At 41.6% G+C, this 144,179-nt stretch overlaps 1 protein-coding gene and 2 non-coding genes across 4 annotated transcripts; 1 reads left to right on the forward strand and 2 right to left on the reverse strand.

Moving 5' to 3' along the window:
• Nucleotides 1–16,693: 16,693 nt before the first annotated feature.
• On the forward strand, nt 16,694–40,627 carry jcada (junctional cadherin 5 associated a). Of its 2 annotated transcripts, none has more exons than XM_085173033.1 (5): nt 16,694–17,309; nt 27,978–28,505; nt 30,968–31,921; nt 32,729–36,300; nt 38,337–40,627. In XM_085173033.1, the coding sequence occupies exons 2-5, from the start codon at nt 28,132–28,134 to the stop codon at nt 38,369–38,371; spliced, it is 4,935 nt and encodes a 1,644-aa protein (XP_085029159.1). In that variant the 5' UTR covers nt 16,694–17,309; nt 27,978–28,131; the 3' UTR covers nt 38,372–40,627. The 2 variants fall into 2 exon arrangements, with proteins under 2 accessions (XP_085029159.1, XP_085029158.1); XM_085173032.1 differs by having other exon boundaries at nt 16,694–16,998.
• A 2,011-nt stretch (nt 40,628–42,638) lies between these two features.
• trnag-ucc (transfer RNA glycine (anticodon UCC)) lies at nt 42,639–42,710 on the reverse strand. Its single transcript has one exon. It is a non-coding gene; the product is annotated as a tRNA-Gly (tRNA).
• Nucleotides 42,711–44,146: 1,436 nt separating this feature from the next.
• Nucleotides 44,147–44,218, reverse strand: trnaa-ugc (transfer RNA alanine (anticodon UGC)). The gene has a single exon. It is a non-coding gene; the product is annotated as a tRNA-Ala (tRNA).
• Nucleotides 44,219–144,179: the final 99,961 nt, after the last annotated feature.

The raw sequence follows: 144,179 nt of genomic DNA on the forward strand, positions 1-144,179 counted from the left end.
CCTACACGAAAACAGTTTGGTTCAATAAACACGTTATCATCACCCTCAGCTACTTTGGAATTCCATTTCAGTTTTGATAGGAAAGACTTTACAGACGTTCTGCAATCCTGTGGTTTTGGTCAGTTTCAGTGTTCCCTTTCTGCATCTTGTTAACTGAGCCACTGTGCACTTACTGAGCAATGAATAAGGAAAGAGGCCCAGTGTAGCAGGCTTTGTGAAGTAGTATTAGCTTTACAGCTTCTGAGTCAAGCAAGGGTTTTTTATCCTCTTGGCAGCTCGGTGACTCAGGTGAAAGTGAATGGAGACACTGCTTGTGGCTCCAGATGTGAGTTATCTCATCCCATCTCAGTGGACCAGCATGCTATAAGTGTTTGAATTCAATTCAATTCAATTTTATTTATATAGCGCCAAATCACAACAAATGTCGCCTCAAGGCGCTTCATAGATACAGAGAAAAGCCCAACAATCATATGACCCCCTATGAGCAAGCACTTTGGCGACAGTGGGAAGGAAAAACTCCCTTTTAACAGGAAGAAACCTCCGGCAGAACCAGGCTCAGGGAGGGGCGGCCATCTGCTGCGACCGGTTGGGGTGAGAGAAGGAAGACAGGATAAAAGACATGCTGTGGAAGAGAGACAGAGATTAATAACAGATACGATTCAATACAGAGAGGTCTGTTAACACATAGTGAGTGAGAAAGGTGACTGGAAAGGAAAAACTCAATGCATCATGGGAATCCCCCGGCAGCCTACATCTATTGCAGCATAACTAAGGGAGGATTCAGGGTCACCTGGTCCAGCCCTAACTATATGCTTTAGCAAAAAGGAAAGTTTTAAGCCTAATCTTAAAAGTAGAGATAGTGTCTGTCTCCCGAATCCAAACTGGAAGCTGGTTCCACAGAAGAGGGGCCTGAAAACTGAAGGCTCTCCCTCCCATTCTACTTTTAAATACTCTAGGAACAACAAGTAGGCCTGCAGAGCAGGAGCGAAGTGCTCTAATAGGGTGATATGGTACTACAAGGTCATTAAGATGAGAAGCAGAAAGTTAGTGGCCATCCACTAACTTTCTGCTTCTTAACTCAGATAAAACTGAGGTCATTGTACTCGGCGCTGAAAAGCTTAGAAATATGGTATCTAACCAGATTCTTACTCTGGATGGCATTACCTTGGCCTCCAGTAACACTGTGAGGAACCTTGGAGTCATTTTTGACCAGGATATGTCCTTCAACGCACATATTAAACAAATATGTAAGACTGCGTTCTTCCATTTGCGCAACATCTCTAAAATTAGAAATATCCTGTCTCAGAGTGACGCTGAAAAACTAGTTCATGCATTTATTACTTCCAGGCTGGACTACTGCAATTCATTATTATCAGGATGTCCAAAAAACTCACTGAAAAGCCTTCAGTTAATCCAAAATGCTGCAGCAAGAGTACTGACAGGGACTAGAAAGAGAGAGCATATTTCTCCTGTTTTGGCTTCCCTTCATTGGCTTCCTGTTAAATCCAGAATTGAATTCAAAATCTTGCTCCTCACATACAAGGTCTTAAATAATCAGGCCCCATCTTATCTTAATGACCTTGTAGTACCATATCGCCCTATTAGAGCACTTCGCTCCTGCTCTGCAGGCCTACTTGTTGTTCCTAGAGTATTTAAAAGTAGAATGGGAGGGAGAGCCTTCAGTTTTCAGGCCCCTCTTCTGTGGAACCAGCTTCCAGTTTGGATTCGGGAGACAGACACTATCTCTACTTTTAAGATTAGGCTTAAAACTTTCCTTTTTGCTAAAGCATATAGTTAGGGCTGGACCAGGTGACCCTGAATCCTCCCTTAGTTATGCTGCAATAGATGTAGGCTGCCGGGGGATTCCCATGATGCATTGAGTTTTTCCTTTCCAGTCACCTTTCTCACTCACTATGTGTTAACAGACCTCTCTGTATTGAATCGTATCTGTTATTAATCTCTGTCTCTCTTCCACAGCATGTCTTTTATCCTGTCTTCCTTCTCTCACCCCAACCGGTCGCAGCAGATGGCCGCCCCTCCCTGAGCCTGGTTCTGCCGGAGGTTTCTTCCTGTTAAAAGGGAGTTTTTCCTTCCCACTGTCGCCAAAGTGCTTGCTCATAGGGGGTCATATGATTGTTGGGCTTTTCTCTGTATCTATGAAGCGCCTTGAGGCGACATTTGTTGTGATTTGGCGCTATATAAATAAAATTGAATTGAACTGAATTGAATCCAAGTCTTTATGTCTTTAAGACATTCCTGCAGTTTAACTAATTGGTGTGTGTTATCTGGCTTCATGGACAGATAGAGCTGGGTGTCATCTGCATAGCAGTGAAAATGTATGCTATGTCTTCTAATGATGCTGCCTAGGGGAAGCATGTATAATGTAAACAGAATTGGTCCTAGCACTGAACCCTGTGGAACTCCATAATTAACCTCAGTGTGTGAAGAGGACTCTCCATTTACATGCACAAATTGGAGTCTATTAGATAGATATGATACAAACCACTGCAGTGCAGTACCTGTAATACCTACAGCATGTTCTAATCGCTCTAATAGGATATTATGGTCAACAGTATCGAATGCTGCACTAAGGTCAAGAAGGACAAGCACAGAGATGAGTCCACTGTCAGAGGCCATAAGAAGATCATTTGTAACCTTCACTAAAGCTGTTTCTGTGCTGTGATGAGCTCTGAAACCTGACTGAAACTCTTCAAATAAACCATTCCTCTGCAGATGATCTGTTAGCTGTTTGACAACTACTCTTTCAAGGATTTTTGATATGAAAGGAAGGTTGGAGATTGGCCTATAATTAGCTAAGACTGCTGGGTCTAGAGATGGCTTTTTGAGTAAAGGTTTAACTGCAGCCACCTTGAAGGCCTGTGGTACATAGCCGATTATTAGAGATAGGTTGATCATATATAAGATCGAAGAATTAATCAATGGCAGGACTTCTTTGAGCAGTTTTGTAGGAATGGGGTCTAAAAGACACGTTGATGGTTTGGAGGAAGTAATTATTGAAGTTAACTCAGAAAGATCGATTGGAGAAAAAGAGTCTAACTTAACATCAATGGTACTAAGAGTAGCTGTAGATAATATTACATCTGTGGGATGATTATTGGTAATTTTTTCTCTAATGATAAAAATTTTATTTGTGAAGAAGTTCATGAAGTCATCACTAGTTAACATTAAAGGGATGGTTGGCTCAAAAGAGCTCTGACTTTTTGTCAGCCTGGCTACAGTGCTGAAGAGAAACCTGGGGTTGTTCTTATTTTCTTCAATCAGTGATGAGTAGTAAGCTGTTCTGGCTTTGCGGAGGGCTTTCTTATAAAGCAACAAACTATTTCTCCAGGCTAAATGATGATCCTCTAAATTTGTGACACGCCATTTCCTCTCCAGATTACGAGTCATCTGCTTTAGGGTACGTGTTTGAGAATTATACCACGGGGTCAGGTACTTCTGATTAGAGACCTTAGTTTTCACTGGAGCTACAGTATCCAGAGTCGTACGTAGTGAGGAGGTGAAAGTATTAACAAGATAATCGACCTCTGTTGGGGTAGCGTTCAGATAGCTGCTCTGCTCTGTGTTGGTACAGGGCATTGATGATGATAACAGTGGCTGGATTATATTCTTAAACTTAGTTACAGCGCTTTCAGAAAGACATCTACTTTGATAAAGTCTACTCTCCACTGCTGCGTAATCAATTATTGTAAATGTAAATGTTATCAAGAAATGATCAGACAGGAGAGGGTTTTCAGGAAACACTGTTAAATGTTCAGTTTCTATGCCATATGTTAAAACAAGATCTAGAGTGTGATTAAAGTGGTGGGTGGGTTCTTTTACATTTCGAGAGAAACCAATTGAGTCTAACAACAGATTAAATGCCATGTTGAGGCTGTCATTTTTAGCATCAACATGGATGTTAAAATCACCCACAATAATTATTTTATCTGAGCTCAGAACTAAATTAGATATAAAGTCTGAGAAATCAGACAGAAACTCTGTGTAAGGCCCAGGTGGACGATAGATAATAACAAGTAAGACTGGTTTCTGAGTTTCACAGCTGGGGTGGACAATGTTAAGCACCAGGCTTTCAAATGAATTAACAGTCTGTCTTGGTCTTTCATTAATTAATAGACTGGTGTGAAAAATTGCTGCCACACCGCCCCCTCGACCTGTGCTTCGAGATTTCTGGTAGTTAGAATGACTCGGGGGTGTTGATTCATTTAAACTAACATAATCATCCTGCTGCAACCAGGTTTCTGTAAGGCAGAGTAAATCAATTTGTTGATCAATTATTAAGTCATGTACTAACAGAGACTTGGAGGAGAGAGACCTAATATTTAATAATCCACATTTCACTGTTTTACTCTTTGGTTCAGATGTGGATACTGTATTGTTCTTTCTTTGTAAATGTTTAAGTTGTTTGTTGCTGGTTTTTAGTTTGTTTTTTGTCTTTTTGGAAGCAGACACAGTCTCTATGGAGATGGGTTTTTGGGGGGGTAGCAGGAGGAGAGAAGCTGCAGAGAGGCGTGTAAGACTGCAACTCTGCTTCCTGGTCCCAACTCTGGATAGTCATGTTTTGAGGGGTTTAATAAATTTGTTGATATTTCTAGAAATGAGAGCTGCTCCATCCAAAGTGGGATGGATGCCATCTCTCCTAACAAGACCAGGTTTCCTCCAGAAGGTTTGCCAATTATCTATGAAGCCCACATCGTTTCTGGGACACCACTCAGACAGCCAGCAATTTAAGGAGAACATGCGGCTAAACATGTCACTCCTGGTCTGATTGGGGAGGGGACCAGAGAAAACTACAGAGTCCGACATTGTTTTGGCAAAGTTGCACACCGATTCAATATTGATTTTAGTGACCTCCGATTGGCGTAACCGGGTGTCATTACTGCCGACGTGAATTATGATTTTATTGAATTTACGTTTACCCTTAGCCAGCAGTTTTAAATTTCCTTCAATGTCGCCTGCTCTGGCCCCTGGAAGACAATTGACTATGGTTGCCGGTGTCTCTAGCTTCACATGTCTGAGAACAGAATCACCAATTACCAGAGTTTGACCCCCAGCGGGTGTGTCACCGAGTGGGGAAAAACGGTTAGACACATGAACGGGTTGGTGGTGTACCTGGGGCTTCTGTTTAGGACTACGCTTCCTCCTCACCGTTACCCAGCCGTCTTTCCCCAGCTGCTTGGGATCTGCCAGGGAACAGCTAGCGGGGCCTACGCTATCTTCGGCTGCACCAGCTACAGGGGCCTGGCTAGCTAAGGGTGAGAGCAGGGTGCAAAGCCGAGTCTCCAGTTCAGTAATCCTGGCCTCCAGAGCTGCAAATATGCTACATTTGTTACAGATATCATTACTGCTAAAGGAGGCCGAGGAGTAACTAAACATCTGACACAATGAGCAAGAAAGTGTAGAAGGGACAGGTGAAGTAGCCATGGTTCTAACGGGTCGGCTACGAGCTAAGCTAGCGAAACAGTACAGAGACAGTGAGTGAATACTTTGGCTATAAATTAGGTAGTGAGTACACAGAAAGTGTGCTTCGGATGAAGCACGTGAAGATTATACTGTGAAAAAAGAATGTATTTAAAAGTTGTTAATTAAACTGCTAAGCAAATAAGCTACTCAGAAACACCACTGTGTTTGAGCAGGAACAGGAAGCGATACTATACCACAGAGCGAGCGAACACCAAGTGACAGCGCCACCGACAGGACCAAGAAGGCCTGTCACAATCCCTAGTAAGCTAGGAGGTCGAACTATAAGTTGGTGGGTAGAAATGGGTGCCTGGTACTGGCCAGGCTAGGAAATGCATCATTCTTCCAGCATGCAGATGTATACATCTACTAATCTGTATACTTGCTCAGCATATAGCACAGTTCAGTCTTTAACCCGTCTATTTCCTCAAGCCCACAAAACAGCAAGATCAAACCACATTTCCATGATACGACACCCAACCCCCCTCATAGAAGCAACAGTTGCCTCAAGGTGTTTTATGTTGTAGTAAAGACTCCACAATAATCAGAGAAAAACAATCAGATGAGCAAGCACTTTGCCGACAGTGGGGAGGAAAAACTCCCTTTTAACAGGAACCAGGCTCAGGGAGGGGCAGCCATCTGCTGCGACTAGCTGGGTTTGAGGGAAGGAAGACAGGACAAAGAAATGCTGTGGAAGAGAGCCAGAGATTAATAATGAATAATCCTTCTTCATCAGTGAATTGTACTCATTAACTACAAAAGAAACTGCCATAAAATAAAAAAGTTAATTTTTCTGATTGTTACAAACCTTTGATCCCTTCAGTCCCATGACACTTGAAAAGAATTTCATATCTTTTCAATTTCAAGTCTGTTCATCAAACAGAAAGTCAGGTGGGTCAGTCGGTGGGAGTCCCACGCCTGTTTCTGAGCTTTACTGAAAGACGCTAACGAGCACGCTCTATGTTTACAGAATTCACAGACATTTCAGTATCTCATGGAAGATGCTTTTGAACTTTTCTGATATGCCAAAGGTATTCAGATATTCAGATGAGGCACTTACCTGGTTCCAGACCTTTGAAACTGTTAGTTCCTTTGCTGTTAATCACAGCCTTGAGCGTAACCAGTGGTTTGCACCAATGTTGCAGACCCTCAGTTTTTTTCCATTCATGAAGATGTCTCTTGATTGCAGACTTGTACAAGTATCATTGTACAACCTCCTTGAGCGTGCTCTTTGACATGGAGGTCTTGCATATTCTAAAAATGGTTTTGATCACTGTTTTGAAAGTTAACCCAAAATGCACTTTTTGAAGTTTTCTCCAGTAAAAGCAGTTAAAACATACAGGGTAGCAGTGCTCATATCTGTTCCTCAATGTCACAGACATTAAACTGGTTCAGTTTTGCTCTTTGCTAAACAATGACATTTCCCAAGTTGTTGATGTCGGTTATAGAAAAAAACCCTCATCTAAACATATTTTAGATTGGCTTTATATTGTGCCATTTGGAGTGGGTGTAAAACTGATCTGAGTTCAGTTAAAATTGTTTTTCAGACCTGAAATTTTCTTGTTGGTGGGTCTTTTATTTGGGAAGCTATGATGGTTCAAAAATGCTGGAAAAATAAGCTGAATAAAATGCACTGAATCTACCAACAAATTCTGAGTTATGAATTAGACAAGAAATGGTTGAAAAGGTGTTATTGCACACATTTTCTACCCCAAAAAACTTATCTCGGCTCTTAAAAATCATTCCATTACAAAAATCTAAAAAAAAAACCAAGAGTGAACGGTACATTTTGCGTGAGGGAACTATTTAAGAACCGTACACCTCTCAGCCTGTCTCCTCCCTAATATCCACCACTTCACCCTCAAATAACGCACTTTCTCTGCATTGTCAAGACACGTAATTAGGCTAGCTGCGGTGCAATTACACATTACTGCCAACTTATAAAACTTCCTGCAGATTGGAAACACTGGGCTGTCTACACGATAAGCCTGTATTTTCCCTCTGGCGCTCCACCATCATCCTTCTCTCACTTTTCCATGTCTGGCTGGCTGGGCCTGTCTGTGCGTCTGCTGCACTCCACTCAGATCCCACGAGACAGCCTATATTACTCCGACCATGTGCGTGTGTGTGTTACTGGGACTGTGTGTTTTGCCACTTAACAGCCTGGCGATACTTGGAGGAGCAGGGAGGAGCACAAACAAGACTCTGGGATGGCAAAACACACATGCAGAGTGATTCATTGAGTTGTCTACCAAGTCTGGCATGTCTTTCCCAAAAGAATGATCTATGTGACTTCAAATTCTGTGTTGTGAAATGAACCAAATGTAATGATTTAAGGGCTGTTTTTGTTTAGTGGGATTCCATATCCAGGCTGCAGACAATTAACGTGAAGTAGATCACCATGACTCCGCTACCACCCGTCCGATTTTCCATCTGTAACGGCACAGAAGATGGCAGGCATCAGTCTGTCTCTGTGAAGTGCACTAAATGTCACTTCTGACCCACGTGGTGTGGACATATCAAATTAGCCACTATGGCTGCATGAAAGCACTTCTCTGCATTACTCATATACCAAACAGAGGTCAAATATTTTGCCCATGGGTACCTCGTGTCCTGCATTAAAAAAGCATCTAAATATTATCTAATTTAGATACACACTCTTTTGCATTTAAATAACGAGATGTGCCATAGGGATCAGCAGACGAGTGCCTGTGCTTTATCGCTTCTCCGATCTGATGTGTCAGTCATGTTGTGCCTTGGAGGAAAGACACTAAAGTGCTGATCACTGTGTATCCCAGAAAGTCTTGATTGCTAATTTTTCCCTGAGTAGGATCCAGTTACTGTGCAGAATCCTCAAGGAGATCTCAAACGGGCAACAGCTGGATGAGGAGGGGGTTCGTTTTATTTACCAATGAATTCAGGTTGAAAAAGGATGTTTCATTACCTCCCAACAACTGTTCCACCGCTTTTAAACAAGTATCTTAAACCAGATTAAATGAAATCTCAGCAATTAAAAAGGAAAGGCTTGAAGGAGGTCTGCAGTCAGATGACTCACAATTTTGCAGTCCTTGGCAGCGTTTCTAACATATCCAGTGAAACAAGTAAATAACTGTAAAGACTGCACTGATGCAGACTGTGATTACAGTACAGGAAAATGAGCGCTTCACATCTCAAACATTCAGAGAACTACTCGAAGACCAAAGAGGAGTAAGGGTGCCTCTATGCTCACCGCTTGGGAAACGAATTTGACGTCACATTCTCTGGTGGGCGCTACTATTTTGTACCGCTTCGACTGGTTGTGCACCTCTCAGTTCACCACTGAGAGGTGCACAACTAGGTCGATCGTGTCAGTTATTGCCACTTAAACAATACATCAGTAGAGAAGCTGAGATCAACATATACAGAGGAAGCAACAGTCTGAACACACCAAACTGTGTAGGAAAAGCACTCGTTGATATATTTGCTTCTGATTTTGGCTTCTTCTCTTCCTATATCAGCGCTGATGTAGCAGTATTGTCGGAGCAGTGACACCTATTGTTCAGAAATATAGTGCCTGAATGGTGAGCATAAACAAAATTGACCATGTGATGACGTTGCAAACGACCAATGCAGAGGATATGTGGCATCTTAAGTATTGCTGTCATGGTCTTTACCTGACCTCAATCCCTCTCAGCATTTGCCAGGACATTTGATGATTAGAAGACTAAGAAGGTCATGCATCCATCCCTGGCATCGCACAAAGCTCTTTGGAGTATTGCGAGATGAGGTTGGGAATTCGGAGATTGACTTTGACTTTTGCATCTAAGATATGACCTTTTGTCGGTCTGGCCAAGAAGTGACACAAATATATAAAAATGTCAATGGTATGCTTAAGGTTCTTCAGAAGTGTCATATTTATTTATTTTCAATATTGCGCCATATGCTAAAGATTAGCCCTACAACAATTTGTTCCAGTTGATTCTGCCATTATTTTTTTAGCAGCCTAGCTTCTTTGAAATAACTCCAATTAGTGCAAAATGCAGAAGGATACTTGGTAGTTAGAAGTAAACTGAATCATCCGTTACTCACTGTGAAATGGTAATTTCCTATATGTATAAAATGTGATGCTCTGCTTTTTTTCAGTGTTAGCAGGAAGCAGCTGTACAGGCCTCCTTTTTTGTTCAAATGCGTTAATATTGTCCATATATCACATTTAGCTTGTGCAAATTAAGCAGGGGCTCAGGGCTTATTTTTGAATCCATGGCATGTCTATGGGTTAATGTGGTCCTGCTGGGAGAATGCTCCATTTACACAGGTAGATAAAACCTGGTAGCTGAACATCATGTACTTTCCAAAAGAAACTCTCCTATATGATATAAAAACGGCTGTTTGCGTGAATCCGGATCAAGGTGGATCAAAGGAAATCTCTACATCAACACATAGCAGCTGTTCACTCCACTGGTTCAGAGGTGAGGCAGCTTTACATGATCCTCATGTGTTGAGAGTGGCCCGCGTGCCCTCTTCCCCACAGATCTTTTACCTTACAACAATAATCAAAATCCACAGCCGGACCAAAAACACGCAAAAAAATGCCCAGCCGGTTCCTCAGATCTCCTGAGCAGAAGCCTCTGGGTGGTGCGATACCGCCGAAGGGGGCTCAGACCTCTTACAGTCAGGCCCTTTCCACATCTGTCTTTAGTTACAGAGGGCACTTTATTCTGTCAAATCCCAGCTGTTTTGGGATTTACTTTGTTGGTGGAGGGGCAGTTTGATCTGTATTACGTGGGTAAAAGCCTTGAGATCATATTTGAGAGGATTCTGTGCATGTTTTTGTTTTTGCTTGGATTATCGGTGCTTTTTCTCAAATTTCTCTGCCACTTCAGCTAGTCGCCGAGCGCCCACTTTGGGCTTGCGGCCTTGAAAAATAAAGCCTTCCGGAGGAACAAACTGAGTAGATTAGATAACCAGTGCTGGGATGTGATGTACCGAGCTTGCTCGTTGTCACTGTCTATTCAAATTGTAATCACATCTGATCATGTGATGGATGACTAAGACTTTTTGTTTTTAAATGAGTTTCTGAGACATACTGCTGCAGACAAAAAGACAACAGTGTTAGTGAGAAGTAAACATGGAACACATGTTCATAATCACTGCACAACAATTCTCCAAATGTTGAAAGTATTCCCCTGCTGTTGATTCACAGTTTCATTGGAAGCGATGATGATGGAGAGAGGAATGTAACACACACTCAGTTTTGTGTTTATGTTACACTGTGGTGCAATTGTTTGGGTTCAGGGCAGCTCCTGTGGTTCTGCCAGATAGATTCAGTCGATGCAATGACCACTGGATACTCTGGCGTTCTTAAAATAATCCTAATTACAGGTCTGCAGATGGATTCTGATGGGAAATGGACAATTTTGGTCCAGGAGGCCCACAAATGTGCAGTTATTATAGCTGAGCCAAGATTAGCACATTCTTTCTGTATGAAAAAAATACATCAAGCTTTTTAAAAAAGAAAAAAGAAATCAGCTAGATGGACTCGAAGCAGCAGAAAATCATTCTTTGGCATTCTCTTTGAGAGCGAGCCATCAGGGCGATGTTAAATAAAACCTGTCTGGAAGAGGTTTCACATGCCCCACTTTTCTTTTTTGTTGTCAGGAGGAAAGCCTAAATCATCATCAGCTATTTGTCAGAACTCAGAACAAATGCTGAGACAAGAGACTGAGAGCCAGCTCCAGCATGACCAGTGGCCATAAATTAGACTGATCACAGAGAGCGGTGTTTGCCAGGTGGCACCACAGCCCCCTGATGGTAATCTGTCTGGCCCATGCCAAGCTTTAAAAGGTGGTTGCAATCGCTACATTGGGATTGCTGCAATTACAGCCTTCCAAAGCCTATTACCTGCTGATCTATTTAAAGCTACTGTAGCGAGCCTCTTTCCCCAGGCACCTTTGATGTGAGCTTTACCTCAGGGGTAACCTATACAAAACCCTTTACCCACTGATTGGACATAATGACAATCAGTCAGAGGTGTATTTACAAGTCAAGACACAGACGTTTTTTAGATCCAGCATATTTTTCTTTCTCTTGTCCTGTAAGTTGATAAGTTTAGCAATTACAAGTAGAATTTATTTATTCTTTATTAAAGTTGTCTCAAGCCTATTTCCAGGTTGTAAATTTGATTCCTCATTTCTGGGCCCAAAACCTGAAGTAGATTTTTCAACTTCCCATATTACTTTTATTGAATATTGAAATATTTGCATGAACTTTTAGAAACTTTTTAACAGAGGCCAAATGATTCAGAACAAAAGGTAAGATTGGATGAAATGAAACCAAGTTCTAGGAGCCTCACAAGCTTTGTTACTATGGGAAGATGGGAGGAAGTTCACCAAGTTCAAGCCAGACCGGAAACTTGGATTTAGTTCAAAGAATCACAACAGGCGAAACAGCTAGCCTTATTTTGGGAAGGACGATACCTAGTCCTAGCTAGGCCAGAAGAAGGTTAGCTTAGCACAAACACTGGGAGCAGAGGGATACTGGTAGCACAGATGTTTTTGGGATGCTCTTGTTATCTTGCCAAGAATAACAAGAGCATCTCAATTTTTCTTATCAACATGTTTGATTTATACAATAAAATGAATAAAAAGTTGTGGTTTAATGGAGAATTGTGTGCTAAACTAGTTCCTGGCCAAGTGCAGTAATTGACTTTGGATCTGTAGACTAAGCTAGGCTTGCTTTTTCAACATTTTTCCAGTCTATATGCTTAACTACACTAACGGTCTATTAGATGTCGTCAATATTTAATGAAGACATATGCAAGTGATAAATCTTGTCAGCAATGACATATATACCACTCTGGATTGGATGACCATTTAATTATCAGTTATGTCTTGTTCTCTTCCACAGCATGTCTTTTGTCCTCCTCGCCTAATTGTTCACGGTTGATGGCTGTCCCTCCCTGAGCCTGGGTCTGCTGGAGTTTTCTTCCTGTTAAAAGGGAGTTTTTCCTTCCCACCATGGCTAAGTGCTTGCTCATAGGTGGTCATTATAAAACGCCTTGAGGTGACTGTTGCTGTAAATAAAACTGAACCGAATCAGTTAATATACCAAAGTATATAAACAAAACTTTTCCTGAACTTACATTATTTTGCTGTATGTCTTGACCCCGAGGTGTTGTGTGTTTCCTGGCCCGATTGAGCCACTGGAGTTTGGTGCTTTTATCATTTTTTTATTATGTTATTATTTATCATTATCATTTATTTGTTTGGCTACAATAATCATGTAGTGAAAATTCTAGGGGCTCCATTTAAACATTTTTGTAATAACTAAAAGATCCAGAGGTCATGTTGGGAAATGCATCCTGTGTAATGGTGTAAAAATCTGCCAAATCAAATGTATGGTGATCCTTTGTGAATAGAATAAGGATTTTTTTTCAAGTAGTAAAATAATTAAAGGAGAGTTCCTCTGTTTCTACCATCTGAGAAGAAGAAAACTCTGGGTTTTCTGAATTCCAAGTTCTGCCCCATCTACAGGAGATAACAGCAGCATGGATTTTATGCACTTATCATAAAACTTTCTAATTATAACTAGTGCTCATAATAAGAGTTTACACAAGAAACCTGCAGCAGGAAGGACAATCTCAGAGGAGGAGATAGAGAAGGGTGTTCAAGACCTTTAAGTTTAACAAGTGGTCCATGATATTTGAGTTTTGTTTTCAGTCATACACAATGTTTCAGCCACAGATACAAGCAATCTAATCTGTAAGAGATGTGCTTATTGTCCTCTACACAGTATCAATCTTAAGATTCATGAATTCATGTTAGAGTTTTCTCCCTGGTTGATGCTGCTGGATGATTAGAGGAACAGGGAGGTATTCATATAAAACCCCTCCCCACACCTAGAGAGTCAAGATGTTACACCCGAGTTCTGGGGAATCAGGGAGCGGCAAATGCAGCAGCCCATAGTGGGCAGTGCTGCTCACCGAGCTCAGAAACGCTCAACCTCAAAACCACAACTGGCAAACGGAGCAATGACATCAGTGTCTCTGCACCACATTTCAGTGCGCTGCATATGAGCTGCATACGCACAGCACAATGGAAAACAGACGCAGGCCAGTGTGTTGGGTGCAGTGCGGCTCACGTGTGGCGTGCACTCCCTGAACACATGGGAGAACCACTGGTGTTGACCTTCACTGAGCATGTGCAGATGCCAAAGCAACACAGGCCAATTGAAACATTGTGTCTTATCCAAACTACCCTAGAACAGCAGCTAGAACGTCTCATACAAATTTAGTTCCTTTTGTTTTTTTCTCACTTTCTTAACATGTCAGGCAGGCCAGAGTCATCGTGTCCGCTGTCTTAACTGCTTCATTCACTAGAACAAATGTACAGAAGGGAACTTAAATATCTCTATCTTTTTGACTCTGTTAAAAAATTGGGCATGTTTTTTTTCTTCATACACTTATAGCTAGTGCGTGTAGAGTCAACAACTATGAACAATGGAGGGGAAGAGATAATCATCAAGGAGGTAATTCGACGTTAAGCTGACTTTATGTAAACATGACTGCTTTCGTTGGGAACATATTAACAGCTGTGATCAGGTAAATGGACAGTCGAGGCAATCATTAAAAATAAGTCAATGATAAGACACTGAGTCTACCAGCCTCCCTTACTTTCAGGGGAATTCAGTTATACGCAACATCTGTGTCAATATTATGGAGGCTTTAGGGTCCTCTGTTCTTTTTAAGGCCTGGAAAAGGAGTTGCAGCTCTGAAGGCTTGGAGCCGGGTGGGTGTAAAGGAGGTGCTGGCAAACTTTATGGGGGAACAAAAAAGTTTGATTATGCTGTAAATAACTTTTTATACTAACTATGGTATATGTAAGCTACAGTAATTTTATTTGAAAATGGGCCTGCTGAAGCAAATTATGTAGATATATGTTTACTTTGGCACAAGAACTAAGGGCTGCTGCTAATGATCATTTTTCAGTCATTGTTGAAACAGTTAAAAAAATAGAAAAGAATGGCCACTTCTCAAAAACAGCAGCCTAGGACCAAAGAGCTGTTGGGCTTCTGGCTTGAAAATTACATAAACAACAATTAGTTATTATAATAGTTTACTGTTTTCACAGTAATTAATCAACTTATTACATTTCTGCATGTGTTAATAGAAGCAAGGCAAGTTTGGGCATCTAGCCTGTGTATGCTAAATGTTACAGAAGCTACAGCAGCGATTTGTTCAGTGGTGACCGTCCCCCACTGAAATCTGTTGCCTGCACAGTATATTTACTCAGTATTTGAAATGAAGTGTAAATTTACTGTATTTCAGGACTTCATGTTATGCTACTTTCTCCTTGTAGTCCAAAATATTTTGGATGCAAACATCGTACTACAATATTTATTTCTAAAGCTTTGCTTTTGTTAGCATCACTATTTTGCAGAATTCAAAATAGAAATCTATTATACTGTCTTATTATAATTACAAATAATTCGAATAAATCTTTTGCTGCAACATTAAAGTAATACATCGGCCCGCTCTCATGGCAAAACGTGAAATAAAAACAAAACTCAGTGGATTTGTTCCTGTCTATGGACATCCATGCTCTTGTTTCTTCATGTCTGTCAGCATGACTCTAAAGCTAAAGTCTGACAATGGTAAGCATATTTTGATTGAAGGAAAGTATCATCCAGCCAACCAAGTAAACAGAGTAAATCGACCAGTAGTTATTATAGTATAAACCTGAGTAGTTTTTAATGACAATGAATAACAGTAATAACAGTGTAAAAATCTGTCCCGAGATAGCACTTTGATTTTAATAAGCACGAGTGAGATGTTTGTGATGAAAAATCATGTTCTGGGCAAAGGGATGGAAATTTGTGTCTGGGAACGAGAAAAATGTAAATATTTGAGTCAAGTAACACAAATTGATAGATTAAATGCTGTGACTATTTCATGTACTAATGTTGGATTATATTAATTAATCATTTTTATGATCCAAATATATTAATTTGATTTCTTTCTTCACTGACCATTTTTCACTCTCTGTGTTTCACCATTAGTTATTAATAATCTCTGGCTCTCTTCCACAGTGTCTTTTATCTCTCTCCCCTCGCCCCCAAATGATTGCTGCCCCTTCCTGAGCCTGGTTCTGCTGTAGGTTTCTTCCTGTTAAAAGGGAGTTTTTCCTTCCCACTGTCACCAAGTGCTCACTCACAAGGAGTCATCGTTGGAGTTTTCTCTTAAGTATTAAAGGGTCTTTAGTTTACAATATAAAGAGCCTTGCTGTGAATGTTGTTGTCATTTGGTGCCATATAAATAAAACTGAATTAAACTTAAAAAGAAATCAAAAGTATTAGTAGTATGACTATACGGTATTAATTATTCAGTACTTAATTGCCAGGCTGTCATGCACAGCTGCTTTTTATGTAATACCATTTGTATGAGGGTAACAGAGAGCCAAGTTTCTAAACTATTTATTTCCGATCAAAACCTATGGCGTTATCTTTGTGCCACTATTCTGAGAGCATGTAAAAGAAAATTGAGCGCACATAAAAAGAAATTGCAGGTGCAAGTGTTGCATTTTGAGGAGAATTTTATTTTGAGCGAAGAAAAGCTGAATTGAAATGAAAATATCTTAAAAGTTTATTTTGTGACCCAGAAAGAGTAATATTTCAAACTCCGCCACTCTGTGTTCCTCCGCCACTGCCTCGTTTGAGTTTTGGACAAAATGGATTCTGGGATATTGCATTTCATCATTTCGAGCTGATTGGAGACCAAAACAGCCAATCAGATTTTTTTGCATCCAAGTCTGTGATTGGCTGATTTTGTGGCACAAATATAACAGTGTACAGAAAGAGTTGAGCGTGCACGGGCAGAAATGTTGAGAGCGGAGCAACACATTGCGAGCAAATGCAAAAACTGAGCGAGAGGGGCTGCTATTGTGTGTGTGTGTGTGTGTGTGTATGGATAATAGCAAACACTGAAATACATTTTTTGCACGCAGCAATGAATTTTGTTCACTCAAATTTAGCTTTTCTTTGCTCAAAATAAATTTCTCCTCAAAATGCAACACTTGCACCTGCAATTTTTTTTTACGTGCACTCAGAATAGTGGCACAAAAATAACGTTATAAAAGCTGCTTCCTGTAACCTCCCCGCTTCTTCTTGGTTCCCCCTATGCCCCCCCTCCCCCTCATCAAATAAGTCCTGGAAACGCCCCTGTGGCTTATGGAGTTGCTCGTCAACTCACATATATTTCTGTTTGCAAGTCGCCTTCAGAGGCTGACACAGTGACGTTTAATGTGCATGGATAGGTATAGCTTTAAAAGAGAATTCACTTTTATTTTTCTCCTGAAACCCTAAGTGTGAAGTGACCTTACTGCTCAGCAGTCTCCAGCTGCCTCCCTGCTAGAGAAGAGGGATGTTTCCTCGGCGCTGGTGGAGAAGAGGGGCTGTTCCCTCAGCAGATCCCAGCTCAGTCCGTCCAGAGCAGCGGCACGGGTGAGCGCCGGGGACTAGGCGGCAACGCAACGACGCATTTCACAGGTAAAAGTGGAGCGACACAGGGCGCCTTTCATCCAGGCATTCTTTTGGACTCAGGGGTCGTTGTTGGTTGTGGCTTTTTCTTTATTTCTTTCTATTTTTTGGCAACACATGCAGCAGCTGTGGAGGCGAGCTGCTGCTGCTGCTGCTGTGAGGCAGTAGACAGCGGCTGAGAGTCGCATCTGCTCTGCCCTCAACATTTCCAGCGCTCCCTCAACTTGATCCAGCTGCCTCGGCGCTCTGTCTGCCTCCTCTGGTGGAATAGGAGGTTCGGGACAAACGGCCGGGCCACCTCGAGGATATGGCATTAGAAGGTGAAGGAGTGGGAGGATGGAGCTCGTTATTTATTTATTTATTTTTTAACTTGGAGCGTCTGCGGTGGCGGCTGCCACAGTTTGCGGACGCGCTCCTATCAGCTGAAGGTTAAAGACTGCTCACGGAGCTAGTCCGGCTAGCGTTAGCCCCGCTATGTGCCGTTCTGCGCGCGTGCTGGGGGAACAGAGGCCAAACTCCGTCCAAATTACGCAGTTTTTAATGTCCTAGCTCGCGCGCGGACATTTCCATCGCCCGGAACACTAATTAAAGACTTGAGCGAAAACGCTGCAGGCCATGGCTGGTGCTCGGGAGGCATCCCGCGTTACTCCAAACAACTATCACTTATATGCAATTGTAACTTGTAGAATTGCTTTTTCTCTAATTTCCCCCTGCTGGTATCCCCTTCCTAGTGATTAGCCCGACTTACAAAACGGAGCTACCATTAAAAGATGACAGCATAGTGGATCCCCGAAATCAGCCAAGGAGTTCCACTCATCCATGTAACGTCTCAAGTCATGTTATAACGTCTACTCGTGTGTTGCTCACATGACTAAACCCTAAACAAGCTGAATTTTTTCCTCTGTAAAATTGCGCGTTTCTGGGCTAGGCTAGTAATGCTACGGCACACAGTGATCTGCACCAGAACCAGAGGGGCTAGCAGCATCCTGCCGAGCCCGTCAATCATTTTCTGAGAACAGCACGGTGACAGCACTCGGGTCCGGTAACGCGTGTAGCTCTCGGTGCCCGTCGTACGTACGATGAGCGCCAAATTGCGACGGAAGCCAGGCGCAATGAGCCTCTGACAAATGGTCTGTCAAGTTTAGGCGGCTTTGATGTTTGCTTGTTGTCACTTTGTCACACCTGCAGCGTGTTTGCATGATGGTGGCTGCCGCTGCTGCTTGACCTCTCTTCTCCTTCCCACCGTGCAGGCTTCCTGCACGCACTGCCTTATAACCTCCGCAGAAACGCGCTGTCAAAACAGCCACCCTGCTGTCACTTTGACTGGGAAATAACACGATTTGGGGTCCACTGTTTGATGTTGATCTTAAATGTTTTTCATTGAGTAAATCCATTAAATAGCCCACAAGGCTAGATAAGTATAAAACACTGGCCTGTGTTTTGCCTCTTAACCATACATCTTAAATTATGTCACAGTGTTTGCAATGGCTCTGCCGCTTTAATTTTAGAATGGCTTTCACATAAATTCCTCCTGTCACTTAGAGACCTCTAGGGGCCAGATTGCCAAGACTGTTTTACCTGACCAGTCCAAGTTCAGGATTTTGTTACAGTTTACTTATCACGGTGCATTTATCACACCGATCGCTCATATTTAAGCTGACCTGACTTCAGCTGTCAAACTGCTAATTAACATTATGCAGGGGTGATCTGTTCTTTTTTGCCAAGGTCTTTCTTAGGTCAGTGAGTTTCCATCGAAAGCTGTTAGTAAATGTCAGCAAAAGACATTTCCTGGACCTCAGAGTGTGTCAGGATTTGTAGATAAGAAGCCAAAACACTGCAAAAAAGAAGAAGAAAAGGCTGCGTGCGTGGGTGCATGAGTGTTATGTGGTAGGTCTTTTGCACATCCTTGAGATTTGAGATGGTGTGGGAACGCGAGGCTGTGATAGATGCCCTGAGGAGGGTGTGTGTATGTGTGTGTGTGGAGTGGAGGGGTGAGGGGGGTGGGGGGATAGGGAGTGCATTAAGAAGGGAAGCAGCTCATTAATTCCCTCCAGCAGTGAGAGGAAAGGTTTGGTCAGCAAAACTGGAAGGGGCCCTCCACAGCTATGAAGTGAGTCGTAGCAGTTCAACTCTCAGGACTGATCCAAACTTCTCTTTCAGTAATCTTGTCTGTATGTATGTGTGCGTCTGTAAGTGTGTGTGTGATTGTTTGTGTTGTCTTGAACAGTAGCAAGTCCTGCCCCCCCTCTCTCAGTCGGTCTCCAGCGTCTTTTATAGGCCAAGAAAATTATTGTTTCTTTTTTTTTCTGCTATTGGGTGGCTGCAGCTGAAGCCTTTGAAAGCCATCTAATGTTTGCCCGGCTACAGGGATCCCCTCTGAGGTCTCGCCTGATGTCACATGTGATGTCAGAGCAGAGGTGACGCAGGCGGGAGGGGAAGGAGGCTGGTGGATGAAGCCTGCCTGAAACATGTGAAAGCTATACTGACATCTGCCAGCACGCCTCTCAGAGCGAGAATCAGAGGCATGAAATGATCTGGAAAGCACACTCTCTCTCTCTCTCTCTCTCTCTCTCTCTCTATATATATATATATATATATATATATATATATATATATATATATATATATATATAAATATGCAGAGAGAGAGAGAGATATTGCTAAATTCTGGCTGCTAGCCGGTGAATGCCCATATGTTTGGCAGATGGCCTGAGATTGTGTCTGCTTTGTGATTTCTCTGTGTCGGTTTTATGCCAATGAAGCCCTTGAGATAACCCTGACTGTTCATTTTCATGTGTTTACATAGCAGTTTTCCACATTTACCAGTGACAGCACTCCTGTTTCCGTTTGTGTGGGAGAGCCTTTTTCATCCCACCTGTGATGTGCATCACAGTCACCTGTCAACACAATTCTATCAGCTGTCTTAAAATGTGACACGCACGCGATGTGCTTAAACTTTCCTGATGAATCTGTTTATGCAGGACTGCTCGCTACCTCTCCCTCTGTGATGCTGAGCAGGAGCCATGCACAGTCCACATCTGATTAGCAGAAAGCCAGAGCATGCTAACCCTTTGATCACTGTGTTGCTGGCTGATAAACCAAACCACTGTCATCTCTAGCAAGCTCCGGACATTGACAGACACTAATTACCATGAAGCCAGTTTGGCAAGGCTTAGAATGAGTATGAGTTGGGAATAGCTCAGTGCAGGTGAAGCCTGCTGTGTAGCTTTCTGGATTAACGTGCATACAATCCTTATTTTTTCCTCTTCTTTCCTCACATATGAAATTATGATTATTTCCTGACTCTGGCATGGATCTCCCTTTGCATACCACTGTTGGATGCGTTCAGACGAGGAGAATCTCGTGACGTCAAATCACTGCATTTGAGCTGAACTCCGCTAAGCCTCACTGCACAATGGAAAATGAGTCAGCTGACATAATAACCGTCACATCACCAGCGCCTTTCGACTTGCCTCGTACATTAATGAGCCATCAGCTGCGCTGTTCTTGTGCCTGAGCCAGTGTTGTTGAACGTTGTCTTTAGGTTGAACAAATGTTTGGCTGGACTACTTCTTGACCGTCTGAAATGAATCAGAACCAGACCACCGATGCGTTGGAATATGGTGGAGCGAAAACACCACCCTCCCCCTGGTCCTCCCTCCTTTCTCCCAACCTCCTACTCCCCTTCTCCATCCCATCCTGCCTTTGATTTTTCTGCCAGCGGAGTTTGACTGTAATAAGTTTTGGAGCGCGGCAATGCAGCAGGAATATCTTAGCGGTCCACATGCTATTGTCTGCCATTCACAAAAGCAAAAACAAGTGTTGCCATGGGATATGCTAAACAAAATAATGCTAGTGGTTGGGGTTTTTTGTGCTTTTTTTGGCAAAACCTTTCCTTTGTGAGATAATTGACTTGGGGTAAACACACCCAGTAGTGCTGTGCGAGACTGCAATCCAATACCAACTAAATACAGGGCCGGTATTGCATGATGCCGATACTGATACTTTTAACTTTTAAAGGCATCTTAAGTAGGGGAGAACAGTGTGTCATGACCTATGACATGAATCATCATCAGTTTGGAAATTCTAAACACGTTTCATTGACCAATAAATGTATTTTCCGAAATAGTGTTCTTTTGGAGACATGGAATGTAAATGTGCGTGTCTCTAAAGGACACTGGACCAACTTCTGTTCTTTAAATCTGCTATAAGCTATAAACAAAATAGACATGACAACACACTGGGATTCAGACATTTTTCCTAGTTTGAGTTCTATTTTTGTTTTCCATAAAAATAATTAATTTAGAAGAATTTAAGTGGGCGAGTACTGAAGTTAGGGAATAGAAACAAAGTATCATGCTCGTGTCAATCCGATACCCACACCAGCGCTGATATTGATACTATCGATAATTGGATGGCTCCGCCCACCTCTAGCACCCAGCCTGTTGCTTCCCTCTCTTTTAGGAGGGTGTACATTGTGGAAAGAGCACATGGGTTGCAATGTCGTGAAGAGCTCTTGTTTTGTAATAATCTTCTTGCTTTCAAGTATTTCTTTACTTGTTCATTTTTAGCTGTAATTTTTCTTTTTTTTTTCCCAGAAGATAATAATTGCCCTAAACTCTAGTGGCTGCTGAGCCCAGTGGGATTTTCCCAAAGGATAGCAAGTGCCCAGAGGGCACGTAGCTCCCCGGATAATATGCCCACACTTCATGTTGCTGAGTTACACTCCTACCTGATGATGTGGGGAACATTGCGGGTCACTGTGGGTGAAATATGGCCTCAGGCTTGTTTGGGCTGTTTATTCCTCCGGCCTCAGCCCAAAAAATAAAACGCCTCCAAACTTCTTTCCCTGGGACAAACAGGAGCCTGCCGAGCGCCTGATTGGAAACACTTGCGACACTGCTGGCTCTGCTCCGTCCGTCCACCCCCCCTCACACACACACTCAACGCACTTCCTCAGGAAGAGAGACGGCCCCTCCGCTGGACATGGTGATGTCACATAGATAAACAATCTGCACGGCGTTGCTGTTTGCCGAATGTGTTCGGCCGTCATCTCTGAGAAGCCCCCGTGCATGCACGCTCCTAACAGATGCAGCCCAAACACTTGCCAAAAACACACCCACACGGGTCAGTTGTTATAGTTCCAAGGAGACTGGGAACAATGTGCTGGAGAGGTGCGGCTCTTGTGGAATATTTTAGGAAGCGGGCTTATCGTCTTTTTTGGTTCCAGGCCCTGGTGTTTGAGATTTCTTTTGTTGTGGTGCCTTTATGCTGGAGCCTGTTAAATCCAGATTTGTTTTTGTCTGTAGTGCTTTATTTTAAACAGGAATGTGCTATTTTAACACATCTGTGTTAACTTTAATCACTGTTACTCAGGGGGTTTTGAGCACAATGTGAAAAGTCTTCTGTTTTTCTACTTCAGACTTCAACTGCAAACTGTCTGTAAAGTTTATTTTTTTTAGATTATGTTTAGATGCTTAGTCACACCCTCTAACGCTGCAGTTCTGTCCACCTCAAGGCCTGATTTAGGTCTCCGTCCTGCATTGTGTGCCCTCTCTTCTTCCCTCCCCGCCCCATCTTAGCTAGGCCATGAATAAGGAGCTGACACCAAACTGTCAACCTGCAAGCCGTCATGCCCCTGCAGTCCGCCCCAATGTAGCCACCACACACTCAACTAAAAGAATAATGCTCCTACCTGTTTTCAATAACAGTGTACAGTTGTGGTCAGAAGTTTAAACACTCTCATCATAGAAATTCTTTACAGTGATGAGTATAATTTGGTCTTTTAATGATTTCTTTGAACTGGTTGGAATGATTGTTTATTGTGCATCTTTAATGACTTTAAAAATCAAGAAATAGGTGAACAAGTTAGAATTTGCACCTTGACCAGGCACTTTTGGCGACCATCAGCATGCTTTTGGGATTATTTTGCCCACTTTTCTGGGCAGAATTGGTATAGTTCATTTAAATTACTTTGCTTTCTTGGCATGAACCTAAGTGTAGTCCACAAAATTTTAATAAAGTTGAAGTCGGACTTTGGGAAGGCTCTTCCAGAAGCTTAATGTTAGCCTCCTTTATCCTTTCCAAAACCAGTTTTCGTATGTTTTGGGGATCATTGTTTTATTGGAAGACTTAGTTGTGAATACGTTTCAATAGTCTACTTGTTGATTTGAAGTGAAGTATTTGGAAGTAGTGTTTCTTCATTATTCCATCCAATCTGTGCAATGTACCACTACAACTGGCAGCAAAACAGCCCAAGAGCACGATTCTTCCACCACCAAGCTTGACAGTTGGTTCATTGATCTCACTTTTGAAAGCCTCACCGATATACTTCCAAACATACCTCTCGTCTTTGTGGCCAAATAGCTCAGTCTTCGTCTTGTTTGACCATAAGTTTTCTCTATAAGGCATTTGGCTTGACCATTTGTGGCAGCTGCAAAATTGAGTTGAGCATGAAAGTTTTGGTTTTTGAGCATTGGTTTCTTTCTTAGTCAGCACTCTCTCATGTAAAACTTATTTTACTGTGGCTGCTGTTAAGTACTTAAAGGCAAGCTTGAGCTGTTGTGCTTTTCTGCATTGTTTCTGAACATCCCAACCATTCGTCTCATCTGATGTTGACAGTATAGCGCCTGGAAAAGTGGTGAGACATCCAAATAACTGGTACTTATGTACAATTGTTTGAACCGATGGTCTCTGAATCAGTAGTTGTTTAATAATTGCTCCAAGAAACCTTCAATGGACTTTCCCATTGTTGACTGAGTCAATCCAATCCAGCCTCACTGGTCAATCCATTTAGTGCTGGCAAAAAGAGAAACTACCAGTTGTAGTTGATCATGATCACCAATGAGACGTGAACAAGCCTTGGACTTGACATTGTAGAACCTTCAGCACCACTGCTTTTTGTGTGAGTCAGTGTTTGTATATGTTTGAGCCTGTATTTATAATTTTGACCCTGCGAATTAGAGATAATCAAAAATAAATTCAAATTTGTTCACACACACAATTCTTATTTAGAAAAGTCATTAAAGATGTCTACTACACAATAATTCCACCCTGGAAAAATAACGTTTCAAATAAATGTTCAGTGCATGTGAACCTCTGACACCAACTGTATGTTAATTGACCTCTTCTATCATTCACAAAAGAGGCTACAGTAGTAGTTTATAGCAGCGGTCCCCAACCCCCAGGCCTCGGACCGGTCCGTGAGTCGTTTGGTACCGGGCCGCGAGAGTTGAGGCTCAGGTGTGAAATGTATGGTTATCAGGGTTTTTATCGGTTTTCAGCGTTATTTTGTTATCGTTTTTATCGTTAACTCGGTTTTCCTTGGTCTTTTCAGGTGTGTTATGAATAAATCTTCTTTTTTTTCAGTACCGGTACTAGTTTTATTTTGTTGTATTTATCCGCGACACCTTAAAGGCCGGTCCGTGAAAATAATGTCGGGCATAAACCGGTCCGTGGCGCAAAAAAGGTTGGGGACCACTGGTTTATAGTATGAGGGGTGGTATGAGAATGCCAGTCCCTATATGTTTCCACTTGTTTTTAGCTTACTTTAGCAGCACATGTTATCCATAAACTATATCATTAATTTTCTCTCTGTGAGTGAGCCATGCCATTAAAAATACAGCCGATCAGCCCTTTTTTCTAGTTGCCAAATCCGAGAGGCTGCAACACCAATGTCTTTTTCACATAAGAAGGCATTGTGGTGAAACACAATGTTGTTGTGTTTTGGGGGTTGAAAGCTGCCCATTGTTGCATACCAGTTCTCAAATCCAAGGTTTTATTTGACATAAAATCAGTAATTCCATTGCGTAACAGAATTAGTGGCATTTAAACAGAGCCCATCATGGGAGGGAAGGAAGAAGCAGGGCTGGTGACATGGTGGGGTGGGACGGTTAGAGGGACTGAATGAATGCAGCTCACTTTACTGTAGGAAATCCTCACTTTTACCGAGGATGCAGATAATCTTCATTTAGCGCTGACACCGAGAGCCTCAGATTGAGGATTAAGATAGATTAGTGAGCATATGGATGTTGAGTTAAGCTTGGTTGATATGCAGATATCATAGCAAAAAATGAATGATCATATTAGCCCTTGGCCTAAGGCTTTAATTAATTAAGCCTTTGCCTGGTTGGAGGGATGGGCCTGAGCTGCAGGAAGGAAAGGGTACTGATACCAATCAGATTGCAGATTCTGATACGGGCCTTTGCAAAGCTGCGGGGAGGCATGGTGGTTATTCTTAATTTAAAGCACAGAAGAAAAGGCCCATCACATGAGTGACAAGCTGTCATAAATATTAACATCTTAGTGTGCATTTTACTGGCATTTATGCTATTTCTGCAACAGCTGTACCAAGCTTACGTTGAATTAAAGTTCTAGGTCCACATTGCTCGCTTGAAAGCAAACGAAGCAAACTGACAGCCCGTTTGCACTGACCTTGCTCACAAGTAGCTAAAACTCCAAACCCAGCTCCTTCTTGAGAAGATTACCCTAAAACACAAATGGAAAGAGTTAAACTCAATAAAAGTAATAACTGGGTAAGAGCCAAGAGTCAATCCTCCAAAACTAACAGGTTTAAGGTTTTAAATGAAAAATATAATCGTATTAGGGGGCCAGACATACAAAGAAAGCAGCATTTCACGGTCTTGGATCCTGTTAATCACCTAGTAGGCTCTCCTACAGTTCAGGTACAAGAAGGAGGGAGAAGGGGTGGTGACGCTGTCCTCTGAGTCAGGACTCCTTTTATAGAAGGATTTTTTTTTTAATCTCTTTGTGACGATCATGGCTGAACAAATTCTATGGAGCAAAACAAATGCTAATGTGTTTGCAGCTGAATACATTTCGGCAAGGCTGCATTGCCTTCTGTCTTTCAGAAGCGAAAACAAGCAATTTGGCTCTGCCGTTTAAGAATCATAAAGTGATTGGATCTTAAAACCGTCTGAACTGCGTTTGATTCTGGCAACGAGTCACACGGCGCTGTTCCTGTATGCCATTTCTTATTAAGGACAGCCAGGTTGTTGGCAGTCTGTTCCAGCAGAAAGTATTGAATGAGTGGGCCGCAGCAGCATCTGTCCTGTTGACACGGCAGCAAACATGACTTCATCAAGGGCATTACATCACGAGCAGATGCACACTGGGTATTATCATTTCAGTTCTTCATCAGCCCATCATACTGATACAATGATTGCTGGGCAGAAAGCAATTCTTAAAATGTTAAATCCAACCTTCCCCCGGGGTTCCCCGCACTGCTGCCTGTTTAGAAGGTTGCAGAGAATGGTACTTTCATGGGGGAGCTCGTCTAGCTAGCCTAAAGTGGATGTAGCACTGCAGTTCCTTACTGGGTTGCTTCCTTACTGGTTTTTAGCAAAAATGTTGTGCAACATTAACGTCTGCTTATTTGTTATACTTAGGAGGGATGCTTCTGTTGTGAAATTTTGGGCTGATGTTGATATTTAAAATAAAAATTTGGCCTACAGCTGATACCAGTATTTTTTCTGTTTGCGTATTACCTGGTTACCCGGTTACAAGTATATGGAGACTTTTTATTCAGGGTGTATCAGAAAGAATCACTCACTCAGCAGAGAAGCTGGCGGTAAATTTTAAAATACAAAGCTGAATATAAAGTTTTCCATGCAAACATGTCTGGAGTCATTGCAGCCACTGCTGTTGGTATGCTACCTACATGCAAACTCACGAATCTGCTTTTTCTAATGTGTTTCAAAGCTCTTTGTAGATTGATTAGACTTTTTGATACACACTGTTTTGAGGCTGTCCCATTTATAATTTACCCATACAGCCAAGGGTTTTTCAGTTTGGCCTTACAGTTGTGATGCTCATACCGAGTAAACGTGGGGTAATGTGGGCTATTGACATACTGCACCGTCTATAAGACTTACTGCGTGGTGTGTAGCTCTGCACAGGGTAGGAGAGAGGACAGTAACAGAGAGATATACTGGAGTTTATTTAACATTTACAGCATGAAGACAGATTAATTTAAGTAATTTATATATACCAGCAACAGAGCACTAAATCCCAATGAACCTTGATGAACATGTAGCAGTAAGTCACACTAAGTAGTGCACATAAGTTGGTGTCATGTCATAACAATTCCCTGTTTTTTTAATTTCCCTGCTTAATTATTTTTCTATAACAATTGAACTAATAAGATTAAGTTGTAGCTTTTCTCTAAAAACTGCACACTTTTGTGCTTGATGGATTTGAATTTTCTTTGCCAGGATAATCATAGACTGAAAATCTGACATCATATGAAATTCTAATGATTTTTGTACAGAGCTTAGGAGTACACAAACGACTACTCCCAACTAGGAAATTTATTTAGGGCACATGTCTAAAAGCATGTCCTCTTCTTCCAGAACCAGAAAATACTTTTGAGATGACAGGGGAGAGAAAAGATGCGGAGGCGGGCAGAGAGAGAGAGAGGAATACAATCCCCCAGTTGCTTCATTGATGCAAAACATGAAGCAGCGGAAGGGGCTGCTAACAGCTACCTTACAGTGACTGTATGGAAGTCTGCAGGGAGCCTACTGTAAACAGTGACATTTTGCATTTTCACTGCAGCGCCAGCAGCCCCCTGAAACTCCTCTTCCCGCTGAGGAACATGCGACTGCGGCTTGTTTTTAAGGGTGTTCGTGTAGCCCCGGTTCACCATCAGTTCTGGAGCATTGACGGTTCGGTGCTGATGATGTCTGAGTGAAATGAAAAGGGGGTTGTTGCTAGGAGGGACCGGAGAAGATAGGTGGGAAGGAATGGCTGTTGGGAAGGCGGCTGGGCTGGGTTTTGTCGTGGCGACTCAGAATTTGGGGTCATTTTCTTTTTCTTCATTTTGTGCCTTCAAATGTTCACAAAGCTCGGGAACCCTAACAAAAATTGGACACGGGTGGCGGGGATAATGGTTTTATCGTCACCTTCTTTTTTTCTGTCTTCCTTCTGGTGTCTTCATGCCGTCCCCCTCTCTCCCTCTTTTTTTCCAGTGATGGCCTCAGCTGCGCAGCTGTGCCGGTGATCCCGCCGCTGCACGTAGGGAAGAAGCAGAAACGCCTTGACAACCGACCTACCTTCCTCTCTCTCAGAAAAAAAAGCAGACAGAGGAAAAACGAAACCACACCAGCATTAACAAATGCGACCATGTACAGCGTGGAGGACCTCCTCATCTCTCATGGATATAAGCTGCCCAAGCATGCCACCTCCTCCACCCCTACACCTACCCCAGCCCCTGCTCCCTCATCCCACCAACCCCGTTCAACCTCACCACCGTCCTACAGCAAGCACCATGAAATACTAGAGAACAGGTCTGGCCCCAGGACAGTAAATGGCTATGAAAGAGGGCCCGTAGTGGCCTATGGGAATGGTGGCGGAACCAGGCAGCCCCAAGCATACGATGCTGGGGGCTGTCCCAACAACAACGAGTCCAGGGATAGGAGCCTGCCGAGACGGGATGGCGAGAACCGGTGCCAAACTGACACTCACTCCTTGGGAGAGTCGCTGACCTCAGACAGTGGGTAAGCTACAGATGTGCTGCTGTCTAGATGTCTTTCTGCATGCCCTGCACTGATTCTTTTTGTCCTGACTGTTTATCATTTGATGTTGTGGTTTCCTTGGAAGAGATTTCTAAAATGACGTAAGTCATCAAAGAGTTTTGCACAGGGATTTTGCAGTACATATTCAATGGAACTAACACCGCTGCCGGTTTTCCCCCTGTGTGTAACTTCATCTCATTTCATCTCTATTTCCCTCTCGCCTCCTCTTTCCAATCAAGTCTTGGGCGAGGGGAGGAGGGATAATGTGTGCTGGAGTCTAATCTGCCACATGGGGCCTTGGAGTTGTAATCAAAACAGCTTTTGGCCAAACCTATGTGCCCCATTTGAGCATGCCCAGTCTTACGCACACACTTAGGTTGCCAGGCTTGTCAGGATACCCCCTTCTGTATGCCAGGTTTGTACATATCAAGTATACTTTACTGGCTTCCTCTTGTTTTAAAGGCATTAAACCTGCTTACATAATGCATATCTCATCAATTATAAAGTATTCATATAGTTTATTTTAATATGTATATGGATCATAGGCTATATTTAGCTTAGTCTGGAGTAGTTATGCAAGTGAAACCCTCTCGGGTAAGGTTTGTTAGAACCTATGATATTTCCGGAGATATTGCCAGGCTGCAGCCAGCCTGTTTTTTCCCGTGAAAACAGGATTGTTTAGTTTGCCTATTTGCACCAGTTCTGGGGGTTAGTGTGCTGTAACTGAGACAAAGTCAATACAGCTGTTCCCTTGTCCACACAATTAGACAGGCTTGTCAGATCTCTTCCCCAACCCCCTTTTTCCTTACATTTTGCTTGGATGATTCCCCATAATCCTTTTTAGCCAGCAGTCAGTGACGGAGCATCTCGAAATAGTCAAATGACCTTGAATAATGTCAGCAGTTGTGTTTGTGGCATTTTTCTTTGTTTTTCATTTTTGGTGTTATTCTTTGAGATGAGTAATCCGCATTTTGATGTCGCTGCTCTGCCAGTGCTATCAGAGCATTCTGCTGGGAATGAGGGAATCGCAAAGACATATGTTCTGCAATTTCAGTCCGTTGTTTGCTCATCCCTCTTTTCTTCCTCCTCATGCAAATCTGTTTTGCCTGGCAGCTTTGGTTTAGATAAGGAACGGGCCTTTATTGGCACTTCCACTCAGCAGTGCTACTTAGACCAAATTAGCCTAATGATGTTAACTCATCTTACACAAGATGCCCTCAAATTTAGCAGACTGCCACGGCTAGTCTCCCCTCCCCTCCTTCTCTTTCAAGCCAACGTCTGTGACCAGTGATGATCACGGATGGAAATGTCAAGGACGCTCGGCGGCCTCGGCCTCGAGGGGGACTACACATGCGCTTGCGTCTTGTTTACATTGTCAGTCAGTCTGTCACTCCACAAATAGGCTGAAACAATCCCGCTGCATGTAGGGACCAAATGCGGCTTGTTGTCTGTTGGGTCTGTCGTCAAACATCTTCACAGAGATCCAGCAGAAGCCGTCGTTGCATTTAGACCGTGCCCATTGTCTTAGATTAAGGACTAACGAGCAGTGCTGTAGAAAGACTGTCAGTGAAACATCCTCTACATTTTGATCTGCTTCGGAGGACGTCCGGGACTAACAGCCACAGCTTGTCATTGTGTAACATCTTCATTATGCCCCATAGAAAATCACAATTACCAAACACTCCATTATTACTCATAGTCATTTGTCTCCATCTAGTGGGAAATGTGCTCCATTTTTTAAATTGAATCTCTTCAAATTGTTAATAAAAATTTGCTACTTATATCACTTATATTTTACTTTTTAGTGCCCAGCTTTACTGAGATTTATTCAGTGCGTATGTCATGCAGTATTGCATTGGCCTAGCTCTAAATCAACTATAACGATAAGGATCATGAAGAGAGCCTTACCCTATAACTAAACTACTTCATCTACAGCCAGATATTGGGGAGACACTTTCTTTAAAGGAAGGAAGAAAAAGAGTTAAAATCTTTGTTACCTAGTACCTAAATATATGACTAGTATTTCTATAAATAATATATATGATCTTAGCTAAAGCCAGTGTGAGGTTTTTCCCTACATAACACCCTCTACCTTTAAAACGCCTCTCATTAAGACTACTAACTATAGCATTTTAAATATTTTGAATGAATAAAAAAGTTTTAACATCATTAGCTTTGGCTTCACTGCAGGTTCTCCAGTGTTGGCAGTTTAAACAGGAAGTAGTCTCTGGTGTTCAGAAGTATCTCCTGTTTTCTTATCTAAACAATTTTACTGACAGATAAGGGAATTTTATGAATTTCACAGAACTTCTATTTCTATTCTTCATCTGTTATTTCTGTCCCAGTTCTTCATCCAGTTTCATCCTTATTGTGCTATGGGTTGTTTCTTCTTCTACAAGCATTTCACTTGAAGCATATGGATGCCTTTGTGTGTTTCGTCACAGGTTTTGTGATAGCACCAGAGGTCCTCAGTCTCAGTCCAAAGATGTGTCCTACTGGCGGAGGAGAGGCCAGGACTTCACTGTGCTGCTGGATTATGCTGACTTCCGAGATCCCCATGGAGGGGGACCAGGGGGCTACAGCAGACCAGACAGGCCTCAACAAGCAAGAGGCCAAGAGCTCTCTGCCGAGGAGCGTCAGAGGGCAGCTCAGGAGAGGCAGCGATGGGCGGCCCAAGCCCAAGCTCAGGCCCACGCTCAGGCCCAAGTCCAGGCCCAAGCCCAGGCTCAGGTCCGATCCAGAGACAGGGAGGCTGCTCTCCATCAGTGGAGGATGGCGACTGAGAGGAAATGTCAGAGCCTGGGGACAGATGAATGGCGTCCAGCTGTGAACTTTGGCAGCCAGCTGTCACAAAGTGAGGGCGAGCGCTGGACACAGGAGCAACAACGGCTGCATGCCAGGACACCAGAGGGGATGGTAGTCCACCCGAGGACCAAAGCCAAATCCCAGTCCCTGCCCAGGATGCTACAGCCTGAAAGTCTGCAGTTTGTGGAAATACCTTCATCTGGTCAGGACCTGTACAGACGGGTCAATGGCAACCCATTCTTACACCATGACCTTTACAGAGCACCGCGCTGGCCAGAGAATGGCAGGCCAGCTAGCGCTAACCAGCTCTCAATGACACCAAAGCCCCGCTTCACCCGACCCCCCAGACCTCCCTCTTATGAGATGCACCAGCAGATCAGGGGAAGCTGTGAGGTGTTGTCTGGCAGAGACTCAACCATCCCCCAGTCCAGGGACAGAACGCCACTTCCCATATCAAGACCAGGTGACCCCCAACTGGACTATTTTGCACAGGACTCTGGACCTCCAGGATACATCCCTCCCCCATCATATAAAAGAGCTCCTTTAATGGGAGGAGGGCGGCGGGGATATGGTGAAATTGCTGTTGACTACAGGTATGGACATGATAAGAAGCTTTAATGTTCCCTACTGTAATGTTCCCCGCTGTAAAGTACCCTACAGCAGAAAACAAGCATGACAAAATGTGTCGATATTTTTTGTAAGAAAAAAAATGTCAGAAGGAAGTATCTGATACCACTTCCTATACATATTTTTCTTAAGTAGGACATGCATTTTATGCATAGACTAAAAGCAGGTAGCCACTCTAACGTCATTCATTGGTTAGGGAAGCCCAAATATGAAGCTTCAACTGATAATTTTTACTGTCACAAACTTGGGGTCATAAAACTAGACTTGTCACATGAGAGTTGAATCTTACTAAGAAACTGAGCAATCATTAGCTATCAACTTGTCAATTACAAGTCGTTAGCCAATGAGCATATTCCAATTTAAACTTGTCTGTGACTCCAATGGGGACCATAATTTACAAAATGAGTATTATATTGTGTTTAATAAGACTTGAAACAAGCAACCAAAAACTCATTAAGTGTTTACTGAGGTCATAAATCAAGGGCGCTAAGGGTTGTTTCTGCTTCATACACTTGTATCACTTTTCACACCCAGAAGATAATTCCATCTTTTTCATTTCTGTCAAAAGGCTCAATTTCTGTCCTTTTGGTGGTACTTGGTAAATATTAAATAAATATACTTTGTGATGCATAATTCTGACCTGCTATACAAAAGCTGGAGCAAAGCTATGTAGTAATAGTTTAGTAATTATTCACAAATTAATATTGAAGCCAGTAGGTTGTTTTTTTTATGTTCATCTCCGTATTGGTTAACTTTGTTGTTTTAACTCGTAGGTACAGAGGAGAGATGTACCAGCACATTCAAGTTGCTCCAGATGGATCTCACTGGTTCACCAGACATCCAATAGGTCCGTGGGTTGATCCCCAGAGAGAGAGGAGCCAGAAGCAACTTTACCCTGTGTATACTACCCAAGAGCACCCTGGTGGAGGGGTTCAGTATATCCCCTTTGATGATCCCCGTATCCGCCATATTTCCTCAGCCCTGGGTGGCAACTCCTTGACGGATGCTGATAAGATTCGCCACATTCGTAACGAGCTTCCCAGCGTCACCGTGTCGGAACCTGCACCCGACGACAGTGCCTTTTTGCCCCCGCCATTGGGGCCTTTCATCGCTGCCAAATTGGCCGATGACGGTAACCAGACATCTTCTAGCGACTTTGACAATGACAATAAGAGGTGGCACAGCAATTTGCACAAACAGACCGTCGATAACTTCCCAGCACCTGACCAAAACTGCAACAACAGATATCCTAAAAACCAACGCCCTCCTCCTTCGCCCTCTTCAGCCTTCCAAACCCCGTTAACAAGATCTTCTTCTCGTCAGGGCTCCAGCTCAGACCAGGTCTTTTCTGAAACCATCACCCAAGTGAAGAAAATTGCCCCAGATTCAGGGCCAGAAAACAATAGGAATACCAAGAGAAGAGTGAGTGAGACCATCTTCTGCCTTGTGTCTGTCCCTGTTCATACACCGACTAACATTAACAAAGACTTTGGAGCTGATCAGAACAACAATGAGACAATACCGAGCTTGACCGTCACCAACACTGAGACATTCGCTGTAGGCCTCAAAGAGAGCCCCAATATTAGGAGCAAGTCTGTGAACGAGATGCCTATTAAATCCCATTATTCTCGCTTTCACACCAGCAGCACATCCTCAATGAGGAATTACAAGAGAGCTCCTTTAAGGAAGGAGATAATAGATGCCTGGACACTTCAAGCCAATGAAGATAAAGAGTTGTGCTATGCTGGGTCTTGGCCTGGAAACCAGTACCGTAATCAGGAAACTCAGACCGGCTCACCTTTGACAGTGGTAAAAAGTCCAGAACCCCAGAGCCCTCCGGGTGGGCAGGGACCTGTTCAGTCTGCCTCAAATACAACCACGGATATTGGCGTGGTGACAGACAACAACTCCTCTTATGGCTATCCAATGGCAGGCCAGAAGAACCTTCATCTCTCCAGCAACAGCGCTTTTTCCCGCCTCAGCCTGAGCCCAACAGAACCGCTATCCCTTCAGCCCGCGCAGCAAGGCCCGTCCTCTCCACCCAAGGTTCAAAATCAGGGAGATGAGCAACCATCATCTCCGAGAAAAAACAGCACCCCAGAGACTGCAGAGCAAGTCGTCTTTGGTCAGTTTCTCCTAAAGCCAGTGAACCGACGACCCTGTGATGTTATTGGTGAACTGGAGAGCATCAATAAGGAAATGGAAGACACAATCAGCAAGAGGCCCATTGTGGCTCAGTGCATTGATGATCTTGATGGGATGAATAAGAGTTTAGCTCGGTTTAATTCAGGAGCACACTTTATTGCTGGTCCAGAACCAGGCAGGGAAGCAATCAGTCTTCCACCATTGCACAATATAAAGCCCAACAGTACAAAAGTCAGATCAAAGTCATTGGCATCTACTGCTGACCTAGAGTCCATGAGTATGAAGAGTTTTTTTTCCAGATCACAGGCCAACAACATACCAGCTACTAATGATCATTCAGTTCACCCAAACTCAAACTGCAGAGACAACTTGTCCTCGCTACCCCCTCACAATGAGTCTAACCGCCACTATAGACAGGATATCCCAGTCCCTCAAGAGTCTTTGCTGAAAGATGTGGGGTTAACTGTGTACACTGAAACTCCCGGTGGTCCCGGGGAGCCAGTGCAGCGCTCACTCTCAGTCCCCTCACCGCTGGATCAGAAAGATTTTACTCAGTCGATGGAGCCCTCCTGGGACACGAGGACAGCAATTCTTAAAAATAGGTGTAGCCCTGAGCACAACTCAAATAATGAACTTGAAACCGAGGGGAATGCAAAAAGAAAAGCTGAATCAAACAATGTTCCACCATTAAGGGGAGACGTGAATTTAACCATCTGCAGGACCAGGAGTGAAAGCAGCAAATCGCCCCAGAAAGACAGTTCACCACATATCACAAGGTTGACCAGGGAGGTTTCTTTTGTGTTTGAGGATGATGATGGCGATAGGAGATATGCCATGTCTGAGCCACTGACCTACAAGAATGAGTCAACAATAGCAGATAAGCACCTAGAGAACTTATTGATTCAAGAGAAAGCCAATGCTTTACGTGCAGAGGATCTCAGCAACCTGTACGAGGTCAAATGCGCAAAAGGAATCCCTGAAAATGAGTCCATCGAACAGAGGGCGGCACGGATCCTGGGTATAGCCGTTCCAGTGGAAGCTTTAGGCGTGGCGGACAGGCAGTCTGATGACAGCCAGGATGATGCAGAAACTACTGCAGCTGAGGAACGACAAAGCCCAACTGATGAGACACAGCAAGTGAAACGAGAGTGCGAGCAAGTGAAAGAGGAGTCCTTGGTTGTCCGAGGTACAGATCAAGAAGAGTTCAAAGAGACAGCATCAGGTATGGATAAACAAGTACAAGAAGAAGATAACAGGCAACAGCACAGCAATGATCACAGTGACGGCAGAGACAATGACGATACAGAGACTCAGTTAGTATTAGACCTGCCCGAATTCCCACCAAGTAAGCTTCCCCTGTCTCTGCCCATCAGCCCCGACGAGAAGCTGTCCTTGAGCATTTGCAGTTGGGAGAAAAAGGGGCGAGGTGGAGCATGCAAACTAATCGAATCCCTGCAAGATAAGCTGAACTCTACCGCGGTTTCATCTGCTACTTGTATGGGCAGGTCAACAACAGACAGAATGGCGCGTCTGAAAGAACTGGACTCTGTGTCTCGAATAAGACGCCTTAGTCTCAAAGACATCAGGTCTGGTGAAGAAGAGTACTCGCAAGAGATACATGAAGACAGAGAGGAATGTGAAGTTCAGGAGAAGACAAAAGAAGATGTAGTCGAGCAACAATTAGAAATGGAGGAGAAGGAAATGGCAAGAGAAGGAAAAGAGGAGAAAAACCCAAGTGAACATGATAAGTTGGAAGTTTCTGAAGAAGACTGCAGATCAAATGAAGTGAATGAAGGGGTGTGTAAGGAAGAGCCGAGACAGGAAGACAAGGTTGAATGGATTAATGTTGAGACTGTGGTAACAGCAGACCATGAAGGAAGTAAAGAAGTAGAAACTGATGTTAAAAAGGAAGAGCCAGAAGAAGAAGTGGTTTTGAAAATTGTGGAGGAAGACAATGAAAACTCTAAGGATAAAGTGGAAGACGAACTGAATGCAGCGGGGGTCAGCAGAGCGGAGACAACTCAAGATACCGGTGGGCGAAAGTTACCCAAACCAAAGCAGCGCACTAGGCTCCAGAAGCCTCCTCTGCTTCCTAAACCTCGCAGTGTTCCCAAGAGAGAAATAACGCTGCCACTTAACTACAGCGTTGGGACCTGTGGCCCCTCAGATATGGAGGATGAGGAAATGCTCTCCATTTCAGGTGGGTTCAAGTCAGTGGCTAGATTCAACCTTTTCATATGCCTATTTTCCCTCCTGAATAAAGCACCCTCAGTATACTATACACATGTGATTATTAACCATTTACAAGTAGGTACACTGCTGATTATGTTACTGTTAATGGCTGCTGGGGAAAGATTTAGAAGAGAAGCTTTATAACCATTAAATATCTGTTAAGATGCAGTTAAGCGATTCGAGAGTGTAGCCAGGAGTGCATGTGAGTTCACAGAAAGACACAAGTTTGCACCGTTATGTTAAGACTGTTTTTTATATTTGAACAAAGCCAAGCTAGTTGTTTCCTGTAAGATGTCTTATAGCTATAGCTTTGTACTTTGTGTATCTCATATCTCACTATAACGCTTACAGCATGTTTTACATGCATAGAAACATCGAGCTTTGCTATAGCTAACCTGCCTTGGAAAGAACTAGCCTACTAACATCCCTAACACTTCAAATGAACAACTTGTGTCTCATTTATTTAACATGTTCACAAACAGAGATGTGAAATTAACTTTTTTTAAAAACCAAAATGCTAATTATATTTAGCGAGCACAGGTTTGGTCTATGACATCAAACCCTGTCGGATAGCGTCAAGTTGTTTTTTTATTACATTTTCCTACTTTCTTCACTAACACTTTCTGTAATTCACAAAGTGCTTGAACTTCTGTGTGGAGATATAGTGTATTAATTACTGAGCTTTAGAGCTGATAGATAAATTCTGTTAGTCTACATCAGGGGTAGGCAACTCCAGGCCTCGAGGTCCTGCAGGTTTTAGATCCCACCCTGGGTTAACACAACTGAATCAAATGATTAGTTCATTACCAGCCCTCTGGAGAACTTCAAGAAATTCTGAGGAGTCATTTAGCCCTTTAAATCAGCTGTGATGGATCATGGACACGTCTAAAACCTCCAGGACACTGGCACTCGAGGCCTGGAGTTGCCTACCCCTGATCTACATGTTAAGCTAAGTCATTAGGGAGGCTTTGTAGACCCTGCGATGCAGCTTGACATAGCCATAAATGACATTGTTGCTGTCATTTATGCTTGTTTGGGTTTAATATGTGTTAACTGCCATGTGTTCGTGTCCCAGTGTTTTATATGCAGTGCCAGCCTGTAAAAACAAATAAAATGCTAGGTCATTTTCCTCCCGTGGGTCCCGCTCTTTGTTGTGGTCAGTGTTTTGTTTTTTCATTGCAAACAAATCTCCCTCAAGAATTTCCTAACATTACGAGTTCTTATATTGATGCTATGATTATTCTTCCTCATATTGAGACGATGTAATTGTTGTTGTCTGTCTACATTTAAAAAGTAGACAGAAATACACAGGAGGAATCAATGAAAAGGCCAATTACAGTAGTTGCGGGATGCACCGACCCAACACGCAGTTACGTTTCTACAGAGATCGGTTACGCCGTAAGTCACGGCGTAGATTTCCTCCTGAAGCATAAATCTGCAGCAGGTTCTTGGCCCACAACAATCATCAAGCATGGCTGTTATTATTTTGTCAGTGACACCTACAAAAATTCAAATTGGGGTGGCTGTAGCTCAGGTGGCAGAGCGGATCAGCCACTAACCAGAAGGTCAGTGGTTCAATCCCAGGCTGCTCCAGTCTGCATGCCAAATATCCTTGGGCAAGATACTAACCCCATGTTGCTCTCCGATGCATCCATCGGAGTGTGAATGTGTATGAATGTTAGATACTTAGCACTTAAGCTTAGAAGTGCTTGTGTGAATGGGTGTGATTGGGTGAATGAATTAGCTGTATAAAGCGCTTTGAGTGCTCGGACAGAGTAGAAAAGCGGTTTATAAGAACCAGTCCATTTGCGTCTTGCGTAGTTCCAGTTACCGTACTCCTCTTTAGGAAATCATGAATAAATGTGTTTGTTACAGTCGCACTATAGCAGTCCCAAAATGTCAAACTATTCCTTTAAGGTCCACTGAGGTGAGAGCAAATAATACCGATATGTCTTGTTTTCGATGGTGTTGTCTCATCTTTTCTTCCTTCTCTTTTCTCATCAGACTCTTACGACCCCAGTCGAGTGGAGAGGGTGTAACCTCTGACCACTGCCTTCACCACTGTGGAAATCAGTCTTTGTCAAGTTAACAGCTTTTTGCAGCAACAAAGGCTTTCATCTCACCTCTTGGCTCAGTCAGCTGTGACCCCTCCAGTAATGTCACACATGACTTCTCACAGAACTGACTGTCCCGGTGCTGCAAGAGTTTCTTTCTTTCTTTCTTTTCTTTTTTTTTTACAGCCAAATAAAGGCACTGCTGGGTGCCAACTCTCCAGGCCTTTTTCAGTCTCGTCATTGTCATCCTTCCACTCTCTCCACCTCTCAGCTAGTTTATTTGCTCGAGCAAGAGGACTTCCTCCTTTTGAAGTTGTCTTATTTTGCTTTTGGAGGAATGCATGTCATTATTCCCGTCTGCACTCGGGGCTTTCTCAGCAAGCTCTGGTGTTGAAATATGAATGTAAAAGTGCTTCTGCTCAACAAACAAACAAAAGAAATGTAACAGAAAAAAACATACAGACACACATGAAGGCGACAGTATTGCATTACAATCAGTATTAACCTAACCAAATGTAAATAAGAAAGAGTTATAAGATTTTATTAAGAATATTAAAAAACAACAACAATTTAAGACATTTAATTGCTGAAGAAATGTATATTTTCTTATGTATGTTATGAAAGAGTAGATTTTTGGGGGGATTGTAGTGTTTGGGTGTATTACCGGTAAGGAAAGCCCTTGCTCTTTATTCTTATATTTGTGTGATAGAGAATGTACCGAGAGAGGATTGCATAGAGAAACACTGTGGTCCTTGAATAGCTTCACTCAGAGCAATACAGTTGTCACATGCAGGGGTGTTTGTGAAATGATTTCAGAAGCAAGTCTCTATTTCAAGGCACTGATCTCATTTGCTTTAAAGGCTCTACCTTTTGGTACAAGCGTTAGATTTGCACAGCTGAGATTATTGGCTTTATGTTACCTATGAGCACCTGATAATCTCTGCAAATACTCAGAGATTATACTGGGAGGGATTCGCTTTTCACACCCTCCCCGCTCGAGTCTCAGCATCAGCAGTCGAGACATGTACCGGGACTGTTTTTCGTTAATCCTCATGTTGTTCCTAAAGAAATCTCAACACATATATTTTTTTCCTGGAATTTGTGGAGTCTTTGCTGTTTTTGCTCACACCCTACCTTATGTGTGACTTCAGAAGTGCTTTTTGTTTTTGCAGGAAACGATAGATGTAGCTATGTAGCAGTGTGCCTCATACACGCTGTTTTTGTGGAGAACTTTTTCTGTGTGCTTATTTAAACTGGACATGAGCAAATCCATTTTATTTTAAATGACATTGGAGACGTATGAAGGTGTTTTGGCAATAATAATGATATTAAGCCGGAGACGCTTAATATCGATGCTGTACAGAACATTGATGTTGGAATACTAATCACAGTATCTGTACATGTTCAATAATTTAACACTGACATATCAATGCTTTGTAAGTTGTGGGCATAACTGGCAATTTGGTTCAGACTCACGTCACTTATGGGGTAGCAATACGAGAAATTTAAACACAAACCAAACCGAACTTTGTGCTATGCATTGGACATCAACACTCACTGGGTTTAATGGCAAAATTCCAAGCTAAAACTGTAACTCCTGGTTTGCTTGTATGACCCTGTCACTCTTTGATCCAGTTGTATTTGGGATCTGGTTTTAGACTTTCTCGGATGTGGCTCTGACCCTGAATTCATCGGCAGGGCATTAAAAACAAGGTTTTGTCTTTGTTCTGTTAAAACAACCCAGTACCTGTACCTCTGTGTTCCAGGTAATGTGTTATCTGGTCATTCCTGTAGGTCTTTTTGTACGGCGAGTTCTTTGTAACATAATCTAGACTATTGGTGCACATCTTGCTTTGATATTTTCTATTTTCATACAGAGGTATGTACAGCTTCTTTTGTATGCGCTGCATCTTTTTTTCCCCCTCCTCTTTTTTTGTGCATGTAATGCGTAAGAAGTCACAGAGAGAAAGTGTATTTGCATATAATTGCATTTGGTACAATATAGTCTATCCAATAAACAACTGTTATATTTCATATAATGTATATTTTATTTTCAAAAGGTAAGCTACATATTTAAAAAGAACAAGGTATTTTTAGATTATTGTGAAAAGGGAACTGTTTTTGAAGGCACAGTATTTGTCTATATTTGCTATGATCATTAAGAATGATCAGAAATACAGACAAGTTTGTGCTGTTGTACAGTACTGCAGACTGTTCATAAATAAAAGTCTTTGCATGAAACATTTTGCTTCTGGTTGTTTGCATTGTGTTAATGTAATGAAATATCTGTCAAGAAGCAAGCGGTGCTGTGCCATTCTGCTAATTTCAATGTGACACCAAGTAAATACGGGGCTAGTGATACCAACACCTTTAACCTATAAAAGGCAGCTTATGTAAGGGAGAGCAGTGTGTCAGGACTTATGAGATGAATCATCATCAATTTGCTAATTCTGAACGTTTTAAATCACTGTGACTTTTACTTTCCATAATCATTAGTTCAACACAAGCTTTCAGCTTTTTATGGATTTAAAAATGAAATCTTTGGAGACCTGGTATGTAAATGTGCCTGTCTCTAAAGCGCTCAAATTCTGCTGTTTAAATGTGCTTTAGGCTTTTATAACTAAAATATATACGGTTAAAATAAATACGGTGGCACGGTAGTTAGCACTGTTGCTGCACCACAAGAAGGTCCTGAATTCTATTCCAACATCAGGCCGGGGTCTTTCTGTGTGGAGTTTGCATGTTCTCCCCGTGTTTGCGTGGGTTCTCCCCGGGTACTCCGGCTTCCTCCCACAGTCCAAAGACATGCAGTTAGTGGGGATAGGTTAATTGATTAATCTAAATTGCCCATAGGTGTGAATCTGTGAGTGAATGTGAGTGCGAATGGTTGTCTGTGTCTTTATGTGTGACTGGGGACCTATCCAGGGTGTACCGCGCCTCTTGCCCTATGACAGCTGGGATAGGCTCCAGCGACCCTGGAAAGGATAAGCGGAAGCGAATGGATGGATAGATACATGTGACAGTCAACACAAAAAGCTTTTAGTGGATGATTATATTTTTTTATTTAAAGAAAGACCTCAAATATATATTAACCTGTTCAGCTGCTTAAACGCAAATATCTAGTCAGCCAATCAGATGGCAGCAGTAAAGGTGATTTAAGTGGCTTTGAATGTAGCATTGCCTTGTTAATGACAGAGGTCACAGGCGAACAGCCAGACTGCTTTGAGTGAAAGGCAACAGAAATGCAAATGATCTGCCCGTACAGTTAGCGTAGAAGAGCATCTCTGAGAACCTCAAACAATGTCGACAGAAGAAGACCACACTGGATGTCACGCCTGTTACCTAAGAACAGGAAACTGTAGCTACATTTCACACGGGCTTCAGCAAATTTGCACAACACATGATTGGAGAATTGCAGAATTTGGTATAAACAATATGAAAGCATGGCTACATTAAAAGAAAAATAGATGGTACTTATGTGTTATTTACTGCAATGCGGTTTGTTTTTTAACTGCATGCAGGGTTAGCAGGGTTTTATGTTCAGCATCCTCTTTGATTTTGTCAAACTGATGTTCTTACTAAATATTAGGCAATCTGAAACCAAAGTGATTGATATGTACAAAATTTCCTATGCAACCTGAGACAGTCAGACAGAGACAGAACAGAGTAAGAGGACCATCTGCTGGACACATGGTTTTATGACTGCACTATGCAGGAATACGAGGTTAAGTGTGCTCAGGATGTCCTCACCTTGATCCTCATCATATCATGCACACTTTTTGGCATTAAAATTTTTGCTCCTACTTTCACTCTATTTGGTAGTACATTTATCAATAAATACATTTTCATACTGAAGGTTAACCACACATTTTCCAACAGATTAACGCAGACAGCTGCTAAATTGTTTCAAAACAATTCAGAGGGTGTTTTGTATTTTCTACTTAGCTTTTATATTTATTTCCTTTTAACTTTTTGCTTTGAATTCAGTTTAGTTTTCAGTCTGTTTCCACAGTGAGATTTCTATTTTTTGTAGATGTTTAGTTTTAGTTTAGTTTCAGTTTTTGTCTTTATCAATTATTCTTGAATGGAGGGCATAATGTCAGAGGCAAGACACAGACTCACAGGCTTGTAGACGTTGAAAGTCTGCATAAAAACGTTTAACTGCAGCAACACTGATTCAGTGATGAGATTAGAGTAAGGCACCCTCCCCCAAAACAAAACGTTGCGCCAAGGATAGACACAAATCACACACTGCGATGGCCGGGAATCGAACCCGGGTCAACTGCTTGGAAGGCAGCTATGCTAACCACTATACCACCATCGCATGCAGTGCTTTGAAAATCAATGACTAACTGACCGAAACGCCCAAACCCTTCTGAGCTCCGAAATGAATCGCTGTTGTATGAAGAACATAGATCTAAAGTTTATGATCTATAAACTGTGTCAAACTCAAATACACAGTGGGCCAAAATTCAAAACTGGAACAAAGTCGCGGGCTAACATTAATATTTATTGAAAAAAATCTTCCTCTAGATATAAGAATGAATCTTTTCTTATGGACTTAAACAAGTTTTGCTGAAAAACTGAATATGGAATAAGCAAAGCTTAATGCTAAACAATATATATATATATATATATATATATATATATATATATATATATATATATATATATATATTAGCTGTATAATACCAGTAGGCCAGCTCTAATAGTAATTTGGTATCGGGCCAGAGTTTGACACCTATGATCTATATTAACTGATCAAAGTGTGTTTACCGTTCTCTGTAGTTCAGTTGATTTAGGGAGGTAACTTGCTGGAATAAGTAATGAAGGGAATTTTATTGCAATTACAACAATCCTAAACATCCCACGCCTTTCAGACACAGAACTTACTCTGAGTCTTTTCAGGAAGCGTAGCAGCTTTTTAACGTCAAAATAAGTCTTTGCGATGCTGCAGAAATGAATCTGACCATAAATCTGGCGCTAAATGTTCCTTTTGCTTAAGAATTCAAACCTTTGTAATGAAGTGGTATTTTTCACATGCTGTTCTCGTTTAAATTACCTTCATAAAACAGGGTTTCAACAGGGTTAGAACACATAGTGGTGAATTTAAGATTTTGTAGTCCGACTTAAGCACATTGTTTAATGAGCCTGGAAACAAAAGTGTCGGGACATCTTTAAGTTTCTTGAAGACGTTTCAACACTCATCCGAGAAACCGTGGACGGGTGTGGGTCATTATCAACAGTGGTTTCGGGTGAAGACCTTGCCTAGCTCTGTCATATGACTGAGGTCAAATGGCCAAAGATTTGAGTGGGCGTTCAGGCGCCTGGGAAGGGATCTCAAAACTGGATTATTGGTGGCAGACACTTGGTGTTGAAAGCCACCGCCTCTGTTCAAAGATGGTCGTTCACAGTGGACATAGATGGCTTCTTTCCCTCCTCTTTCAAACCATCTGTCTTCTCTGTCCAAATCGTGGACACTGGCATTCACGAAAGAGCGACCTTTGGTCTTCAGATACAGATGTACAGCTGAGTCTTGTCCTGTTGAGGTGGCTCTTCTGTGCGTTTATGAAGTGGCTGTTTGGTTTCTCCAATGACACATTGCTCTTTCAACACGGAGGACAAGCAGCGTCACGCTGTTAAGGGGATTAGTGTCATGACGTATATTCTCAGGGAACTGCTCTTATCTTCTCCCCTACCCATCCTTTGTCTCATTTAGGAGTTCGAGCAGCAGTGCGCTGGACTGCAGGCAAAGAAAAATGGAGATGCCGGGGATTGAACCCGGGGCCTCATACATGCAAAGCATGCGCTCTACCACTGAGCTACATCCCCTTGAAATGCCGTTTTCGACAACTCGGGTCAGACGGTGTAATTTGAGAAGATTGCACGACAATTGAAATTTGATTTCCTGTAATTTCCTTACTAATGGTAATACGTTTGGTAGACAGGTGGGTATCATCATCATAACAATGTGAACTTACTGTACAGAAGATGATGTTGCTATATATAGTAATTTTTATTTTGAGCCTGCACCTTATGATAGAACCTCTGTTTCACAGCCTGTAAATGTGGCTCATCTTATGACAGGCAAATACTAGACATGTATAGGACTGTTATTTCTCAACTACAATCCTCAGGAGTTCTGAAAGTACTGTGCAGTGTTTAGTTGGTTCATTGGAGGAAAGTGTTAATGACATACAAGCACAAGCACATGCAAAACAATCTGTTGTTGAATGTTTGTCATCAAGAGAAACCTCGGAAAAGTTGAATGTTTTGATCAGCTTGAAAATCCATTCTCATATCTTAACAGAATCTAAAAGGATGAGACATTTTGAGCAAGAATGAAAAATAGCTGAACCTGTAGAGCATGTTTTCCTGTGTGTTTTGATGTACTTAAAGCTGCTTGTGCATGATCTAAATAATTTAGAGACTGAAGAAATGATCAATGGTCACTTAAATGCATTTTTTATTGAGGATAAACTGGATGCTGTTGCACTGATCTGTGTAGATAATGTGGTGTATTATAGACCTTACAATGGGCAATTTTCAAATGACACTAATGACAAAATGTAGTAGTCCGATATTGTAGTTTTGTATATCTTTATGCGCTGTTTATTTGTGGTGTATCTGCTGTTTGAATACAGAGTATTTTGAACACTGTCCTGTTGTTTCTTTTAATGGGTAGCATGTCTGTAGCTGTGAATACATTCTAATTACTTGTAGCAGTAGAGATATCAGAGATTAATGGGAGTTTATTGTAATCTTGGCTAGTATTGATGATTTGACTGACACTAGTGTTAGTGTTAGACAATCAACACTATTCAGTGTTAAATTTTTAAACACCAGGGCTAGTGTAAAGTACTACCAACACTATTTGGTGTTACTTTTTAACACTTAACACCAGAGTAGAATATTGTTGACACTGGTCAGTGTTAGTCAGTGTTAATCTTTAACTCTGTACAGTGTTAAAATAACACTAGGTCATTGTTAAAAATATAACACTTTGAAAAGTGTTAATTTAACACTCAAAGGAGTGGACACATATAGACACTTTCCTAGTGTTAAATTTAACACTCACAGTGTCAATTTAACACTGGCGATTTTGCTGTGTATAATTCACAATATTGTGAAAGTGAATTTATAATTTATCAAGAAGCAATTTCCCCAAGCCAAAGCACAAATGAAAGGAGAAGTAAAACAGGTTGGTCCAAAGTATGATTAAAGACAATTACTAATATATTGGAAAACCAGTTGATGTTTTTCTGTCTAACAGCTCCATTTCATGCAACTGTTTGATATAATGTGGAGAGTGTTGGTACAGATTTGATACTTAACGGCTGCGCAACCAATATAACTTACAACATAGAAAGTCGATGTACAGCTCATACAATGAAATTAGACATAGAGTACTTATCAATAAAAATAATAATTTCAATAATTCCATCTACTACTATGTCTGAATGTGTGGGATTGCCACCTCCAGTTTGGGTCTATAGAGATGTTTGTTTTTTTTGTTTTTTAAATGTAATCATTTCATGCTTGTTTAAAAGCCAGCTTTCAATATATACAGTTTCTAATAAGCACAATGACCAGATAAAACATGTGGCAGCGTTTTTATTTAACACAGGCTACCGTGAAATGTTTTGATGAACCAACTGTGGGTATGAAATTAAACCTTTTCTTTTAGAAGGACAATCTAAATTACTTTATTTTCAACTGTAAAGCCAAACTAGATTTCAAACATTTATTATTTAAAAATGACAGCATATGTACTTGGTATCTTTAAACTATTTTAATGTGCTGTATGGGGCTTTCTCCACAAGATGGCAATATTGGCTTTGATTCTCGCAGAGGCAATGTGAATCCAACCTGCAGTATTTCTAATGAACAGCATGCACCCTCTTTGTGTGGCCCTGTGCATTTAGACATTACAAAAATCTATAATGCAAGTATTTATATGTTGGTGTAAGATCGTTTTAGAGCTGATGTAGAGCACACATATAAGTGTGTTTGTATAATCTCACCTAGGACTATAGCAGTGGAATCCCGCTGGTCACAATGAGGTCTTTGTGTCGAGTGCAGAAGCAGCAAGTGAAAACTCATGTGATGGAAAGGCAGTACAGTGTGCAAACCCAGTCTTAACTGCACTCATTTATGTCTCTGCACAGTGTGGATAACCTGCAGCACACATATTTGAGTGACTGTGTTAGGGTCAACTAAGCTTGTCAGCACTGATGCGTGCAGCCAACCGAACTTTGGGTGCAAACAAAACATCGATCTTTAGAGTCTAGAGCTACTGTGTGTGGATGTGCCACCAACTTGAACTTGCACAAGTTATTTAGGACAATAATTCAGAAATTATATTTTCTGCTTCTTTCATGCGAACAGTCACAGCAAACAAATCCTTCCAAAACTGAATTATTCAAGCATCTGATGGAAATTAAATAACAAAAGAAGCAGTTTTTATTCTTTCAAGTCTGTGTTGCTCCATCATCACATGCAAATATGGACTCTTAGCAGAGCCAGGGCTCCTCTGTCAAGCCGACAAAGCTCTGTCTGTGCTACCACAAACAAGCCAGCGGGCACATTTACTGCATGGCCCTGATGGAACGGCATCATTTAGAGCAACTGAAATTTCCGCAGCTGCTTATGTGATGTTTTTCCACAAAGAGACTTTTCCTTCACTGAAATGATCACTTGAACTTACACTGGCAACAAATTTTGCATGTTGTTGTCTCCTTCAGAGGACTGCAAACCTCTCTGACTTTATTTGCTTTCGCATGAATTGGTTTGCTCTTTTGACTCTGACTATAACTCTGATTGATAACTGCCTACCTGCAGAGAATGTTTGTTGCCAGATGGGGGTAGTATCAAAAACATGTGCTACAACCGGTCTGTGGACTACTCTTGTTGATGCTGTTGTTGGTCCGTCAGAAGTGTGAAGTCATAACATAGAATGAGCTGAAATGAAACTGAGTGTTAAAAACAACGGAAAAGGTCCACTGTCTGTACTTTTCATGCTGCATTTTTTATCTTTGATTTTTTTCACACTTATCCCATTCCTCGTGAACTCTACTGTCAATCCCCTCCCTATTCCAGTAGACTTATCAACCAACCCTTTGTCATCCATGTTCAGCGATGCACATGGGACCATGTTTGCAGTGGGTGAAAACCTCTCCGTACACTGTCCTAACAGAAACCCAAACACAGGCTGTATGATTCATGAGGCTGTAGGCAGGTATCAACGCCTGTGCCATTGCTTGAAGACTGTTTGATTAACTTGTAAATATCCCTTGAACATGCTAAAAATGTGCACACCTGCTTTCATCGCACACTCAGAAAGATTTACAAAGTGAGTTATACATCTGCATTTCATGAAAATTAAATCAAATTCCAGGCTAGTCTTATAGCCCAAGAGAATACACATGCCAGGTTCCCTCTCTTCGTGATGAGTTGGAATATTAAGACTAAGAGAAGGCAAACAGACACAGTGAACCAAAACAACCTAGTTTTCATGGTCTTACCAAAGAACAGCTGCTTGTTTTCATTTTTTTTTTTTTTTTGCCTGTCCCGTTTGGTTCTTTTGCCATCAGAATTATTGTCTAAAGGCGAGAAAAGATGCCCAACGGATTTACTTTACCAAATTGCCCATCCCAGCCAAAAAAAATACATATATCAATCAACTGGATCACCTGTTGAGAAAGACAAAAGAAAACAAGCAGAAGAAAACGAGAGCAATACAATAAACAACATCATAATGATCTATGGGAATATAACAGTAAATACTAAATATTAAACATTATTGTGCAGCATGTAATATCAACAGCGCACAGTGTGCTTTGAGGTAGGAGCCAAAAAGGGTGTAGTTTGTGTGTGTGAGCACCGCTGCTTGTTTTCAGATGAAGCAATCCTGGTATGGCCTCTACGGCTTTACACCCGGGGGAACAGCAACCCTACAAACAGAACTCCAATGCCCTTTCACTTTGAGAAATACAGGAAAAAAAGCCAAAACATTCAGATACAAGAAAACAAAGTCTGTTTCCAGAGTATTTCTCTGGGTGAGATTCACAGACACAAATACAGCAAAAACACAAAAGCTCTTTAAAGCCTTCTTTTGTGATTTTAGGTGACTTTCCACTCTGCATGCCACCATGTGGAAAATTGTACTGGTACTATCTCAAGTACAGTATTTTCTCACAGAGCCCATCTGGTGACACCGGTGTGATTGTCACATTGGCAAGCCAATAGTTTACATTAGTTTAATGTCAGCAGTCATTAGAAAAATGAATCCTTTGTGCATCTCAGACCTCACACATGTTAGTTGGCCCGATTACACAGAAACTAGCACAGAATGCGTCGCAGCTATGCCAGGTGGTTCTTTCTCAATTTTGATTTTGTACCAAAGACTTTTCAAAGAAATCACTCCCAGTTGTTCATGATATTTTATCAAGCCTTACCTAAACATCTTTTCATAAAGTCCATGTTGGGTACATTTAGCCTAGAGTTCAATTGTCCGATATATTTTCCTCCATTCACTATAAAGAACCAATCTGCTGAAGTGTGACATTTTCACCTAGACTACAGTAGAGAAATCTCAGATGTCTCTTGTTAGGTCACTAGTTTGGATCCCTCTGTATCACATTACTGGCCCTAGCTGCTCTGTGATTAAGGTGTTCCTGTTCTGTGTTTGTGTTGTTTAATACTGCACAAGCCAGTAAGCTACCAGTGACTAACAATCAGTGTTGGGGAGTAACGGAATACATGTACCGCCGTTACGTATTTAAAATACAAAATATGAGTAACTGTATTCCGTTAGAGTTACCGTTTAAAAAGGTGGTATTTAGAATACAGTTACTTTGTTGAAATAAATGGATTACATGGCGGTACTTCCCTGTTTCATATTGTCGCGGGTCAGGACTGTTTGGGTTTTGTTTGACAGCTACGTTCTGTCGTTCCAGGCGGCAGCGTTACGGTTGCCATGGTTACAGGGTGACGCTCTCTCTCTGTGTTTCCTGGGTGAGAGAGGCCTTTTTGTGTTGTTGTGCTAAGCTAATAGGCAGAATGCTACCGGTATAGCTCTAAAGAATGTTGCATCATAGGCAGTGTAGTCCGTGCTGCAGGGAGAATGGACTGCCATACACGTTATGTGTCTGTGAGCGAGGGAGGGAGAAAAAGGAAAAGTACGAGCTGTCATCGAGCAAAAACGGGAGCTGGAAGCATGTAAATATAATAATAACCACTGCAGCCAAGAAGAGTGCCTGACGAGCCCAGTTGTAAGTAAGCTATTAAGACTCGACTGTACACCGTGTTCGTGTTTTCCTCCAAAAACAATAAGCTCCGTTGGAGCAGCCTTTCAACGCCTCTCTCTGTCTCTCGCTAGCAAAGTTGACCCAGACAACAAGGTAAAGCTAGTATTTGGCTACGAGCCCGACACAGAATCCACCGTATTAGTCAGAGGTCCCTTTACTACGGTTCGGAGCCGCGGACCTTCAGTAACAGTAATAAATCACAGCAATAGTACATTCATGTAGTTGTAAACAGCATGATAATATATTAAGTAATCCAAAGTATTCAGAATACGTTACTCTCATTGAGTAACGTAACGGAATACGTTACACAATACATTTCGGGGCATGTATTCTGTATTCTGTAATGGAATACATTTTAAAAGTAACCTCCCCAACATTGCTAACAATGGACATCACTCTAACATAATGCTACTGTAGAAGCCCAGAGACTTAAAGCCTGACATTAGTGCTTATCGCAGGTGTTTAGAGGATCATTCAATGTCGTTACCCCTTAAAAAGGTTTAACACTAGTGACTTGGAGGGTGGGAAAAAAGGACGTATTGAGGGAGCTTACATGGCTAATATCTGTTTGGTCCATAGAGTATAGATCTGAATTTAAACAAATCTGTACCCATTTTAAAGAGTCATAACCTGAAAGTACTACAGGCAGATGAGAAGAGGCTTGGATAAGCTGTATAAAATGGATAGACGAATAACTAAAAGTAATCTAAAATTATGCATTGTTCTATTTATATATAAATAAAGAAGTAAGTCATGTAAGTCATTTATCTTCTGTAAGTCACAAGATAAATGACTTACATCGGCTCCTAGGCTCCAAGTGAATGCCAGTGATAGTAATGCATGTCTAAACAAGCTTCTGTTTGCTAAGTTTTCCATAATGACTTTGAAAACCATTAATTCTTGAATAAACCTCATGGCAGTAATGCGAGCAGAAACCGTGCCTTCCAGCGGACGTGATTCTGTGCTGTTACTTGGCCAAACATCCTGTCAAACTTCCCTGCACTGAACAATATTGTTTGTTTAGATTTAATCATCCACTGTCTTGTCTTAGAGAATTAACTTTATGACTTCCTTTGGGTCCCTCTCTGAAATTCAAACCTCACAATTCTCTGACTCCCTCGTAGTTTTCTGTCGTTACAGAGCAAACAAGCCAACTCATTATTTGTTCCTCACTATATAAACTGGAGTGCAATTCATGTCTGTGTAAATACAAGTGAAAAGAAGGATCTGCTTGAAGGAATGGGGAATATAGGTTGGATTTAACAGGTCGTGCAGTAGTTATTTTAGTATCAATTTAACGTTAATCTTTATTGCATAAGACTTGCCACGCATCTGCTCTCAAACACCATCCAACAAATGCTAATATAAGCACTAAATCTGAATTAACAATAAGAATGTTTATTCTGTTCCTTGTGGAGAGATTTATCATCTGGGGATCAGAGAAACATGAAGATGGAGTCTAGACACACAGTATACATTACAGATCATTACACATAGTGCCTGGGGCATTTTTTAAACATGTAATATCAGAGCTCACTGCGGCCCCTAATACTAAGAAAAGAAGCGAAAAAATCCCAGTTTAAGTTTGCAGTACATATATGTTGCCTCTGGCAGTAATCTGTGATTGTGCCTTCAAAACCTACACAAAATCCCCTTAGTTCTTCCCAACAGGACTGGAAATGGATGCCCCAGAAATATGGCAGGAACACACATTGACACTGCAACTGGATTAAGTGATGTGTTTATATTTGTGGCACCAGGACGCTCTAGGCCGTAGGTGGGGCTGAGCTGTCAACTGATCACCACCTGGTGGTGAGTTGGATCAGGTGGCGGGGGAGGACGCTGGACAGACCTGGTGCACCTAAACGCGTAGTGAGGGTGTGCTGGGAACGACTAGCAGAGGCCCCAGTCCGCGAGATCTTCAACGCACACCTCCGGCAGAGCTTCAACAGCATTCCGTGGGAGGCGGGGGACATTGAGTCCAAATGGACCATGTTCAGCGCCTCCATTGCCGAAGCTGCTGCATTGAGCTGCGGCCGCAAGGTGGTTGGTGCCTGCCGTGGCGGTAATCCCCGAACCAAATGGTGGACACGAGAGGTGAAGGGAGCCACCAGGCTGAAGAAGGAGTCCTATCGGGCTTGGTTAGCCTGTGGGACTCCGGAGGCAGCCGACAGGTATCGACAGGCCAAGCGGAAGGCGGCTCGGGCAGTGGCTGAAGCAAAAACTCGGGTGTGGGAGGAGTTCGGAGAGGCCATGGAAAAAGACTTTCAGACTGCCTCGAAGAGGTTCTGGCAAACCGTCAGGCGTCTCAGGAGGGGAAAGCGGTGCTCTACCTGCACTGTGTATAGTGCTGGCGGAGTGCTGCTGACGTCGACTGAGAAAATTGTCAGGCGGTGGAAGGAATACTTCGAGGACCTCCTTAATCCCACTGACGCGTCTTCCGAGGAGGAAGCAGAGTCTGGGGATGAGGGGAATGACCCGCCAATTTCCGGGGGCGATGTCACTGAGGCAGTTAAACAACTCCTTGGTGGCAGAGCCCCTGGTGTTGATGAGGTCCGCCCCGAGTTCCTGAAGGCTCTGGATGTTGTAGGGCTGTCCTGGTTGACACGCCTCTGCAATGTTGCGTGGAGATCAGGGGCAGTACCCGTGGATTGGCAGACCGGGGTGGTGGTCCCCATCTTCAAGAAGGGGGACCGGAGGGTGTGTTCCAACTACAGGGGGATCACACTCCTCAGCCTCCCCGGGAAAGTCTATGCCAGGGTGCTGGAAAGGAGAGTTCGTCCGCTAGTCGAACCTCGGATGCAGGAGGAACAATGCGGTTTTCGTCCTGGTCGCGGAACACTGGACCAGCTCTTCATCCTCTCGAGGATACTTGAGGGTGCATGGGAGTTTGCCCAACCAGTCTACATGTGTTTTGTGGACTTGGAGAAGGCATTCGACCGTGTCCCTCGGGGTGTCCTGTGGGAGGTGTTGCGGGAGTATGGGGTGTCTGGCCCATTGCTACGGGCCATTCGATCCCTATACAACCGTTGCAAGAGCTTGGTTCACATTGCCGGCAATAAGTCGGACTCGTTCCCGGTGGGTGATGGGCTCCGCCAGGGCTGCCCTTTGTCACCGGTTCTGTTCATAATTTTTATGGACAGGATTTCTAGGCACAGCCAAGTGGCGGAGGGCTTTCGCTTTGGTGGCCTCAGAATCTCATCTCTGATCTTTGCGGATGATGTGGTTCTGTTGGCTTCATCGGGTGAGGGCCTCCAGCTCGCACTGGAGCGGTTCGCAGCCGAGTGTGAAGCAGCGGGAATGAGGATCAGCACCTCCAAATCTGAGGCCATGGTTCTCAGCCGGAAAAGGGTGGAGTGCCCACTCCGGGTCGGGGATGAGTTCCTGCCCCAAGTGGAGGAGTTCAAGTATCTCGGGGTCTTGTTTGCGAGTGATGGGAGAAGGGAGCCGGAGATCGACAGACGGATTGGGGCTGCAGCTGCAGTAATGCAGACGCTGCACCGGTCCGTCGTGGTGAAGAGGGAGCTGAGTGTAAAAGCGAAGCTCTCAATTTACCAGTCGATCTACGTCCCTACCCTCACCTATGGCCACGAGCTGTGGGTAGTGACCGAAAGGACGAGATCGCGGATACAAGCGGCGGAAATGAGCTTCCTCCGAAGGGTGGCTGGCCTCTCCCTTAGAGATAGGGTGAGAAGTTCGGCCATCCGGGAGGGGCTCAGAGTAGAGCCGCTGCTGCTCCACATCGAAAGGAGCCAGCTGAGGTGGTTTGGGCATCTGACAAGGATGCCCCCTGGGCGCCTCCTGGGTGAGGTGTTCCAGGCATGTCCCACCGGGAGGAGGCCCCGGGGCAGACCCAGGACACGCTGGAGAGATTATATCTTTCGGCTGGCCTGGGAACGCCTTGGTGTTCCCCCGGACAAGCTGGAGGAGGTGGCTGGGGAGAGGGAGGTCTGGGCCTCTTTGCTTAGGCTGCTGCCCCCGCGACCCGGCCCCGGATAAAGCGGATGAAGATGGATGGATGGAAATATCCGTATTTTGAATCAGTATATTTCAGTGAAAATGAAACAGCAAACATTTAATCCTTCTTGAAACTGAAACTAAAAGCAAGCGATAGAGTCTAATAAATGGCATGAAATTTACATGTTGTAGTTTAAATTTTCACGTAATTAACATTTTATTTGAATTATTATTTCTATAAAATAGGTAAGAAAAAATGTACAAAACAGAGTTGCATTGTTAAAGGTACTTTTTATATTTATTCTCTGTAGAAATTGACTAAAAATGTCACCACCAGGTGCAGTGCTTTGCAACTAAGTGCGTTAAGATGATTGATTTCTTTTTAGCTCTACACACATTTAACCATTAGGCCCATCCTTTTGTCAGGCCACTATTCTAATCAAATATAGGTTCTGCTCACTAACTGCGCCATCTTGTGGTATAAATTTGTATTACATATAAGTAAAGCGCATCGCTTGTTTAAAATCAGTTAATATCGCTTCAACACCATAGATATTTTGGAGGTAGCAGTTATTTCTACTCATTCAGTTGACAGCATTAGTTAATTCTGGAGTCTTTAAACAGTTTTGAAACACAACAATGACATTTACATTAAATACCCTTAAAGCCAAATGAGAGAGTCCAATTCACTTTCCACCGTCCTCAGAACCGTAAACAATAAATCAATTCAATTCAATTCACTTTTATTTATACAGCGTCAAATCACAATAACAGTCGCCTCAAGGTGCTTTATATTGTAAGGTAGACCCTACAATAATACATACAGAGAAATACCCAACAATCATATGACCCCCTTTGAGCAAGCACTTTGGCGACAGTGGGAAGGAAAAACTCCCTTTTAACAGGAAGAAACCTCCAGCAGAAGCAGGCTCAGGGAGGGGCGGCCATCTGCCGAAAATCAAGAGAGTGAAACAGAGAGAATGAGGTTACGTCCACATGTACACGGGTATTTTTGAAAACAGAGATTTTCCATTTTCGTTTTAAAAAATAATCTCATCCACACGTAAACGCAGAAATGAAGGAAAACGCTGCTAGGAACATGCCAAAGCAGCAGGTGGCGATATATTCCTAACCTGTAGAAATGTTGGCCAATCAGAAGTCTAGAAGCCTCGGTGGGAGAAAGTAAACAAAGATGGGGCATAGAAGCAGAACCGAGTTGTATGTGTGGAGGGACAGTAACTGTGTGTGTATGTAAGCATTTAAACACTGCAGAGAGTACAATTAACAGTAACAGTATTGTAGAAATTCATTTCACCGAAACAATAACGTGGTGCACAGTGTGACGTCAAAAAATGCGCACACCTTTGACGCTGCGTCAAAAACTGAGTTTTTGAAAATGTCCACCCTGGCCGGCGTTTTTAGAAATCTTTGTTTTCAGGGACCGAAAACGCCGTTTACGTGTGGAAGAAAGGTGCAAACGCATAGAAAAATCTGCGTTTTCAAAAATACCCGGGTACGTGTGGACGTAGCCTGAGAGAGATAGATATTCTTCAGCATCGTCACACTACCATTGTACATATTTTCACTGTTTAATAATGTTTTAAAAAAACAGATTGGTCTTGTGAAAAACGCGAGTGAAGTTCTACATTTATCACACCGTCATAGCCATAAAAGTAGACTCGTATGTTACTGGAAAATTCAATGCCAATAGTTTGAATGTCCCTACGGAGCGACAGTATCTGGTGTTTTTGCTATAAGTGTATGTCATCAGGCTAATATCTAACAAGCCCCTCAAAAAGTATCTGTGGATGTGCAAGAGTGTGGAAGCAGATTCAAAAACCTCTCTTAAAAATCATTAATTATAGATATAGATATGTCTAGGATTAGCTGGCCAGCAGAAGAGCAGTATGTTTTATTGGATAAAAAAAGTAGCCACAAACGCAAACATGTAACCGTAACAAATAGGTAACTCCTGTATTTTTAGCATGTTATAAATTTTAATTGGCTATAAAATGATTGGTTTACATAGTTTTTAGTAAGTTTTATTTAAAAGCGTATGTAAATCAAGCATATATTAGGCTTTTAAAATTGTATTTGTTGTACGTTGTGCTATTTTTGTATAAGGTACATCTCTGATAAAGTGAATATGGCCAAATGATGTATCACTGACATGTATCAGTACTTCACCACAAGCTGTTGCCTCTACGATCTCCCCGTCTGAGATAAACGTGCACTCAGACCCACAACAACCCTTAACCTCACAGCAAGATGGGGCCTTTTCATTCGATCAGACACCAAGTGTTTCTTTTTTCTTTCTTTCTTTTTCCTTCTTTAAAGTGAAACAGTGAACCAAACACTTATGGGGTCCAAATTGTTCCCTAGGCAAACTGCTGCTGCTGCCAGTCCAGTCCAGCTTGGTCCTCCTCCTCTTCCCACATGTCTCTGTCCACTCTGTTGCCATTCTGTCTTCCCACTGTGAAGGCAGGACAAGGAGCTGATCCTCCACTCCAGAGACCACCAGCCTGACAGCACATACAGGCAAAGCATGACTTCAAAGCTCACTGCTTGTGGGTCGTTCTTTTTGGTGTGTTTTGGGACAAATAAAGTCTGTTTTTTTTGGAAATAAAAATCTTAAAATATTTAATTCTAAGTTAAGAGGTTTTGCAATGTGATGGAATGTAGACCTCATTTCTTCTGCTGCATAATAAAAGCTTGTTGATGACTTAAATATGTGAAGCTGCAAAATTAGAAACTTACATCAAAGCAATTTAGCAGCAGTGATGACAGAAATTGAAATGTCTCCTTAATATTAAGCTATAGTGAAGCCTTTATCTAACCAGTGCGCTCTGTTAGCTGAGCTCAAAGGAGTGAATGGTGCAACAGTATTTATTTAGGTCAGGGGTGTCAAACAGAAGGCCCATGGACCAGAATCGGCCAGACAAAGACTCCAATCTGGCCCCCTGGACAGCTCTAGAAAATGTGCAGGAGTGTACGGATTTTGAACTTTTACCTGTATTTCCATAGGTTTTACAGCTTTATTGATAATTTGCCATTCATACTGCACCAATGCAATCAAGTAATAGATGAACAATTAAATGACAGAAAGTTCCTGTTTATTCAAAATCTGCTTTATAAATTTACACTTGATACACAGACATTTTCTTTGAATTAATGAAAACATTTTATATCATTCTGACAATGAACCAACAGAAACATTTTCTGTAATTTTACACATTTATTATGTATTTTCACTGGACTGGCCAACGTAAGATCAAAGCAGTCTGTTTGTGGCATAGCATGTCAAATGAGTTTGACAGCCCTAATTTAAGTTGTCACCTATGCAGTCTGCACAGTGTCATTTACTAAAATCGCTGAAGTGAACTCATTTATGTGCAAACATGGTTGAATGAACATTTCATTAAAATCTCCACAACCCAGCAGTGAGTCAGCTACAGTGGTTTGCAAAAGTATTCAGCACCCTTGAACTTTTCCACATTTTGTCACATTACAGCCACAAACATGAATCAATTTTACTGGAATTCCACGTGAAAGACCAACACAAAGTGGTGTACACGTGAGAAATCATACATGATTCCAAACATTTTTTACAAATAAATAACTGCAAAGTGGGGTGTGCGTAATTATTCAGACCCCTGAGTCAATACTTTGTAGAACCACCTTTTGCTGCAATTACAGCTGCCAGTCTTTTAGAGTCTGTCTCTACCAGCTTTGCACATCTACAGACTGAAATCTTTGCCCATTCTTCTTTGCAAAACAGCTCCAGCTCAGTCAGATTAGATGGACAGCGTTTGTGAACAGCAGTTTTCAGATCTTGCCACAGATTCTCGATTGGATTCAGATCTGGACTTTGACTGGGCCATTCTAACACATGGATATGTTTTGTTTTAAACCATTCCAGTGTTGCCTTGGCTTTATGTTTAGGGTCGTTGTCCTGCTGGAAGGTGAACCTCCGCCCCAGTCTCAAGTCTTTTGCAGACTCCAAGAGGTTTTCTTCCAAGATTGCCCTGTATTTGGCTCCATCCACCTTCCCATCAACTCTGACCAGCTTCCCTGTCCCTGCTGAAGAGAAGCACCCCCAGAGCATGATGCTGCCACCACCATATTTGACAGTGGGGATGGTGTGTTCAGAGTGATGTGCAGTGTTAGTTTCCCCCACACATAGTGTTTTGCATTTTGGCCAAAAAGTTCCATTTTGGTCTCATCTGACCAGAGCACCTTCTTCACATGTTTGCTGTGTCCCCCACATGGCTTGTGGCAAACTGCAAACAGGAGTTGTTATGGTTTTCTGTTAACAATGGCTTTCTTCTTGCCACTCTTCCATAAAGGCCAACTCTGTGCAGTGCACGACTAATAGTTGTCCTATGGACAGATTCCCCACCTGAGCTGTAGATCTCTGCAGCTTGTCCAGAGTCACCATGGGCCTCTTGGCTGCATTTCTGATCAGCGCTCTCCTTGTTCGGCCTGTGAGTTTAGGTGGACGGCCTTGGTAGGTTGGTAGGTTTACAGTTGTGCCATACTCCTTCCATTTCTGAATGATCGCTTGAACAGTGCTCCGTGGGATGTTCAAGGCTTGGGAAATCTTTTTGTAGCCTAAGCCTGCTTTAAATTTCTCAATAACTTTATCCCTGACCTGTCTGGTGTGTTCTTTGGACTTCATGGTGTTGTTGCTCCCAGTATTCTCTTAGACAACCTCTGAGGCCGTCACAGAGCAGCTGTATTTGTACTGACATTAGATTACACACAGGTGCCCTTTATTTAGTCATTAGCACTCATCAGGCAATGTCTATGTTCAACTGACTGCACTCAGACTAAAGGGGGCTGAATAATTACACACACCCCACTTTGCAGTTATTTATTTGTAAAAAATGTTTGGAATCATGTATGATTTTCGTCCCACTTCTCACGTGTACACCACTTTGTGTTGGTCTTTCATGTGGAATTCCAATAAAATTGATTCATGTTTGTGGCTGTAATGTGACAAAATGTGGGAAAGTTCAAGGGTGCCGAATACTTTTGCAAGCCACTGTACATGACATTCATGGGTCTTTTCTTGCTTTGGGCTTTCTGCGTGCTCTCTGACACACAAATGTAGCAGTTTCTTTCATTTTCATGTGTGTGTGTGTGTGTGTGAGATCCTAATTGTCTCCCCTGTTCTGCCCGGCATGTTTGCTTTGCTGACATAGGGCACCGTGGCTGTTTATCTGCACCTTTACTCCACACACAGGCTGTTAGGAATGTGTGTGGGAGAGGACAGCACTGAGCTAACAGGCTCTTCTTCCAACGTCATCTCTGTTTACCTGCTATTGTTCACAGCTCCTGTGAAGCGATGAAGAGAAAGAAGTGATTTATGTGTGTAGTGACAACAACAAGTGTTTGGACTGCTGTGGCGCCAGTGCATTTCTTTATCCTGTGGAACTGGCTGAAGCCCGGAGCCGTTAACGCCACAGCAACTTTAATTTGTGGAGACATATTGTGTGATTATTCGCTGACTTGGAAAAAAAATGGTGATTTTTAAATTATTTGTTAATAACGGTTTCTAGCAAGCCAACACAAGCAGAGACAGACGTGTTTTTTTTCCTAAGTTGCCCATTAGGCGCCTGCTTCTCCTCGTTTTATCCCCCTTCTCCTCCTCTATGCTGCATCTGATATTGTTGATGTTGTTTTTCTTTCTTTCTTCCTGAAAAATGAATAGTGGCTCTGTCACGTCGGGGAGCACGGGGTTCTGGGTTGTCTCCTTCCTGTTGCCTGTCTTATCTCGTGCACAGATCCTGGCTTGGCCTGCTTTGGTGTCAGAGCCCCCCCCCCCCCCCCCCCCCCCCCCCCCCCCAGCCTCCCATGGAGATAGACAGAGTAGGGGTTGGCCCTGCATTGCCCTACCATTTTCATAATCAGCGCCCCAAGAGTTTAAAGCAGCGGCAGGAAGTTTCTAACATCTCCTCCCTCTTAAAATAGACATGTATGCTGAGTATGATGCACGTTTTAAATGGAAAGTGGTAAAATGCAAGACAGGGAGGGAGGGATGGATAACGGGTTTGGTATGTGGAGGGCTTTTACTTGAGGCCCCGCCATGAGGTCCTCATTTGTTCCTGGGGCCATTACTGCGACAGACTGTTTACAATCACAGACAGATTAGGTTTACTTAAGGATTTATGTTATTCCTTTAGCTGAAATGTATAAACACGGCTAACGCTTTTCCACCACCCTGCTGTTATAAATTAATACTGCTTGCCGGGGCCGGGGGGCTTTCTTTAAGTACACCAAAAATGTGTGATTTACTGAACAACGTGCGGAGAAAAAATGTCCTAATTCTTTCCCGAAGAGGTGGAATGAACGCCACGGTGAGCTCTGAACCATGGTGCTAACCGAGCTGGCTTTGGCTTCATCCACTTTCTTTGCACTTAACAGAACTCAACACCCTATTAACAAGTGTACCTGAGTCAAGAGAGCCCTGCTGCCACTGGGTGGTGCAATATGAAGGACAAGTTGCTCAAAGAATTCAATAACAGGAAAACTTTGCATTATACCTGATCAGCTACAATAGAAATATACAAGTTCACACAAAACTCTATGTATAGCTAACATGATATAAAGAAGATTATATAGCTATAAAACATTTGCATATTTCATTTTTTTGAAATATGAACTCAGCAGATGGTATTTGATAGAAAACCTTAAATATAATAACAGCATACAGGTCTCTAGCATATTCTAATTAAACATAATTAGTCTGTGCATATAGCTTTCTCTCTTGAACTCTGTTCACATGATGAGTTTCTGGGCTTACCATTCATCCATCCATTTTCATCCACTTATCCAGTTCAGGGTCTCGGGGGCTGGAGCATATCCCTATTTTTCATCACACTGAAGAAAAAAGCCAGTCTTCTGTGCAACTCTTGGTCATATTGTGTTTCAAAAAAGACAATTATCTATGTTATTCTCATTGGATGATGACTTGTTCTGACAGTCAGACCCACTTCTCCTCATCATGTTTAGTTTTTTGAAACCAAGCAACAGTGAAGACGCTGATCTCAAGGCTTCAAGACAGGCCCTGAGAAATCAATGGATGACATCATGGTAGCTATCTCAGTTTTTTACACTGTCTATGGTTACAGCATGCAAAGAGCTCAAGTGAAACAGAGAAGTGATAAAACTATAAAAAATGTGCACCTCAGCCACTGTCTGTGCTTTTCATGTGGTTTTATTGATCTAAAATATTTCTTTAGGCATCTACCAATTCTTTGTGAACTCTGCTGTTCAGGCCCACTTTTCAACCAGTCAGCATTTAACGTACACACGGCATCGTCCCCATCTGGCTACGTAGTGTCGGCTCTTTAAAGGACTGCACACAAGTATGTCTGCATAGGTTGCATGTGGATAATCCTTCTCTCTGCCATCCATTGCTCCAAGGGAATGCAGATAACTGTTTGACTGGCCTCTGGCTCTCTACCAAGTTCTGGTGGGATCTTTCTCCTCATGCTAGAAGTTGGAGATAAACACCCTGTGGTCACTTTCACTTTCTGTGTTCACACAGATACAAAGAGCAAGCTGTGCACTTGTCTTGTTTGTGCCAAGTGTCACTGTAATCTTTACTCATTCTCCAATTCACAAGAATGAAGCAGTGCTTCCCACCACCCTCTCTCCATCTTCATTTCTTCTTCCCAACCTGTTGGACGAGGGCATACTTACTCCTGCACTGACTTGCTAAACATTCTTGCAGTATAAATAGGCATCATATGTGCTCACTCACATAATGTTGATAACGTCGGTTAATTCTGGGAAAACTATTATCATTGAATGGAGCTATTTTTATTAACACTCCTTTGAGGGCTGGTTAAAAGCTAGGGAAAGCAGAGACAGCCTTAGAGTGGCCGTTCCCATGCACTGCAACCTTGTGTTAGGAAATGAGTTTGGTGGTGTTGAAGACAGTGAGAAAATGTTTCAGTTTATCGTCAAAAGTTATTCTAAATATACCAATATCTTAAACTTAGACCAGCTGAACCAGTTCAATTCAATTCAATTTTATTTATATAGCGCCAAGTCACAACAGCAGTCACCTCAAGGCGCTTTCTATTGTACAGTAGATCGTACAATAATAGATACAGAGAAAAACCCAACAATCATATGACCCCCTATGAGCAAGCACTTTGGCGACAGTGGGAAGGAAAAACTCCCTTTTAACAGGAAGAAACCTCCAGCAGAAGCAGGTTCAGGGAGGGGCGGGGCCATCTGCTGCGACCGGTTGGGGTGATGCTCATGGTATTATATCATCTGTATATTATACAGAGACTATGAGTGACTCCCCTTTGACGAAACTGAACTAATATTTAAATGCTCCGTGCCGGATGGAGGCATATTGGTTATTAAGATTTTTCTAGCTTGTGAAGATATCCTAGAAAAAGCTGGCAACTCAGCAGGATACAATCAAAACCTCCTAACTAACATTTGCTAGTTTTCCATTTGTCTCTGTCTACACACCCTCTCATCTCTTTCAGTGCCATCCCTGTCCTGTGGCTAAAGCCAGGCCAAACCACAACTCCTCAGATCTTTGCTAATTACATGTCTGAGCCTCAGTCACAGAAGAGCTGCGCAAGAGGCTGCTGAAGCTTTTCGACAATCATAACAGAAAATGGCTTCGTGCACTTCCTACTCTGCTTCAACAGCAATGACAATAACTATGGGGGGCGGGGGGCTCTTTTCCCAGGCTCTTTTAGTCCCGCTGAATAATAATTTTCCGAGAGGAAATGATAAACACATGAAGCAATTACACTATATAAGAAATTCAACTCAAATCTGAATCCTTGCTTTCAAGTTTATGACTGCAGATCAATGCTGTCATTTTCAATTTGGGGCCAGGCAAGTATCAGAAATAAAATGCTCCAAGCTTGGCTCAGTGAGAGTTATGGGAGATATCATTATTGTTCTAAATTTTCTCTCGGCTTCTTCCCCATGTTTTTAACATGGGCTTTTCCATCCTGTGTTTTTTCTCAGTGAGTGTAGCCCTAACCACACTACATGAAGGCCTAAGTTCATTAGCATGCTGGCCTCAAATCCAAAGTGGAGGTATCCTGGTTGACCTCCCACACACCTGCATCTGGACACTTTTAATTAATACATTCCTTTTTTCCATAGGTCTGTTTGTCTTTTAAAAAAACGGGGGAAAAGGGTAAGAGTGAGTGAAGGAACATGGCATCCTGGGCTGGTTGGTATCCGGAGTAAGGTTTGGCATGTAGCTCAGTGAGACCACAGATATTCCTTGGTCTTCAATCCCCTCTTTTTTTCTTCCGCTGACTAGCCTATCCCTCCTTTGCTCACTCTTAGCTGGGCTTTAGCTAACAGTGTGGCACATTCACCACTGTGTCTTTTCTATGCTGGGGTCATAACCTCTCTTAAGAATGCTCTGCCTTTTCTTAAGGCGTGAGGAGGGTCACGCCATGCTAACAGAGGAGGCTGTCTTCCATTCATGCTCTTTGGAGATGTACAATAAAAAAAACACAGGCCTGTTTGTCTCGTTTATACACACAAACAACTGGAGTCTGTGCGAGGTTGTTCGTCCCCCTCGTGTCCCAGTGAGATGGATTTATACTGTCTTCTTTCCCAAGAAAAACCAGAAACGTCATTCACTCTGTCCACCAGATCCAAAAATATTTCAGCATGATTCATTTAGTGTACTTCTCAGCTCTTTATTTTTGTTTTTTGAGGACTTCACAAATTAAATTTGAATACTTGCAGATGCAATCTTTAGTGTGGTTAATTTGTACTGTTTGGCCTGTGATGAACTGGGAGTCTATCCAGGGTGAACGGATGGACGGATTTGTAATTTCAGATGCTAGCACATCAATGCTAATTAGCGAAAAAGAAAAAGTAAGCTGGGGCTCATTAGCTTAGCAAATATTTTGTCATAACCCAAAGTATTTAAAAAAAAAACTACAAGTAAAAACTGGTGCTGAAACTTAAAAGTTATTACAAAGCCCAAGTCATATTGAGGAGAACGTGAATGTGTTTGGCAAATTACGTCAGCTGTGCTCACCATCAGTGGTGGTTTGTTTTAAAACCTACCAGGCTTGTTTAAAGCAAAATTATATTTTGAAAGAAGAAGAATTTATGCAAATTTGAAGCTACATTCATCCAAAAGCAGGGTGAGCACTGGGTGGGGTGGTTGGGCTTTCAGTTTTGACGGGAGCAGTGATCCAAATGATGTTCATTATACAAATAACTTGTCAAGAACAGTGGCCACAGCTACAAAAGTTTAAACAATACCCTTTTTAAACAGCATAGTGTAAAACGTATGAAGGAGCAGAGTTGATTTACAACTCCACACAAACCTTTTCACAATCATTTCACTACTTGAGTGAGCTCACATTTGAAAGCTAGTGGCACAAGCTGATGAATGACCTCTTACTAGTTAGATGAGGAGTACTTCTCAGCTCTGACTTGCATAGTCTACCTTCTTTAAAATCACTGAGGTAAATGTCAGCCTGTCAGCCACTTAGCACAAGCATCAGGGTGATGTGCGGTATTAACATTAGCCAAATCGTTAGCTTGAGCTTTGTTGCTACTGCTACCTCTTACTAGGGTTGGTGCTGTTCCAGACAGTTTATTCATGTCCATATAAATTGAAAGTAATTTTGAATTAGCTTTGCTGATAGCAAAAAAGTAAGAAAGAAAGAAAAAAAGAATGAAGAACAAAGTCCCCAATAGTGCCTTCAACCTACCTGAGATAGTAGCAGTTTTTATTTGAAATACTTCCTTATGGCCAGCTGTCACTGTGCTTTATTTTGCATAGTAGGGTTAAATCTCTCATTACCAAACTGTATAACCTAATTGCACAATTCTAAAAGTATTTTAGTTTTACTTTCATATTAATTTCATTCAATTAAATTTTATTTATGTAGCACCAAATTATAACAGCAGTCGCCTCAAGGTGCTTTATATTGAAAGGTAAAAACCTACATAAATTAAAAAAAAACCCCGAACACTCAAACGAACCCATCTGAGCAACTACTTGGTGAAAGTGGAAATGAAAAACTCCCTTTTAACAGGAAGAAACCTCCAGCAGAAGGGTGAAGCAGGGTCAGGGTCAGCATCTGCCGTGAAAGGTTGGGGCTAAGGGGAGGAAGACAGGACAAAAGATAGACAGAGAAAAGTCTAAAGAACAGGTGAGGGGGTGCAGGACATTTTTGAATGGGTACAGAATCCAAAAGAGAAACCCTATAATAGGATGGTATGAGAAGCTAACCTTTCTCATACCATCCTAAACTTTTTTTATTTTGTTTTTTTGTCTTTTATTCCCAATTATTTTCTGTGTGAGCTGGTGTTACAGGATATTTTAGCCTGTATTATGTTTTATTTTGATATCACTGATTGCAGATAAACTTGCTGCTTGCTGTGCAAGTTCTCAAATCAGGCTGTCTTTTAGTTCGTGGTTATCACACATTATCTGGAAAATGCAGCTAAAAAAAGCTCCAACCCTACAGACGGCAATTTATGTTTTTAATTTTATCATTAACATGACAAAAAAACCCTGAATTTTATTTAAAAACAAACTAAAACAAAACATTTTCACAATAACATTAGAAGACTCATATTTATTTTCACTAAAATAAAAAACATATTCATTCATCTGAGCTGAATTCTATTTTCCCTTAGTTATCCTTGCCCCATCTGATTTTTACTTTTCAGATTTTGATGTAAATCCCACTTGTCAGTACACACTTAAAGCCTAAGTGAGAAAAAATGCCAGAGGGCCAGTGGTTTCACATTAAAAACATATTTCTGACTGAATGTATTAAATGTTGCCAATACATTTTTTACATTCTGTTGTACTTCGTGATCTGAACGTAGCTGGCACGTGCAACTCTGTCCAATTCAAACTCTCTCAGGGGGTTTGTTTTTGTCATTGGTATGCCTGTTAAACACATCCTGGGCACTAGAGTCAACACAGTATTCACTACACTTTACATATACAATGTTGACAGCTGGCCTAGGAGTGGAGTTCCGATCAGAGACAGACACAGTGGTCCTCATTGTGATGATAAAAATCAGCTGGGAACGAGAGGAAAACATGGCTACAGGTGGAAACCGCTGCCTTGTGTACACCATAATTCAACTGCTGTGAATTAAAAAAGCACAGCGGAGGTTTTGTTCATAGAGGCCAGCTTATACAACTCACAGAGGAAGTAGCAAGAATTGCAGGGGACAAAAAAAGCCATGAGGATTCATGAGGCAGATTCTTGGGAATACAAAGCAACAAGTCAAGGTACCCCTTGAGGCCAAGAGGGAGGGGATGGAGGGATACTAAAAACATGGCAGGAACGAACTCAACTGCCTCTCTCATATCCCAAAGCCTGAACCATTGTGTTGTATTTTTGGATTTCTAAAATCTGATGAAAATATGAAATCAGGTCTTGAGAAAAGTGAGTGAAGCTTATTTTAGGGCCAAACAGGAATCCAACTAAAACATCCAGAGACAGGGGAGCCATCCCTTCCCATCCCAGAGTCTCCATGCTTCCTGTTTTCTTTCAACCAAAGGGGCACTAAAAGCTCAAGACTGTGTGCGATTTGGGCGTGTGTCTGCGATTTGAGGAGGACGTTTGGCCCGGTAATGGACTTTATTAACACGGAGGAGGAAACGAGTCGGGACTTTTGGGAAACATGTCTAAAACCCAAAGAGTGGGTTGCTATTTGGAGATAAAGCCTCTTTGTTTGTGAGACATCACAGATGCTGCTGATTCAGCAAGGTGAAGGCAAGGTTATTTAAAGCTTTGAGGTTAGGCTGTTGCACAAGAACTGACCCCACAACGGTTTGGATAAGTATAGTGTGGAACTACAGGTCAAGTCAGTTAGCATGGTGGTGGGCTTGTTACTGTAAAACACACACGCATGCACCCACGTAAGCATTTTATAACGTCAAGAGACAAAGAAGGTCTACTGCTATTACAGTAAAAGCCATGGGAGGTGTGTCTATATGCACATACGTGACTATTCAGACCCTTCACTCAATACCTTCTGGAAACACCTTTGGCAGAAAAGAAGTCTTTTTGAGTATGATGCTACGAGGTTGGCACAACTATTTTAGGGCAGATTCTCCCACTTTTCTTTGACCCCTTCAAGCTCCATTAAATTGGGTGGAGAGTGTTGGTGCAGAGCCATTTACAGATCTCTCCAGAGTTGTTCAATCAGGTTCAAGTCCAAGCCACTCCTATGTTATCTTGGCTTTGAGCGCTCTGGAACTGTTTATCATCAAAGATGTCTCTGTGCATTGCTGCATTCATCTTTCCTCCAACTTGGACTAGTCTCACAGTTCCTGCTGCTAAAAAATTCCCTACTGTTTGTTTCACTGTTAGGATGATTTTGGCTACTTTAGTTTCCTCCATGAACGATGCTCGGCCTTCAGGCCAAAGCCTTCGATCTTTGTTTCAACAGACCAGAGAATTTTTTCATGGTCACAGAGCCTCTCTGGTCTGACAGCTATAGAAAGTGTCCTGGTGGTTCTTCCATTTACAGGTGATAGAGGCCACTGTGTTCACAGGGACTTTCAATGTTGTAGAAATGTTTCTGTACCCCTCCACAGATCAATCAATCTTGCCTCGGAAGTTTACAGACAATTCCTTGGACTTCTTGGTCTGTGCTCTGTCATGCACTGACAACTGCGGGATCTTATATAGACAGGTGTGTGCCTTTCCAAATTATGTCCAAATCAGCTGACTTCCCCACAGGTGGACTCATCTGACAGATTCAATTCAATTCAATTCAATTCAATTCAATTCAATTCAATTTTATTTATATAGCGCCAAATCACAACAAAAGTCGCCTCAAGGCGCTTCATAGATCCAGAGAAAAACCCAATAATCATATGACCCCCTATGAACAAGCACTTTGGCGACAGTGGGAAGGAAAAACTCCCTTTTAACAGGAAGAAACCTCCGGCAGAACCAGGCTCAGGGAGGGGCGGCCATCTGCTGCGACCGGTTGGGGTGAGAGAAGGAAGACAGGATAAAAGACATGCTGTGGAAGAGAGACAGAGGTTAATAACAGATATGATTCAATACAGAGAGGTCTGTTAATACATAGTGAGTGAGAAAGGTGACTGGAAAGGAAAAACTCAATGCATCATGGGAATCCCCCGGCAGCCTACGTCTATTGCAGCATAACTAAGGGAGGATTCAGGGTCACCTGGTCCAGCCCTAACTATATGCTTTAGCAAAAAGGAAAGTTTTAAGCCTAATCTTAAAAGTAGAGATAGTGTCTGTCTCCCGAATCCAAACTGGAAGCTGGTTCCACAGAAGAGGGGCCTGAAAACTGAAGGCTCTCCCTCCCATTCTACTTTTAAATACTCTAGGAACAACAAGTAGGCCTGCAGAGCGGGAGCGAAGTGCTCTAATAGGGTGATATGGTACTACAAGGTCATTAGGATAAGATGGGGCCTGATTATTTAAGACCTTGTATGTGAGGAGCAGGATTTTGAATTCAATTCTGAATTTAACAGGAAGCCAATGAAGGGAAGCCAAAACAGGAGAAATATGCTCTCTCTTTCTAGTCCCTTTCAGTACTCTTGCTGCAGCATTTTGGATTAGCTGAAGGCTTTTCAGTGAGTTTTTTGGACATCCTGATAATAATGAATTGCAGTAGTCCAGCCTGGAAGTAATAAATGCATGAACTAGTTTTTCAGCGTCACTCTGAGACAGGATATTTCTAATTTTAGAGATGTTGCGCAAATGGAAGAACGCAGTCTTACATATTTGTTTAATATGTGCGTTGAAGGACATATCCTGGTCAAAAATGACTCCAAGGTTCCTCACAGTGTTACTGGAGGCCAAGGTAATGCCATCCAGAGTAAGAATCTGGTTAGATACCATATTTCTAAGCTTTTCAGCGCCGAGTACAATGACCTCAGTTTTATCTGAATTAAGAAGCAGAAAGTTAGTGGCCATCCAAGTCTTTATGTCTTTAAGACATTCCTGCAGTTTAACTAATTGGTGTGTGTTATCTGGCTTCATGGACAGATAGAGCTGGGTGTCATCTGCATAGCAGTGAAAATGTATGCTATGTCTTCTAATGATGCTGCCTAGGGGAAGCATGTATAATGTAAACAGAATTGGTCCTAGCACTGAACCCTGTGGAACTCCATAATTAACCTCAGTGTGTGAAGAGGACTCTCCATTTACATGCACAAATTGGAGTCTATTAGATAGATATGATACAAACCACTGCAGTGCAGTACCTGTAATACCTACAGCATGTTCTAATCGCTCTAATAGGATATTATGGTCAACAGTATCGAATGCTGCACTAAGGTCAAGAAGGACAAGCACAGAGATGAGTCCACTGTCAGAGGCCATAAGAAGATCATTTGTAACCTTCACTAAAGCTGTTTCTGTGCTGTGATGAACTCTGAAACCTGACTGAAACTCTTCAAATAAACCATTCCTCTGCAGATGATCTGTTAGCTGTTTGACAACTACTCTTTCAAGGATTTTTGATATGAAAGGAAGGTTGGAGATTGGCCTATAATTAGCTAAGACTGCTGGGTCTAGAGATGGCTTTTTGAGTAAAGGTTTAACTACAGCCAGCTTGAAGGCCTGTGGTACATAGCCGATTATTAGAGATAGGTTGATCATATTTAAGATCCAAGAATTAATTAATGGCAGGACTTCTTTGAGCAGTTTTGTAGGAATGGGGTCTAAAATAATACTACTAAAATAATACTTCAATAATTACTTCCTCCAAACCATCAACGTGTCGTTGATGGTTTGGAGGAAGTAATTATTGAAGTTAACTCAGAAAAATCAATTGGAGAAAAAGAGTCTAACTTAACATCAATGGTACTAAGAGTAGCTGTAGATAATATTACATCTGTGGGATGATTATTGGTAATTTTTTCTCTAATGATAAAAATTTTATTTGTGAAGAAGTTCATGAAGTCATTACTAGTTAACGTTAAAGGGATGGTTGGCTCAAAAGAGCTCTGACTTTTTGTCAGCCTGGCTACAGTGCTGAAGAGAAACCTGGGGTTGTTCTTATTTTCTTCAATCAGTGACGAATAGTAAGATGTTCTGGCTTTGCGGAGGGCTTTCTTATAAAGCAGCAAACTATTTTTCCAGGCTAAATGATGATCCTCTAAATTTGTGACACGCCATTTCCTCTCCAGATTACGAGTCATCTGCTTTAGGGTACGTGTTTGAGAATTATACCACGGAGTCAGGTACTTCTGATTAGATACCTTAGTGAGATGATCAGTAGAAACAGGATCCACCTGAGCCCATTTTTGAGTGTCATGCAAAGATTGTGAATACTTAAGTACTTGTTATATATTTTTTTATTTTTTTATTTTTAGTTCATTTGCATGGATTTCATGCAAACCGTTTTTCACTTTGTCATTATGGGGTATTGTGTGTAGAATTTAAAAATTCTAAAAAAAAGCAATTAGTCACTTTTTTGTGAGGTCGTGCTGTCTCGCATGTGACGTGATTTGTCATCTTCTATAGGGAACAAAAGAAACAGATATTTGGCTTCACAGGTGTTCTGGGTTTGATTATTATTTTGATCACACTGTGCAGTCTGAACCCAGCATTAAGCATTATTTTGTTTAACAGTTATTGCAAGCTGTTTTGAAACCCCTCCACCTCCATACCAGCTCCTCCTCTCATGTTGCATCCATGCACAGAAGTGAATCCTATGCACACCATTAAACACCAAGTTGCTTTTTGCACAATGCTGAGTCTTTTGCACATTTCTATTGCACTGTTGTGTCTGCACTGTCTTGTGTCTCTTTGTTTTGTTTTTGTTGCAATGTTTGCACATTGCACTTCATGTAGTCCTGTGCTGATTGTCTGTTATATGTAGCACCATGATCTCTTTCACTGTGACAAACTGACATGGGTATGAAATTGAATTACAAATACAGGAAAATCTCTTTCTTAAATTAAAAAAGTAAACCAAAACACAAAAGTAGAGGGCTGTATTGCATCAATTATTAATGCATTTGTTAATATGCACGAAAGCAAATTGAGGAACTGTTGTTGTGATTTGGTCCTATATAAATAAAACTGAATAAAAAACAATGGGCATCCAGATTTCGTGGCGCACCACCGTCCACAGGTCAATAAAGAGTATTACTGGTGATTTCCAGCCATAATTCAATATTTGGGGCCATAACTGGAGTCAGCAGCTAATGTGATGTTGAAGAAGGTTTTAAAAACAATAAAGGGCTAGTTGGCAAGAACATTGGATCCCCAGCTCCTCGACTCTTGGGTCTGTTTGTCTCTTGACGACAGATAAAGCATAGCGATAATTGCCTTCAGTTGCTGTGCACTGACAGCTGATAGATTCATGCTTTCATAATCGGTCGACCTGTTTGCACATAAAACAGTTGAAACGATTTACACGGGATGAAACACCAAGAGTGCTGTTTGGTTTTGGGTGAGAAGTGCAGCATATGTGTCTGACAGTGTTCAAAACTGGTAACACATGCGTGACTGTGTGCTGATCCACCCTCGGCTCTCAGCCGCTCCACACTGTGCAGATAATGTCGAGCTCATCTGACAATGTCAACTGAAAAGAGTGGAGTTGTATTACACAGCACTGTAAGTTTAGAGTTAGACATTCAGTAAGGAACCAAAGGGGATGCTATATTTAGAAGGTCCAGAGAGCGTGTTTGGCTCAACATTATAAATGAGTCTTTAGAGAAGATTTTTCTCGAGTGCCAGAGGAGGGGGAAATTGAGCTCTTTTAAGTCAGCATACAGAGAGGTTTTTTTTGCCAATTTATCAGCAAAAAACAGGAACTGAGGCATCAATCACAAAAGAATGACTTCCTTTTTGGCTTATATGGGGAAAAATGGTGGCTGTTGTGTTCAGATATGTGAGAGAACAAACATTTAGCAGTTTCTTTTGAAGATTTTTGCTCTATTTTGCTTAAAAAAAAACAAAAACAAACCAGTTATAAGTGTTTTAAACTGGTTTGTTACTTATGACTCATGATATGCTTTGTGAATATTTAGTAAGTTGATGTGACAAAACTATTGGCCACTGACCACCTTCTGTTTTTGTGATTTATCAGTTAATAGTGATGTGATCTGTCCATTCCTACTGAAAAGATGTGATTTTAATGAATCAGCATAAATTTGTTGAAATTCAGTGTAAAACATTACATTAATCAAATTGTCTGGAAAGTAGTTCAACAGTCTTATAAATATATATATGCTAAACATTTAAACATTTTTAATTAGTTACGTTATTTTCAAGATCCTTGGATACGTTGAGAAAAGGGTTTTTATTTTTGTTCTATACTGAAGATTTCTGCTGATAGCTGCCACTGTAAAAAAACAAAACAAGAGAAAGTGAGCAAATAGGTTGTTTTGGTCATTTTTAATTAATGTTTTATTTTTCTTTGTTTTGATTTTTGCTCTTGTTGCAGATGTAATTACATTTTGTATTTCTTTCTAAGAAATTAAGAGACATTTAGTAGGACAATGTAACAGAAAAAACATGCTCATTAAAATGTAATTAATCTATTAAAACATGTAAATGTTTATATTAGCATAAATATTATTATATTGTTTAAAGACTTCTTTAAAACTCTGTCGACTCCCAGTGTGCAGAGATATTTTACAGGGCCCCTCTGTTCCCTTAAACTCAGAGGACTTGATGACCTTTGACCCACGTACTTGTCCCTCCACTGCCTCCCCAACTCCACCACCTTCAGTCTGCTTTGAGACTTTGGGCGTCAGTGATCATCCTGCTGAGCGTGTCTGTGCAGTCCCTCCATAGGGAGTTCCCACTTTCAATATGGGCTCGTACAGCTGACACTCCATCTCCCTCTTTATCCACTTATTGCTCCTGAGTGACAGAGTCAGCTGGGGTTGTTTCATAGGGGAAAAAGTACCTTCCCAGGCTAACAAGCAGGGGGTCTCCCCCCAGCTCTCTCCCAGTCTTTTAATAAGACTTTTCTCTAGCTGTCAAAGGTGTCAAAATGAAATGGGAGAGGGCCCCCTAACGTGAGGTCAGGGTGACAAACAAAAGAAAATGCCTGAAGATTTGGACGTGAAATCTTCCTACAATTTTTACTGTTTAATAGAAGCAGACTAAAAGTATTTTATATTAAAGCTTTGCTGTCCATCTTTACACACACACACACACCATTCCCTCGGGCCTAAACCCACCAGGGGTTGTTGAATGGGCACTGTGTTATTAGTAGCAAGAGATCCATCATATATGGCGAGCAGTGACCCTTGCAAATACCTGCCTGTGATTAAGTAGCAAAAAGAGTCTTCCAGGTCGGAGAAGCTGGAAAAAGAATAGGAGAACCACTGAGTGTACATTTGAAGCATGATGGGACTTGCTGAGATGGTGCTGGGATGTGGTTAATGGCAGTCATTTCTTTTGCTGGCATTAAAAGTGATATGTGCTAATTCCCCCCCAGACTCAGAGCCAGTTTAATTAAGAATACTGTTGCGGGAGGAAATCACACTGAGGTGGAAAATAGGATTATAATACTAAAGAAGGCAAAAAATCTTCGCAGTGTAGGAAAAGTTAAGGATTAGAGCAAAAAAACAAAACAAAACAAAACAGAGTGAGTGTTTTGGGGACATAACTTTCCCACACAAGTATGCACACACACCCAAAATGCTCTCACACATTTCTGTTCTCAGCCCGTCGCAGGAGTTATTATTAAACATTTTTCACAACCGCGCCGTTTCCACACAAAGGCCGGTTTGTCCAACTCCTGTTTGCTCAGTTTATTAAAATAGCCACTCCACTAAAAGTGATCAAACCCCTTCGTTCGACCTCTAAATCTAAGTAGTCACTCTGAAAATATTTAATATGCACCATCGATGCAAAACCAACAAGCAGTCTCTCTCGGCCTCCTCCGCTGCCTGCGCGTTAAAACAACACACACAGACGTCGTGGAATGTGACCGTATCTCCCCCGATAAATCCAAGCTTTTGATTTTCTTTCGGCGATGCTTCTAGTGGAAAAATGCCGTCTCTGCTTGGAATGTGTCTCAGCGCTCGCTCATATCGTTGTTGCTTAAAAAGAAAACAAGGAAAAATGAATGCAGACATTGTTAAGCCAAAGGAAAGGGAGAGAGGAAGAAAAGGGCCAATAATGTTAGCGTTGTGTTGGCCCAGGCCTTACTTTTGCCATGTGAGGCTTTATCTTCCTCCCTCATCAAGCAAAGTCTGCCTTGGGTTATTATTGCTGACCTGTGATCAACAGGTCAACTGAGAAAAAGCTTTTAACCCCTCTGTAATTCCCAGATTGTGTACATTGCACTGTAACTGTGCACATGTAGCACTTTATCCTGCTTTTAAGTTCCTATCATTAGTGTTTTTCACACCGAAACTTTTCTTTAAACGCTCTCTGCTAGTGTAAACACTTCTACTGCAGGAGGCTTTGCATTACAGAGTGATTAATCCTATGGTTTCCATATGAGAAAAATAAAAGCCCACCCCTCAGCCCCTGTGTGGAGAAACAAGCGAAAACTTCCTCGTTCGGTTTGACTCAAACACAAACCCGACATTCATGATATCCACAAAATAAATGACCTGCTCCCTCTGAACTCAGGGGGAGCCGTGTACAGTGTAACATAATCTGCATTCAAAGTGTCGGACGCACAGGCCTCTGCTCTGTCTCCCAGCGGTACCTCCCCGCCAACCCCTCCCATCACTCCAACTTGCCTCCGAACCCTGCTTAACTCCCAAAACTGACACACACTCAGTGCAGCACTGTCATCCCCTTGTCCTGCCTTCACCCCCAATCCTTAAACACACCCTTCCCCTCCCAACCCCGCCTGTCCTTTCATCCAAAGAAGGTTCCCATTGTGTAGGTAGTTTGTTCTAAAAAACGGGGGTGTAGCTGTGCCCGGTTGGCGGGTGCTGAGTTTCCGTCTCGGAAGAGAAGACATCGCTGTCGTGTTGTGATTTCAGACGCTTTGGTTCAGTGCTCAAAGGATGCCCTGTTGGTTATCTCTGAAAAAATTAGAGTGGAGCAGAGAGATTGTTGGTGTTTTGTTTTTTTTAATAAGCAAAAAGATTGTTTCCATACTTTAATTCCAGGTACATACCGGTTCCTGTACAGCCTGTGTGTTCTTTTCCCTGAGGCGTCAACATCGTCTTGTGAGAGCTGCTGGAAGGGCTTACTGACGCATAACTTGTCCTTCGGCAACAGAGTGTGATGCGCCAGGTTGTGACATTTGTGAGACGAGTCTGTCACTCCCAACTCCTCATTTATCGACATGCACCGCGACAGTTAAAAACGTCTGTATTTGAACACAAACCATCATATTTTCCTGAACCTAGCAAAATAGCGTTTGATGTCTAAACCAGGAAGTAAAAATAGGAACAAATAAGAAAAAAAAAGAAAAGCAAACTAAAACGTTATAAACCACATTCTCTTTGCTGTCAGCTTCACCCACTCCAGCCTCCTGATGCAGGTTGTTGGCTTTAGGCAGCCAATAATGCTGCAGCTGGTGTGTCAGGGCACAGACACCAAAGCAAACCATTTGTGTTACAGAGAAATGGCATGTGACAAAACAGCATTATATTACACTATGACATGATAACACAGTTTTAGCCTCCTTTCCTTTCTCTTGGTTCATGGCCCCAGTCTGTCAGGATCGGCAACAGGACTTCAGCCAGCATTATTACAAACACTGGCGTCCCACAAGGTTGCGTCCTCAGCCCCATCCTCTACACCCTGTACACCCACCACTGTGTCGCCTCCAACAGAGAACATCATTTTGAAGTTCACGGACGACACTGCAGCAATCGGTCGCATCACTGGAGGGGACGAAGCAGCTTATAGCAGAGAGGTCACCAGTCTGGTGTCATGGTGTGAGGACAACAACCTCACCCTCAACACTGACAAGACAAAGGAGATGATAGTGGACACGAGAAAGAAGAGGATGCCTCACCCACAGCTGTCTATCTGGGGCCTTGAAGTGGAGAGGGTGAGCAGCTTTAGGTACCTGGGCGTCTACATCTCTGAGGACCTCACCTGGACACTGAACACCACACAGCTGGTCAAGAAGGCTCAGCAGCGGCTGTATTTCCTGAGGAGGCTGAGGAAATTTGGTATGTCGGCCAAGATCCTCAGCAGGTTCTGCAGCTGCATTGTGGAGAGCAGCCTGACCAGCTGCATCACTGCATGGTACGGCAGCACTACTGGTATGGACCGCAAACGCCTGCAGAGAGTGATAACAACCAAGGAGAAGATCATCAGAACTCTGCTGCCTTCTCTGCAGAGGATCTACCATCGCAGAGTCCAGAGGAGAGCTGCCTCCATCCTCAAAGACCCCACACACCCCCAACACGGACTGTTCACACTTCTGCCCTCGAGACGAAGGTTTAGAAGTGTGAAATCCAGAACATCCAGACTCACTAACTCCTTCTTCCCCACTGCCATCAGACTCTTGAACAGCTGACCCATTTTGAACAGTAATAATAATTTTTTTTACACGTCTGCTCATCTTACATATTAAGCCAGCATATTAAGCTATAGCTCTTTTGCACACATCTGTTTCAAATCTCCATATTTTGTCTCCTTTTCTGTCTTCAGCTATTTATTTGTACTATTTGTATTTATATGTTCTATTTCTATTGTATATATTAATCGGCATCTGTGGGTGGACAGCAAAGAAAGAATTTCATTGCACAAAGAAATGCCTTTTCTCTTGTGACACATGACAGTAAACACTTTGAATCTTTGAATCTTGAAGTGATGGATTTTAGGAGCATGAATTTGAGATTCTGCTCCGTTTTGACAGGATTCAGCTCATCATGTCGTCAGTTTGAAATCATGTTGCTGATCTCTCATGTACAACAGCTCAGAGGAGTTCTGGATTTGGACCTCGTGTTTGGGGAGGGAATAAAATCTGCCGAACATTGGGATGCATTGGGACATGACACATTATTATACTAGAAAGCCACTGGAAGACGTTAAGTGGATGCACATTAACAAATAAGCAAGGTGGCAACTGCTTTTTCAAACCACTGTAAATCCTCTCCTTTCACCTCAGTGTGCACACCCATCTCAGAGCTCAGGAGGCTTGAATGGAGTGACCACTATTTAAAATAATGCAAACTCAAAAGTTAGACATCTGAGCAATTATTTACCAAGTCAATGCAACACTTTAACTTTCTTGAAACAATTCTAAGATAAAAAAACTAAATTAGAACAGTTTTACACACTGGGGTGAACTCTTACAGGATGTACTTTTATGTTTCCCTCTTTCTGTTTGCCTCTGAAAAAGCCTCTTCAGCAGGACACACAAAGTCTGTCTTCAGTGTAAAAGGGAAGGAAGCGCAGGAGACTGGAATACTGAGAGCGTCCATGTCAGCGTACGTCAGAGATTCAAAATGGAAAGTCAATTTTATATAGCCACTAAGGTTCTGGTATAATATTTACAGTGTGTGAACACACTGATGCCGAGAGGCTTAATATAGGAAACACTGCATGTAGTATTGTGGTCCACAAGAGGATGGATCAGGTCCCGTCAGGGTCTAACTTTGCTACATGCTGTCATGTGATCTTATTAAGGTTTTGACTTGCAAGGTTTCACGATCCCAACACCATCCCTGCTTCAAGTGGTCCTCTGAGTTATAGTTTCTATTCATGGCATGGTAAGTATAGTGCTATCCTTGTTTCATGCCATCCAATCTGGGACCCCATCTTTTCTTCTTTCCTCACTCTGCATTTTCTACCTGGTGGTCTGAGCTTGGACAAGACCACTGCAAGAGACAGACTGGTTCCCCTCTTTGAAGTTGACAGCCTCTGAAAGGAGCCTGAATTGGCCTGAGTGACAGAGCCTGAATGTCTGGTAGACATCAAATAGACTGGTCACCCAGTTCCGACAGCAAGCCCTTCCTTCCCCTGCCTCCTTCTCTTCTTCTGTACTTCTTAACCACCCATCCACATCAAACATGAACTTTTCTCAGCCTGTAATTAAAACCAGAAAAGGTGCAACAGAGGCGAGTTGTTTGGGCTACAGACGTGCTGCTGGGGTCAAAGGTGATATAGGTTTGAACCTCCTTTTGGGGAAGACATTTGCCCCAGATCAACATGGCACGAGCTCTGTTCAGGATGAAGAAAATATTATGGAGGACATGTGAAGTCCCTCTACATGGACTTCATCTCTCTGCACTCCTACTTGGCTAAAGAATTGTAAAATAATTTTACTTGTACAGTTAAATAAATATCTACGGTATCACCAAAAGATATTTACTATAAGCTGACGATGCAGGTAGTGGAGGAATGTTTCAAACCAATCCTTTCAGAAAAGAAGCAATAAAAGACAATGAAAATGCCTCAGTACACACAAAACTGTTTTATTAGAAAATTATACTTGAAGTATCAAAGACAAAAATAATTATTCTCCAGAAAAATGTTCCCTATCAACATTAAATTGATTAATATTATTGCAACAGCTTTATAAGGTTGAGCTCATGTTAAATTCTTTATATTTTGTTTAATGTCCAGTATCATATTTTATGAATTTGTTATGTTTATTATGTTTAAGAGGACCACATCTCTCTGAAACAAATAAGTTGTTCTTGAGTTCAAAAACACGTGTCTACATCTTGAAAAGAAACAGATATTAAAATATAGTGATAACAAAAAAGTCGTCTGAATTAAAAGCCTTGAGCAGTATGTGACATGGTTAGCTGTCAATATCTATGATATTTATAAGTAATACTAAAAAATAAAATTAAAAATGAATGTGGGGTGTTGGCAAAACAGTTGGTTAATGCCTTATAACCAAATGATTTCTCAGAGATGCTAATCTGCTTCTGAGCCCACACCTGGTCAATTGACATGTTTTCTTAGCCCGGACATGGTCAGAGCTTCCATCTTCTCTCCATCATAGTCAGTTATTTCCTTACTAACGTACTAAAGGAGTTATTAACAACTTTTTTACACCCCATCTTTCCCACATCACACATGTTGGACAAAGTGGTTTAGAACCCAACTCAAGTCATTGTTAATGGGAGATGGACAGCACTTTAAAATGGGAACAGCTACAGTTTCCTGTGAATGTGTAACAAGTGGAGTTTTCAGCAACAATAGCTGAATATGGCCACAAGATGGGAGTAATGTAATAGATTGATGCAAACAGAGGAGGAGCTTTATGAGAACACTTCCTAATAAGAATGGAGACAGATCGCTTTACTCTGATATGTTTTTATTTATTTCTGTTTTAAATTATAAATTTTAAATTAGACCAGGCAAGCACTGCTTGCCTTGCTTGTCCCGATGGAACACCGCTGGGTTTTATTTGACCTTTGTAGCCGACAGTATAACACTAAAAATCTGAAATGATGAGTCATGCAAAAGCCTCAAGAAAACAGTGATGTATGTATGGGAAGTTGTAGGGTTCCATCAGGTAAACAACACTCATGTTAATGACTTGGGAAAACTAACACTGGAGAAAAAAACGCACTTATCCTCAGACTGAACCTTTGATGAAATTTTATGAGGAGTTTCTTAAGGGACTCCATGTTGCGCCATGGATCCTCATGTCCTTTAAGTACTAGTGAGTAAACACAACCAAACTGCCCTTGGGTCTTTGTTTGTTCAACTCCTTAAAACATGACATTTATTATCTCGGTGTTCCTTTTCATTGGGGCTTTTAGCGCCATTAGTCTCTTAAGTTGCCCCTTTATATGTCTGTGAATGTTTATCTAACTATGTAGAAGAGGATGGTGGGAAGGGAAGATAGAGGGGGCGTATGAAACATCACATGCCAAAACTAGTCACTCAGCACTCTCATCAGTGACAGGCCATCCAGCCTTAAAATGTCAAAGTATGCCTTCTGGCTGCGACACATACCCCTCCATACCACTCATCAGCTCCAATCTCTACAAACATTGACTGGTTACATTCAGTACTCTTCTAATTACTAATTTGCCTAATGTATGTGAACTCAAGTGTTTGTAGCTATCTGGGTTGGGAGGGACAAAGAGGGTAGAGGGGTTTAGGTCATACGGGAAACCGGCCTCGGGGGAATTTCTGCCTCGTCTGAACACTTTACAGGATTATTTGAGCTAACTTTCATCTTCATTGCCGGGTCTATAGCAGCTTGCCGAATGCACTGACCTGCTGACCTCCACCTCTGCTCTGCTCTCTCTTTGGAATGAAATTCCATCGTGAAAAGTGTCTCTCCTAACTGCAGTCTCATAAGTATTATTTTGGCTAAGCTCACCTTTAGGCTGCCCCACAGCCAAATGATGGGGTGTCATTACCAAAGTAAGAAGCTGCAAGGTCAAGTTAGCACAATGGTCTAATTCAGTGAGGTTAAGAGGAGCCTCTGCTGAGCTAAAGCGGTGGGTGTCTCTCAGTGGGCTATTATGATTGATGTTTGCAGGCTACCTGATCCAGTCATTTTAAGTTCATTCTTCTGACCTCCTTCAGTTGGTGTTAAATTGGTGCAAAGCTTCTAACTAATGTAGGCAAGAGGCTAAGACACTATAAAAAGAATGATGTCTGATATCAGTTAGAATGCAGTCTGAAAACACCAAAAAAGAAAAAACACCCAAGAAACAGAATCCAGGAAGAGCAGTCTGAGAAAGAGATTAATGCATCATCAGCACAATAGCTCCGGCCCCTCGCAAAGATAAAGGAGTTATCACAATAACAAGTATTTACCAGCAGTGTACCTCTGCATGTACAGTAATGCTGATAGTGTTGCAAAATTAGGGCCAGGTTCAATTAAAAAACCAAAGATTCTAGCCTTACTTGACAGCCATCTGTCATGGGCTGGGTCGTGTGACCCAGTGTTTGAGTTTTATGTATTTTTGTATCCATTTTTGATCTAGTTAATTTCTTAGTTGTGGACTGGCTCTACTCAAATCTAAGATAAGACATTTTGAAGGCTGTCTTTCTATAAACTGATCACCCAGAGAAGTCAGTCTCTATAAGAACATTGATTGTGATGACTGTCAGTATGATGGGGGTCCCACAATTCCCAAAGATACACAACCAGACAGAACTGAGCGACGAAGCAGTTAATTTCTTCTGCTAGAATGTGGAAATGTTGTTTTCCTGCCTTTCAAGGGATTTGAATGGAATTAGGCAGTATGTTCGATAGTTAAAATAGTTAAGAAATAATCTTAAGCTGGTAGGCTAAACCAAACACCCTGTCAAATGCAACACTCTCTATTACTGTTTTTTTCTCCTTTTTTAATATTAAGTGAAATAGCATAAAGAGAGTGAGAGCCTCTCTCGCCAGCACGCAATGGGAGCTGGAGTCAGGCTTGGCCATGTTGCTGGGATACCAGGGTCACCCCCTGTGGGTGACAGCGTTCATTGGTTGCTCTGTGGTTTGGAGAGAAAAAAAAATGGGGGAGGCAGAGCACGAGTACTGATCAAAGTTTAGCCAGGGCCCTGCTGTTCTCCAAATAAATCCCCCCCACTGCTGGGCTCTCAGTGCCAGCCTTGTTTCAATAAGTCTCCCTTATTGTACACGTAGCCAGGGGTCTTTGAGCCGAGCCACTCACTGTGAGCTTCCCACAGGATTACATATCTAAATATATGGTGTGAGAAGAGGCGCTGCTGCAGAAGGGTGTGTGTGTGTGTGTGTTTGAACGTGTGTGAGAAGCATTTAGTGATTCAGTTAAATTAACCAGAGCTAAAGAGGATCAGAGCATTGAAGGGCCCACCTCGCATTAGCTACTCCTGCATTACTGGGACTTTACCAGTGATCCTATTACCTACTGAGGCTATCTTCAGCTGTAGTATTTAAAAAAATACTGAATTTATATTTTAAGATACCCCCACAAAAAATAGAATATTCCCAGGGTTGTGCTTTTATTTGCTATCTCACCAAGAGGGAGATAAGACGAGGCTGATAACAGTTTCATTGGTGCATTCTGCAGACAGACGGGTGCAGGAAGTATTTATCAAAAAACACTCCTCCAGCAGCTCTGAAACGGTCTTGTTTGCATTTTACCTCATGCTTTATCATGAGAGGCCATCTTTCTATTTATGAAAAAGCTGTGGGATTTTCATAGTTTTCACCAAACTGAAATTCATGATGCAATTGCAGTTATACTAGTCCACTAAATGTCAAGCTGCTCAGGTGCTGTCACATGGTCAGACGATGATTTTTCCTCATGCTTATCACTTAAGCTAGCAGAATGAAAAATTAAGAAGTGTGACAGTTTAGATTTTTTAAATGATTTTATTATTATTGTTATATCTTTAGTTTTCCAAAAATTATGACAGCTATTTTAGGGATGAGCGAGTATTCCACAGAATGACCTTTATGACTTTTTTGTCTGTTCTTTTGTTGTGCCGTCAGTCTCCCATATCTTTGTTTTTTTCATATCTTGATGTCGTTGGCTCATGTCTGAGTCACATCAGCATCATTATCACCATCCAGAAGTAGTTTTATTTACCTAAAGTGCACTAAAAATCTGCTCTGCTCAATCCGCCTGCTCAGAAAATTAGTTACCATACAACGCCTTGTCAGTGGCGCCATGCCCTCTAAGGTGTGTACTTGTACATGCCCTTGTGGATTGTAGCCTCTGGAGATCATTTTGCACTTTAATGACATGTGCAAAAATTCAACTTTTTAAAATTTCTCTTTTAAAAGTTGGCATTGATGCTGCCCATTAATTTATTACTGTTTCATGCATTTGTAAGCAGACTGGCATTTGATAGTATTTTTCAGATCTTACTCACCACTTTATCCATCTCATGTCAGCATCTCCAGCTATCAAGGAATCCCCTGTTAACATAATATGTGTGTCTTTGGACTGTGGGAGAAAACCAGAGAATGTGCTGCAGGGAGAGCAAGTGAGAACCTTTCTTCTTTAAGTCATCAGTGCAAACCCCTGTGCCCATGTGCCACAGACACACAAGACTGATAACAAATTAAACTTATCATTTTAACTTTGAAATCTAATACTTTTAATTTAACTACTCTTAGTCTAGTTTACAATTTCCCGTATAATACACCCATCAGCCACTTTTTCGTACCATCTTTTTAACTGCCATGTGATGGCTGCCAATCACATGGCAGAGATTCAGTGCATTAATGCATGAAGAGCATTAATGCACTGATATGTTTTACTAGTTTTAATCGTTTAACTTCATGCACACTGAATCAAGCAAGAAATTATATGCAACTGTGTTTGACTTGAAATAATTTGTTTAACATTTAAACCGACTTTCTGCATATTCCAGCATATAAAATCACATTTTTTGTGTGTTTACACTCACTTTTTCAAAGAGATGCAAGTAAAACACAGCAGAAGATTAATAAAATTAAAGATTCAGCAGCACTAAGTCCTGTCGCTCTTACATCTACTTTCACCTGATTATGAGGAGTGGGGCCGGTGGAGGTTTGCCCGGGGCTGCAGCCGTCATGTCAGTGGGGGGATCCTGGGGTTTCTCTGTGAATTTCACATTCCCGTGGCAGCGTGCTAGGTGTTTGCTCAGATTTGAAGTTTAATTTGTCCCTGTAGAAAGAAGTTGTACTCTCTCCCACACTCCATATTATCCATTGTTGATCTGCACACGTCTGTTGCTGCCACGGACGTCGCACGCTCGTATGTCATTGTCATGAAACACTCTCCCAAACAAAAACACAGTTTAGTAATTTATGGGAAAGTAACAGTAATCTAATTACTTTTTGCAATAGTAATCCCTTACTCGGTACTTTAAAAAAGTAATCAGATTACTTCATTACTGCCCATCTCAGGCAGTAGAGTACATGGGGTGCCATTGCTGTCAGCTAAGAACAGTAAACTAAGGTTAAAATTCACATATTGTGCACGCTTTTCAGGGTTTTTCACTATTTCTGATATTGTTACATCAAAGAGCAAAAGTAGCTCATAATCATATGCTATTCAGAGTTGTTACTTATGTTTTCCCTCAAAGGGATTCAAAAAATATTGCTAGCTTAAATGCACAGATACAGCTTTGCTAAAACAAGCAAACCTTAGACACAGAGCAGTGCATTTCTTTCAGCATTCTCACGTGTCTTGGAAATCCTGCAGATCAACACTGAAAAGTCAGTCACCCCTGTTAGTGAGTGAGGCATTCTGTTGATACTACAGTGTGCTTGGATGGGTGCAAAGTCGACTGGGGGAAGGGTTGGACTTCTTGGATTTCTAAACGGCCGGCAACGCTGTAGATATGGGTCCAAGTTAATAGGCGGCTGTGGTTCCCACTGTCAAGCCTGATGGAAGACAAACCCTGCAATGAGTAATTTCACAAATATAGTGGCAGGTGGGACTTGTTGGACATGCCTACTCTCTGCTTTACAAATGGTGGGTAATGTTCCTGACCTCCTCACCCCATCGGGGGGGCCTTGGCAGCTGGGGCACCTCAACCAGAGCAGCCCACACTGACTCCCTTGCGTGTGTAAACGCATGTATGTGCATGAATGTGTGTTTGTGGCTGTCTTTGTATATAAATTGCCACACCTGAGTTTTCCTTTATCCTGTTACATTTTTCATCTGCACCACACACAGTTTCCACATAGTCTCCAGTGAGGCTCTGTTCAACTCACAAGAAACTTCCAGCTTAAATCCCCTGTGTGAACTCCATTCCCTATCCACTTCTATACACAAACCCACCTTATCCAGACTGTGCAGCTCCCGTTTCTGCAAAGTCTTCACAGTGACCTCTGTCACTCTTATGGCTCTGCAGTAGAGGAGATAAATCATACTATCACTTGATATAAACATGTCAGCATGCAGGCTTGGGGTGGGGTGACGAGATCCAGGGCTACTACAGAGATTTGTCAGGATAATGGACTGTGTAAGATAGACAGACACAAATTAAACCATAAGCCCTTTTTCACGCATGAACCGTGGTTCATCTCCTCAGTTGCCAATTTTTAAGCTCCTGTCCATGTGTTTGAAGGATTTGTGTTGTCTAAATGTACCAACTGAGCTAATATTCCAGTACATACAGTAATTTTCAGATAACCCTAACCCATGCTGAGTTATTCCAGCAGTGTGAATACTTCTGAAGTCGGCTATTTCCTGCCGTGTGCACCATGTGGTAAAGGACAACTGAAGGAAATAATACTGACGTGATTTTCCCCGCCAGGAAGACAACATAGTTCTTCAAGCTAGTGGTCTAACGTTCCCATAATGGTCCCATAAAGGTGATGTAGGCCGGGACACTCTGGATGGCGTTGTCCTTGACAATCAGGAAGCAAGATATGAGTCTAAGTGCTTCTACTGCTATAGTAACGTCATGTCTTAGAGGCTGAGAGGCAGGAGGTCAGGCGTCATGGTGATACGGCGGGGTATACCGTCATGTCTGCAGCTGCTGTATGGTAAGAAGGATGAAGAAAGATGAAAAGAAAGAGTGGTACTGGAACAAAAGAGCCACACATAAAAAAAACAGAGCAAACCGAACGAGACAGCGAGCTGCGAGAAGTGCTGAGTGGTTGAGTGCTGTGTCTTCACAACACTCTATGAACCGAGCTAGATGTGTTTAATAAAATGGTACAGTAAATGGCTAATGCATGCCTCGTGTGGAAGGGGACAGAAGGACAGAGAGTCTCCATATCCTGGGGCCACAAGGGTCAGCTCATTAAAGCAACTGTCCACCGCTGAAGACAACATGGGAACTCTTTGATGAAGCCGTGGCTCCGCGTCAGACATGGAGATGCATCTATAAACGCTCAGTCTGCCTGATAAAAGCCTCTCTTGTCTGGGACAGGGGGCAAAGCTGCAGTGGAGGACTGCAGGGGTCCCCTGTGAGAGGAGAAAAAGCTTCAGAGTTAAACTAAGCTGATAGGAGACCCTGTTCATCTTGCCACCCCTCAAGGATGATCCAATGCTGAATGCACAGCATGATGCCCCATTCAAGATGTTCATACTGGTGCTAGGAAAGAGAAAAAAACGAATAGGAAACTCAGCAAATGCCAGTATTTACTTTTTTGGCTGACAGATGTGACAGCTGTGGTGGTAAAGATGTGAGAAGCTCAGAAAAAAGTGATGTGTGTACGTATGTTTGGGCTTCCTGCTTTTCTTCCCAACCAAAATGTGGACAGACGGGGGCTTTTCCTCTTCTCACAGAGCAGTTAGGGGTCTAGAGGGACTTCTCTGGGAGAAAAATATGTAAAGCCAACTTTTTGGTTTGGCTGAGTAAGCCTGGCTGCCCTTTCTTTTTCTTTCTTTTTTCTTTTTTGTTTTCCACTGGGGGTAGTTTTAATGACTTTGCAAAATACAACAGACATCCTGAAATTAAATTAAACACTAGAAATGGAGGCAAACCTCACTCTGCCATGGAGCGAGATGATAATGGTTATTTTAAGTTATCGAGCGTATGGACGATTTCTGCATCTCCTCACCGACCACTCGAGCTCACATGCTGACATTTTTATATAAAGCAGCAATTTTTCTTAGTCTGTTCTCAGCCACTCACAACCAAACAGTAGAAAAATGTAATGGGGCAACAGTGGATGGCTTCTTTGTTCATCTACCCAGATAAATATCTTTTGGTTAAATCTGATCAAACCATACTGAAACCAGCCCGATGAGTCAGCTCCGGCTGAAAGTTAATAATAGGACTTCTTTTGTTTTTTAGCTGTAAAGCGTCAGCCATTGTTGAGTGGCTGTTGTTTTGTCTAGGTGACTTGTCAACTGACGTTACTGCTATTATATCATTTGAAGATGACACTCCCCTTATCCAAAAGACACAAGAGAAGATTACCTTTCATTTGGAGTTGTGTTTCTGACAAGTGTCACTCTAGTATTTCCTTTTTTTGTAGCTCTGATTTAGACTCCACCAACAGAGAACTGCATCCACTGGTCTGCACTGCACATAGTCTATTTTTAGTCTAAACATATCAGTTAGTGCGCAAACAGTCATCTCATCTAGTTTAAAATTTCTATTCTTAATGATTATTACACTTAAATAAAATAAGTGGACTATTTTGCATAGAATCTACCCTACGTGCACAGTATATTATATATTTCTTGTTATCTTCTTTCCTGTATTTAATGACTTTGTGTTCTCAGGTTACTGACTGTGCAGAGTCAAATGCTCCTCGGCTCTCGCACTGTTTGTTTGTTAGTAAGTCCGTCTCCACCCTCCAAGCTCAGAAACAGAAACACATAAACAGGCCCTTGCAGTCAGCATCCCTGATGTCACTGTTGTCACGTTCTAGCTTTGTTTCTTCCAGCTCGGGAAGTGGACACAGGTCAAGGGAGGCCGGTTCACTCTGGCGATTCTGGACACGAAAGACTCAGCCGTCCTTGACCTTAGAAAGGTGAGGCAGCCAAATGCTGAAGTCATGGTTTGGGGAAGAACATTTTCACAAACACATGGAGTTTAGTTTTGATTTCTAATGAAATAACAAAAGAATGTGATGACAAAACTCAGCCAGTTCTGATAGAAATCTGTTCAGCAAAACATGTTTAATTCATGCTCTGCTGCCTTCAACTAAAAGCACTTGTAACATGTCTGTCATCATTCGAGTGCATAGGCTGGCCAAATAAACCTGCTCACCCTAAAATCATAAAGATGCAAACTGTTCTTACTGGTGAAAAGATAATTACAACCAGACTGAAGGTTTCCTACAGGCGCACGGAAGATCTGTCTCAGTCAAACCTGTGGTTCACCTCATTATCCTGATGGTGGCAGTCACGAGTGTATCACTTTTTCCTGGTAGAAAGGAATGCCTTTTTTCAGTCTCTGTATCAGTTCTGAAATAAAGTGCCAGGAGCTTTAAGGTTTGATTTGACAGGCCAGACATCGCTCCGGCAGACTGCTGCAGTTCATATCACATCTTGTCTGGACGGCCTCACAGCTTCCATCAAAACCCCTTCTTGCTCTGTGCTCATTTATCCACCTTGTAATTACTTCATTTTTACACATTCCTGTCCTAACCATCAGTCACACACGCACCAAGACGTACAAATTCTCCTTTATCTTTGGAGATTCTGGGAATGTAAACACAAAATGAAAAACAAGTTGCGGCATATTTCACCCAATCAGCATCAGGTCTGCAAAAAACGCTTCCTGCCTGGACGGGAGGAGGGGGTGCGGGGTCTAATCGATCAAAGGCAGGCTAATCTTCTGTGTCCAGTCTCTGGCAGTGTGAAACACCGAGCACTCAGGGGCTTTATCAGGGAAGAGATGCCCTCTGACCCCATGCTGACTGCAGGTCCTGAGACAGGAAAAGGTCAGTGGGGTCGCAACAGAGACTCATTCACACCTCACAGAACTGCACCACAGGAGGGGGAGGTGGGTTCCTGCTGGGGTCGGTGAGTGGCTAAACAGCCACTGTATGAAAAGCCAGAGTCCAGGCAACGATATCATAGCTGATATCACGTGTGTCAGGAGTCTAGACACTCAAGTATGTGGCTTGGAGAACTTGATCTTCCTTAATGTGTTATCTAGCAGCGCTAATGTTTATAGTGAGCACAACTTTTAAAAAATGGTAAATGGCCTGTATTTGTAAAGCGCCCTATTGTCCCTATTGACCCCAAAGCGCTTTACACTACATTCAGTCATCCACCCATTCACACACACATTCACACACTGAATAAATATACAAATATATATATTTGTATATTTTATATTTTATTTGCACATTTTGAGAGCGTGCATTCCCAGAACTGCTTCAAGTAGAGGAATTTTCCTTCCCCTGACATTTTCTCAGTATCTTGGCAATATGACAAGTTTTCTATTTGTTTGTTTTAGGTAGCACCAGAAGGTTTTAAAGATTGTGCTTCATCTATGCCATACGTATGTACACCTCCGTATGTAGCTACTTGTCAGGTTGATGCTGCCTGTAACTACTGTGACTGGCCTGTCCAGTACTACTATCAGTACTACTAGTACTAATATAAGGGCTCACAAATGTCAGCTAATTCCTGGAGGGAGACTGCTGAAACTATCAGAATGTACAAAAAAATGGAAAAACTTGAGAGATGAATATATGATATGAAAAAAGAACGAGTAGGGACCCAGGAGAGACAAAAAACAAGCATTTTATTTCATTTAATCACAGCTGGCACCATTTGTGAAACACTGGGATACACCACAAATTAATTAACACATAAAACATGTCAGGCACTCACACAGGTCACGTCGTAGGCCCTGGAAAGACTGACTGCAGAAGTCCAAATCAGCTGTGAGGCAACCATGACATTTTCCTCACACCTACAGGAGCTGGAATTAGGAATTATCTGTCCTTTGTAAACAGCCCTGCATATCTGTTACGTAATATTTCAAAACAGGTAATCTAAATATGTTCGAGTTTCCTGTTTTGTTCAAAAGACCAGAATGAGAAAGAAGGTCCTACAGAGCAGAGGTGTCAAGCTCCTTTTAGTGAACGGACAACATGAAGATGAAATTGACCTTAACTGCCCATATGGAAAAGATATATAAATCTTATAAAGTTTTTATCTGTCTTGTATGAAACTTGTATGAAAAGCATACAAGAGTGAAAACACATATAAGATCCCTTGAAAAATTATATAATGAAACTTGTATGTTTTGTATACTTACTAAAAAAATATATGAAAGTAATGAGAAAGTGGCCACTTTCATGAGTAAATCATATATAAATCATTTAATCATTTAATAATCATATAATTTTTACTATTTCTTTTCCATATGGGTGGGCCTTAACTGGGCCTTAACTGGGCTTAACTGTTTCATTACTCAGACATGTCATTGTAGTAAATAAGAGTTGTGATTAAAAATCTGAAATTTTCTTTTAATTCAAAGAAAATCTTTCCTGTTTAATAAAAGGGAAATTATCCATTAATTCATTTATGTTGAAAACCCACCGAATGTTCTGTTTTTTTATGTCTCACACTTATTTTGGTGCTGAATGACTGGCCAAGGGTGATGTCTTGGTAACATCTGTAAGAAGGCTGTAAAACTGATGGTGATTCAAACCTCTGGACCATCAGGTTGGACCCTGGTGATGCGATCTGTGACTGTAACTGAAGAGCTTTAGTCAGACAGGCCTCTGGATGTGAGCCTGTGTAAAACGGAGAGCTTTGTATACCTACCAAACACCCTGATCACCTCCTTTGATGCTCGTGCAGATCATAAATGCGTTGCTTTTGAATAAACCTCTGAGCGCAAAAAAGCCTTTTGTTATTTGAACAATCCCACAAAAAAAACCCAAAGACTAGCTACTGGTTTCTGCTTAATATTGTGCACGTCCCACGCCTTTCAAAAACAACTGAAGTTTGCAGTAATCCCTGGGTAATTATAGCACTGACTTCAAACGCCGCGAACACAGAGAGCTTTACAGTTCAGCTCTTTCAGAGCTGTGTACTCTCTCTCATGACAACAAGGTGAGTGAGGCACATTGACCTGTCCACGCACCACAAAACATCCACTCATAAAGGCACGCATTATCAAGGCAGCCTTCTGCGTGACTTTGAAAGGAGAGGGTAAAGGTATCGGTTGAAAAATACGATCAAACTTTGTCATCCAGCCAAAGCCTGCGCTTCTTTGTGCGCTACAGTATCAAAGCAACATGGTGTAGGATCATCAGAGAGCATCAGCTTTGATCTGTTGACAGCTCAGTGTCTGCGGAGCTCGGCGGCTGACCTTTCATCTGGCCCAGAACCTGGGATTCGCTCTGGCTTCAGTAATAAGATGATTAACAATAATAACCCCCCGAGAGAATAGGAGGGAGGGTGGGGCTTTGGGAGGGAATGAGGGTGAGTGAAGGGTGGCTTCTCCTCTGCTCCACTTACTCTCCCCATCATCCCACTTAAAATTCTCTCTCTGCGTTTCATCCAAATGTGACAGTTTGTGTGACACGGTGGGCAAACATCTTCCCTCCCTAATGCGAGAGGACCTCGCGGGATGGTACGTGTCCTCCACAGGTCAGGAGTGCACACTCCGCCACTACCTCACCGCAGTGCATTATCATATCTTGTATGTATACACAAGACGTCACCGAGCAAAGAAGAGTGATAGTGCTGAGAGTCAGGGAAACGAAAACACGCTGTTGTTTGATGCACTGAAGGTTGTTTTGTTCTAAGATTCTAAGACAGATCTGTTCTGAGATCTGTTCCTTCACAAATACGTCCCTCAAAACATATAAATTAAACTAAATCTAGTCACAAATATACTTGAAATAATTAAAACTAAAATGCAAGCTGGAAATAAAGAGAAGCTAAAATGACTAGAGGGAGAAATCAAATGAAAACTACACGCTGAAGATTTCCCTCTGCTCACAGTATGATTGTGTTCTTGTCTAGAAGACAGTGTTGATTCTGTGCTGTGCATGAATGTCAGGTTGTCACAGCCTGTAGTACTGAAGACACTTCAAAGTGATTTCATGGATTCAACCCATCGCTCTTCCTCAAACAAAGTGAGATTCTCATTTGCAAAAGGTTCCTAAACCGTGACAACACTGGGCGAGTTTGTGTGATTTGTTTTGCTTATCTCTCCTAGATGGTTGCTAGGCTGACCTAATAATTTGATGCTCCATGTTGTCTTTCAGAAAGGCTACAACTACACTATTAAAAAAAGTGAGAAGACACGGCAGCACGACTAAAGTGTTTTCTGAGTTTTCTCAGCCTGTGACTGTTGAGGTTGATTTGGAAAGTTCACATGTTTAGACAAGAGCTCTGGCAACTTGAATTTTTTGCTCGCAGTTTATCTGAGAGTTTAGCAATAAAATGCTAGTTTTTGTGTATTTCTGCCTTATACAAAAAGGCAGGGGCTGTACGCTGGCTTGTTCGTTCAACGTTTCTTCGATCCAACATGAATCCAAACCAAAGATTTTACTGTTGTCCTCACAAGAATCTTGTAATTAGATGAAAAAGAAAATTCAAGCTGACAAAACTATATCTCAGCAAAGTCAAAATTCAAATCAAGTTACCATGATATTTTTTTAGTTTTCTCCACTTTTTCTTTTTATAGTGTATTTCATTATTAATTCGTCTGGAGATGAGCTGGTTTAATATCTTGATGCTCCATCATCGAGGTATTCTGTTCATCTGGACGTAGCGTTTCCAGTGGGAGAAACCTTTCATCACTCATCCAAGTGACTACTTCCGTCTCAGCTCACTGCAGGTTTCCCAACCTTATAAACAGCATATTTGCTTGATGAAGGACCACTGAAGGAACAGTGGGCTGGGAGGTCAGTTTCATAAAGGAACTGAATCAACTTTTTGGGATCTGGTTGAATAATTTTGTGAAAACATAATCCTGATTTCTGAGACTTTCTGGTGATCAACCACTGTAATCCGTATGCACGTTACTACAAACCAAGCGAACAAAAACATTAAAGTCTAACATTAAATAGGGTGAGGTGATCAGATGTTTGGCATCTTTACTTTTAAATGATTTAGACGTAGGCTGCCGGGGGATTCCCATGATGCATTGAGTTTTTCCTTTCCAGTCACCTTTCTCACTCACTATGTATTAACAGACCTCTCTGCATTAAATCATATCTGTTATTAACCTCTGTCTCTCTTCCACAGCATGTCTTTTATCCTGTCTTCCTTCTCTCACCCCAACTGGTCGCAGCAGATGGCCCCGCCCCTCCCTGAGCCTGGTTCTGCCGGAGGTTTCTTCCTGTTAAAAGGGAGTTTTTCCTTCCCACTGTCGCCAAAGTGCTGCTCATAGGGGGTCATATGATTGTTGGGTTTTTCTCTGTATCTATGAAGCGCCTTGAGGCGACTTTTGTTGTGATTTGGCGCTATATAAATAAAATTGGATTGAATTGAATTGAAAATTGAATTTGACCAATTAAATATTACAATTAAATACCGAATAGAGTTGTAGACACTAAAGGGGGCTTTCCAAAAAAGAACAAAAAATATTCCAAACAAACATCTTCATGTGAAAGTCCCCTGCTCAGAGAGACACACGGACATAGAGAAAATGCATTTCTGGATATGTAGCTATGTACATGTAACTGCTTTTTTTTCATGACACAAAAAGAAAGTTAAAAAAATAAATTAAAAACTAACACTTAGTCTGGAAAAACCCGTGTGACTGGTAAAACATGGACTGATAAAGTTTAGATATTCATAGAAAAACAAATAGATCTTAGAAGTACACATGTGAGGGACATCCTGTTTATTTTCAGTCTGCCCGACAGTGCGAGGCCCCTATTTGGATCTCGATCAACTCAAAACAGAAGTCACGATGGGGGGGGAGTGTTTGCTTTCTTTGGGGGGTGCTGTACAAACACTTTAGGACACCATTAAAAGCAGAAGTAAAGATGTGCGAAGCAATTCTTTGATGTCAGGGATGTTGTTCATTAATAACAAGTCAGCTGAAGCCGGAGCGCCACAGCTCGGGGGGGCGGGCGGCCCAAAACTGGGCGACAGACTCTTTCCTTCCACTGTGTCACCTCGGCATTCAGACACACAGCGGCCCATAGCTTGCTGCGGCTGGCTTATTACAGTGTGCAAGCCCGTGCTTGTGTTACATACGTATTTACTGCTGGGCTGCGAGGAATGAAAAGAGGCCTTCATTTTGGACCTAACCTCACTTGACCACACGCCACAAGAAATGTGGGTAAATATATATCCATAAGAGCTCCTACTCTTTAGTGCGCTGGTCCCCGGGGACTTAATGAAATAGATGCTGGAGGCCCCCCTCCACAATCAGCAGACTGAGGCCCTGGGCTCAAATTATAATCAGCCTCAGTTTACACTTTGTTTGTTGTGGGGCAATTAGGCCGTCCGAGCTCAGACAATGCGGTTATACTTTCCTGCAGCAAATGGCCTGCATCCTGTGCCTGAGCACTGCCAAGAAAACCCTCAAATAACAACGGAGAGAGAGGCAGAGAGATGTGGCTTCTGTGGGTCTTGCCTAAGAACAGGCCTCAACCTGGCAGCATGTTTGTGAGCAGAGAGAATCAGATATGGCCTCATTTCCCTGGAAACCACCTCCTCAAGCCACCTTCACACACAGTGTCTGACTTTTTTTTTTTTTTTACTTTGTCCTTCTTCTCTTTCACTGGAGGTCTTACTTGACTGATGCAAACTGTTAAGCTGAACCTCCCGGTTTCCGATTTGGAGACTACGAGTAAAGGGAAAAGAGGGCTCGGCGTAATAAGCTGTCAGATTGATGCTAAATTGAAAGTTGGTTGCAGCACAAGCATCCATGTGCTTTCTGTGCTCTCTCACAGTGTCACCCTGGACTGGAATTTATGGGATGTTTTCTCCCTTTGCTCTTCTAATCTTGTGAGTCTCATACGGCACTGATTTACTATCTCTGCGATACAGCAACTTGGCAGACGCTCAGGTCGCCTGATTGTATCTGGCACGACACACACCAGCACAGTATTTGTCAAAACATTTGGCTTTTACACATTCTTTTGTTGGTCTTCCTCCCTCTATGATCCCTTCCTCTTTCCCTACAGCCTCCTGTCCTCCCATCCTTTTCTCTTTTTTGCACTCCCCCCACCCCTAGAATCAAAGGCCTCTAAAGACCAACACAAACACGGTGAGAGACAGAAACAATGTTAGCAATGAGATGAGATGACAGACTGATGTCTGTGAACAAAGATGAAAATAAAAAGTGGAACAAATGTCTCTAATCTGACTGTACAACACAAAAGAAAAAAAACAAAGAAGGAAAAAAACACCGAACAAACCAGCACATCGTGGGAAAAAACGGACAATGTACAGATATGCGTCTATCTCCAGAGGTGCTTTCATGCGACAGCACAACTCTGATTGTCCCCACAAACACAGAAGAATCCGTTTAAGTACTCTGAATTCTTACAGGATTAGACTGTCCCGGTATTTCAGTTGTGCTGGCTGCTTGGCAGGCTATATAAGCTTGCTGATTAGGTAATGTGAACATAGTGGGAGACCTTGTTGGACATAAATTGTTTGTGAGTCTGTGTAAGAAGCACAGAAGTTACAGCACTGACTTCTGACACATCCTAAAACTGGAGTCCTGTGTCTGATCTGCACCTTGACTTTGATACAAGTGACTTATGATTCTGCTTTTGTTTACAAAAAACCTTCAGAACCCCAAATGTTAGAAATGTTATTCAAAAAAAAGTTGCAGCAATCTTGACATTTTTTTCAGTCGTTGAAGTATAAAGCTGTTTTTGCGCGGGTCAAGATATTTTTCCAGTTGTCACTCATGACACATACCACACAGCAGTTTCAGACAAGTTCATACCACTGAAAATAGTCAATGTTGTTTTGGCAAGTGAGCTGCCTGGACAGAGGGCACGAGAGGCTACACACAAATGAACCCCACCGGCCAGCAATTCATCAGGGAATTACCTGTGCTATTTGCACACTCACACAAACTAACAGCACATGGCTTTGAAGGAGCTGCCAAGTTAAAGATCAACTAATGTCACTGAGATTCAGTTTCTCACATATAACTGTCAGTTAACGTCTGTAAAGGCTCAGGAAAGACAGAAAGTAAGGCAGACTAAAGGAAAAACACACACACTTGATTCATGAGTTGTAATCCTGGTACATTACTGGCCTTTAGACCCAGAGCTACACTTTGGACTTAGATTTCGGGAGCTTTTCGATGTTGAACTTGTTGGTCTTGAATTGTGACCTGACGGACTTGATTTCCTCTGATTAGGATCTCCCCACATGGACTTATGCAACTGACTAAAAAACAATGACGCTGCTTAAAAATTTCCAGCCTCCACCCCATGTAAGGTGCCATCTTGGGTGTTCCCTGGACTCTGATGCCTGCGGTGGCTGGGTGGGGACCTGCTGTGGGACACTTTCCACAGGGTCTTTGCTTCTCCCCTCTTTACTGGTGTTAATCAGAGCCACATGGAGACAATTTAACACCACAGTTTCTCATTTCTATACACACTATATACAAACACAGTCAAGCAGTTCAAGGTCACCTCGTATATAGTACTTAAATTTTTAACCTTAGTTTTTATGATGACTTATTTTCATGAAATAAATAAATTAATGAAAACAATCAAAACAAAATCTGTTACAGTGAAACTGGATATAACACTGCTAGGCCATTGGTCCCAACTAAGAAGCTTTGCCAGCTTTGTTTGCTTGAGAAAGGAACAGTGTGTTTTTGCTGTGAGCTCAGAGAAAAGCAGCTCTAATAGCTCTCATCGCACATGGCCATTTATTTAATTACATGAAAAATCTATTTCACAGCTGTCCAATTGTCCATTCATAAAAATAATTGTGTGCATTGCTGGCCATAGTCATTTTATTCATGAAGATAAATAGCCCTGCCTGGAGACAGTTCCACAGCAGTATGTGTGTGTCTGTGTGTGTGTGTGTCTGTGTGTGTTCTGCATCTATAGAGGGAGTTCCTCATGTCCTCAAACACATAATAATCATTCTTACTAAAGGTCAAACTTACACGATGGGTTCAGATAAGGATGGTTTTTCCCTCCAGTCCTCCTCTCACTCTTCATTGCCAACACCCCAAAGGTTTATTTATCACTTTTTACATCATTGTTCTGTTCTCCAATCATACACAGCACAGCAATTTTCAGCAAATGTTTCATTTTTGCCATTCGTGTAACAATAACAAGCTAATGCTAGCAATCAACACTTCCCAATGTCTTCTGTTTTTTTCCAACATTTGGCAAACCTTTCTTTCTCCCCTCCAGTCCCACAGTCTCCTTACAGAGGCATGGGCCAGAACTTCCCATTATCCGAGTCCCTTCTTATTACCCAACCCATTATTTCCTCTGCAAAGACAAAGTGAGACAGGAAATGAAATAAATGTAGTGCAGCGGTTGAAAATGAATGGCTTCTGATTGAGGCCACCGCTGCTCGTTGTTTATGGCGCCCGTCCACTAGTCTTTTCCATCACTCGGATGCTGTGTCAGCGTAGAGTGAACACAGTCACGCAGTGTGTTCACAGCAGTTGACAGTGCATTTATAGTTGTTTCATTCTGCAGGAGCTGAGATGGCGTTAGTGCACCCAAGAGAAAAAAAAACAGATTTTATTCTACTCTGAATAAACCTCCACTGGTTTGTCCTTGCTTGTGAGCAAGCAAATTTTACTGTTTCCTTTAATAAATGTTAAGAAAGACAACATTTATGGATGTAGATGGGGAAAACAACTGAATTAACAAACTGATGACACACAAAAAAACATCTTCTATATTTTTCAGTTTACTTGTTAAGTTTACCACAGCCTTTGCTGATGCATGTATCAAGGGAATATTTGGTGGTCTGGAAGATATCGAGATATCAGACTTGTCACGATTACATCCAGCACCATTACTAACTGCCAAGTCAGTTGGACGGCCAAGAAGATCAAACAGATTATCTTTGGTCTCTGAAAAAATGAGCGTGAAGAAAAACACGAACGTGCATGCAATCTTTATTTCATAACATTTTACAGTGTGAGCTTTTACATAGCGAGATTACTGGCTGTGTGCCTTACATGACCATATTAGATAGCTCCACTCTCACGGACATCATACAGAGCCAAGAATAGGAGAAATAGTTGGAAACAGGGCATTGAGAGCAGTCTGAAGCCCAAGCTTTTGGCTAACGAGGACTGCTTGTAAATTTGACCCTATTTGGTATGAACGTCCACCATAAAGTATATATAACAAGAAATGCATAGTTAGAACATTTGATCCGATTTTATTAGTATGCAAGATTAGGCAGTGCTATTAAACTCTGATAAGAAAATGCACTTACATAACAGCTAATTTCTTTAATCAAATATCTACATGTAAACAGGTAAATTCTATAAGCAAGAACTGTTTTCTTTTTGTTTCCCGCCCAAATGGTTTGTATGTAAAAAGTATGTAATCAGTTTCATTTGTTTGTTTGTCTGTTAGCAGTCTAGTGTCCACAGTTTTTAAGATATTACGTTCAAATTTTCTGTGATGGTAGAAACCAATAACAGCCCAAGCTGATTTAATTATGGTATACTTTATAATACCCAAAACTTTTTATGGATCACCATGAATCTTCACAGCACGTTGGCTTGCATTTGGCCTTCAATGTTAACGCTGATCATTTTCAAGAAACTATATCAGGTATTATATCATAGAAAGGGTGTGGAGTACAACACCTCATAACATCACAGTGACTTTTCAAGTTTCGCAGAATCACACAAATTAATCTTAAAATCTCGTGTTTTTACAGGACAGAGAAGATGAACAAATTTCAGCCAATTCTGCTCCAATTATATGGTTAAAGACAATGAAATACTCCATCTATTATGTAATGCTAAAGGTCAGACATCAGCATGTTGTAATAAAAACATAAAACAGATTTTTGGTAGAGCCCTTTGGGGGGAGTTTTGCTCTTGAGTGCTCTTATTGAAACTTTCTTCTTTTTGTTTGCAGTCTGAGTTTATTAGACCAACTGTAAACAGCCAGTGTGGCGAGTAAATGAGTGGCAGCATTTTCCAAAATTTGTCTGATGACTTTTTAAGCAACTGACAAATGATAGCTTTTCACTTCAATTCAATTCAATTCATTTTCATTTCTATAGCACCAAATCACAACAGCGGTTCAATGTGCTTTAAAAATTGATATACTGTTGTAAACTATAACCATTGAAAAGGAGATATTTACTCAGATATTGATGAAATTAATCATTTATTCCAACAGTACAATTTATTTCCAGTGTACTATCATGAAGTTGTCCTCTAACAACAAACCACAAGAAACTGAGTTTGTAAGACTCAAACTAGGCAGTTGTATTTATGTATAAAACCTAAATGCAAAGCACCAAAGAACAGAAATCATTCCTGTTTTATGCACAGGAATCACTTGCTTATTTTTACAGCAAACTGTGGCCAACTTGGCGATGTTTTCTCAGGATGCCAGTAGTGCTGCGTTGCCCATAATCAAATATTCGTTAGCATATGGCATGAAATGAACACTCTTGAGGTCTAAATACCCTGAACCCTATGCTGTGCTAAAATTACCTTCTGACACACATCAAAATCAACTTGTCCCACCCCCCCACAAATAAATGTTCCTTGTTTTTGTCCTAAATGAAGAATGGCTTTTTTCATGTGAGGCATCAATATGGTTCCCATCACTGGACACTTGGCAAGTCAAAAACCTTTGCTTACAGAATCCACTCTGGCTGTAAACCTTCTCTTTTATTAAGAAAAACAGTTCAACAAATTGTATTTCTGCCAAACAGTTTGTGTTTTCTGAAGCCTTCCTTCTTAAGATTGACTGATTGATTTAACTCAACATCCAGTCTTGATGCAACCTGCATTCTTTGTTGTTTACATAGCCAATGAATTAAAAAGCATGTGCTGGACACATGTGCCATTAGGGTTAATTCAATTCAATTGAATGCAGTTCAGTTTAATTTTAAAGTTGTTGTGATTTGGCAACATTTAACTTTCACCGTAGGCGCTCAGTCACCTTAAGGCGCTTTATATTGAAGACCCTACAATAAAACCCTAACCCCCTATAAGCAACCACTTGGCGACAGTGGGAAGGAGAAGCTTCCGGCAGAACCAGACTAAGAGAGGGCCGTCTGACACTACAGGTTGGGGGTGAGGGGGAGGAAAACAGGACAAAAGTCACACTGTGGAGGAGAGCCAGAGATTAATGATAATTAATGATTAAATGGAGAGTGGTGTATAAACACATAAAGAGTGAAAATAGCTGGTCATCTGTGTGTCATTTGTCTTCAGGGATAGATATCAAAGTCAGATAAGTCAGATATCATCTGTACAGTTAAAATATATGCCATACCTTCTAATAATACTGTGTAAGAGAAGTGTTTATAATGTAAATATATTTGTTGCAAGCACAGGACCATGTGGACCTCCATAATTAACCTTTGTGTGGGAACAAGACTCCCCATTTAGATGAATCACATCTATCCATTAGATAGATATGATTCAAACCACTGCAGTACACGAGGACAGATATCTAATATCAAAGGATGATCATTCGTAACTTGGAGAGTTACATAATATGAGGTGCCCAGAAAAAATGAACATTGTACATCCACAACACTAAAACCAGCTATTACCCAAGTTACCTGTTGTGACACCAAACGGCTCTGACCTGTTGAGGCCTGGAGTCCTCTGAAGGGGTCTTTCAGGATGAGCCGCAAAGACATTAGCAGGAGATTCTGTAAGTCCCCTAGTTATGGGTCAGGGCCTCAAACAGTTTTCTGTGAGGCTTTTTTTTTTAACAATGTAACAATGTTTAGGTGGGTGAATGTGTTAAAGTCACATCCACATGAATGTCAGATGGGCTTTTGAAGAGAACGTTGCCTGGACCATCACGTGACCTACACCAACTTGACTTTTCCCCATAGTGTATCCTATTGGAAACTTTAAGAACTGCCTGTTGACTCATTGCTTAATATATACTATCAGTCTATATCAGTCTCATTCTCTTTGCCTGTCAGTGGTTTTAATGTTGTGGCTGGTTGGTGTGACTTTAATGTTTGCCTTCCATTAGTGGAGAAAAATGAACACAACTGGCTCTGATTTCAACTTTAGAATTAGAGCATATTTAATCCAAAAGTAAATTGTTCATGTTGCTTTTCTTGGATTGGCCAGCGCAACTTAAATAAGTGCTTCTGATTACCGGTAATGAGGTTGGGATACAGTTTCCAAAAGGCTTCACACATCACAGGCTAATGCAGCAGTTGGATGATTATACAAGAGAAATGGTTGCATAAACAAGTGAACCTTGTAAACCAAGAACCATTTTCTCCAGGTCCCTCACTTCCTTTAACCTCCATCGCTAATGAAAATATCCCCAACCATCACCACCCTCTCTGCTCACTGGAAACTCAGTGACAGCATTAAGCTCTACATTCCTGCCTCGTGAAGTTCTTGGCTCCTGTTTGCTGTTTGGTAGAATGCTTCAAATGAGTCAGTGGGCACAGCCGCTGGAGTCTTGTTTAAGCCTCAAGCATGCGACAGCCAAATGTTGTTCTTTGAAACCTGTTAAGATAAAAGGGGGATTTTCAGCATTACTGTACAAGCTTGGAGTAATCAGCGTGGGCTGATGTCCGTTACTTTCTCTGACTTGGCACCACCTTCCTCCACTGTGCAAACAATAACAGCCTGAGCTTCTCTCCATAACTCTGTTTACCTATGTGTCAAATTAACTTTCAAGCTCCACTTGTGGCCTCTTTTCGTTGACCAATTTGGAAAGAAGTGCACCTTTTTTACCTTCCACCGAGGTCCAGTGTACCCTTGACAATATATCCAGTTGCTAGGGAAATGTGATATCCAAACAAACGGAGCATGGGGGCTGTTGACTCAGGATATTGCTAATGTTTTACATTACCCAGTTGATCCTGGCTGAGGAATACGCAGCCTATCAGCAGGAGAGTGATCCACAGCCTGACTGCACAAGCTTTTAATAGTGCACAGCATCACCTACACATCCTGGACCCACAAAGCAATAAAATGAAATATTGTGTTAGCTGGAGGATTTATTTAGGAATTAGGTACATGGTTCATCAAAAGGCACTTTGTCTTCATGATAAAGTCCACTATCAGCCTTCCGCCCCTCTTTCATTCAACTGTCTCTCTCCCCTACTGTAATGGTGGTATAACACATTCATAAGAAAAAAGCTACTGACATTGTGTTAATGAATACTGTGATGTAACAATGAAGAAGGGGCAGAACATCAGGGGCCAGATGCACAAAACTGTCTGGATTCATGACTGAAAGTGTGTGTACAGACCAGAGCGAAAAAATGTATACTGTGCACTTTATTTTTATATAGCTGAAGCTGCACATCTTTACAGAATTATAGCAAGTTTTCATGCAATTAAGACATTTTATAAATGCTGTGGAAGGCTCTCTTCCACAGCATGTCTTTTGTCCTGTCTTCCTTCTCTCTCCCCAACCGGTCACGGCAGATGCCGCCCCTCCCTGAGCCTGGTTCTGCCGGAGGTTTCTTCCTGTTAAAAGGGAGTTTTTCCTTCCCACTGTCGCCAAAGTGCTTGCTCAAAGGGGGCCATATGATTGTTGGGTTTTTCTCTGTATGTACTATTTTAGGGTCTCCCTTACAATATAAAGCGCCTTGAGGTGACTATTTTTGTGATTTGGTGCTGTATAAATAAAATTGAATCAAATGAATCGAATCAAGAAAAAACACCAAAAATTACTTCACCAAAGAGAAAAAAATGTGGGTTTGTTGGTCTCAGTTCTCAAATGAAAAGCAAAAGAAAAACTAGTGAAAGTAAACATTAAGAGTGGTTCAGCTGTCAAGCCTCCAATACGGAAAACCCAAAGGCAAAAAAGGAGAAGATACACAAAGATTAGAAAAAATATTTACGAGTTATCAGCTCATCAGGCTCAAACATGCCTCGGGTGCCAGTCTTTGCATCACTGCATTGGTCCCAAAATAGCACACACACAGCTGGCAGGTTTACACACCTTATTGTTTCAGAATGGCTGGTGACATTAACCTGCCACAGTGATGTACTAGCAAGAAACGTTTGGACTATGCTAGCGTCAAACATTCAAGCTTGTCTGAATGTGCTGCATATGTGTGATGAAAATGATTCCAAAATTACTTCCTCCTGTGTCATATGGCAACACAATGCATTACACAAAGCAGCTACATAAACTCCACTCCCACCGTGACAACACTTGATGCTATGCCATACAAATAAAATTTTAAGTAGCTACTGGAGAAAAAGAAAAATCCCCAACAGCAGCTTTAATAAATGCAAACATTTATCTGCACAGCTTTTCTCCATTTGCTCTAATGTCTAATGAACTTGTCAGCAATTATTTTGTTCAAACCATCAGTGTATGTATTAGACACACTCCCTCGAAGACTGTTCAAAAAGTGTTATCATTAATTGCTGCTTCAATATGAAAAACGATCCATTTATCTTTATTTAGTACGTTACGCAGCTCTGTCTTTTCAAGTGATTTTAATTAAACTGTTACTTAAAACTCCTATACTTGATTCAGGTGCCAATTTCCAATTTTCTTTATTTCAAAAAATCTTTAAAGAGAGGAAGGGTGGAGTGGGTATGGCATAAATTCCACGACTCCCACACAGATCACAGGAGTCTGTGTTGGAGTTGTTATTTCTGGACTTTGATTTGACCAGTTTTCCCTGTTTGATTCGGTTTAGGAACAAAACACCTTCGCTGGGTTTAGAAAAGGATCATTGAATCATATGTTTAAAATGCACCATTTTACAGCTTTAGACAGCAAACCTCTAATGCATACCTAGCAATAGAGTTCAAGAACAGCGGCATCAGTAAAGAAGGTCTATCCAATTCAAGAGTCTGACAGAAAAAGGGCACCTAAGTCAGTATAGTGTCTAAAGGGTCTTCACCAAATATCTCTACGTGGTGAGCTTTGGGAGTGATGTCATACTTGCCTTTTCCTCCTTTCCTATTGTGGATTCAGTGGTGTCAGATTCACAGCCATGAATCTGCCTTGAGACCAAATACCTGCAAAAAAAAAATGTTATCTCTCCGCTGTACTCTCTGTTTAGTGCTAATTAACTGAGCAATTGTGGACAGAGCTTGGGTTAAAATGAGTCTGTCCCAAGATGTTAAATTGATTTTTTTTAAAACTATGTGTCCACCGTGTCTTGTTTGTTCCACCTTGAAAAATGATGCATGCTGTCTTTCTTTCTATTTCTTTCCATCAGAGAGAAACAACGAGAAACAGAGTGAGTGTGCACTGGGACACATTTAATAACACAGGAAGGTTTTGGTTCAAGGAGCGGTCTTGTTCGCCACAAGCTCTGGACTCTTTATGCCGAGCAGTCTCAAAGACGCTATCAGAGCACTGTGTTTGCTTTGGCTCAAATGCAGGCAGCAAGCACACAGTGTAGAAAGCACTGCAGCAAGTTGCACACAGATGGTGGGCCGTGTCTTTCAGTGGCACAATCGCTCTGCTTAATCTCCGAGCTCCTGTTCTCCCACCCACCTGGCAGAACATCCAATTAAAGGACGCGCAGATGTCAGCCAGCTCGGCATTTCTGGTTGGATGAACATCTATCGGTATACCAGGAGATGTCCGGCATTTTCAGGGCAAATTTGCCCCTTCAAGTGTTTGTGAGGGAAAATAGGATGTGCTTTTTACGATGCCCTTTTTTGTGAATGAACCTCATTTACGAGATCGGGAAATAGGCAATGGAAAGTCAAACATAAAACAGAAGCCCTTTAATACAGTGTCTTTACACATTCACAGAGTTAAACACACACACATGAGTGAGACATCACTTCACCGCATACAGCAAACACACATGGGATGAAATGCATGCAACAGTGAAGACGCACATAGAAATAATCCATATGTCCCTTCTTCACAAATACACACAAACTAACCAATGCCAATAAAAAATAGTGAAGCAGACACAAATCTGCGAGTCTTCGGCTGGGTCGAGTGACTGACACAAAGGGCTATAATTCCACGCATTTCAGAGAGGCTTTCCAAGCCATACTGACGTCTCTGAGACTGGAGCGAGCCGGGTAATGGCCAGTGTTTACCACCACAAACTTCCTCATCACTATAGGACTGATTCTATAAGTAGCACAAAGCAACTGAGCAGAGGAGGCAGTTTCAATTCCCTCCGATTCCACGGGGACAAAAGGGGAGAACTGGGAGAACGAGCTGAAGGCAGACGGAAACAGAAAGAGAGATAGTGAGTGGGTACTATGTTAGAACAACTCCACTTAAGTTGAGCTGCCCCCCCTCCCCCCTTTGCTCCCATTTTTCTTCCCTACCCACCTCTCTCCCCCCCAGTGGATACTGGTGCCAAACTGCCGGGTCGCGGTGGCGAGGGCCCATGTGGTGTATGTCTGCGTGCCTTTGTGTGTGTGTGTGTAACTGTGTGGGGGTGTAACTGTGTGTTGGGAATGGGGATGCAGAGCCAGGGCATACCTTAGGCCCATTAGTTCAGCCCTCGTTGGCTTCAGCAGCAGAGCACAGCATTAATTGGACACAGTAGCTACAAGATCACAGCAGCACCAACCAATTTGTAAAATGAGTAAATTGCCTGTCTTGTCATTCCTGGGCTCACCTTTGCTGTGGATGCTGTGTTTATAAGGGTAAAGGCAGTGGATAATCTCTAACATATGAGCCACAATAGCCCATCACAATGGTGGTAAAACACACACACACACAAACATGCATAAACACTTACCTAAGCGTAGTATACTCAGAGTTTTGTGAGTCTTTGTTTTATATTGAATTAAGACTGTATCACATGTGGAAGTTGTAGGTGTTGGCTTCAGCTCCACTAGCACGCAAACTAGGCTTTGTGGGTTTCTGATTTTGAACCTGACCCAGGAACAGACAATCTCACTAAATTACAGTATACCAAATGTAAATTGTGGTAATATTACAACCCTGTGCTGACACCTTTTTTTTTTTTTAATATAACACCACCATCAAGGTAAAAGGTTAATGGGTTCAATACTTTGGTTTATAGCATAACTAAGTGCCAATTATTGCAGTTTCCCCCAATGGCCACTCAGTGCTGGCTCTAAAACAGAGTTAATCCCAAATATGAAGCTAAACAGCATAACAAAAAGGCTTTACAATCTGGTGCAAATAATATTTTTGCTCACTGTGGTTTCTTTTATTCGTCATAACAAGTGTAAGGATGATTTTTTTAAGCTCTTCAATTTGTATGCTGATAAAGTTAGGGGCTTAGCTGCACTGATTGGTGTCCTGACACATACACCAAGAACACCAAGTCACTGAACTGGACCTATGCACAAGGTTTGTCCCATTGGTACCTTTGGGAATTACTCAGTGGAATTAGCTGATACAAACACAGTCTTGTTGTTTAGTTCAAAGTGACAAAGAAATTTAGCTCTTTACTCTTACTCTTTACTTGCTGGAGAAGGTAATTTGTCACACTTCTCGTTACATTATTCTCTCGTTACTCTGTAAAATGACCTTAAATTGTTGTCTCGTAATTACCAATTACCAATATAAAGCTTAGGCTACAATTCAAACCAGAAAACACAAATCCTGATCCTAATGAGGGCATGCATGCAGTCCTGTAGTGTTAACGTGTGAGCACAAAATCAACAACACAAACAACTTTAAAGAAACTGTCACAGTGATTCTTCTGTAGAAACATGCACAGGTGGAAATAAAGGCTAAAATGCTGCAAGCCTGGCTGCTCATCACTGCCTTTGTTACCTGTTGAGGTGCTGGCTCTGGCTGCTGGGCTGGGGTCAGCATATACACAGCTTTAACAACACTTTAAATCTTATTAAATCATTATCTTAATGACCTTGTAGTACCATATCACCCTATTAGAGCACTTCGCTCCCGCTCTGCAGGCCTACTTGTTGTTCCTAGAGTATTTAAAAGTAGAATGGGAGGGAGAGCCTTCAGTTTTCAGGCCCCTCTTCTGTGGAACCAGCTTCCAGTTTGGATTCGGGAGACAGACACTATCTCTACTTTTAAGATTAGGCTTAAAACTTTCCTTTTTGCTAAAGCATATAGTTAGGGCTGGACCAGGTGACCCTGAATCCTCCCTTAGTTATGCTGCAATAGGCGTAGGCTGCCGGGGGATTCCCATGATGCATTGAGTTTTTCCTTTCCAGTCACCTTTCTCACTTACTATGTGTTAATAGACCTCTCTGTATTGAATCATATCTGTTATTAATCTCTGTCTCTCTTCCACAGCATGTCTTTTATCCTGTCTTCCTTCTCTCACCCCAACCGGTCACAGCAGATGGCCCCGCCCCTCCCTGAGCCTGGTTCTGCCGGAGGTTTCTTCCTGTTAAAAGGGAGTTTTTCCTTCCCACTGTCGCCAAAGTGCTTGCTCATAGGGGGTCATATGATTGTTGGGTTTTTCTCTGTTTCTATGAAGCGCCTTGAGGCGACTTTTGTTGTGATTTGGCGCTATATAAATAAAATTGAATTGAATTGAATTGAACTTTATGGTAGCATGCTGTCTGTGCAGATGTTTGCAGTCAGAGTTGTGCTGGCAGTATTATGTAGTTGTTCCTCTCTTGCAAACATTTTGTCCTTTTGTGCAATATAAGTAAAAGTAATTTCCATATCCCCCCTCCTCAAAACCCGTAGATCACTCCACCCTTTTTTTCTTTCCTTTTCTTTTACTCTGGATTTAAAATAACTGAAACAGCTTTTCGATGACATAATTGTAACTGTAATGCATTTCTCTGGTTCAATCTGGAACTTTAAGAATCTCACTTCTTAGACAAATAAATGTTATGCTGTTCAGTCAACACTGTTTGCTAACCTTTAAGACGTGGGACTGGTAATGTTTTCTACCTAGGTCCAGAGTATCATTTTCATTTCATTATTAACAATCGCTGCTAAACACTCCTTTGATAGTAACTTAACAGACAGCTAAAGTGGCTATCGAATAATCGCTAATAGTTAAATATCTGTGTGCTGATATTAAATAGCTACAATTAATGTGTGGGGGTTAACAGCAGTTTAATACTTCACTGTTGTTCAAATGGAAGGATACTGTGTTGTTGTATCTACACTTCTCTCTGGTCTCTTTAACTCAAAAACACAATTACTGCTGTGACAACATCTGTGACATTAAAGAGTCCAAAACTAATATCAGTCTACATCAGTCTTGTATATGTAGTGTACAGATGGCAGATAACAGACCACAGACAGAATAAAATATGGACTTAATTCTGGCTCTGAAAGGCAATGCTAATGTGGAAATATCTTAAACTTGCAATCTTTTCAATGGCATACCTGTGGTCTCTAGAGACTTAGAGAATAGAATAGAACAGAATAGCTCTTTATTTTCACTGTTACAAGAACAATGAAAGGCAGTTTGGCATCTCTCTGTGTGAAATACACAAAAGCGTAAGTATTTACATAATAACACAGACCTATAGAGACTTCTATAATGAGTCAGAACTGGGAGTTGACCTCTATAAACACTTTGATACACTTCCATGCTGAACCCCATTTTGTAACTTGTAACTATTCTTTCTAGGTTTGGAAAAGAGGATTATCCTGTGTATGGTTTTACAGTCAGCTTCTCTACTTGTTTGTCACATCCACTTTACCAACATCACCATGGTGATGGAAAGGAAACACTGCTCAACAATTGGGTGACATAATGGTAGCTACCTTCATCTTTAACACTGCATGCAACAAACAGGCACACACAGAATCATGAATTGTACTAAAAACATCTATTTTTACCTTTTGCATATTGGAATATGTTGTGTGTGTGTGTGTGTGTGTGTGTGTGTGTGTGTTGGGGGGGGGGGGGGGGGGGGGGGCTTCAATTCAGACAGTGACTAATGCATAAAAAATGCAGCGCAACTCAAAGTAGCTAATGTTGACTTGTGGAAACCCAGTAAATCCCAAGAGATTGCTTGATCTTAAGAGCATACATATATACATATAAGCACACTGGTGATGTAACCCATATTCCTGCCAACAATTTTATGCCTTCCCCTCATGGGCATTTGGAGACAATAATGCATGAAGAAATATCACCATGCATCAGCAAAAGAAAGAAACAAGAGCACTTAAGGTTTCTGTAGGTTCAGACAAGCTAAATTGGGTTTAAGACAATTATGAATGCATTTTAAGCCCCACAGATGCGTTCTGACAGCAAAAATGTGTGACGGACATGGACAAAAATCAGACAGACACATTTCACCTATTTTGTGTGTTGGAATAGTGCTCCTTAATCTGTTTGCGGTGCTCGAGTACATGTCACGGATGTGATGGCTCACAAAGGAGTGGAATTGGAGGACATCTCTCATGATAATGAAGTGGTAGACTTGTAAAATACACAGATGCAGAAAGAACTTTCAACTGGTAGGAACAGTAATCAGTTTAATATTTTTCTGTGTCTTGCTCCTGATGTTTCATGTGTGGGTGCTGTCTTTGTTCTTGACAATAATGTGTTTTTGATATCGATGTGTGAATTTCTCTGAGCTATGTATAATATAGATGATACGATATTGCTAAGATGGTTAGCTAACTTTTGGTCGTGTCAGCCTAATCAAAGATCGGTATTGTGTCAGTAAGGTTTGTGTAACTTTTAAGTGGGCAGTATGAATCAGTCTCTCCCTTTTCACTCCCCGGGAGGGTATGTGCATGCTGTGACAGTAAGTCCTGCTGGCACCGCTGATTCAGACTTTTCAATGTTTTTTTCTGCTCTTCTCTGTGTGAAGCTGAATAGAAAACAAGGTTTGAAAAAGGCCACATAAAATATTACTTCATTGCATTTACATGACTGATGGTTGGCTACTGCATTTTGCACTTACACTTTAATGTTGCCAATGATCTAATGATCAATGATCTTCTCCAAAAGTTGATTCTGTTCATCTGGACGTAGCGTATTCTGGGAGAAACGTTTCGTCACTCATCCAAGTGACTTCTTCCAAGAAGTCACTTGGATGACTTCTTGGAAGTGACTTCTTCCAAGTGACTTATGGATGAGTGACGAAACGTTTTTCCCAGAATACACTACGTCCAGATGAACAGAATCAACTTTTGGAGATTTATTTTCCTGGATGATTGAGAATGCATCAAGACGATCAATGATCTTATCACTCCAACTTTTTCATACCTAAATTTCATAATTTGAGTATTTTCTTGCATAAGTTGCTATAGACATGAAGTCCGTCTAACTGTTTTCTTCATCTGCAGGCCACTTTTTAAAATGTGCTGCTCCTGAGTCTCATCAAGTTGAACTGAGCTGAATCAATTTGCAATTTCTGAACACATTTTAATTATATTTTTTGTCCTGGTCCACCATCATCAAAATATCGGTCCTATTGCTCTAGTATCATTTCGATACTTTGGTTTTGATAGTGTCAGTATTTGGATTGGTCAACCCACCTCTAACAGGAACCCACCATTATTGGGTCTGTTCCAGTTAGTTCTGACAGAGAGCAGTTTGTATTTGTGGTTATCAGTTTCATGTTCCATGTAACAGTGTGATCACTGCAGATTACATTTAAAAGCAGTGTCTCGGGTAGTACATCTTTAGACATGCTAACTCCATAATCCAATCAAATTTTAAGGTTGGTTTTCACATGTGACTTTATTCTTCCATTATCTCACAAATACTACATTCTTTTCCATCTCTAAAGTAGTTACAACACTGGTTGGTGAAATTTGATGTTTCCTGTGGTCAAAAACCTACAAAGTGTTGAAAGTGTACCCATGTGGGGATTGTCTATGTTTATATAAACTATGTATAGTTTCAAAATGTCTGACTGCAATGCTGAAAGCATCTACTTTTCTCTCTAAACAATGGCTGAAAATCGAAGTGTTATCCACATGAAGCTGAAATTTCCACTGTAAAAAGGCCTCTCTTTGTTTTCCATGGTTCCTGCGGTGAGCGCTGAGGCCTGGGCCCATGAAGATGAATGAGTCAGTGCATTGATCGCAACTGGCATAAAAACACTGTAGCTCTCTGGAGTTCTTATATCCGTCCATGCTTCCTCCCTGTCCATCCCACACACGCTCATGGGGCATGTAGACGAGCACTCGAGCCTCCCACAAATCCTCTTGTCTCTATACTCTCTACGCTCTGCAGTGGTAGTCTGTAGTGTGTGTGTGTATATGTCCGTGGCCAGGAAGCTTTCTTGGAGCTCTGCCGGGACATTTGTGATTCATCAGTGAGTTTGGTTGTTGCCTTTGTTCTTAACGCACTAGTGGAGTGGGTCCAGTAAAACGCTGATGACGCACGTCTCTGCTCCAAGCATTCAACCCAAACAGAGCTACTAACCACCACCACAGTCCTCACCTCCTTCCCCCAAAACCCTCCTCTGGACCTCTGCTTCCTCACATCCTCCTCACATGCCACACCCTCCCACCTGGGCAAACAAACAAACCTTTAATCCCACATTTCCCCTAACAAGAAAACATCCTGAATGACACTCCAGCAAAAGGACGCACAATTTTAACTCCCATTTCTCAAAAGTAATCAGCTGGATTAACAAATCTCACTTCATCCCTCAGCAGAACCTCTTCCATTCCTCTCCTCTGTCATCACCACCTCTGGTTTTGTGTGATTCCTCCTCATTACCACTTCAGTTAGTAAATAAAGCCTGGAGTAGTTGGAGCCAGAAGGGACCAAGGAGTGTTTTTTTTTCCAGCCAATGGTTGTTTGGTCAGCATCACATCAACACTGGTGTGCATGTGCGGCATACTCCACCATGTCTGGTTGCAGTGGACAGCCGACAGAAGTTTAGCACATGGGCCTTGCCGCCCTCCAGTCATCATAATCTAAAGTTCAGCACAAAGTGAAAGTATAACTCACTATCAAGTCAACAGAAAACACAACAACGAATGAAAAGCCACTCGTGCTGTAATTAAAGAATGTAATTGTAGGTCCAACGTGTTGCATTTTATCCGGTCGTTAAGTGATGACGTGACAAATCCTACTTCCGAGCCTAAAGTTGTCTGCATTCAATATGGCTTTTGTGTTGTTAACATGTTTAATGTTTTGTATTTTCTTCTATTTAATCTCAAAAACAGTCAATGATCACCGTTGACCTCCCTCGGCTTTTATTACCGCTAATCATTTATTTAAGCTCAGTTTTTAAAACCTTAGGATGTAACTACAGCCCAGCCCATGCAGCAGTATATGAATGACTAACCTCGTATTGTGGATGGATTATCTCAGTTGTTCTCCTGGCTGAAGTTTGGTCCTTTTACAGCATCCTGCCATGCGATTACATTTGTTCCTGACCACCGAGAACACTCACGTTAACTTTTATCCAGTGGAAAAAAAGTTAGCTTGTTTATATTATGCTAACATAGCTGTGTCGCTAGCGGTCACGTAGCACATCATTATATACCAGCTAGCCAAACTTCAGTAACCCTACAAACATCACTGCTGTTTAGTTTCCTGTCTTCATTTATGTTGGAGGTGATAACAGAGCTGTAGGTTTTAATTTGTTTCCAAAACCCCTGAGTAAGGACATGCTATATTGTATTTAGATAGAAGCTAGCGAGCTAACTTCCTGCTAACTTCTAACTCCGTTAAATGTCAAAAATTCCGTTTTCATGGATGCCTGGATGTTAAACTCAATTGTTACACCTGGTAGAGCAGAACGCTGATAATTTTATTAAAGATGAAAGACTTTAGACTTTAGTTTTTCAACTCTCAGTAATGCCATAGTGATCGTTTGAAATATGGACCTGCTGCGGAGTTTAGGCCCAGACACAGCTAGTGATGTCAGACTTAACGACCGGATTGTCAGCTCGGGGTTTCTTCTCACCTCTAGATAAAATAAAAGAATCTCAGAGACAGGATCTCTGGCACACAGACTTAACATGTTTCTGTGAGCTACTGTATTTGTTACAACGTTTGACTCTGTGGAAATCTATAAAACAATAAAACGTCTGACAGGTTACTTTAAACAATGGTTGGGATCATTTTACCTGGCAACAGCTGCTCTTTTATTTTTTTAAATATTTCACACAGATGGAATAAACTACGGTCTGTCTTCACAGGAGATGTTCTACTGACAAAAAAAAGACAAATGTACTGTACATTTAATGTGCATATACTGCCTTTAAATAATAGAGAGAGCACAAAACCAGTGGGAAAGTCCAGTTCACTAACTCCGTTTAGCAAAGAGGCCGAGCACACAGCTCTCTGTGTCGGCACACCTGTCAACCAAAGCACCCCTGACATTTAGCCTTACTAGTATCCAAATGGATGAGTTTTTAAGGTTGGATTAATAATTCATGAATACATTAAGCTCTAACCACTCAACTCCACCATCAGGTTTTCTTAGTGGTCATTTGTGCTAATGTAAACAAAAATTGCCCAGTCCAAAAAGACTCATCCATAATAAATATAAGCTGATGTCACATCACATTGCTATGTTGCCCAGGAACGCTTGCTATGTGATCTGACCTGTTCAAATATACAGTGATATACCACTGAAAGGAGCGAGCAACAACCATTAAAAGTACAAAGGTGAGTTTTTACAGCTTTTTACGGTTACAGATACGTTTAATTTGATCGAAAGAAGGTAATTTAACGATTAATACAATTATATTAATGTTAAATTATTTAAATGATCTTCCTATTATAACTATTATAAATGTTTTAATATGAAAACTTTCTAACTTTAACTGGGTTTCCCTTATCATAAGTACAACTCTACCATTTGTATAGAAAAAATATAATCAACCATTTGCTAATTCCATTTAATAGTGGGTTATTCAAAATTCAGGGGTTTATGATGCTTTTTAATTGTGTGCAGAGATAATATTCATCATAGTTTTCATTTTTCAATTGGAAGTAAATTATTTGGTTACATGCACACATCTGATCTGCCCCACAAACAGGAAAGCTAACTTTGGCAGGAAACAATACAACTCGCTCCCATGCTCCCTGGTTCTGATGAAACCTCTGAAGCACATGAAGCAGTGACATTATGTCAATGAAAAGAAGAACAGACATGTGGACACATTTTACAACTCACCAGTAAAAACACAACAAACACACTGACTTATACTTCAGTCAGCTGAATAAACTTTAGATTTAGCCTGCTCTAAAACTAAATGAAAACCCAGTCAAAATTCAAATTAACACTGATAAAGACTATGTCCTCCATATACATACATATATGAGTCTATAAATGGCAGGGACACAAAAGAGGCATAACAGCAATATGATATTTGTTGACTTGGACTCATAATGTTGCCAGAAACTACAACAATCTAAATTGGTGCACCCCAGGATTTGTGTTTTTGAGCAATATTTGCCCATAAATACATGTCATCTGATCCCCCAGAAAGGCTCATTTGTGGTGGCTTTTTCTGTCATGGGAAATTAGGTTTTCAAATGACAAAACATTTCCTATTCTAAATGGCTTATTCAGACACAAAGAATTTACTTGACAGCAGCTCTTAATGGTCTCTCTCTCTCTCTCTCTCTCTCTCTCTCTCTCTTCCTGCCACCACATGTAGGTTTAGAAAAGGAAACGTCAAGGCTTTGTGGATCAGGTGACTCACTTGAGACCGTTTTGGGTCAAGCAATATGATGTGAAAATTGATTTTTCCTTGTTTTTCTTGCAGAAGATGTCCTGCAGAGAGCCCTACCTCGGGTGTGTGGAAGAATGGGTGACCTTTCATGATTATAAAACACGGGTCCAATAAAAAGAGAGAGTTACAGTCCATGAACTGCCGGTCTCATGTTTGGAAGTAGATCAACGTGGAACCATATCTGGAGTCTAAGTGAGCCTGACATGAGCCATTTGCATTTACTGTGGGAAAACATTTCTTGCTGGAAGGTTACCAGAGAAAGACGCTGCTTCAGAAGACCTGATGGAACTTCTCAGTAATTTATGAAGCTACTTGTTGACTAGCCTCCTCTGGTGCATTTGCTACACACGAGCCAGAAAATGTGCAAAATTCCAAATTTTGCGTTTATTATGGCTGATAGTAAATTTTAATTAAAAACCACAAATTGCCTTAGTGTTGTGTTACCACAACAAGTATTAGCTGGGCATGCTAACATAACAAACAGAGTTTAATGTGTTCCTTACACATTTGCATTTGTAAAACAAAAACCATGCTGGAGGACTGAATAGAGCAGCACAGACAAAGACTAAAAACTTCACTATGGTTTAGCGTTGCTCTCTTCCTGTGGTTTTAAATAGAATTTATTATACCAATTCTCCTTTTTTCCTTGTAGCAACCCACAGAATTGAAATGACAGGGAAGTAGTTTCAGTTAAAATCTATCATAAACTCTAACGCCCTTTAAGAGCCCACTGCACGGTTACATCCAGCACAGTCTCACACCAAACGCAACACACTGATTTGCCCCGTCAGTTCATCCTGGAAGCGGACCTGAGGGCTATACGCACGGATCGGGCCTGTACTGAAGATCAAAGTTTGAAAGACTGTATCTGGCGACGATTGCTAAGCTATGATTGGATGATCACCATTGAGGGAATGAGTGTAGCGAACAACACAAAAGTCCAAAAGGATTTAAGGTTTTGTGTAAACACTGGGGACCGTTCTGTGTGAACCTCCAAGAAGTTAAAGTTCAAACAGCCACAGGTAAGTAAATTACATGCCATCTAGCTCCGTGAGAAGCCTCAGGCTGCACCGCACTCATCCCCATCCCTGGCAAAGACACACCTTTGTCTCATAACTGAATGCGAGACAATAGACTGGGTTATTATCTCAATTTTCCCCCTCCCCTCCCCTCCCCTCCCAGACACACACACTTCTCACTGCAGACTTTACAGAAGTCCCTTGGTCATAATTGTCCTCTGCCAATAGCGCTGGGAATTTTCCCCCCCTCTGTCTCACAAAGACGTCCCGTCACTCAGATTTGCCACTTATCAAATCAAACATGGCACATGAAATAGGCGCCTTTGTCAGCCGACTCGGTGTGTGGGAGAGGAGGCAAGGGAAATAGAAGGTTATTCATGTCGCTGTAGGGTGAGGAGGTGTGGGGAAACACGGCCTTTCTACAGCTACAGTAGACTAACTCAGCATAATAACAGGGTAAATTTACTGCACTTATACATCTGGTTCCTCTGTAGAAGAAAGTAAAGAGTGTTGCTGGCTGTCCACAAATACACAGCAACATTAGTAACCAACCACGTGAGCTTTTACTCTGTTTGTTTAAAAAAAACAAATTGATTATCATAAATTAGAAAAAATAATTTCAAATTTAAATGAAAAAAATAATAAAAGAAATATATGTAAATACAATAAAATAAATTAGTATATATGTATTTCCATTTACTGACTAAAACTACAGGGCATTTAGTTTCAGCCAATCATCAAAAAATACAAATAGGAGAAGGTGAGAGGTTGACTGTTGACCTCTGTGAACTGAGCGATGTGGAAAAGCTCAGCTAGAGGGAAAAAGAAGCCCTTAACAAACTGTAAATCTAGTTTAAGAGGCCCCTTCTCTCTCCGTTACTATGACTCTGTCTCTTTCTTTCTCTTACATGCAGGCCCCTGACCTGGCAGCCTTGGAAAATGTCAAGCCGTGGACTGGCAGAGGATGAAGGGCTGTGGGCGCAGAAGTGGTGGGAGGAGGCTCGGGGTGGAGGGTGGCGGCAGAGGGGTCTTGAGGCAGAGGCGGAAGAACAGCGTTTTGGAGGTTTTCAGACACCATATTTGTCTAACATTTCTACCCATTTTGAACAAGTTCAGTCACAGTTCATGAAACAGAGCACCTCCATTTACCCACCTCCTTTCTGACAAGTCTGTGCTTTATGCTCGGGTGTATACACAAAGCCTTGTTGCCAGGCAGAGAGTGTGTTAGTGAATACACAAAACACCAACAACTTTAAATGAGAAAATCAGCTGAAACTCAGAGAAATCCTCTAAAACTCCATTCTTTTCATAATAAATCAGATGTGACCATATTTGGATTATTATAGCCAGATAATTATCACCTAGTGCAAGCTAGCTTTGTTAAGAAGTTGTTTTTCAATAATTTATACTCCTATTAAAGGGGATGCTAAGCTGGCAAGCAAACAACAAGTTAAACTCCTTTAAGTGTCTTTTACTACACCCAACAAGAGAAAAACAGCCACACCCTTAATTATATGTAACTTAAAGCCAGAATACAGTGTCGTGGCTCAGTCACACTAAAATAAAATAAGGACTGATACCTTCTTGTAACTACCAAAAATTGGTGGTTGCCCGATGATAGCATTCTTTTTTTTTTCTATTCAGTGACGGTGGGGACTAACTGGTCAATCAGAGGCTGAGTGTGCCACATAATCAAACTCTGGGTGACCACATTCATTCACAAGGTGACTACACAGGTCACCGAGTGGGAGGTTGCACTCTGAGTGACTGCAATCACACTCAGGCAGATTGGTGAAGGTTTGCAGACAGTTGCTTTTATCACCGTCTTGATGCATCAAAGTCATTTTGACTACTGACAATAAGGAGTTGCCGCCCTGGTCTCCATCTTCAAAGCATGGTCGCAATAATTTTGGTTGTGCTACCGTCTCCAACCAATGATCGCAAGTTTTGCACCAAAACTCTGCAGCCTCGAGTGGTCACTTGAAGAACTGCAGTGTTTGACGCTACATTGAGCTATGGCTTAACCTCTTTGATGCTTCAGGTTTTGTAACATCTGGTAGCTATTTACAACAAAATATCTCTGAAAAAAACAACAACTGTACTGCAAGAAAATATTACTCTGGTCCCTAACTGTAGAGTTAGTAATAACACATTCAACATCTGAAGAAACAGATATATCTCCAAAGAGTCGGAGGAAACCAAAATAGAGTTTAAATGACTCCTAGAGATGTGAAATGTATTCTGGATGTGCAAATAGCTGTAATATGATAACATGTTAGTGTTATTTACAGATTTATTCTTCCTAGCAGTGACCAAAACATCAAAAACATTTTCTTGGGTTTCCGTATCCTGTTAACCGTGCATAAATATCATGGGAGTGAAAAAGACATCCCAGCCTTAAAAAGGCTCTCTCATGCTGATTGACAAAATCTGATGATTTATGCATTTAATAAAAGTCCACTGACGACCACTGATACCGAGGTCAGTACAGTTTATGCCAGTGTGAGGCCACAGCTCATGATCCATCAAAGGCGGTTCCGTCATTGGTGGAGAAGATGAGAGAAGTAGAGAGACGTATAGACAAAGAGAAGAATGAGAGGCGGGTACTCCCTGGGTTTATGACCAGGGCGGGCAAAGGGGCACAGAGGTGGGCGGGTGGAGAGACATGGATCAGAGGCACTGACGCCTCTAGACAACAATGCACTGTTTCCCCTGTAATCCTGTGATTCATCAGGCTCAATGGAAGACACTTGATAGCAGATGATAATGAAACTTCAACCCCAGACAGCCTGACTGCCAGGGGCTTTTCCTCACCTGGCAAACAGCTACTTAATGCATGCTATCTGACTGGACTTTTCACCTTTTATTCACATATTCACCCTAACACAGTGTGGCTCTGCCCAGTGATGAGCTCATTTGGTCCTTAGGGGAGTCATTTTATAAGATCTACTGGTAAAACCTTGTCTTCGAAGTGAAGGTGTTTTTGAGTTTTTTTTCCGTTTTTCAATTTGACTCTCAAAAGGGTGCTTTGAGGGATTTTGGATCTCATTTTGCTTGGTCAAAGCACCAGAAAACAGAACTTTTAGTCAGTTGTGCCAAGTAGAGATGGCACCTGTTAGAATGCACGTACCTGAAGAAGAAAACAAGACAGATCAGGCATTACTGAAAGAGAAATTTGAAATGCTGTGAAGGGCTTGGGTTTCAAACTTGGCACTGTCACCTGGGCAAGTTCAGGGCTGCTACTTTTCATATGAAATACAAACTAACCTTTCAAACGTTGGAAAATGTAATATTACATTTCTAATCATGTTTTAAGTTAATATTCAGAGTGTGCAGGCACCCATGCTATGAACTGAGAGAGGCGTATAGAAAGCATTATTTACCCGAGCCACAAAGGCCAACATCAACAATACATCTACTATAGACCACTTTGCATTTTCTCTATAAAATGTAACATTTATGCTGTATGAGAAAAAATTTAAAAGGGCCGTTGGCTTATTAGGCTTATTAGTTTTTTCCATCCACACAGGGAGCGAGTCACTTGTTACATGTTGCTTTGAAGATGGTTGTTTGTGAAGATTCCAGGCTCCCATTGCCTAGGTAACCTTCTAATGTATTTAATACCCTGTCATTTGTCAATCACGGGTATCCTGTGCTCTTATTGGTAGTTACTTTAAATGCTTGCCATCTCCTGACCTGCCCACTTCGCATTGTTCGCAATTTTTTCGCCCATACTCTCTTGAAGTTGATGAATGTCACTGAGTTTCTAAGGTGACTGGTCGCCAAGTTGCTGGAAAACGTTTCCTGTGTGGACACAGCTACACTTTTAGAGGCACTTTTCTAATAACGTGACTCTTTTGAATGAGCCCTCAGAGGTTCTCAAACTCATGGTAACAGAATTTAGTGCCATTCCCATCCAAGCTTCTGACATGAATTAATGTAGGTGCTTTTGCAGACATTTACATGCTCACAGTGTTGTTAGCTTCAAATTTAATACCGGCTGTAATATTTAGCGAAACCCTGTGATTTCCAACACATATATAGCAAACTGATTTATGCCTTTTTCCCTCCCGCTGTAACTTTTATGCTCGGCCTTGCATAAGCTCATAAAGCTGCTTTTACACAGAATAAATGTCAGCCAAATTATGAAAACAACAGCAGTCATAGGTAGTTAATACAATGAGAAGGCCTACTGCTGTATAGTCATCAGTTCTTTAACATCCACAGAGGGAAAAGAGAGGAGCGCAACGAGGGGTCCGCTCCCCTTTTGCTACGTGTGTGGCGGCGTTAGTGCAGTGGGAGGCGTCCAAGTCTTGCTGCTTTCTGCATGAGAGGGATGTGAGGGTTTTGCCAGAGCTTTTCCACGGTGAGAGAGCATTCCAGTACAGTATGTAAGTAATATGTTGTAGGCGGTGATGGGATGGGGCGGGGGGAGTAAGAAGGGAAATATAAATCCTCTGTTGTTTTGCCTCCTTCAGGGAAAGCCCATTGTTTTCCTCTGGTGCCTGGCTCATGGTGAAACTGACACACAAGCACACTCATATTCAAAAATGCATGTGCAATCACACACACACACACACACACACACACACACACACACACACACACACACACACACACACACACACACACACACACACACACACACATATATAAAACAAATTCCCCACTCGCCCCTGTGGGTGGTCAATCCTTCAAGCTCGGGTCCTCTACCAGAGGCCTGGGAGCTTGAGGGTCCTGCGCAGTATCTTAGCTGTTCCTAGGACTGCGCTCTTCTGGACAGAGATCTCCGCTGTTGTTCCCGGGATCTGCTGGAGCCACTCGCCTAGCTTGGGAGTCACCGCACTAGTACTCCGATTATCTCTGAGCCCTTGGTATTTCTCGAGCTTCTCGTGTTCCTTCTTCCTGATTTATGTGTGTGTATATATATGTGTGTATATATATATATACACACACATCTTCCTATGCTCTAGAGTGTCATCACTCTGCTGATCACGGTGCTGTAAGTCCTGCAGGGACCCTCCTTTTCCATCCAGTACACCTTCCAACACTCCCTGTTCAGCACACTCTCACGGTGTGCTGGTGACGTTTGTCAAATTTGCTTGACACCTCCACATCAGCCTTCCACACCCTGGCCCAGTTTCCGTGTTGCCTGTTGCGTAACAGGCAATTATGTTTACTTCTTTACTTTTTTTTTTTTGAGCCATGAATGGAAAGTAAGGAGTTGGCGGAATGAACAATGATAAATATAGTTTTTTCTAAATAGCTCATAAATCAACAGGAGACTCAATATTGAAAAAGTTAGATAATTTAAGTGTTTCCACTTTGCAAAAACATAAAATAAGAGTGTCTTTTTCCATCTTTTGTGCAGTTGACTTACTCTATTTTTTATTATTGTTCCTTAGAAATGTTTCTGAAATAGTGATTTTACTTCTCTCATTGCGCTTCATAAATCCAGCCAGTTATTACCAAATGCTTTGTACTTTTTCCTTAGTTGACATATTCTTTGGTTAAACAACTGACACACCCAGGGATATTAAGGATTTGGTTTCATTCGTGAAGGGACACACACACACACACACACACACACTGTTTATGCATTTATTATATCAATGAATTTTCTAATAAGTGGTCTTAGTGGTCTATATATATGGACAGAGAAAGAGAGAGAGAGAGAGAGAGAGAGAGAGAGACGGCTGTAGTGACCGACGTAGCGATACTGAATGACAGCAACGTCAGGAAGAAGGAACGTGAGAAGCTAGAGAAGTACTAAGGGCTCAGAGAATATGTGTAGGGTGACTCCAAAGCTAGGCGAGTGCCTCCAGCAGATCCCAAGAACAACATCTGAGATCTCTGTTCAGATGAGCGATAATGCGCAGGACCCTCAAGCTCCCAGGCCTCTGGTAGAGGACCCGAGCTTGAAGAATAGACCGCCCACAGGGGTGAGAGGGGGATTTTTTTTCTTATACACCCTACACATTTTTTTTCTTCTTTTTAATATATATATATATATATATATATATATATATATATATATATATATATATATATATATATATTGTTCTCTGGGATGACAAACAATATGCCATATGGCTGAGAGCGGCCCGCCCAGGTTCGAGTCTCACCTTTGGGGAAGACATATGGGTCCTTGTTGCATGTATGTCTTCACTGTCCCTATCTAATACAGCATACAGTATATACATACTTTAAATATATGTAAAGTAAACTTCTAAAGCATTGCGTCAATGAAAGCTATATTAACTATTATAACCAGTTGTAGTAGGTATTCAGGGTTCAGCCTTCAGTAACCATCTCTTGGACTAAGACTATAAGTGTAACTGATTACATGACTCAGTTTTAAAAGAGTAGATTGTGACTTACTGTTGGGTCCTGGCCTGTCCTCTGTCTGTGTCAGGACTAATTGATTAAATAATTGATGAACTTCTTTGTGTCCAAAGTACAATACCCATGTACCTTTAATTATATAAAAAGTAACTGAGCTTCTCTACTGCTGGTCTCATAAAACTTGCCTCTTTATGATGATAAAAAAAAATTAGTGGACATCCAGCAATTGCACTGAATTTTTCCACATTTGGCTTCTGGAAGCAACCTTGTCAAACAACGTCCGAACAATTGCAGTCACATCCCATTTCATCTGAGTCAATCTGCAGCAATAACTGCAACTCATCTGAAATGTGTTTCTTTACAGCTGGGTTCTTGACTAAAACTGGTTGCCAACTTATTGCGGTTATATTCCTATATAAAAACGACGTCCTGTATCAATCACTTTTTGGGCAATTAAAAACAGTTAATGACTATATTATGACAGATTGACCCCGTTCAACTGTTTATGTCTTTATGGATGCTCCACAATTGCTCTGAAGACATTTGCAAGTGGTTGCAGACCTGCCTCTTGGAAGCGACCATTTCAAAGACAACAAGATCAGTTTAATTACTGATGGTTCCAACAGTTTTGGCCTTGCACTGTTGCACTAGTGTGACTGTAGTATCAAAGCTAGGGCAGCCTCACTAATGTCTAAGAAACAAAACTCAGTTGAAAAAGAAAGAAACAGTGGGGGAAAGAAGAGTTTCAGGTACACACCCATAATTTTAATGATTTGAGGGGTGGCGTTTCAAAATCTTAAACAAGATTTTATTTGTATCTGAGACCGACAAGCATACAGTTCAAGGTTTCGGCTCTATATCTCAGAAGTATTCTCAACCATGAAATTTGTGTAATGTATCCAGAACTCCTCTACATGCACGGCTTTCTGTTTAAAATGAATCCTCACACCTTGTCGTAGGGGCCTGCATTGATAGCGGAAGAGGAAAAAGCTACAGACATCAGCATTGAACAGACATTCTGGATAAGGTTAACAATAAGCCCTGAATTGAGTGGGCATCCTGACATGGGTAAGTTATTCCTAAACGCTTGACGATCACGTGTATTTGTCTGGTTACATCAAGTCAAATGTATCAAACACTGGACGCTATTTTAGGTCAAAGACAAAGCGTCATTTCCCTGTGCTCACAGACCTGCCCTGTGGCTTTTAATGCAACTGCTTGTTGTGCTGTGATAGATCCACGTCAGGGATCTATCACAGCAGGGATGTCAGGGATTTTGGGTGACAGAGGTTAAAACTGCGGCATGTTTACCCGCTCTGAGGCCAAATCTCCTCTTCCTCAGGCTAAAACTTGAGGGGAGAAGACTGCCAAAATCTGAGCCTCTTCCATCCAGACTTCATTCCAGCCAGAACTGGAGACGAGACCACCAATTATTTTTATTCTGGGTGATTTGGGTTCCTTGGGGTTAGAATAGAGGAGTGGGAGGAGCTGGTTAGATTGGCTAAATATAAATCCATGAAAGTATGCATTATGCATCAAATTTTCTTTTTCTCTTGACGTCTCCTTTTTTCCCCTAGTCTCCAACAGAAGCAGTTAAGTCGCTCAATCAAACGCATCTTCATTTTTAGCAGAAAAACTAACTGCACATGCTCTTCTTTATCCCCGAACACTGAGATCTTTGTCTGAGCATTTCGCTGACTACAGTCCTGCGCAGGGACAAACCAGGATGTCCCTGGGAGAGGCCAGAACAGCCTCAAGGCAAGGAGGGATAGACATAGGGAGGAAGGGAGGGCTGAAAGAGAGGTGTGTTCGCCCGCTGTCGGGCCGTCAGTAAACAGGAAAAGGGCCGTTCTGTCAAGCCAGTGCGTTCATTAAAGCCATGGTTCAGTCCCATCCGGGACAGTCCGGGGGATTTCCTGCACCCAGAGGGAGAAAAGATGGCAGAAGGGAGTGAAGGAATGAACATGGCATTGCCAGCTGTCCTGCCTGGGTCTCCATTCCTGGACCCCACCTGGGTACCACAGCCAAGTTTGTGCTTCGGCACAGAGACTTATGGCCTCAAAGGGGGGCTCAGACAGCCATTTAATTCCCCATGGTAGGGATGAGGGTGCCAGTGCTGACATATAAATGAATGAATTTCAAAAATCTGAACTGCTTGCTATAAACGCTTACTCTCTAGACATGAGGTAAATGACCTCAGGCTTATGAATCCTGACAGTTGACACATGATGCAATGGTTAAAGTGGTGCCTTCGTTTCACAGTACGTGCTGGAGGGTGACAAAGCAGGCGTCTGTGAAGCAGAAAATGGACCTGGTTTAACACCAGTGTGTAGGTCCTGTGATGTCGTCAGTATGATGATTGTTGGGGGGATTCAACTATGGGTCAATCCCTCTCAAAGCAGCCAACTTTTAGTCCTGCTCGACCACCCCTGACTTGCACGAAAATTTGAACAAATGCAATACTAGCTAATTTACAAGAGTTTACAAGAGATATATCTTTTGAAACTATATTGAAATCTGATATTTAAAATAGAGATTTGGCGACTGTAGCTCAGGGGGTTGGGAAGCGCATCTGTATCCAGAAAGTCACCGGTTCCGTCCCCGGTCGTTGTGTCCTTGGGCAAGACGCTTTACCCTCCCGCCTACTGGTGTTGGCCAGAGGGGCCAATGGCGCGATATGGCAGCCTCGACCAATAGGAAAGGATGGGGGTCTTTTTTGGTTTTGTTTTTGCTCACAGGCGGAGAGTGCTTTTGGGCGTTTTCCTTATAAAATTCTGTTTTTACCGTTTCTTCCAGCAGTACATATAAACAACGATAGTATTCAGGAAGAAAACCAAACATTGCAAATATTTTTATCATGACTCTGGTTTTACGTGGCCTATCAACACAATTTAAAAACTGGTATAAAGTCTGTCCTGCTCACATGTCCAATGGTTGTACACGTTGTCATTAACGTGGCTTCACTCCACATCAGTCACGCCGCTTTGCTAGCTAAAACACCGGTGTCTGCACATAAGGACGCTGTCATAGCCTGTCAACGATGTTGATTAGCTGCGTATATACAAATGTGAATCGCATCATTGGCTGGACTATGGGATAAGGTGGCATCGTTCTAATCCCATACGGGAGCAGCCAGTCACTTACTGACTAACACTGTAAAACAGAATTGTTAAAGTATTAATTTTAATTTCAATTCAGGTTTGATTTTTTTTGTGCGCAACTGCGATTTTCTGTCCGCAGAGAGCGTGCCAGCAGTGCGCAATTGCGCACGCGCGCAGTTTAGAGGGAACATTGAGGACAGTCTGCCTTTTTTGCCCCTGTGAGCTTCCTCCTTTCATTGTCACAATAGGGAAGACAATCTTACAGAAGCTGTATCAGGTTTTTAAACGTCACTGGTCAACTTTGATTTGTTAGCACTATTACCAAGCAATAATTTCCACAGTTTTCATGTATTAAAGTGGAAAGTAAGGCAGGATAAATGTTTGGAAAGAGGTTAAGTTGGCTATTATACTTACGTATTTGTACTGAGCACTCAGTGTGATACATTAGAAGTTACATTCACATATTCATAGACACGCATACACAAATTTAGAGACACACTTTTAAAAAGACCTAATATCCTAAGTATCTAGCCCAAGAAAAAGTTGACTTGCACACTGGAGGAGCAGGTGATAGGTTGTTCATGCACAGGTGATTTCTTTTGCATTCGCTTATACAGTATATTAGACTGACAAGTTTGTGCGTTTGTCTGTATTTTTTAAAGCACACAGAGCATTAGCATCAGTCCTCCTTACAGAAAAGTAGCAACTAATGAAAAATATGACTCTGACCGAACTGGTCACCAAAGGACTTTGCGATATTTTGGTGTAGCGTGAAAAGAAACACCTAACGGTTTGAAAATATTACTGCAGCAAATATTTGTTTAATGAACAGAGCTATTGTTAATATTTATAGTTTTTTATCACTTTTGATCTGGTTCTCATTTAGTTCAGCTAATAAAACTTAGTAAATAAACTAACTGTCCTAACAGCAGTTAGCGTCTTCTAAACCAGAGCTATATTTGGGCAGTAAAGAAAATGTGCAGGAGCTGCAGTGTAATTCCACAGATTCTGAGGTTACTGAACTTTGGATTAAAACAGGTTCTAGCTTTTCTGTCTTCACTGCTACTGTTTAGCTTTTATTTGCTGAGAAAAACATGTGAAATACTTCTATCTTTATTTTTTTTCCATTTAGTTCTTTATAGGAAATTGGTCATGAGGCATGTTTTGCCATAGTTTTTTGTGAAAATGTAGTTGCACGTGTAAAACAGAACTTTAATGAAGAGCAACAAACTAGACTGAATAAATCAAAGTCTGTGACGTCGTCTTATGTAGACTTTTGTAAGGATAAAGGAAATATTATAAACAATACCTAATCTATTAGACATCTTAGACAAACCTTTTATTGTCACTTGACTGGAGAACACAAAAAACGTACACAGTGTTTAACAAACGTAATATGCCACCTGTCATAAAAACAAAATAACACAAATATTTTAGAAATCATACAAATACTGGTTTCAAGTTTCATTACTGCTCTGTGATCAGTCAGCGAGTATTTGCACATAAGTCAGTGTCTTGCATGAAAATCAACGGCAACTGTGGCGATCTCCCAGAGACCAAAGTACTCACAATGAGGTTTTCGCTGCAGGAACGTCATTGCAGCTGATTTCACCTGGCAGCAGCAGCAACCTCAGGCAACCATCTGCAAACCAGTAGTGGAATTCATATTTTCCCTTTGCAATTGGTGGTTGCTGTAAATCTGTAAACCTGCACGACTCGTCCAGAGATCATAAATTACACACATTTTGTCCATAGAGTCTGTTATAAGACTTCTGTTATAAGATTTACATTTGGGTTTTGTTAAATAGATGCCACGCTAATGCTAAGCTTAAACGTTTTACTGCCGTCCTGGGGATTGTTAAGAGAATGAGAATGGGTATATACTCAGTGTTGGGAAGGTTACTTTTAAAATGTATTCCATTGCAGATTACAGAATACATGCCCCAAAATGTATTCTGTAACGTATTCCGTTACGTTACTCAATGAGAGTAACGTATTCTGAATACTTTGGATTACTTAATATATTATCATGCTGTTTACAACTACGTGAATGTACTATTGCTGTGATTTATTACTGTTACTGAAGGTTCGCGGCTGCGAACTGTAGTAAAGGGAACTCTGGCTAATACGGTGGGTTCTGTGTCGGCTCGTAGCCGAAAACTAGCTTTACTTTGTTGTCTGGGTCAACTTTGCTTGCGAGAGACAGAGAGAGGCGTTGAAAGGCTGCTCCAACAGAACTTATTGTTTCAGAGGAAAACACGAACACGGTGTACAGTCGAGTCTTAATAGCTTACTTACAACTGGGCTCGTCAGGCACTCTTCTTGGCTGCAGTGGTTATTATTATATTTACATGCTTCCAGCTCCCGTTTTTGCTCGATGACAGCTCGTACTTTTCCTTTTTCTCCCTCCCTCGCTCACAGACACATAACGGGTATGGCAGTCCATTCTCCCTGCAGCACGGACTACACTGCCTATGATGCAACATTCTTTAGAGCTATACCTGTAGCATTCTGCCTATTAGCTTAGCACAACAACAACAAAAAGGCCTCTCTCACCCAGGAAACACGCAGAGAGAGAGCGTCACCCTGTAACCATGGCAACCGTAACGCTGCCACCTGGAACAGCAGAACGTAGCTGTCAAACAAAACCCAAACAGTCCTGACCCGTCACAATATGAAACAGGGAAGTACCGCCGTGTAATCCATTTATTTCAACAAAGTAACTGTATTCTAAATACCACCTTTTTAAACGGTAACTGTAACGGAATACAGTTACTCATATTTTGTATTTTAAATACGTAACGGCGGTACATGTATTCCGTTACTCCCCAACATTGTATATACTGTATGGTGAACATGTATGTGGTGATTCCTGTGTGCGTTTCATGCGTATGGATTTGCACATGTCTGAAAGTGGCTACTGTCTTATCAGGTATGGAGATAAAGGCTCTCTGCCATGAGGTGTTGCTGAGCTTCCACAGACTGACAGTAGCAGCTAACATCCTGCTTCCCTTGTCATCCTTCTTGTGCTCTGTCCACAGCTCAGCACTCCACTTTCTCTTGATATCTGCTCCACCTCTGCCTCCTATATCTTGTTCCCTCTTTAGCTCTTTGCTCCAGTCTCTTATTGCTATCTTGCATTCTGCTCTTTATGTCTGTCTGCTCTGCCAGCTCAGCTCTTTCGCATCAGGCATCCCACAATCCACTGCGATCTGACCTCAACCATGCAGCATAGGCACAGAGATTTATGCACATGTCGAAAGTGTTGTTTTGTGATTCTTGTTGTTTGTAACAACTTATAATCACAGCCCTTTGCCAGTTCTACGGAGGTTTCTTCCTTTCTTTTCTGTTGTCCAGATAATCACTCACTGCCATCTCAAAATGAACACTTAAGACCGAGACGTGACAGATGAGGTATTATGAGTCGGAGCAATACCAAAGGAAGGGTTTGCATAGACGTGTCTCACGAAGAAAAAAGATCACTTGGTGGGAACACCATATCCTGGAAGTCCATTTCGGGCTCAGGACTGAAACAGCTGCTGTGGCTTCTCAACCAAAGGAATGATGAAGTTTAAAGAGAGAGAAAGAGAATCCTCCAAAAGCATCGCCTCATCCCGGCCAAACAGGGGCTACAGAGCCTGACGTCTGCAACAATGCCAAGAGGAGATGATAGGCCGCAGTAAAACCAGTCCGAAGCATCTAATTTAGGAGCCCGGCATGGCTCACAAAATACCGAGAGGGAAAAGAGAATAGCTCCCCGGCCCGACATGGAAACTGTCTGGGGGGAGTCGAAGCCAGTTTAAACAAACATGAAAATAATTGACACTGCCTGGCTGGAAGACAGCTATGACTGGTGTTTGCGTTGTAACTGTGAAAGTGCTTTAGTGGCACTGCAGCTGGCCGCCATATCTTCCTGTCAGGGATGACGCTGCAGTGTCTGCTGACTGCGCTATCAGGAAGCCAGCAGTCTCTCACCATGTGCTAAAAGCCTTGAAGCCACCAAGCCAATTAGCAAACACAGTTTGAGGAATGGGAGGATGTTACCTCTGCCCTGTGTGTTATGTTCTCCACTTCCTGTTTGCTTTCATTCATTCTCCTCACTCAGGGACATCTGCGGAAGCCATTAAGTGTAGCCTTGCTACCACTGACTATGACAAATACACACCAGAGGTAACACAAGAAGTTCAGGTTTTTCTCTTTAAAAGCATCTTCTCATGCTTTGCCCACTGCAGCTTACTGTTACTGCTCACCTGTGGTCCAAGCTGGCAGAGAGGTTTGGGAGGAGAGTGATAGGAGGAAAGATGAGACAAAAAAAGTGGTAGGCTAGGCCAAACCACGAGGACCAGAGGTCCCCTGGGAATGGTAGGAAGTGAGAGCTCTTAACAAGTCAGCCAAAGGGGTTATAGTGGGATTCCCAGTAAGACTTTCTGGAGGGAAGAGTCAGCTCCCAGAGGTCAGCACTGAAAATATGACTTGAGCACATTTCTGTTAGGCTGAAAAAATCCCTGAAACTGCTAAAACTCTGCATTTTGGGCAGAAAGTTTCCCTTTGTGTTGACTAATCAACGCTCCGAAGTTCAAAAGCCGGCAAACTCGTGGAATGCTTGCAGTCATAACTGTTTTCCACGTACAAATAACTAATCTCGAAATCACATTTCTAAACCCCAAATTAAGCAAACATGAAGTGAGTGAGTGATATGTTTTTATATATCACTCACTCACTTCATGTTTGCTTAATTTGGGGTTTAGAAATGTGATTTCGAGATTAGTTATTTGTACGTGGAAAACGTACAAAGTCTCAACCTCAACAAACAAAATTGCTGGGAATTACTTTATGCCCCTCAGCTTACTGCCCTCCAGCAAAACTCTGATCGCTCCAAATAAGCTTGTGCTAAAAACTGATGCTCGGTTTGCAGCTGATAGTTGAATTCACTGTTGCAATGCCGTAATAAACCTCAGCTATTATAAACAAAACTACACATCCACCGTGCTGTCACTATAAATCCATTCGTTTCAGTCTATTGGATTACCTTAAAAGTAACTTTACAGCTCATCAGTCTTTGAGAAGCAAGTAATGTCTGCTCAGCCTGTTAGCATCCAGCAGATAGGCCCGGTTTGAGACAGATGGAAATAGAAATGGGAGTCACATTCCTTCCTTGTGTTTTTAATATGATAATTGAGAGTCTAATTGCAGCTCGGTGCCAGAGAGCACTGGCCTGCTTCTTATTTACTCTTAGTGTATCTAATCAGCTTCCTGCAAGCCTGCTCTATCTGAGAGCTATCGCTGAACAGCGGGCTGGTTAACCGTTGGCTCCGTGCACCACATCCAGACAGATTAGATTTATGCTCGCTCCCTGTGCAGCTGCCAAGACATACTGGCTGCGGTATCACACTTGCTGTCTCAGGGTAAACCTCCTGAGTCACAGTCTGAATATGACGACTATTTTCTGTCCATGTTTCTTTCTTGATACGACACAACTCTGGCATGAACTCAACACCATTTTCTCCAGCCCATTACGAGAGCCAGCAGAGAGTGGTCAGTGTTGATTTTTAATTGTAATGCAGGGGATCATTTAGGAGCTGGAGTGGATTGTGTGCTGATGTTAACAAGCTGCTGTAAATGTTATCAGAGTAATGGCTGTTATATAAAGTGGAATGCGGGTCAATAGTATGATGGCCTTCATGTCACCATCTCTGGCTTCTTAAGCAGTCAAGCAGAGCGAGGATCATTAGATCACTGATTTCTGGTCATGAGTTTTGGTTTATGGGTCACCGCACCAGCCAGCGTGTGCTGACTGCAGGAGGAAGACAGATTTATGCTTTATGCTAAGTTAGTGACCCATTTCCAATTAGTGTATAGTAAAAGAAGCTGATAACCAACTTTAATTGTTCCATGTAGTTGCAGTAGGGCTTGTTTTAAGCTGAGGATAAATGCAGTATATATTTTTACTGGACTTTACATCTCATCAGTCTTTAAGAAACGAGTGTAGATGAAAAAAAAAAACAGAAAAAGCTTTACAAGTTGGTAATAAAATCACAATCACTGCATTACTGCAAACTTAACAAGTTAAAATAAGAAGTTGTGGACCTGAGCTTTGTAGAAAATTCTCACATAGATGATCAGGCTAATAATCAGAATTATTTCTAAGAAGCTTTTGTTTTTTGAGGCACCTGTAAAATCTGATTCTATGAATTAGTTAATTACTTAATGATACTTTTTATACTCTGAAACAGCGGCAATGTTTGGCTCAAGACAACGCGGGGGTTGAAGTTTTATATTTTACATCCCCCCTGGGGATAAAAATCATTTCGCAAACCCTCTTTCTTCTTTGCTCCAGGAAACTATTACTGAGGAAAAAAGTAAAAGCATTCTCTAAACAATCTAAAGTACCCTGACAGATTTATGTATAGAAAATAAACTGAGACTTGAAAAGCAGGTGGGGAAAGTGCATACTATGCTTGTCATTTTCATCAGACTTACATAACTTTGCTGTCATATATACTGTTATATAATTCAAAGAAAAAGAAGACGGGGACAGACGGTTCAAAAGATTCTTTAAGCTTCTGTTGCTACTTTTGTTGACTCATTGACTGGATACAAAGTTGCTGCTATTTTATTTATACACATTCTGGCCTTAGGATGGCACTGCAGCAAACAATCAGACAATATTACAGCAATATAGCAGTTTAAAGGTATCGTATTTTGGCTCTCGATCAACAAGTGTAAAGTCCATTCCTTTGTTCATCAGTCATAAAACAGAATCTTGTCCATTTTTGAAAGCTTCACATATACAAAATATTCCCAGAGGACGGTGGCTTTAGAATCTGTGGTGTGACGTCTATCAAAGACACTCCTTGGTGTTTCCAGCTTATTAGTGTGGTGTTATACTTATTCCTCTGTGTACCCAGCTTTACTGAAAGCAACAAGTTTATGCAGGTCAGGAGAGGTAACTAAAGCATGAAGACTAACTTTGTACACTGGGAAGAGTAAGGTGTGGGGGGTCAACTAAGGCTTACATCGAAAAACTTTAGGAAATAAATAATTCATTTTATTTTTATTGTATTAAATAAAATTAATAAAAAGACAATGGAACCAATGGACGAGGATGACTTCTTCCATTTAAAACTAAAGTCCTACAGAAATGGTTTGCTCGTCTCTCGTGTGTGTGGCTATGTCAGACTCCTGGTTCTTAGACACATCATGCACACAGTCCTCCTTCCAGCAAATAGCAGCTTCCTTTCAGGAGTGGGTACGATAGGAGAGGAGATAAGATGTTGCTCTCAGAATGAAGACGATGCCGTTGACTTCTGCCCAAACAGACAGGCCCCGACATGCTCTGTCTGAGCCTGTGCTGCAAAAAAAAAGCATCCTAACAAACCATTTGATCTAACACTCACTCATAAAACACTGTTAGATGTTCACATATATTGGTTTTAGTTTAAATTTAATTACCAGTAGGTTGCGATTTGCACCTTCTCTCAACTCCATGCATATTTACTTTGAAAGTCCAGTACTCACTCAGATTTTAACAGCGGTTTGTCTCCATCAAAACACAGAAACATGCTGAAAGATGCTAAAATGTAAACCTGAGGGAAAATACAGTCACACAGGAAATCTTTTTGGATTTGCAAGTATAAACCATCTGTTTTACAGTACATCTACTCATGTAACCCTTGCTTGGGTAAAAGATTAGTGTTTAAATATTTACTTTTTCAGTAATCATCATCAGTACCTGTTGTAAGCACAGTTCTTAAACTAGTAACAGCTATCACACATTAGCATTTTGGGACTTGTAATGATGAAAAATTACTTGAAGTTTGAACACAAGATTAACTTATTTATAGTCCTTTTACCTTTAAAATGTTACCCGATCCTCTTTAAATCATGTTTCTGTGTTTGAGCCGATGGGTGTCTGGGTCGGAGGCAGCAGTTGGCGTACATTCCTCATTCCCCTGAAGCAGACTGTGTGGCGGGATGTTGAGCTGTGAGGTGGGATTGGAGGAGATGGAGGGCAAGCAGAAGCAATGGACCCTTGGAGAAAACGTGGCTCCAACTGCGAACAGACAAGGCGACAAAGTCCCCAAGCCCACCACCTAACAACGGCCCCAACTGCTCGCTGTAATTCTACCCCAGAGATAACCATCACACCCTGGGCCCTCAGCGTGCCCCTCTTAGCCCACTTCCCTTTTGCTCCAGGGTCACTGAGGAGGGGGGCAACACTTTCACATCAATGCAGGGCTGTGTGGAGGCCTTGCATAGCTCAGCTGGAGCTGTTAACTGACTCACACATTTACACCATCTTTGTTTTAAAGCCCTTCTGCTGCGGTCACGTCCGCTCGTAGAAAAGTCCACTTGTGCCACATTTCGATTAAGAACTGAGAGGTTTGCTCAGCTTTTCTAAACTGGGACTGTTTTCTGGACTGTTATGAAACTATAAGGCATGATTTCTTCATGTTTTAAAAAAAAAGGGGGTAGGTCAGTTTGGAGGGAAATCTTCCCGTGGGTGTTTATCGGGCTCTCACAGAGTTAGGACAGTGATGTTTGCATCACTGATGTTTGGTATCGTGTGGGTCCATATCTAAATATTTAGATGACCAGGCTTTTGTTATGTTTTGTACATCAGAACAGAGCTTTCCTAAAAGGCCTAAAAATATATAGGGCGCATTAGCGTGGTCAGGATAGCACTTTTGGACCTGAGTGGCTCCCCAGCTCACACTGAGTTGAGCTAAGTGCAATGTTGCCACTCCTGCTGTTCCTCGCAAACACATACACTACCAAATGAAGCACAGGCAGACTCCCCAAGCAGCAGAGCGCGTGGTTTGAGCCCAAAGGCAAACCTATAACTGCCTCCGGGTCTGGAACTTTTTCCACACGGGAGCGGCCTTCATGTCAGTGAAAAGTGCACCAAACTGATTACTAGGGATGGGTACCGGTATATGATGGCACCGGTTCTGACATAAATGGTAGTAACCAGACCAAAAAGCAGCGCACATTTCGGTGCTTTTTTTCGGTGCTTTTTTTCCTGAGCTGTGATACACTTTAGATTCTAGCCAATCATTTTACGTTTCCGAGGATAGTAGGCGGGCCCAGGTACGTACGTTCTTTTAGAGCAGAGCTACAGATTAAAAATGCCCAAGGCGAAGCGGTCAAAAGTCTGGCTGTACTTCACAGCAAAAGATGCAAACTCAGCAGCCTGCAACAAGTGCTTTAAGCTGATACTGTGATACTGTCAAAGGAGGTAACACCTCAAATCTGATGAAACACCTGGCGATGCATAGCGTTTTTTTTTTTTAAAAGCCGAGAAATGCGCCGTATTTAATTGCTGCGAGACCTCACACCGTGCACATCTACTGCGTGTGTAGCCGTAGCCCTGCCAGTGAAGCAGAGATGATGACGGATGATGATGCAGCAGCAGCCGTTCTTCTCTGCATGAGTAGCTTAATGTTGTTCGCGTGTAATTTACGTTGAGTAGGCTAACCATGTTATCACATTAATGCATGTAAGGTAAACTAGCAAACACCGTCGTAGTTACATGTGGCTTTCTTCTTGTTTGATGGCAGATACTCCCTTCACCCTGGCCAAAAAGGCTAAAATGACCAAAGAAAAAGTGGAAAACAGTTAAACATGAGAGGTTTTTGGACAAAGTTTGTGTTTTTTTCCATTGTTTAAGCACTGCTTCCAGCCAGGAGTGATACCATATATGCCCCATAGCTGCAGAAAAGTCTAACATTGCTATATTTTTTACAAAAAAACAGCTGAACATGAGAGGTTTTTGGACCAATTTTGTGTTCTCCATTCTTTAAGCACCGGTTTGAGCACCGTTTAAGCACCGGCACCGTTTCAAAAGTACTGGTTTGGCACTGGTATCGGATAAAACCTAAATGATACCCATCCCTACTGATTACTGGTTAATAACTCTTTGTATGGTTCAGATGAGCTCATATCTGCAACTGGAGCTGGTTCACTCCATTAACAAAAATTAACCAGTTAGCCAAACTATATAGCCTTAAATTCCTCTTTAAAAGTTACATGATTATGTATTCCCCGTGTGTGGATTATATATTCTTGGGGCTGTGTGATCTGTAGGAAACTGATTAAGAAATAGGGCCAAATTGTGTAAGAAAGAAGATGTGTAAGAAAATAATCTAAAGTTAAGAATCTTTTTGTAGATTATTATTGATGCATAATTTGAGAAATAGCTGGTGGTGGTTGAGCTTAGGACAGATGGAGGCTGGAAAGTGGAAATTGGGACGATGCATGAATGATCTGGTCTGGAAAGCCATGAGGAATGACTGAACAACAGCAAGTTTTAAGAACTACAAGAAGAGAAACAGAAAGCCCCAAAAAACAGACGTGCAGACCATTAAATGAGAATGAGGAGAGCATGAGAGTGTGGAAGAAAGGACGTGATTAAAAGTAGATGAAACAAAGCACTCAGTTAGTGACCACACAGGCGCTGCACAGGACAGAACGCAATAAGTGGTTTTCAGTACTTCCACTGTGATGATGCAGGAAATTTTCTTTTACTCTTTTCCTCATTTTCAAATTTTAATCTGTAGAGCCATTGGAAGGACCATGAATCTAAGCTGTGTTTACATACACTTTTAACTACTAAAAGCTGCATAGCTTTTAACAGACACACCCGATGCATGTACTCAGATGAAAACCTTATGCCATGAAAAGATTTTCCTCCCATGATCTAACAGCTAACATTTTTCCTGCTCTATGCGTCATTTCTAGTGACCACGCGGACATCATCACAGCCTACCGAGGTCAAAGTTCAATTTTGTTGAAAGGAGTGACAGGAGAGTTTTGCAGAAAGTAAAAGCTTGAATGATTCTTGAAAGGTGCAGACTTTTTCTGCAATACAGCTTGAAGAAAGTGTTTGAGTTTATGTTCAACCCCAATCTTTAACATAACCAGCCCATACCACTACCCTTCCTCAACGTTGCTGGCATCTGATTTGAATTGAGCTCTGTGCCCATTACTAATCCAGCCACAGGCTCATTCATCGAGTCCATCTAGAGTCATTCTCATCTCATGAGTCCATAAAACCTTTGAAAAGTCTGTCTTCAGATATTTCTTAGCCCAGTCTTGGTGTTTCAGCTTATGTATCTTGTTCAGTCGTGGACGGGTTTCAGTCTTCCTTACTTTGGCCATATCGTTGAGTACTGAACAAAACATTTGATAGTTAAATGACCTGTATTTGCATAGCGCTTTACTAGTCCCTAAGGACCCCAAAGCGCTTTACACATCCAGTCATCCACCCATTCACACACACGTTCGCACACTGGTGATGGCAAGCTACATTGTTCTATGATCACACCCCAATCTTTACAACCTCAAGAGTGCTGCATTCCTCTAAAGGTCCATATTTGCTTACACAGAGTTCTTTTTTTTGGGGGGCCCATTTTGCCAGAGAAAAAGAAGCAACCTAATAATTACTGACACCGTGAAATAGGGTGTTGTTCTCCATAGGTCACACCCTCCCTCATTGCACAAGTACACATCACGTAATATCCAGTAAGTGTTCAATTTTTACAGCAAGGAGCTGGAAAATATGCATGAAAATGATGATATGATCAAAACACTCACTTGCCTAATCATTGTGCACACAGTGTACTGCTCCCGGTGCAGGAGGTTGCTTCTTGCATGAACTGACAGAATCACATGTGAGACTGCACTGCACGACGATTATCCTGGTTCATATACAGCAATGAATAGTTAAGGACATTAGCTGTACAGCTGAGAAATGCTGTAAAAAAGTATCAAGTCAAAAATATTTGCCCGTTTTTTTTTGTTTTGTTTTGTTTTGGGTTCTTTTTACTTTTTCAGCTTCAAACTTGCTCATAGTTCAGCTGTCCTATGCAATCTGTTGCTATCTGGGTAACTTTGGTTAATGAGACCAGTGAGCTAATGGAAAACATGACCTAACATAAGGTTTCCTTGTCTAAAAACTCATTTTAACAATATGAACATGTCAGTGCTCAGTTCAGAGGGTCTTGTTGCAATACTCCGGTGGAAACCCTGACTTTAGCAGTTAAATGAAGAGTAAAGGCGAAAAGGTCGAGCCACCATGGCATTCGTGTACATGCAGACTAGTATCCTGGTTGTGATATGCTGGATAGAAATCAGGATACTGATAGTGGTGCATGTAAGCTTACTCATGGAGGAAAAAAAGTCTTTGACTGTTTTGTCAGCTTCTCCTTTTGAGCACAAGAATGGACTTTGGAGTTCAGAGTCAGCCTGATCATAAACTCGGCCAAGACATCCATAAAATCTGACTTCTATCAGCCTTTAAGCAGCGTGGCAGTCTTAAACATGCGACAAGACAGATGGCATTTGGCAGGTGAGCTGATGTCTGTAGCCACTTTGACACACACACACCTACACACACACACACACACACACACACACACACACACACACACACACACACACACACAGGGAAAGCAGGCTGTTTGTCCTATCACTGGTAATTGCTTTACTTGCTTGCCATAAAAGCAATAAAGCCTTATCTCTAGGCAAATACAACTGACCCATTAGTGCAAAGGAGCACTGTAAATATCGCCCAATTATCAATAATCCAGCAGGGTGGCGTCTCACCTGCACTTGTTTCCTTCTATGTCATCATAAAACGAAGCTATGGCAACTAATAGCTGCTGGATAAGATAGTTATGCATTCCTTTCCTCTTGGAGTTCCTCTTTAAGGGGAGGAAAAACCAGGAATCACATGTGGTATGAAATATGATGTTTAGTTATAAATGCTCCTTCTGCTCTTGAACCCCCCCCCCCCACCCCCCCCCACCCCCCCCCCCCCCCCCCCCCCCCCCCACCACCACCACCACCACCTCCACCGCCATCAGGCTGACTGGAGGGTGCACGGCTCAAAGGGATATCGGGTTTCTGTTTGTGTCGCTTCCATTGTGTCGGACACAGGACGGTCGTGCAATTGCTCTGGAACAATACACAGCAGAGCTGTATGTTTAGAGCCCACAGCCGAGTTTCAGTTGACTGAGGTCGTGAGCGAGTCTGTTCACAAAGAAACAACAGCAACAAAAAAACAACCCTACAGTAAAGTGCTGACTCTGGAGTGCCATCTCATCTAATGCAATCATAATGTTTTCTCTCCAAAGAACCCTGCTGTTGCTACACTTGTAAAACTCCCCTCATTATTGTTAGACTTGGTCTGGGCTTTGGGGTTTTCTAACTGGAAATAGATACGTCGCTGTCCTTTTGAAAACAGCTCCGCTGGATTTAGGTTCAAAATTCCCCCCCTGGTTCAGCAGAATACACACAACTGGTGGATTCAGATATTGTTTTATTATAAATTCAATGAAATTTTTTAATATTAAGTGAAAAGAAGCTTTCTGGAAACATTAGCAAGCTGCGTGGCAGGTCAATACTACACAGCAACAGCTTGAAATGTTTCAAGGAATTAAAAAAAAAAAAGGGAAACTCACTCAATCCAGGTACTTGCACAAATATTATCATACTCTAATAAGCATCCACAGACTGGAAGTGATGGGGAATAATTTGTGCTGGAATGGAAGTGGGAACTTTCCTCCACTGTATGGAAAAGTTCAAGGAATGAGTTATGAAAGACTTGGGTGGGTGCTTTGGTTCTGCAAAGGCTTTGACTGTTCATTTGTAATTATTAGAGTGACACATCTCGAATACTGAGAATATATATGAGCTGCCATTGTTTTTAATCAATGGCAGGAAAAAAGAGGTTTAAAGTCCAAGATTATTAAGTTTGGATAAATCCAGTGGCTGAGACAGCATCCAATACGTCTATGCTCGGATGATTGAAAGGTCATTCCTAGGTGCCTGATTACGTTTGAACCCTTTTAGCATACGGATATGTTTTTATTCTGCATCATACTCAGTGTGATTCGCTGCCCTAGAAGAAGAATTGCAATAATCGTGTTGCAGCAACTATTAACAGAACTGCAGGTTCAGATTCGACTGATCAGTTGGAGGATCAATATGCTTTAATCCAGCCATTTTCTCATTGGTCGGTCCATCTTCAGTGTAACTTTAATTTTTTTTTTTTTTTTAAAGTAAGATAACCTCTTATTTTTCCTTTGGTAGCAGGTAGTGAATCAATGATTAAGGTCCAACAATCATCAATATGACTCTATGATTCTGCATAGTAGCTACTTTACAGACTTTAATGCTAAAATGTTTTGACTACATATAACTTAAGCTGATTGTTATTTTTACTTACCTTTAAGGTTAAAGTTTAAACTTTATTTTTCTATACTTTATTTATTTCATATCACATATTCATAATTCTTAATTAAATCCCTTGAGATATTATAAAATGTTTAGCCTATTAACAGTTTGATACTGCTGTAAATTAACTATTGAGTAACCAGGTTAGAATTATTTCAAATGATGAAAACGCCACTGTTTTATGTTTGTCTTTATAATTCTTTTAAGCTATGAAATCTAGCAAGTAGACAGCACTGGCTGATTTGGTTAATCCACAAGCATGCAAGTTATTGTGTCATTTAGGCCATGTCATGTTAAGTGGCATGGAGGTGTGGTTGTTAGTGCCGTGACCTCACAGTAAGGTCCAGAGTTCAAATTAAGGCTCGGATCTTCCTGTATGAAGCTTGTGAGTACTTCCTGTGTGAATGGCTGTCTCTGCGCAAGCCTTGAATTGCATCTTTAGCAGTGGACGCACAGAGCAATCCTTTATGGAAGGGAACACATTGAATTTTATTCCACAGTTTAAAGCTGGAGATCGTTCACAAAAGAAATAATAAGCATAAATCATCAGTGATGGAAATGTTAAAATTTCCATTTCTTCTCCTTGCTGTCGTTGTTTTTATATCCTGCATAAAATAACTTAGAAGTATTAGGATCTCAAATTTTATTTAGTCAGTCGAGATTCATGTGAACAACACCTAACATCTCATTATCAGGTAGTCAGATTGCTTAGGGTGTAAGAATAGGCTGAGAAAGTAAAATAGTCTTTGCACTTTTTAGAACTTGTTCAACCACTGAATGACACACTAGGCTTTGTACTTACTAACAGTAATTACATTAATTGTCTTTTAAATCTTTTTCATATGATTCTCTAAAGTTCTGGCTCTCAGTTTGTTCCTTGCTGCGTCAACTCCCATCCAACAGGCAGAAACAAACTTGCTGCAATTATTATCGAGCCATTTCTGCACTCCACCTTCTCATAAACGCACTGTAAACAGAAATACCCACAACATGCACATCAGCTCTTTTACCATCAGATCCTTTACACGCATGGTTTTTCCTTGACACATTGCTCTTGTGTGTTTCTGAGGTCCGTCTCGAGCTCGCAGCAGCACCGTGGACTTTTTTCTCTTTTTTTCCAGTAGATGTTGGAGCATGGTTTAATTGCTGCATGATTCATGCTTGTTCTGCATTCCCAGGGCTGTGTATTAAATGCTTCATTAGATGGGCCAAGTGAACATTAGTTTCCAAAATCACCGGAGTTAAGGGCGTGATGCCTGCATCTGGCTACGTGCCCACCTGCGTCACACGGGCAGTCAAAGTGCAAGCAGAAAAACCCGTTTAAATATTTATGCCTTTGTTTAATTTTAGGAAAGCTAAGCTGTGATATCCTCGGGAAGTACCATCCCCGGATTCTCCTCTGGCGCTTCCAACCACAGCCGTACTCATGCTCCACTTATTTTGCGCAGAGCGGTGTTGAGCAACTGTCAGCAGTAATTTTGATTAATTATGCTTCCCTCGTGTTAGAGCTAATCACTGTTTGTAACATCTCTTTGCCAGCTGTGACATGCACAGATACAATTCACGGTTCACACGTAATGAAGAAAAGCAACTGTTGCGTGAGATATCACAGTGCTACAAAGCAAATGCTTCTTCTCTACTGCAGCATCCTCCTTTAAGCCAGCTGATTCGGGATATAAAGTGCATGTTGGGAAACTTTCTGGAATTATTTCTGGGTATAAATTAAGAAAGGGTAAGCAAAGCTGAAAAAGAAATTACATATTTACTGCGCCTGGGCAGCACTGTTGGTGGCCTTGAAGCTGTGATGCCTAATTACACTTTATTTGCTCTCTGTAATATACAATAAAGAGGATAACTGGACCCACCCTGAAATAGTGCTGAGGAAACAGTGAGACTAAACACACTTTTCCCCTCACACGTTAATAGCTGAATATGCATTTTTAAGGTGACCATTACAAAAGCCTAACATAGCCACGCAGTCCTTTTGTGAGAGCCATGTAAGCTTGTAATGAGATGTTTTATTGGCCTACAATGGAGCAGAGTGTAAACTCAACACCTTGTGTAATTCAGCTTTCATTCAACCACAGAGTTGAGCAAGATGCTCCTAGTTTAGCTGTAAGTTGGAGGGTTGGGGAAAGGAAAAATACATTATTCTTAGTGTGCTGGTTTGCTGGTCAGCATACCACTTTGGTTCAGACTGAAATAGCTCAACAACTATTAGATGACTTTATCACACACACAGATTTAAAGATATATAAACATTTTGTTGATCTTGTAGACTCTAAAGTCCCATTAAAGTTTAAAAACTTCATACTTGACCAAATAACTGCAAACTGGTAAAAGTTTGCCTCATTTATTTCTGTGCACTGCTGTTTGCAAGCTTTAACATGCTAAAAGAAATATGTGCATGTTTGCATGTGTGCAAAGACCAGAAGAAATGAATGTTCATGCATCCAAGGTATGTAGCCCTTCTGCTCACCTTCAGTTCATACAAATAAACAACTTTGAACAAGTACGCATTCAAGCTATCAATATATTAGTAATGTGTTTTTCTAATATTACGGATTTGACATCCAAATTGCATCTTTTTTTTCCTCAATAAAAAAGTCCAGTCGTGTAGCTCCTGATAGTTTTATAAAGACCTCTGTATGGGCAGGTTTTCTTTCTTTCTTTCTTTTTTCTTTTAACCCTGAACAATCTCTCTCTCACACACACACACACACACACACACACACACACACACACACACACACACACACACACACACACACACACACACACACACAGAGCCAGCCAGCTGACTCAGGCAGACTGAGGGGCTGGGGCTGGTGGTTGTATTGGTGCCTGGGGCCCTGGCGGGTTTGTTTGTGGTTTGTTTGCCGGGGCGGTGGGGGGTGAGAGGTTTACCCACAGCGTTCTCCCTGGCACCAGCCTGTCCCGGAGGAGAAAAAACAGCCGTTGTTCCGAGACGGATGCTGCTTCTTTGGGGATGTGGCCAGGACAGATATGTGAGTGGAATAGACCTCAGGCTAACGAGACAGTTGGTCAGTTTGCATGTTTAGTGATTAGAACAGAGACACTGAAATCAGCTCTGTGATTCCCCTTGGTGCTTCATGAGACTGTCAAACACTCACTATATTAGGTGAGACTAAATAACCAAACTCAGTCAGCTTGGCTGGAGCCCTTATATTGTTAAAACTATGTTGGTAGACTTTATTTAATCCAAAGAAGGCCAATGTGAAAATCTAAGTGAGTAAACACTGACAGCTCAGCAGTATAACATGTTTCCTCTCTACTTGTCCAGATGGGAAAAGTTGCTTTTAAAATATTGTAAAATCACTACTTATTTCTACAATATTCTGATGTAGTAAACTAAAGCCATTTACCACAGGCTAAACATGGTTGTGTTATTAACAGTGTTGGTCAAGTTACTTGAAAAAAGTAATCAGTAACTAATTACTGATTACTTCCCCCAAAAAGTAATCCTGTTACTTTACTGATTACTTATTTTCAAAAGTAATTAATTACTTAGTTACTTAGTTACTTTTTAAAAACACAATTTACAACCTGAATAGGTGATAAAGCGATAGATCTTTCAGCCCAATTCTGCTTTTTCTGCATAATCCATCATACAAAATGTAATCAAATGGAAAAGTCTCTTTTTAAAACTTGTTTTATTAGTTTTAATCTTTTAACTTTATGCATCAAGCAAAATTTTAATTATATGCAACATTCTCTGACTGGAAGAAATTAGTTTAATATTTAAACCTATTTTCTGCACATTCCAGCACATAAAATATTTTTTTTCTTTTGTGTTTACACTCACTCTTTCAAATAGATGCAAGTAAAACACAGCAGAAAATAAATAAAGTCAAAGACTAGCGGTCCTGTTGCTCTATTTTCACCTGTAAAGCAGGAGTAGGGTAGGCGGAGGTTTACCCTGGTGCAGGTGTGCCGCAGCGGTCAGTGGAAGAATCTGCGGGTTTCTCTGTGAGTTTCCCATTACGCACTCTGCGCTTGCTCGGAAGTTTAGGGTTTTTTTTCGCTGTAAAAAGAAGTTTTCTTCCCACGCACAGCGGACACTAATGTTTTTGTCACTTTTTATGGAATCAAACTCAAAATAAGGTCAGTACTTCCACGCTTTAAACGCTGCACGCTCATACTCTCTCTGTACTCGATATATGATCCATTGTTGATCTGCAGACAGCTGTTGTCACAACGTCGCACTCGCTTACGTCACTGTCATGAGACATTCTCGCAAGAAAATCACGGTTTTAGTAACGCAGTAACGCAGCGTTCCTACAGGAAAGTAACAGTAATCTAATTACCGTTTTGCGATAGTAATCCCTTACTTTACTCGTTACTTGTTAAAAGTAATCGGATTACAGTAACGCATTACAGTAACGCATTACAAGTAACGCGTTACTGCCCATCTCTGGTTATTAATGTGGCTGCATAACACTTTTGGTCCCTGAACCTTTTTCTTAAAATCTAACTTCAAATATGTTGTGAAATGTAATTTCACTCAGAAGTTTGTATTGCTATCATTAGGAAATGCTCTTAATTTATGATTTAAGCATTACCGCTCTGTTTTAGCAATCACTGTATCACTGTAAACCTTTTCTGTGTTAAAGCAGACCACCACACCAAGTCTTGATTTAAATTCAATTCAATTTATTTATATAGCGCCAAATCACAACAAAAGTCGCCTCAAGGCGCTTCATAGATACAGAGAAAAACCCAACAATCATATGACCCCCTATGAGCAAGCACTTTGGCGACAGTGGGAAGGAAAAACTCCCTTTTAACAGGAAGAAACCTCCGGCAGAACCAGGCTCAGGGAGGGGCCGGGCCATCTGCTGTGATTGGTTGGGGAGAGAGAAGGAAGACAGGATAAAAGACATGCTGTGGAAGAGAGACAGAGGTTAATAACAGATATGATTCAATGCAGAGAGGTCTATTAATACATAGTGAGTGAGAAAGGTGACTGGAAAGGAAAAACTCAATGCATCATGGGAATCCCCCGGCAGCCTACATCTATTGCAGCATAACTAAGGGAGGATTCAGGGTCACCTGGTCCAGCCCTAACTATATGCTTTAGCAAAAAGGAAAGTTTTAAGCCTAATCTTAAAAGTAGAGATAGTGTCTGTCTCCCGAATCCAAACTGGAAGCTGGTTCCACAGAAGAGGGGCCTGAAAACTGAAGGCTCTCCCTCCCATTCTACTTTTAAATACTCTAGGAACAACAAGTAGGCCTGCAGAGCGGGAGCGAAGTGCTCTAATAGGGTGATATGGTACTACAAGGTCATTAAGATAAGATGGGGCCTGATTATTTAAGACCTTGTATGTGAGGAGCAGGATTTTGAATTCAATTCTGGATTTAACAGGAAGCCAATGAAGGGAAGCCAAAACAGGAGAAATATGCTCTCTCTTTCTAGTCCCTGTCAGTACTCTTGCTGCAGCATTTTGGATTAACTGAAGGCTTTTCAGTGAGTGTTTTGGACATCCTGATAATAATGAATTGCAGTAGTCCAGCCTGGAAGTAATAAATGCATGAACTAGTTTTTCAGCGTCACTCTGAGACAGGATATTTCTAATTTTAGAGATGTTGCGCAAATGGAAGAACGCAGTCTTACATATTTGTTTAATATGTGCGTTGAAGGACATATCCTGGTCAAAAATGACTCGGATATGTCTAAAGAATAAATCTAAAGAAAGACCACCTTCTCTACACAGCCTTAATTAAAGTACTTATATTGCTTCAGCCCAACCACAGGCTGGGGTCTGGATGCAAACCATACTTGGCAACCAGGGTAACTTTTTCATAAATGCAGTGCTTAGTCAGTCATTTAGTACAATGTTGCTCGGGATTATATCAATATGACATAATTAGCAATGGATAAATGTTAGGAAAAAAAGAAAAGGCTTGCTATCAGTTT

The sequence above is a fragment of the Neolamprologus multifasciatus genome, chromosome 9, assembly GCF_963576455.1.
Source record: "Neolamprologus multifasciatus chromosome 9, fNeoMul1.2, whole genome shotgun sequence".
In the NCBI taxonomy this organism is placed as follows: Eukaryota; Metazoa; Chordata; class Actinopteri; order Cichliformes; family Cichlidae; genus Neolamprologus; species Neolamprologus multifasciatus.

Bases quoted from the DNA above. Each gene is read 5' to 3' on its own strand.
- jcada (XM_085173033.1), top strand. From the start codon at position 28,132: ATGTACAGCGTGGAGGACCTCCTCATCTCTCATGGATATAAGCTGCCC. The intron at 28,506-30,967 runs GTAAGCTACAGA...GTTTCGTCACAG, and splicing joins TCGCTGACCTCAGACAGTGG to GTTTTGTGATAGCACCAGAG. The intron at 36,301-38,336 runs GTGGGTTCAAGT...TTTTCTCATCAG, and splicing joins GGAAATGCTCTCCATTTCAG to ACTCTTACGACCCCAGTCGA.